General features: G+C 43.0%; 2 protein-coding genes and 2 long non-coding RNA genes across 4 annotated transcripts in view; 3 read left to right on the plus strand and 1 right to left on the minus strand.

The window, feature by feature from the left end:
• The window catches only part of LOC117801913, a 40,186-nt gene extending 37,372 nt beyond the window's left edge, over positions 1-2,814 (plus strand). The window contains exon 3 of the long non-coding RNA XR_004624731.1: positions 1-2,814. This exon is cut by the window's left edge and continues 17 nt beyond it. This is a non-coding gene — a long non-coding RNA (uncharacterized LOC117801913).
• Positions 2,815-6,996: 4,182 nt separating this feature from the next.
• Positions 6,997-98,046, plus strand: ATXN7 (ataxin 7). Its single transcript, XM_034657250.1, has 11 exons — positions 6,997-7,963; positions 8,192-8,260; positions 48,795-48,899; positions 75,238-75,490; positions 77,769-78,028; positions 78,484-78,566; positions 82,931-83,196; positions 84,725-84,923; positions 85,267-85,388; positions 90,182-91,151; positions 91,672-98,046. The coding sequence occupies exons 1-11, from the start codon at positions 6,997-6,999 to the stop codon at positions 91,795-91,797; spliced, it is 3,420 nt and encodes a 1,139-aa protein (XP_034513141.1). The 3' UTR covers positions 91,798-98,046.
• Positions 98,047-105,245: 7,199 nt separating this feature from the next.
• Positions 105,246-119,785, minus strand: PSMD6 (proteasome 26S subunit, non-ATPase 6). Its single transcript, XM_002915437.4, has 8 exons — positions 119,554-119,785; positions 118,647-118,852; positions 115,554-115,699; positions 115,083-115,302; positions 114,870-114,978; positions 110,273-110,441; positions 105,573-105,650; positions 105,246-105,452 (listed from the first exon to the last, which is right to left on the minus strand). The coding sequence occupies exons 1-8, from the start codon at positions 119,696-119,698 to the stop codon at positions 105,356-105,358; spliced, it is 1,170 nt and encodes a 389-aa protein (XP_002915483.1). The 5' UTR covers positions 119,699-119,785; the 3' UTR covers positions 105,246-105,355.
• On the plus strand, positions 105,448-112,086 carry LOC117801912. The gene is made up of 2 exons (XR_004624730.1): positions 105,448-105,847; positions 107,201-112,086. It is a non-coding gene; the product is annotated as an uncharacterized LOC117801912 (long non-coding RNA).
• Positions 119,786-144,179: the final 24,394 nt, after the last annotated feature.

Below are 144,179 nucleotides of genomic sequence, written 5' to 3' on the forward strand. Positions count from 1 at the left end.
ATTCCTACCGGCAGTGTACCGGAATTCCAGTTTTTCTACATCTCTGCCAAGACTTGTTATTTGCTGTTTTGTTTCGGTAATAGACATCCTAATCGTGGGGAATTGGTATCTCTTGTGGATTTTATATGTACTTCTCTCTTTTTGAAAAAGATTTTATTCGTATGACAAAGGGAGGGAGAGAGAGAGAGCGCACATGCACACAAGCAGGGGGAGCGGCAAGCAGAGGGAGAGGGAGAAGCAGGCTCCCTGCTGAGCAGGGAGTTCAATGTGGGGCTTGATCCTAGGACCCTGGGATCATGACCTGAGCAGAAGGCAGATGCTTAACCCACTGAGCTACCCAGGCACCCCCTTATATGCATTTCTCTAACGAGAAATGATACTGGGTATCTTTCGTTTGCTTGTTGGTTATTTGGCTATCTTTTTGGACAAATATCTGTTGAGATCCTTTGCCAATTTTGAAAATTGGATTATTTGCCCTTCCCACCCCCTCACCCCCCTTTTTGGGTTGTAAGAATTCTTTATACATTGTAGATGCAAGTCCCTTGTTAGATACATGATTTGCAAACATTTTCTCCTTGTGGATTGTCTTTTTACTTTCTTGAAGGTGCCCTTTGAAGCACAAAGTTTTAATGGTTTCGGCAAAGCCCAATTTATCTATTTGGCTCTGTTTTTAAGAAATACCTGTAAGTCAGATTCCAGCTTACTAACCACTTACATATGATTGCTGCTCTCTGCTGCCACTCCCCACAGAAACCATTTGGAAAAATCCTAATGCTTTGTGAAAATACCTGTTTTCCAAAGTGGAGAGAGGCGGGAAGCTCTGGAAAGTAGCAAAGGTAGATTCTTCACCCGTAGCAATTTTGTTTCAATTCTGTTTTTCTCCTTCTGAGGTTCCTTTACTTAGAGCAGTTTGGTGGGGAGGAGGCTGTGGTAGAAAGTGAAGAGTCCTATAGCTTTTACATTGATCAAAAGAAAGGTTAAAATAGGTTAAATAGGTTAAAGTGTCAGAAACTTTGCCTTCTTTAATAGATTGTGACATTTAAAATTAGAATGGCCACGGGGTTGCAGTAATTGTGTGTATCTAAGAAAAAAGGTTTAGGGACCATCACATCTAGAAAGTCATTTGGGTTAACATCTCCCCTTCTATATGAGAGAATATGTGTTAGGATTGGGGGTTGAAGACAGAAAACTGCATTCATTCATTCATATGTTTAGTGAAAAATAGTTAAATCTGCATGCCATTTATGTCTGCCAAGAAAAGGAAGGTTTTCTTTTGGAGGTGGACAGGGGATGAAAGTCTTTGTGGAACAGTCTGTCCTTTGGGAAGCCGTACAAACCCAGATGGCTACAGGATCAGGGCGCACACAGAGAATGGGGAAAAGTCAGGGGGTTGTATCTGAGGAATCTAGGACTTTCCTCAGAGCTGGAACTTTGCTGAGGAAAGGGGAAGAAAGATGTGTTGTTCCTTCCCTTTGTGCTCACACACCTGCACTGTTAGTCCTAGAGTTCAGCCTTAAGGCATTTTGCTGACTAGCTTTGGGAACTGGCCACCACACATCTTAGGTTTGTGGGTAGGTACATTCTAAGCTCCCAATGACACCCTTATATTGGGAATGCAAACATTTGATCCCTGGGAAGACTAAGCATAATCTCATTGCCACCTTGATTTCAGAGCAGGTACTCTTAACCCCAATCCACAGTCCTATGATTTAGAGGTAGAGGTGAGTTCTCATATGCTTAGTGTGAGGAGTCGGGAAAGATTTTGTTTAAGAAAGAGTTTGAGGAGGGACTTGGTTGAACGGTAGGATTTAAGTTAAGGGAGGCAAAGTATTATAAATAGAGTGACCTTTATGAAAAAGCTTAGGTGCCAGGTTCTGGAGTGGGGAGCATATTTGAAGCTATAGATTGGTCATTTTGGCTGGACTGAAAGAGTACCTGCTGGAGCGAACCCTGTGACCGTAGTGAGATGGAACCAACTTGAGAAGGCCTTGAGTGCTAGGAGAGAAGTTTTTATCGAATTCAGTGGTCAGTGGGGAGCCCCTAAAACTGGTAGAGTGAGGACTGACATAAATAAAACCATTCTTAATTCTGCAAGACTGACCTGATAGTATAGCCTTGGTAGATTAAAATCGGGGTGTTTTGTGTGATAGACACAGTGTTAATAAAAATAGCTAACACTTACAGGGTGCTTTTGTACTGTGAGGTTTCCTAATATTCCTCATAAAGTGAATACTCCTGTTCTACTAATTTTATAGATGAGGAAACAGGTACAGAGAGGCTAAATGACTTCCCCAGAATTACACGACTAGTAAGTGGTAGCACAGGGATTCAACCTGGGCAGACTGGCTCTAGAACTCATGTTCTTGACTGCCGGGCCCATTAGGTGGTGATATTTACAGTCACTTCAGTGAAAGCTGTATCTGCAGAAAGAAGACTTACGAAATTATTTTTAACAGTGTGTTTAATCTTTGCATTTTATTGCATCCGAGGCAGTGCACCAGAACTTTAACTGTACAGTCAGCCTCTTTTTATAGCTAAATGCTGGTATGACTTCTCCATTTTTTCCCATAACTTTTTTTTTTCTCTCTCTCTTCTAAACTACATAAAGGCTCTAAGTGAAGATTTTAAATCAAGTTGTCAGTAGTTTAAAATTATAGGCCAGTATTAAATCCCTAGAAACATTTGGTCTTTATTCAGTTTAGAGTTAAAACTTACTATTTTGTATTTTTAAAAAAAGATTTTATTTATTTATTTCAGAGAAAGTGAGCAAGAGGGAGTGAGCATGAGCAGGGGCAGAAGGAGAGGGAAAGGGAGAAGCAGACTCCCTTGCCGAGCAGGGAGCCCGATGCGGGGCTCCACCCCAGGACCCAGGGATCATGATCTGAGCTGAAGGCAGACGCTTAACAGACTGAGCCATCCAGGCGCCCCTATTATTTTGTATTTTTAAATTTTCTCTTCCTTCAAATAGTTTGCTATTACTGGTGAATGTTTCTTTGGGAGAATTTGCCGGTAGCTTACACATGTGATTAAGAAAACAAATTCAAAGTTCAAAATTTTGCATTTCTTGGCAACTGACACAGCTTGTAGAATGAATATGTGTACAGGCTAAATCTTTCAAAAGGTAATTACCCTCATCTTTTAAGTTTCCACCTTTGTGGCTATCCTTATTATTTCTAATTTTGTACTTGATTGTCAGCAGTGCCAGCTACTGAGCTGAATTCCATTTCCTCCTTCCACTGTTCTCCCCCTGCTGGAATAGAGGTTATTCATGACAGGCTGTAAGTATTTCACTAGAGGGAGCATGGTTAAAGGGTCCTTGTCTGCCAACCCCACATGCAGAAGAGAGCAGAGCCCTGGCACTGCAGAAGAAAGAGGGGGAGAAAAAGGTGTGGTCAGAGGAGGGAGAGAGGATAGGAATAAAGGCTCAGCCAATTTTAGGAGAAATAAAGAAACCAAAGCCAACACATTCCTAATTCAGGGGATCTGACTTTCTTGTTACTCAAATGACTGCAATCCTTTGGGGTTGATAATGGAGAATCTCTGTTACCAACCCTGTAATTTGCACAGATAAATATACTGTAGTTACTGGTTTTCAAGTTTATTAAAATGTTGTAGTGGGACCAGTGGGTTTTTGTTTTGTTTTGTTTTGTTTTGTTTTCCGAATAAAATGGCTGGTTGTGTGGGGTCTTGGATCTTAGAAGTTTTGGACAGTTTCAGCCATTTTACATTAAACCGAATTTAAAGACTGGAAAAGATCAACTTTTATTTTTTCCACTTAGTGATGCCTTTGGCCTTTGAACAAAGCATTTTACAAGTGAATCTGCTGTGCAAAGAATACTTTTTGTAAAGAGAGCCCTTGTTACCCTTGGCACCTACTGGGAACATCCCTAAATTTGGATGGTGAAGTAAGGCCATATTTTAAATGCATCCCTGGAAGGGATGAAATGCTCAGAATTTGGCAGCATTTCACTTCTGACGGCCTAGTTCTTAAGCCACATACAGTCTAATTGGTGGTGACAGCCTTTTGCACAAGAGCATTTTGATGAATTAAATTTTTTCTCCTACTTCTTATTCTTCTCAGGTCCTCAGCAAAATTACTATGTTGTGTTTACCTTGTACTGATCCGAGTGCCAGGTATGTGTTAGGCAATCAGGAAGTATTTGATAAATTGAGTCCTCATTACTCAGACCTTATGAAACATATCACTTATCTGTGCAGATGGATATTGAAGATCCTCAGGGCTCTAAGACTTCATCAGTACACTGGCAGGAACACTCATTGATAGCATACAAGGGACACTACTATATTAAAATAATTATATTAAATGAATACACGTTGTATTGGTAATTTTCATTTTATATTTTTGGGGTATGGAGGAAGGGTATTTAGGTAAAAAGTCATCAGGTTTTTTTATTATGGCCTGGTAGGTAAAATTTGAGTTTCTGTTGTACTCTTATTTATAGACCGTGCCTGTTTATAAGGTATACTTTGGAAATGTTGCCCAAATTTGCATATCAGAACACTGTACTTTCTCAGCTACCAGTTTTGACTTTTGTTGGTGACTCAGTTGAACTATTGGGAAACCCAAACCAACTATGGATATCAGAATGTGGAAAGATTTAGAACATACTTATGGGGGAAGAGAGTGTAGTAAAATGCATTGGCTGCAGCAGAATTGAATTGGTGGGGAGCTGCCAGCAGTTGCCTGTTATTCTTTTGGTGGCCACCTCTTCAACTTGAAAGTCAAATTAATTTCACAGATAAGAATTGATCTGGATTGCTTATTAGTTTGATAGTAGATACTTATGTATAGGGTTTATTTTGTGTTAAGCTTTGTATCAAGTGCTTTCTATGGATCTTTTCCTCAGAAGAAGCCTGGCTTTATCTCCATTTTACATGTTAGAAAGCTGAAGTGCAGAAAAGTTAGGTTAGGTCATTTGCTCTGGTTATACAGTTTGTAAGTCAAAGAGCTAGTATATGGACCCAGAAAGAATTCATAGCACCTAGCTTCCAGAGCCCTCCTTCATTGTCCTTATTTGTAAGTTGCAAGTAATATAACTTCTACCTTATACAGTTTAGAATATTGAGATAATGCAATACGGTACCTCTGGCAATGCTTGGCACCTAGTAGGTACTCAGTAACTGATAGTTGTTATTAGTAACACTTTCTCTTAATAACTATCGTAAAGCAAAGAGGATACTTAGTAGTATTTTTCACTTAAAGCCCTGTTGTGTTTTCTTTATTAAGCCACTCAAAAACTGTGAAGAAAAAAAAGAGGTATTAACAGTAAGGACAGAAGGTGAAGTATTATAAAGTGCCGTGATGAGCCCATTGGCTAGAGGTTATGTTAATGAATCTTGGGAGGATTTTCACATGTAAAAAGAGGGAAATCAAGCAGTGTCTTGGGGAAGTCGGTCTGTACTTCATGTTTGCCATTCTTCCCCTTATTTTTGTTCTCACACTTGTCTCAGACATCAGAAGGGCTGTACTCAACAGGCAAGCTCCCTTTGGTATCTACATAGCTGGGTGGCCCTAAGCTTTTTTTTTAGTGGCAGTTCCAAATGACATTAAAATTCAAATTTTCATTTATTTCAAATATTAAATTACAAAATTCAAAGCAATTAATAAACTTTACTTTAAGAAAACAGAAATTGGACATTTTTATGTAATTCTACACATTTTTCAGTGATTTGGGATGAATGAGAAGTCGAAAGTTCACTGGGGACTTCCTCTTCCAATATTGAGGGCCTATATTAAGAGGAAGGAAACCTATTAGTATCAAGGGAATTATATGTTTTGCCAATGCATTTTTCTCACTGATAACTCATGTAGGAAGTTAAAGCCTTCTTAGAAGTGATTTGTTTTTGTCCTTCCAGTAATTTCCATTTTTGGTTATTTTGTTTTTACTACTTTTTAAAAAAATATTTATGCATAATTTCACTTTTTGGAACTTACCTTTGCATGCAATCCAGGAAAAATTTTACACCATTATTTCTAAATCTTTTTTAAAATAAAAAGTGTGTGTGTGTTCATAAAGCTTGTAAAATTTCAACTGAAACCCTTTCTTATAAGAGCCCTGCATTAAGTTTAGGTTGCAATGACATTTCCTTCTTAATTTTTGCTCTTATTTAAACATTTTTGTTTCTCCAAGTTGGACTTTGTTTCTTTAGCAGAGAAGTTGGCTGCCTCTGGCATCCCAGGTGTTCGAGATAAAAAACATGAAACCCTCTTACTCCCCACCTAGAGAAAGCACCTGTAAGCAAACAATTATGACATGTGCCACAGGAGTGCTAATATTATTGCCACGGGAAACATGATCAAAATCCTTGTTCTGTCTCAAGCTTCCGATTCTCCCATCATTTTGAAACAAGAGAGCACTTATTGAAGGTGGCTGGTGTGGTCCGCTACTGTTTCAAGTACTTCACATGCTTTAGTTCATTAAGTAGCCTTTTATTTTGCTATCTTTACCTATCACTTAAGGAAAAGCTTTGCATCCTCTCTGTGTGTGTGTTGGGGAAGGGTGCTAAATTTTGTGGGCTAGTGCTTAATTTAGTGTACAAAATCTGACAGAACAGTATCTTCTAGACACGTTTTCTAGGAATGCTGTATATTCATTTTCCAAGCCCCGGGTTCCCTCCCTGTCCAAGCAAAGCAACCATAAAGAGGGAGGGAAATTAACTGGAATTAAAAATGAGTCCGATTTTAAAATGGCAAGATTGTTTGTAATTTTCGGGGCGAACAAATCACTTCTAGGGGCAGTGGAAGGGGAAATAGAGAAATTTCGGGTAGTGTCTCCAAAACATGTACACGGATTCGCTTCCGTCTCTCTCCTTCTTACACTGATTTCATGGTTTCTTTGCTAGATGAGAAGTTCAAGTTCCCAGGGCGCACGCTGTGACCTCTAGTGGTGGGCACTGGGCGAACACCAGGCTTCGGGCTGACACCTGGGATGGCACCTGGGCCGCATTTCCTTGCCGGCCCGTGGTCTCCTACACATGAGGCGGCGGCTTGCCATTCATGCTTTTGACAGCTGCGCGGCCGCCAGCGAGCGGAGAGCGAAGTGCTCTCTGCACCAGTCCCTGCGCCCCTGGTCGGTACCCCCGGGCGGGAGGGCCCGCTGGCGACAACATTCAATGGTGCCCCGGGGCCCACCGGCCGGCTCCTCCGTAGGTGGCTGCGTTTCCGACTTCGCCTTGGCTCCGCTCCGGGGGCTTGACGTGCAAACTTCGCCGGAGCGAGCTGAGAGGGAGGGACCGGCGAGGGGGAGGAGGCGACGGGAGGCGCCTCTGCTTAAGGGAGCCGGCCGGGCACCGCCGCTCGGACGGACGCGCGGACGGAAGGAAGGAGCGGGGTCGCCGGGCCCGGCCCGGGGATGCGAGCGGCCTCAGGGTGGGCAGCCCGAGGGTTGGGGGTGCGTCTTCGGGCCTCTCCGCCGCGGGCAGCCGTGGCAGGGGCAGCTCCGGGCTCCGGCCTCCGTGCGGTCTCGGCGGCAGAGGCAGGCAAGGGACCCTACGCCGCGGTGGCGGGCCGGCGGCGGCTCGTCCCCTCCCGCGAGGGGCCGCGGGAGTCGAAAGCGAAAGCGAGCCCGCGCCGCGGACTTTGCGCCCGGGGCGGGGGGTGGCCGCAGGCAGCCCGGCCCCAGGCGTCGCAGCTCGAGCCCCAGCGCGTTAGCCACGTTGCCCACAAGCGCGCCGGGTGCCTGCTCCTCCGGCACCGAGTATCGCAGCTGGGAGGCCGCGGGGCGGCAGCAGCAGCAGCAGCAGCAGCCACCGCAGCCCCAGCGGCAGCAGCCGCCTCCGCGGCGCCTCCGGCCGGAGGACGGCGGCCCCGGCGCCGCCTCCACCTCGGCCGCCGCCGCAATGGCGACCGTCGGGGAGCGCAGGCCCCTGCCCAGTCCAGAAGCGATGCTGGGACAGTCGTGGAATCTGTGGGTCGAGGCTTCCAAACTTCCTGGGAAGGACGGTGAGTGTCCACGCCCTCCTCTTCCTCAGGTCCCCCCTTGTACCCCATCCTGTGACCCTTTTCCCCTCCCCCCTACCCTGTGACCCGCCCCCTCGGGGGTCAGAGATGCTGTTGCGCGGTTGGGGTAAGCGGAGGTGCCCGCACCTACTCCGTGCGTGCGTGAGCGTGCGTCACACTCCCGGCCACTGATCTGCCTCTCCCCTCCTCCTGTGTGTGTGTATCTCCTAGGGACGGAATTGGACGAAAGTTTCAAGGAGTTTGGGAAAAACCGCGAAGTCATGGGGCTCTGTCGCGAAGGTGAGTCCAGCCCTCCATTGGAGTTTCTGCAAGCCCTGAGGAAGTTTTCTTGCCGCCTTCGCCAGGGTGGGGGACTTTATCGCACCTTACCCACTCCTTACCCCCGCGAGGATGCTGCTGTCTGAGGAGGAAGAAGGGGGAGAGCGGAACGTTTGGAAAATCTGGTTTCCGGGGCTTCCTGTAATGGGGAGCGTCCCGGAACCCTTCATTTCGAGGCCTGGCTTGGAGCAGCGTGAGCTTCGTTTCTCAGTGATAAGGTTTGGGGGACCGGCAGTGAGTTTAACCCAAATTGGTTCTGTTCTGACCGTATTCCCAAGAAACACAAGTGGAGAAAGGAATTCTTAGCTTTCGAAAGCATTTCCACGAGTGCTTTAGGAGGCTTTGGAAAGGAAATCTTGCCACCAGAAATTTTCTCCTGACAATCAAAATTGATGTCAAACTTTAGAAAAGATCAGCTTTGTCTATGTAGCCTTATTTCTATTTCAGCTACAAAGTTGAGGATGCCTCAGAAGGGTCATCGCAATTGAGGAGCAGTTGGTCAGACTTTTTGTGTGTGTGTGAGCTGCCTGGATCAGGGCAGGAAAAAGTCCAGCATTTTATATGGTGAAATAAAGGCTTCACTAAAGGCTTCACCTTCACTGAAGCCTTTAGTGTCCATAGTTAGTGAAACCAGTGTCTAAATATTGTCAGTTTTTAATAAAACTGATACTTAGGGAAGTATACTTAGGGAAATACTTGTAGCTAAAGGTGTGTTTCCAAATGAAAGGTCAAGTATCTAGAAATCCTCAGACTTTTTTTTCAGATTCTGTTTTTCTTTGAATAGTCAACTTTGCTATCTAATGCCTGTGCCAGGCCTGGGCACACTGCTGTCCGGAAGGACTTCTGGCGGCCAGTCGACTTTAGGTTCAGTTTAAGTTGCTTCTTCTGTGGTGGTAAGGACAAGGCCTTATATGAGGTTTGGTATCCAAAATACTGAGTTTATATTCCCCAATGCGGTTTCATTCCTCGTGTGTAGACATTTAGTTTGGCATAGTTGTTGTCCAGAACCCAAGAATAGGTAGAACTTCGGGGAGCTGAATGTTTTAAAGTCCAGAGTTGGCCCATTGTTACTCTGTTTCCATATTTACTTCTTGTTTTTAGAGCCTCTTCTCCCCCCCCAATGTTTGCTGTTTTGGTGTTTCGAGCTGGCCTCTTGTTGGCCTCTTGGCACTGTAATACCAGTGGCAGCTCTGTGAGAGCTTCCAGTTGGAACAGATTATCAAGCAAATTAGTTGATTTTGAAAATGAGAATCGCTGTTTTGAGTTCGAAGGAAAGAGGGAAAGCAAAGGACTTGCTGGCGATGTTGCAATAGGAAAAATCAGTTGTTAGTCCGGTTTTAGTGTTGAGCTGGCAGTCCGCCTGAGCTTAAAAAATTAAAATCACTAGGTGGCAACTCTCATAGGAAGCAGTTGGAGTAGAACATTAGAGGACCTGACCCACTCTTGTTCTTAGTTTTTATTCTTTGGGTGTGGATACATCTCCCATAAAGGGTTTCTAAATCTGTGTGAAAACAGCATGCTAATTATTGGTAATTCCCCAATAGAGGATGCGTAAGTGTATTAGTGTTTCACTGGGCAACTTGGTCTGGACTGAACCAACCAAATTTAGTGGCCTGAACCCAATTTTTGCCATATTTATTATTTTTTGTTGGGACATACTCATCAGCAGCTTTTACTATGAGGATCTAAGACCTCCCAACTACCTTCTTCAGGCGAAAAGGGGGCATAGATTTGGCTGTGTATGCTTCTGACCTATCAAATGATGAGCGATTATTAAAGGTGCTGTTTTTAAAGTGCTCAAACCGTTCAGAGGATGCTGAAGGGGCCAGGATGGCTGAAATTCTGCCTGGCTGTTTTGAGTAGAGACTGAAGTTTTTAATTCAGTCAGTTCTTGATTCATTTGTGACTTGATGGATTTTCTGAGACAATTTTAAAATTCAGGTGTGAGCACATTCAGCGTTCATGCAGTGGGCTTTGTCTAACAACTCATGTTGGAGTTTTTAAGAAATAAATTCATTGGGGCGCCTGGGTGGCACAGCGGTTAAGCGTCTGCCTTCGGCTCAGGGCGTGATCCCGGCGTTATGGGATCGAGCCCCCACGTCAGGCTCCTCTGCTATGAGCCTGCTTCTTCCTCTCCCACCCCCTGCTTGTGTTCCCTCTCTCACTGGCTGTCTCTATCTCGATCAAATAAATAAAAAAATAAAAAAAAAAAAAGAAATAAATTCATTTTAAAATTATCAAAAATTATTAGACAGTTACCTTTTGTCTTTGGTTAGGATTATCTCCTTCCAAGAAGAGGTGTATGGAACTAAATCTGTACTGATTCCTTTTGGCAAGGAGGTTAAAATGAGAAGAAAATGTAGATAAATTGATCATATGGTTGAAGCACTAAAAATCAGAAACTTCCCATGTTGGAAGATGTTTAGGACTATGGACCAGACTTCTTGAGTTCTCATTCAGTTCATGGTTGTGCACCCACGGGTTAAAAACCTGGGTGTGAGAGCAGGTTGCCTAACCTTGCATTTGTTATTTTACCTCTCAGAATCTAGCTTTCCCTCTTCGTAAAAGGAAATGATGGGGTACCTGCTTTCCAAGGTTGCTGGAGTGGACGTTAAATTAGATAACATGTGGAAAATGACTCCTGCATACTAATTCTTTCAGCCCTTTAAACTGCTGAAAATCTTAGATTTGATTTTGGAATTTGATATTTATCTAGGTCAGAGGGTTTTAGTCTGGGACTCGAATGGGCTTCAGGATGGTCATAGTTGCCTTGAAATCATAGGCAAAAGTATGTATGTCTACTTTCTAGGGCAAGTGTCAACAGCTTCTCTTGAATTCTCGAGGATCCTTCATGTATCTCTAACCCCAAAATTCACAACTGCTAAGCCAAGATTTCTGTCTTTTTCTTTTTCCTCTTGTAGCTTAGTTTGGCCAGTTCCCTCATGGCAAGACTGCCCAAAGGCTAATGCTGCGGGAGAGGTTAGAACTATTGATTTAGATGGAAGTGAGATTATTTGTGGTTTAGCTAATATATCTTTCCTTTTTTTTCCTATTAGCACAAGTAGGCAAATGTTAGGATAAAATTTCAGTTATCTTTCAGAGGTCAGCCTGTTTTTCGTTTGCATCTTCATATTTTTATTGACTTTTGTTTTCTGTAATTTGTAATATTAGTTGATAACAGAATTGATCCGGGTGGAAAAAGATGAATAATAATTTTTACTTTTTTCAAATGATTAAACTCAGGACACAAATTACCGTCTTTTCCAAAGGTAACTTGTGAAATTCTACATTTAACAAAATTACTTTTAGATGAAGTCAGTTGGTATGAGTAACTGATTAAGGTTTCCATATTAGTGCCTGAACATATAGGGAGCCTTAAAAAATGAAAATGTTAAATGCCTTAATTTCATGGCAGTTTTTAAAAAATAAATGGTGTCATTGGGGGAGTCAACAGTAGAGTTGGAAAAATGGCATTTTCTTTGGGAAGTCATCCCTAACTTCTTTTAAGCCACCTGTTGTAAAACAGTCAAAGTAGCTGGTACTTTTCCTTCCAATAAACACTTACCCTGTCACCATTGGAAAGTATGTATTATGTGGTGGCTCTTTCATTAGAATGTCAGCTCCCAGAGGACAGGAGCATTGTTGATGGAGGCATATTCAGCTTTTGCAGTTTGTGCTCAGTTAATATTTGCTGCCCAAAACGAGTTAATTGGGCTACTTAGAAAGATTGAACTAAGTCACTCAAGGATGAAGAGGTCAAATGATGAATTTTCCACTGTGACCCCCCCCCCAGGTACCTACTCTGTGGGAGGTAGGCTTTATGGCCCCAGGGAAGGCCAGAGGCTGTCTTTCAGCACTTCCTGTTGCTTTGTCCTGAGTTTAGCACTCCATTTACACTTTCCAGAAAGTGCAGACAGGACACCACCTCTCTTATCTGTGATATTTAGGCAAGGGAGTAGGATGGCAACCCAGAGTGATATCCACACTTGATGACAGGTGATTTCCCTGTCATAATAACGATGACATAATTGAGCCTAGGGCAAGATGAAAAAGAAGTTAGTTGGCATCTACAGGCGGCTAGATTAAAAGAAAAGAAAATAAAAGACCGACTAGGAGGTGGGTAGCCTCAGTCAACACAGATGGAGTCAACATACCAATACTAAATTTTTCTTTCCTGGGGAAAAAACTGTTCATAGTGAGTTACTGAAAACAAATAGGTATCTATGTGAAGTACTGTAATAGTAATTGCATTATAGGCATAAAACCCTCTTCCTGGAGTGAAGAACATTTCTGTTTTTCTCTAGGATTTCTCTCTTACTCTTCCCCCAACTTTTTTCTTATGGACAATTTGAAATCTACAAAAGTATGGAAAAAATTTTAATGAGCCTTGTTGTATCCATCATACAGTTTAAACAACTAATGAGTCATGGCTCAATCTTGTTTTATCTCTAACCCATTCCCCACACGGAATTGTTTTAAAGCATGTCCCAGACATCATATCGTTTCTTTTGGTTTTCTATTTTCTGCTTACATGGATTTCAACTTGCCTCCTGCAAAATGGGAGCCAGTGTGTGAGCTGTACCTTCTTTTGCGGCAAGCCACACTGCCATTGCTGACCTCTTCCATGGGTGTGCAGGGGTTCTGCAGGTGGCAGTGTTTGCATGCTGCCTACATCTCAAGTGGTGATGGAAACTGAGCCTCAGATGGGAATCAGTGAGATCCAAGTTCACTGCATCAGAATTCTGTTAATACTCATTTAAGGAGCACTCAGGTGATTCGGTTGCAGGTCACCTACACTTGATGCTTTGTGGATGACAGGGCTAGATTGAGAGTGGGCAGTGTCCTTGCTTACAGTTCACGTGTTTGACTCTCTACTGGTAAAGTCCACACTGACTTGGGAGGGAAAGACCCCCTGGAGGCCTAGAGACCCTCCCACAACAGGGATTCTTTCCCCTTGATTTTGGCTTCTTAACTCTTTAATGCAAACTATAGCCCATGTATGGGCCAAACCCTGCCTGCAGCCTAGCTAAGAATGGTTTCTACATTGTGAGTCATTGAAAGAAAAACTCAAAAGAAAATGATTATTCCACGACCTGTGAAAAACATGAGATTCAGATGTTAGAGTCCATAGTAAGGTTTCATTGGAACACAGCCCCAGCTGTTCCTTTACTGATCGTCTGTGGTGGCTTTCTCCACACGCGGAACAGCAGAGCTGAGCAGGTGCAACTGAAGCCGTACAGTCCGCTGGGCCACAATTTACTGTTTGGCTCTTGACAAAAAAGTTTGCCAGTTCTTGTTCTAATGGGTTCCTTGATTAACGAAGGGAAACTCATTCTGCAGAATGTGCTTCTGGTACTCCTCGAATTTTTCTGTTCTGAAGGGGACAGTCTTTAAAATACTAAAATCCATTATTCTTAAACCAAAAGTTTATTCAGTATTGAATAAGTATGTTGGGTTAGAAGGAATACGTAAGACTCTATATAAGGTTTTGTGTAAGAAGGGTCCTATCCTTGTCCACTTTTGTCATTCACTGCCACTTCTCTAGGACATAGATCTGTTTCAGGGCAATTCAGATACAGAGCATCAACAAAGCTGTTATTGTCTCAGCTTTCAAGAGCCTTAAACTGTGGGGATGGTGCTTGGCTTCTGTTAAGCCTGATTGGAGGAAGAATTGAACTTTCATGGGATCTTCAAAAGGGTACCTGACTCGAATTCTTCATCATTTCTGCTCTTGCATTTGGCTTAGAGAAGCTGAAGCCTTGTTGGAGGTCGTCTTGGGAATTATAAAACAGATTCACCAGGAAACAGATCTGCATTTTGATTGTTGGAGAGTGTACACAGCATCTGTATGTGTGCATTCTATCTCACATTTTTTAAGATTCTGTTCTCGCTGAAGAGTGTAACACCTGGCACAATCCATGCTGATTTCCTCAAACCGAAGGCCTTGTTGTTAACAGAAATCCTGTACATTCGCTGTGGTAGGATGGGGTTCCTGAGCTTTACCCCAGTTACAGTTTTGTTTCTTGTGAACTTTAACTTTGGGGGTGAAGCATGAGGAATTTATGCATCATTATTGAGTGTGACCTACATGTTCTGTGGCCTCATTTCTTACGAGGATGTTGTGCTTTCTCAATGCCGTATCTCACAATGTACCTATACGTGTGTGGACAGCTGAAGTTTGGTGAGACCTTTCATTCTGTGCCAGCACAAGTTTTTCTTTATGTAATCTTTATAGTACTCGTGTGATCTAGGTATTACTATTTCCCCCTTTTACAGAGGAGGAAACTGAGGCTCAGAGAAATGAGGTAGCCCAGTGAGATCACAAAACACGTAAGAGACTAACCTAGATCTGCCTGACTCCGCGGCCCACATGCTTGACCCTCTGCTGTGCTGATTCCATTCCAGACTGCTCACCTGCTTTTCATGAGCTCGAGCAGGTTACTGTGACCTTTGTTTTCCGTATCCTCAGCTAGAAAAACTGAACCTTACTGTCCCCCCCCCCCATTTATTTTAAAGATACTGGAGTCTTTTCCTTGCTGTGCCTTACAGTAGTTTATATGTTGTGTTTAGCAGTTCTTTTATAAAATCTTTTCGAGGGGCAGGGAAAGTGTGTGCGGTTTGCATTAGAAGTAATTGGCTTTAAAAAAAAAGATTAAATGAAAGCTAAGGTTGCAGCAGATAGCAAACACAATCATCTGGGATTTGTACCATTAGGAAGAATCCTTTAAAAAAGAAGTGAAATTCCACTATTTAAATAGCATTTCACTGCAAGATTGCTTTTAATCACATTGATATTCAAAGTTTATGGCTGTATTTTTAATAAATGTGCCCCTCTGATTATTAAAGTATTTTTTGATTGAAGTTCTAAGGAGAAAAAGAAGCCTGTTAGTAGACTTAACAGTTGGAGTTACTGTACTTTTGAGAGAAAGGCAGAGGATTACATTTATATTCATCTTGTACAGCAGGGATTATTATAAATGAGCAAAAGAAGGAAAAGAATGATTTTTGCATTTGAGGCACTCAACATAAAACTAGTTGAAGTGTTATTGTTCCTCTTTGTAATAAAGACCCTGCTAACATGAAATGCTTTTTCTGTTCTGTGTAAGCTTATGGCAAGCGAAAGTCATAGTTATTATCAATTATATCCACAATCTTAAAACAGAAAATATTTCCCTCCCAGGTTATATGGTTGTTTTCCACATTCTAGAACTCCAGTAATGCAGTAGGAAAAAAAAAGAATGTATTTAACCAGTGGCCCCAGGCTTTTATATTGCAAATCAGAAAGCTTCCTAAATAAATTGGAGACTAGTGTTAGGGTTGCTAGCCTTCTAGAATATATGTAATTAGACACACCTACAGTTCTTACCATTATAAATGTATGAGGACCACTGTTCTGGAATACAGGACAGTTTTTAAAAATTGAAGAAAGTTTAAGAAAGGCACACTGCATTGTCCTTATTTTTCTTATTTGTGGACTTTTGGAGATCATATTATGTATTTTGGCATTTGAGAACCAGTGTCTTATTTATTTATTTTTTAAAGATTTTATTTAATTTGATAGAGAGAGAGAAAGAAAGTACAAGCAGGGGGAGCAGCAAAGGGAGAAGGAGAAGTAGGCTCCTCCCTGAGTAGGGAGCCTGATGTGGGACTCGATCTCAGGACCCTGGGATCATGACCTGAGCCGAAGGCAGCCGCTTAACGACTGAGCCACCCAGGTGCCCTGAAAACCAGTGTTTTAAATCCGTTTCCCAAAGTGTCTGTCATTGCAGCCCTGCCTCTGTGTGCTGCTATTAGGAGTTATGCAGAAAAGGGATTCCATGTGGTATGTTTGAAAAAGACAACGTTAGAGCATCAGGGGCACCTACCAGTTCTGGAGTTAAACAAACTTGGCCTCAAATCTCAGCTGTAGTTGCTGAGTAACTTGCTGCATAGCTTTGCTAAGCCTCAGTTGACTGACCTGCAAAATGGGAATAGTAGCAGTACCTCATAGTGGTTGGGAGGATTAAATGGTACAGTGCAGTTTCAGCACTTGGTACAGTGTCTAGCAGAATAACTGTTCACTAAGTGTTAATTGCTAATTCTGTTAATTTTATCAGTAATGAAAAGGCAGTGTCATGAGCATGCCTCTAAGCCAGTGGTGGACCAGGACTGTCAGGGGAGCAGCAGGAAGTGAGATGCCAGTTTTCCTTCAGCAGCCTGTATGTTGGCAGTGAGAGGAAACCTCAGCATGCTCAGGGGAGCAGAGGGTAGGAAATGAACCCAAGTTTCGAGTTTTCTTGGACTCTAGTAAAAATGAGAAGTGGGAATTGACGTTTCTTGTTTCCTCCTTTAGTTCTCTCTTTTTGATTTGCAGAGAGCAGCCCAGTGTGGTTATTTACACGCTCCTGCTTGTACAGAGTGGCACTGCTCCTCTTCTGGAAGCCTCAAGTTTGTCTTTAGGTAGCTTCTTAAAATGTTTTACAAACCTCTTTTTCTGAGCAAGAAAGGTAAATTACTAGTAGAACATGTCATCCTCACTAAATTGTGCAGTGCATAGGGTGACAGAGGCGCTCCTATTGATGTGATTTGGTGTATGTGTGGTGGTGATCACAAGGGGTTTTCTGCCTGGTGAGGGAATTTAGAAAATTGCCTTTTTAATTCTTGGAAATTTCCAGTCCAGCTTGAAGCAGTTCTTCATTTAAGTTACCTTGTTCTCTTTGGAAACTATACAGACAGATATGTTTTAATGGAAGAAAACACCATTATTATTATAGAAGTTAATACCTATTCATTGTAAAGGTTTTACAAATAATGGAAATATGAAACACGAAAATTGTCATTCTCTGTAATCCCATTCTGGCCAATTTTAAATCTTCAGTTGTAGGATTTGGATTTAGGGCGATTCATACTTGATCAAGGACACCCATGTAGCTGCTTTGGGCACTTCATGATAGGCAGGACTCAAACTTGCTAGCCTGGTCATTTTATTTCCTGACAAGGTCCAGATCTTGTCTTTTGGCAGGCCTCAGGATATTTTGTCCAGCATGATTCCTGCCTTGAGAATCCTCTGGCTGTTTTGCCTTTGTTCGTTTAGTTTTTATCCCACAAACGTTTGATAGACAATTTATCTGTGCCTTTTGCTGTCCCAGAGTCTGAGGGTACAACTGCAAACAAGGTAAGAAGGCACAGCCCTAACTCCCAAGTCAGGCAGTTGGTCAGCAAATATTTATGGAGTTACCCACTAAGTGCCAGGTTCTCTGATGGGTGTTGGGGATAGAGTGACACAAGTCAGAAAGAGCCCCTGCCCTCTGCCAAAGGGAGACACAGTAAATACACAAACATTTTTCAAGGACGTAGAGTGCTGTAAAGTAGGCTAATGATTTGGGGGGTGGGAGGAGGGTTCTAGCTAACATGATCAAGGAAGGCTTTTCTGAGAATTTAGCATTTGAGCTGAGATATGAATAGTGTGAAAGAAGTGGCCGCTGGATCTTCTGGGAAGGGAGGAAAGAGCGTTCCAAGCAGAAGGAAAAAGCAAGTACACAGCTTCTGAGATGGGAATGAAGAAGAGTGGAGGAAAATGAGGCTTGTGAAGGTCAGATCACAAAGGTCGCCATCAGGATTTGAGTTTATCCTAAGCATAATGGGAGCCTTCAGCAGGGGAATGGCCTGATTGTGAAGTGTGAAAACCGCCAGCTCTCATATGCTGAGGGGATTGAGGGGAGGGTGTGGGCCAGGCAGCTTGGTGAGAGGTGGTGGTGGCAGTGGCAGACCAGGTGTCCTGCTAAGGGTGTTTTAGAGGCAGATTTGATGTGACTTAGTGAGGGATTGGTTGTGGATGAGGGGGAAGGGTAAGAATTGAGCAGCCGAGTGGTACCATAGTAAGCTGAGGAGTGGTGGAGAAAGTGGAGACTCCGTCAGGAGCTCAGGTTTTGGCCACAGTGTGTGTGAGGTACTTAGCATTCACATGCAGCTACGGAGTCAGAGTTGGCAGCTGAGTGTATGGCCTGGAGCCCCGCGGCCAGCCTGTGCTGGCGGCCTTGTGTGTGGCTGTGTCACCAGTGTACAGAGAACGTGGAAGGCTGTGGGACAGGGTGAGTTCCTCCAAGGTGCCAGTATCCACGAAGAGTAGAAGAGGGCCAACAGCAGGGTCCTCATGGAGGTGGGGGAGGAGGAATCTGCAGGAGGAGGGAGGAGCGCCAGTGGGCGGGAACGGAATCCAGGTGAGTGGCGTAGAATTCAAGAGAAGAAACACTATAATTGAGGAGTGATTGCCTGTGTCAGTTGCTGTGTGAAGTGAAGTAAAGCCAGGCCAGGGAATTGATCTGTGGATTGGCAGTGTGGAGGTGCTTAATGACCTTAATCAGGAGAGTCGGAGAGACAGATGCCTCATTGGAGGGGGCTGTTGGAGGGTGGTTGGGAGGGGGACTGCTGGAGTGGGCTGTGAGGACCGTCGCTGAGGAGGTAGAGAGGACAAATGTGGGCAGATCACCAAAGGGTTTGGCTCTGAAGGAGAACGGAGAAATGGGGCAGTAGCAGGATGGGAGCATGGATAAAGGGGATTAGGGAAGGTTTATTTTATTCCATTTTATTTATTTTGGCTAATATTAGGGCATGCTTGTCTGCCACTGCAAGTATGCAGGAGTGGGGGATAATTGATTGCATGGGAGAAGATGGATCATCACAAGGATTATCCTTTGAGATGAGAAAAGGGGATGGGATCAGAGCCCAAGTAGACAGGTCAGCTTTGGATAGAATGAGGCTTTTTTTCTGATGTAATGAGAGATTGTAGATTCAGTTGTAGGTAGAAATGTGGAATTGGGGGAGATAAGGTAATTAGTTCTTTCCTGTGAAGTAAGAGAAAAGTTAGGAGGTCATCAGTTTAGAGTGGATAGGAAAAACAATTTTGTCCGCCACTTTTTCAAAGTATCTAGATGGGGTGGGGGAGGGTGGATAGCCAAGTAAACTAGCAGTTATGTATCCTTTGGAGGCTTCCCAGTGCACTTGGAGGAAATCCAAACTTCTAGCAAGGCCTATGAGGCCTTGGATGGTGAGAGGGTAAGCCCAGAAAATCAGGAATCTTAATAACTCTAGCGTGGAGGACAGAGTGAGCTGGTGGGGAAGCAGGGGTTAGGTAAGGAAGGCTTTTGGAGATGAAAGGGAGCGTTGGAGCTATTGCTGATTCTTGAAGGAGTTAGCCAGTCTCGTGTAGGAGCAGCTTCTGAGGCGGCAACCTCTCTGCGAAGGAGCCTGGAACTTGACTGTAGCCCTGGGAGGTGAGCCCTGGAGGGCAGGAGGTGGAGCTGTTTGCATGCAGCAGGAGGAAGGTCACTCCAGAGAGTGGGTGTTGAGAGATCAGCATGGTAGCAGTGTGGAAATTGAACTAGCTGTGGCTAAAGTAGAAGTTGGAGGCCAGTGGGGCATTAGCTTACCTCCTTCATGTGAAATCTCACATGTCTAGGTAAGGATAAACTCAGGAAGTGAGATTTTAAAATACAATTTTAAAGTCTAAGGTGGGTTGTTTCTCTCTGGTAAAACTCTTAAATGTTTCCTTTTTTGTTTTTTTAAGATTTTATTTATTCATGAGAGAGAGAGGCAAAGGCAGAGGGAGAAGCAGGCTCCCTGCAGAGCAGGGACCCCGATGCGGGACTTGATCCCAGGACCCTGGGATCATGACCTGAGCCAAAGGCAGACACCCAACCGACTGAGCCACCTAGGCACCCTAAATGTTTTTTTGTTGTTGGTGGTGGTGTTCATTCATTCATTCAGCCTGTATTTATTGAGAATCTACTTTGTGCTAGATACTGTTCTAATTTTCAGAAAAACAGCAAATGTGCCAGAACTGCCCTCATAGAGCTTCTATTCTAATGGAGGAGATGGGCAACAATTAAAAAAAAAAAAACAAAAAACCAGAAACCAGGGGCGCCTGGGTGGCTTAGTCGTTAAGCTTCTGCCTTCGGCTCAGGGCGTGATCCCGGCGTTCTTGGATCAAGCCCCACATCAGGCTTTTCTACTGGGAGCCTGCTTCTTCCTCTCCCACTCCCCCTGCTTGTGTTCCCTCTCTCACTGGCTGTTTCTCTGTCAAATTAATAAAATCTTAAAAAAAAAAATAAAACCAGAAACCAAAATGGAACATATAAATGTTAGGTGGTAATGAGTGTTGTGGAGAAAGATAAGTATCAAAGGGTATAATTTAAAATAGGGCAAGGAGTTTTCTGAATCCAGGCTTAGAGGATATGAAGGTGTGAGGCACTTGGATGTCATGGATGAGCTTCAGGCAGAAGGAACCGCAAATTCAAAGGCCTGGTGGGAGAGGATCCTAGGGTGTTGATGGAAAGGTAAGGGGCCAGGGTGGCTGGGGAAGTTGAGTAGGAGTATGGTAGAAGACACATGCTGAGGGCTTGGGGTGAGTTGGGGAGGCAGATCCTATAGGGCGTAGCCCAGTGAAAATTCGGATCCTTTTCCTGTGGCCCACAGGCCCTGCTTGGTCTGGCCTCTGCCAGGCTGTCCAACCTCCTCACCTTCCATTTTCCCCTTTGCCTATAGTGCCTCAGGGGTGCTAGCCTCCTTCCAATTCTTCACACACTCTGGGCTCTTTTGCACTTCTGAACCTTTGCATGTGCTGTTCCCTCTGCCTGGGCTACTGCTGCTGCTTCTGGTCCCACACTTTCCTTAGCTTAGGGGTCACTTTCCTAAAAGGAGTCCTCCATGTCACTATACCTTTGTAGCCCTTATCAAAAACGGTCTGTTAGTATCTTGTGATGATGTGAAGCAAGCCATCACTCTTACTAAAATGTGGCCTTACTGTTGGGTTTGGGGTATAAATACCGGGTAGAAGGAATTGTCTTGGCTAAATTTGCAAGGTCTTGGCTAAATTTGCAAAATTGCTTTGCCTAGAGGGGAGAAACAATATAGACCACCTGCTAATAATGTTCTTTGGCCTCTTGTTGGGGAGGCCCGGTAGTGTTCACTGCAGTAACATTCGTTCCCTTGTTGGATATAAAGTTTGATAGACCCTTGTTCATCGTTGCTTTCAATGTTCGAGCACCCTCTTTTTGGTTGAGTAACAGTGTGCCGTGAAGAGAGAAATGGTTTTGGTTTTGGAATAACTAGTTTTGTAGGAATAAATGACAGTGTGCCTGAATCCCTCTATTACATCATCGGGGTTTTCTTTCCCAAGATAAACTCTGTGCTTTTTTCGGCCTCTGAATAGGAAATTTATTTTCTTCCTTCCCTTTATTCCTGTTTCTGGGCCTTTTTCTGTCTCCTCTGATGAACCACTGTACTAGGGGCAGGCTCAGAGTTTACTGTCGATTTTATGTACTACACTTTCTATTCCTCTTATCTTACTTAGCCTCACGTCTGAGGAGCTCTTCATTGTTAACTGGCAGCTGCAATGGCTATTTCTTTAAAAGATCTTGTGTGTTTGGTAGATGTTTTCTAAAAGCTGGTGGCTATTGCTGAAAATAATCTGTTGTGTGAGTTTACAATCTCTCCATGAATCATAGTCTCTTTTCATTAAATAGATAGTTATGTCAGGGTAACAAATAAAACAACTAATTTTTTTGTAGTTTGAAAACCAAACCATCCAGATAGATTACTCAAGTTGGTAAGCACTAGGATTCATCAATTGCCGTGTGTTTGTAGAAACTTTGCAAAGATCCTCTTTTTTTTCCTTGCTAGTAATTCTGAAATAAAAACAGCTCCTTAAATAAATATAGGATTTCAATAAATGGCATTTAAGAATTATGAAAACATGTTAAATCTTGTTAGCTATATGGTTTACATGCCCATTTTACTTAACACTGGGAAAATGCTTTTAAGAAGTACCTTAGAACTTGAAAAATGAAGCATTTTAGCCAGTACCTAGTAACTAGTGTTAGTGACTCTCATTACTTGACCACTTCCTGTGTGCCAGGCACTATACCAAGAGCTTTACGTGGATTACCTCATTTAGTCCTTACAAAGTACTGCAAAACAGGTACTTACCTTATCACCATTTTATTTTGTTTTTTGGTTTTGTTTTTTTTAAAGATTCACTTGAGAGAGAGAGAGAGTGAGTGTGCGCAAACTAGCAGGAGTGGGAGGAGAGAGAGAGGGAGAAGCAGATTCCCCGCTGAGCCCACAGGGATGGGGGGAGCCCATCCCAGGACTGAGATCATGACCTGAGCTGAAGTCAGACGCTTAACCAACTGAGCCACCCCAGCACTCCTGTATTATCCCCATTTTAAGGATGAGAAAACCGAGGCTCAGGAAAGTTAACTTGCCCCAAGTCACACAAACCCCTATGGGGGACACTTGGAATAGGCTTTGATTTATTGGTAAACAAGTAGAGTATCAGTGCACACTCCAGAGAGCAGTGTAAAATCAAGGCAATAGCTTGGTTGGTGTTTTAGGGAATAGCAGCAGCAGTGAGGTTCTGGTGGGGAGAGTGGGTGTATTGTGTGAGAACTTTGGACTTAAAATGTTGGGGATGGTGGTAGAGGGATTGAGAGAGAGAGAATTAGGCCATGCAGGGATTTATTGAAAGTCCATAGTAAACATAATTTCTAGAATGCATGGTGGAGAAATGGTTAACTCTACGAAAGTAAATCCTAATAGTTTGTTAAGTGAAACAGGAAAAAGTAATTTAGACATTTCTTAACTATAATAGGGAAGTGGCATATATACTAATCTTTGAGGACAGTTTCTTCATCTGGGCAGATAAATAAACACAGCTAATGCAGTCTTTTATAATAATGCACAAAGATGCTTGTAATCCAGAGATTCTCCAGGAGTATTTCTTTTGAAAATGAGACTCACTAAATTTTACTGTCTCACTTGACAAATCATTTTCTGGTTGGTATTAAGTAGCTAAATTGATTGCTCTGATCTTTCATTCTTGTTTTTGCATCTCTGCTGGTCTTGTTGGTACTGCTTCCCAAAAGAGAAATAGGTTACACCAACAACAAAACTTTCCATCAGATATTTTTCTTTGTTTTGGTCATGTTGTGTTACTGTGGTCTTGCCTACGTGCAGCACGACTGGCACAGGCAAGTGGGAGTTTTCTTGAAGGCCAGGCCAGCCTGCTCTTCCTGGCCGCAGAGTCACTCCCAGCATTCTGTCTTTGCTGTGCGCACAGTGGGTTCACGCTGCCTGTTGTCAGTACAGACATGATTGAGAGGCTCCCCAGCCATCCACAGGAACTGGAAATTACCTGCTCGGTAGCCTTTGGCAGGAATCTGGGGTTTGAAATGGTTATGACTAAATTGAACATAATTACTTAACTACTTTCCTTCCTTTCCTTCCTTTCCTTCCTTTCCTTCCTTTCCTTCCTTTCCTTCCTTTCCTTCCTTTCCTTCCTTCCTTTCCTTCCTTTCCTTCCTTTCCTTCCTTTCCTTCCTTTCCTTCCTTTCCTTCCTTTCCTTCCTTTTCTTCCTTTCCTTCCTTTCCTTCCTTTATTTTATTTTGAAAAATAGATCTTAATGTGTATTTTAATGGTTTTCAAAGAGTGCTGATTACTTTGAGAGGTCAGACTTTAATGTTTGATTTTGGTAAAATTTAGCAGCCCCTGTTCAGAGACAGCTTTTCCTTCCATTTTGAAAGATAACAAGTTTTTATTTTTATTCCTAAATCCCCAGGAAATTTTCAGTGCTGTCAGTTTTATGAAAAGGTAATTAGGGAGTGAGTAGGGAATATGTCTTGCAAGCGGTTGGTTTGGCATCATCACTCAAGTTCCTATTTGCCTGATGAAAATATCTTGTGATAAGATCCCTTTGTGTGCAGCCCCTCCACAGCTTTCCCTGGAAGGCTTTGGCCATAATTACATCTATATCTGGGCACTGTCAAATGAAAAGAGGAGCCAGAGTAGACGAACAGCCACCTGATCTTTTTTATTTTTTAGATCCCACAGTTTAAAATTTGGGGTGACTTCTGACATACCCCTATTGCTTAAGGATTTTTGTATCAAGGTTTAAGACACTCGACAGGTGGCTCCTTCTTTGGAGACATACTAAGAGCATGTGCACTGATTTTGTTAAATATGGCTGTGAAGTACCACATGGGGCATGGAAGAGTAGAGCAGTCTCTTTCAGACAACCACCAAGGAATTAAAGTGAAACACAGAGGGATCTAGAAGAGGTCAGCCCTTAAAGCTGGAGTCAGTGGAGTGTTTAGTGGAAGTTCTAACTTCTTGTTTCTACTGCTGATCTTCTTTCTTACTTGTAAGCACCACTGTCCTCCCTTCCCCGCCCCCCCCCCCAAAAGTAGAGGGGAAAACATGAAGCTTAATTACTCAAAATTTTAGCTTAGTTCTGATAAAGGGTTTGTGAGCAATACCTGTGGATAACCATGTGCGGAGTCGATGCATGTAGGGTGCTCGGCCTTGACTGCAGTGTCAGGAAGGAAGAGCCCCTGGAGATGAGAGAGGGCATGCATGCACTTGCTCTTCCTGCAGAAAACAAGTCAAAGCCCTGGCCTCTGAGGCCACTGATGGACCGAGCCTTTCCTTATAGCCTTTTGCCTTCTCTTCAGAAAAAAGGTACATCATTGCCATCTCCTTTTTTTGCTTTGTTTTCAGTGCTCTTGGCCGTATTTCTTCTGTTATAGGTGGTCTCTTTTGTATACCCACACCCTTTTTAAATTGCACCTCCCCTGAAAACCCTCCACTCTTACTTCAGGAAAAGAGTTCACATGAAATCCCGCTCCCTTTTAATGTTTCCAATCTCATGTCATGATGTAGGTGACTGTTGTAAATTGTGACTGTGACACACCTGTGTCAGGAAAGAGAAGTCTTTAAATGGAGAAGTGGGAGTAGACCTACGAAGAAATAACTAATGAAAGGACTTTGAAATAAGCAGTTCTCAAACTGGGTTTATTTGAGCAATGGGAGGTCCTTGAACCCCTTTGTAGATATATGCAAAATACTGTCCATATTTGCCTAAGTACAGCGTTCTAAAAAGAGAATATACTTTTGAGCAGATACTCAGAGGCCTTTTAAAACCCAATAGGATTTGGCACCACCAATAAAAGTACCCAAAGACTTCTTATAAGCTTGTAGCTAGTTTCCATTATTTTATTTGTAGTTGAAGCAGGTTTTTTTGTTCATATTCAAGATAATTTTAAAAATCTCCTGTTCAGTTTCTGAATCTTTTATTTTACTTAATGCTTTCACAGCACTTTTATTTTCTATAATTTTCATTAGAAATGTATAGTATTCTGGCTGCATTCAAGGTTAAGGGTTATAGTTGACCAGTCTGAGAAGAGAAGATACCCATTTTTTGTCATAATGATGCCTTGTGGATCTGCATCATCTCTGACAGGCAGGTAGATAAAAAGCTCAGTCCCACCTGATATTTTGTCATGAACCTGTTTATAATTCTGGGGAAATAAGGGACAGGCTTTAGGAAACGAGGGTGATCTTTCTGAGACTCACATCAGATAATGTTTATTATTGCTTAAGTGATTTGCTCTTGCTTAACTGACTTCATGGATTCCCATTGCCCTTGGGGTAAAGCTAAAACTGCTCAGTGTGGCTGCTGGACATGGTTCTGTTTGCCTGAGGCTGACACAGTCTCTCTGCTCCTTAGTATTTCCCTCTGGGTTATGTCTGTCTCTGTGCAGGGTAACCACCCCTTAAGCCAGGCAGCCTTCCCCTTCCTGCTCCCTTTCCCCTAATTCCCTCCCCCTCAAAGAAAGAACATTAACTTTCATCTCTCAGGTCCCACCTTCGACCTTAGTTCTTTCAGGCAGCCTTTTTGGGCCTGTGGTCCAGCTTTAAGTCTGCCACATGCTTTTTGTGTTCCTTCCCATGTCATTGCATTGTGTTCTGTTCTTTTCTCTTTTCTTTTCTTTTCTTTTCTTTTCTTTTCTTTTCTTTTCTTTTCTTTTCTCTTTGCTTTTCTTTCTTTGCTTTTCTTTCTTTGCTTTTCTTTCTTTCTGAAACTACTGCATTGTAGATTGTATTATGAACGTACTGTGGTTGTTTAAACGCAGTCTCCATTGATGGATATTTAGGCTCTTGGTAGTTTTGCTGCTTTTATCAACAGTGGTACAGTTCAAGTACTTTTACAAGCTTCTTAGCACTAGTGAAATTTTTATTTGCTGGTTTTGTAAATGAACAAATGGAAGGTATATTTAAGTAGATAATCCCAGCGTGCCCTCCAGAAAGGCTTTTCTGGTGTCAGAGGTCCAGTTATATGACAGAAAAGTTTGTTGATGGCTGCAAGCACAGTTCTTTCTCTTAGAGTCTGTCTCTCCTTACTGAACTGGCAGGCTTGCCTTTTTCCCCTCATTTCCTACTCCCCAGGTTCTGGGCTGTTGAAAATGCAGTCTTCCTGTCTTGTAGAAACTTAGAGCCCTGTGATTTGAAAATGCAGTCTCACCTTCAAAGTGTTGTCCTTAAAGGAAGAGTTCATTGTATGCTTCCTCATTACAATGATTGTCTTCATCTGAGAATCACAAAGTACCTGGGGTATTCCCCCTTTAATCCACACAGAATCGGGGGTATCCTTTTTTGCCACCCAATGTTGACTTTCTTCATCTCCTCTGCAAGCCTCAGCCTCCAAGTCTCAAAAACAAAAGTTGTTTTCTACCTCCCTCTAGAAAGTCCATGATGAGTGAACTGTACATCTCATAACAGGATTTGGGGTTGAATAAGGAACAGAATGTTAAGTGACTGTAGTCTCAGCTACTTTTCTTTTAAAAAAAAAAAAAGAGGAAATGAAATTTCCCTATGACTGTGGTAATCTCCCTTGTTTTCCCTCCTGAAAAAAATGACATTCTTCATTGGGTATTGAAATAAACTTTTGCAGAACAGTTTGTTAGATAACCTTTCTGGGGAGGGGAATGGTTCCTGCTGAAGGAATAATAAAATTGACATCTCACAGGTACCTAATGGAGCAAGTGGGTAGTTGATTATTGTTGTTAGTTTGTATCGTATTTAAGATGGAACTCTTTTTTTTTTTTTTTTTGAAGAAAGTTAATTGGAAGTTGGGTGATTGATTTATTTGCAGATTTTACACTTGAAAAGTATGGATGCTCATCCTTATTTTCAGAATCATCAATTGCCCTAACTCCTTTGTAGCTAATGGCTAAGACTGCATTTGTACAGAGAAGCCAAAGACTGATTCCTCCAGGAGCTGGGGAAGTCTGAAAACCACCCCCTTGTGTCCTGTCCTTTCATGTTTGCCTGCCAGCTGGCAGCCTCTCCCACCGCCTCTTCATTCCTGCCTACTCGGAGGTTATGATTGAGTCTGGCCTCTTTGGCGCACCGTGTGCCGAAGTTACGCCACTTCTGGGAAGAGAATTCACAGAAAGAATTGCCTGTTTCTCTGGGTTCTTGGGGGCAGGGGATGTTTTTGTTTATGCTGATGGGAATCACTCTTTGAACAATGGAAGGAGAAATCAGAAATCAGACGGTCATCCTACATACACACCTCTTTGCAGAGATCAAGATGGGGTGGGGGAACACTGGTAAGAGATGGCCTTTGTGAGAGGCAGAAAGGGAATACTTCTGGTTGGTAACTGAGGGAAGAGGGTGAAATGAAGAGTGTTACATCCTGGTGACTCAGTTTTTTTAAGTACTTCCTCTCTGGGTTCCTGTAATCACACCAAGAGTTTTGCAGGGTGTTAATGCTTGTTGCACTGCGCTTTGCATTTCCTGGGTTACAATCCCTGCTCCTTCACTTCCCCACTGACCTTGGGCAAGTTATTGAATACCTCTTAGCCTCCATTTCCTCACAAGTGGGCATGGGTTAGGATAGACTTTCCCCCATAGGGGTTTTGAGGGTGCTTTAATTAATGGAGGGTTTTTCAACCTCAGTGTTCATGACATTTGATGCCAGATAATTCTTTGTTGTGGGGGAATGTTCTGTTCATTGTAGGGTATTGGGCAGCACCTCTGGCCTCTGCACTGGGTGCCAGAAGAACCACATGCCCCAAATGTGACAACCAAAAATGTCTCCAAACTTTGCCAGCATCCCTTTAGGGGCAGACTGGCCCCTGGTTGAGAACCACTGCTTTAGTAATATAAAGGCCCTCACTCAGGTCCTGCCATATAGGAATGTTCTTCAATGTTGGATGTATACGAGGTACTTGATAAATGTTTGAACGAATGACTGAATGTTTGGTGTTGCTCTTGTGATGCTGTTGAAAGACTGCTAGCTCCTTCCTTAGAAATCATATTATGGAGGAGATTCCTTGCTGAGATTATCGTGGTGTTACATTAACTACATTCTTCTGGGTGATCACCAAGAGAAGCACTCCCTTCCTTATCCTGAGTTTCACTGATCCTGCACAGCCACACCCAAGAAGTCCAGAGTAACTGTTACTGTATATCCTTGGTTCCAAGATGCCTCTTTTTTTCTTTTTTCTTTTCTTCTTTTTTCTTTTCTTTCTTTCTTTTTTTTTTTTTTTTTTAGATTTTATTTATTTGAGAGAGAGAGTGCGTGCTTGTGTGAGTGTATGGTGGTGTGTGCACGAGTCCAGGGAGGGATGGGCAGAGGGAGAGAGAAGCAGACTGCCCGCTGAACCGGGAGTGCGACCCTGGGGCATAATCCCAAGACCCTGAGATCATGACCTGAGCCTAAGGCAAACGCTTAACCAACTGAACCACCCAGGTGCCCCCTCTCTTTTTCCTTTTAGTGTTTCTGAAATAAGAGTGGACTATAAAGTTGAAAGATACATTACTTTATTCTTCCCCAAAGGCTGATATTGACACATACTTGGTGGCAGCTTTGAAATGAAGGATTGTGGTATTTCTGTGAATGTCTTGGCTTTGCAACTGGATTGGAAGCTCTTTATGGGCAAAGCCTGCTTTACCATGCTATTTTTTCCCAGTACTCAGCACAATGCCACAAACATACAATCTCGAACATTTGAACAGCCTGCACTTTTCACTGTTCTGTGATGATGCCCTTAAACTGCTTTTCATATGGTTTTGGACCTTCACACAGTTCAGGACAAAAAGCAGTGCAACCTCTCACATGATGTTGGTACCAACAGTGTTTTTTGCAATAGTCCCTGTTTTGCCATTTCAGCAGTGAGTGTGAGTGGTTATGTGATGGTTTTACTCCATTTTCTTCATGAAAAAGATAAATAGTACAAATTAATTTCTGATACTGCTGATGAAAGAAACATAGGTCTTGGGGCGCCTGGGTGGCTCAGTCAGTTAAGCGTCTGCCTTTGGCTCAGGTCATGATCCCAGGGTCCTGGGATTGAGCCCTGCATTGGGCTCCCTGCTCAGTGAGAAATTTGCTTCTCCCTCTTCCTCTCCCTGTGTGTGTGTGTGTGTGTGTGTGTGTGTGTATGTGTGCGCGTGCGCACGCGCATGTGCTTTCTCTCATTTTCAGATAAATAAATAAATCTTAAAAAAAAAAGGTCTCAAATTTTTGCAGGAGGATTGTGTCATACATGCTGTAACTTATGCAGACTATACCTTATGATGGCACAAACGAGAAAAAACTGTGGCTAATTTCACCAGTTATTCCATGTATATTGCCCTGAAATGACCTTGAAAAGGAAGGTGTGAATCAACCGAGATGTAAATTCCACGAGAGCAGGATTTTGCTCACAGCTGTATCTTCAGCATCCTGAAGGAGTGTTTTGAACATAGTAAGCACACAATTATGAATATTGATGGCTTTTTCTTTATTTGGAGATGCTTGTGGGAACTGAGTCCAAGTGCAGGCATCTCATTGTTCTGTGATTCTGGTGTTGAATTACATGGATATTTTGGTACAGTAAGGCCCCTAAATACAAGCCAACTATTTCGTTTGGTAGGAACAGCCATCTGTTCTAACATCAGTGACACAACTGGCTGTGTGGGACTTACCGGCTGGCCTCCACGCGGTGTCTGAGACATTTTCAAGGATGATTTCAACTGATGTTAGAAACTAACCAATTCATCTCTTTAAATGGAACTCAACTGTTAAAATCAAGACAGATGAAAATCATCAGGCATGCAGACAACTATAATAATATCAACATGTTAGGTGGGTTTAAGCTGGGATCAGGGGACTGTTGTGTTTACCTTGAAGTACTAGACGTATTCCCTGGAGACTGTGTTTCAAAGGTGATCCCTAATTAGAAATTCTGTGATTTGTGGTGTTGAGTTACAGGATCCCAGTAACCTCTTGTTTGACTTTCACATACGTTTTGGTGTAAGAAAGTAGGGGATTGCTTGTGGTAGGGTCTAGGTAAATTTGTGTTGGTAGATTAATCTCAGATTATAATGTAATGAAAGAGATGAAGGTCTTTCCTGTAATAGAGCTTGATTTGTCTTCATCCATGATTCCACTCAGCTCATATTTTGTGCTTTTGACTGGTTGGTCAATTTTCAGTCTGTTCCTTTTCTCCCTGATTGCTTATTCATGCTGGAGTTAAGAATGGAAACATTACAGTCTTCTAATAACTTTAATCTGATTTGCAAGCATTCTACAACTCAAACCCGTTTAAAGAAAGGCAACAAGCCCCACAATAAGAAATCTCAAAAAGAAGAGTGAAAATGTTCCCACTTTAGCCTAGTGTAATTATTTTTGCTGTTCGGTTGCATAGGCAGGCTGCCAGAAGATAGGGGTACAAATTAATTAACCAACTGTTTGCAGAGATATGGCCATGTCATTACCGATAAGCACAGACGTAAATAAGGCAGCATGTCGGCTGTTTTTCTGAAATGAGGGAGGACAGAAATATGTTAACTAAAATAAAATAGACCAAAGGCTTACTGGAGTGAAAAGGCTTACTTTGTTAGTTTCCATTTATTAGTACATAAAGTTCTTTTTCCGTGTTGTCTTAAGTGCTTCATGATGTGTTGAATGAGGGAGAAAGTGTGGATTGTCATGTTAGTCTTTTAAGAGTATAGCTGAATGCTTTGTACTTCAGTTGAACATATTTAAATCCCACCCCCAACCACTGAAATCATTTCCAATGTAATTTTTATACACCATAATTTAAGGTAATTGGGATTTATTAGATCGGTGGTGAATTTTAAGTAGCATGTATAAAGTAATGTATGTGAACAGTTTTGCCCACACAAGTGTCTTAAAGTTATTATAATGTCAGAAGCTGTGTCAATTCTGCAAGGGTTGAATCTTTGTATTTCTTGTTTACTCTTCCCCAGAGGTGATGTTAGTGAGACCCTTAGTGAATACTTGTTGAAGGAGGGAATGAAGCTCTGTAACCAGTGACATGTCATTACATGCTGGTTAGGGACTAGGATCTGGAGTCAACTAGATTTAACCTTTAACCCCAGACCTATCTCTTGCCAGCTGTTCCACCGTGGGTGAGTTACTTAATCATTCCATGCCTGTTTCCTCATTTGTAAACTTGGGCTAATAATAGTACCTCTACCGCAGGGTTGTTGTGAAGATTACATAACATAAAGCATGTAAAGTACTGAGCACACTGTGTAGCCCAGTGAGTGCTCAATAAGTGTGTGACGCGGTGACTATTGTTATCATTTTGTATTTTAAACATTTGTCTGACGTTTTACTTTATAAGCACTCACACAAACAAATTGTGGAGAAACGGGTGACTTGAGACATCACTCTGAATTGTGGCTACGCAGGGTGTTATCTGCCAACCACATCTGTTTGCATATGGTTGTGGTAACTGAGCTTTGAGTACCTTCTTCAGGTGTGTTGACCAGTTTGCCCTGGAAGGACAAGGAATGAAACTGCACAGTACAAAGAAGTACAACTGAGATAAGAGAATGCACGAAGCTTTCTGGTGAAGGTATTGCCCATTAGCTTTTAGAGTTTTTGAAACAGAAATGAGCTAACAGAACAAACTTGAAATACTTAAATATTTCCCAGTAGTAATAAACTACATCTAATCTGTTTAAACAGAAAAAGCCTTTGTAACATTAGGAGAGATTAGGAGTAGAAGTAATTAACCAACAGTCAACAGTCCTCTTTCTTTCTCCCCTTAGTATTCCTCATAAGTCTCTCCCCTCCCCATACCCACCCGGAGACAGCAGCTGTACAAGTGAGTTTCTTGCACAAAAGGAGGACTACCAGAAATGTTTAAAGAACTAAAAATGTATGATATTCAGAAAAGTCGGAGTTAAGACCAAAAGAACAATTTGCACTTTGATGACCTAGTCTGATTCAGCTGTCTCCTAGGTCAGACCAAGTGCTGTCAATTAGGAAGCATCTAGTATGTATGGAATGCGTGGAGGTGTGAATGAATCTGATTGATTTGAGCTGTTTTCACAGGCATCAATGAAAACATTAAATTGACATGTGTACAAGTGCAACAGCATCTTTTTAGACACAAAGGAAGATTTATCTTTATTTTTATTGTAATTTCTCTTTAAATATAGCTGCCTTTGGGGAAAGCTTTAATTCACTTAAGTGTAAGCAATGAGTAGTTTCGGGCATTTATGCCTGGTTCTCATCATTCTTGGAACCATATTTTTAATTCCTGGATGACTTTGAATTATTGACACTTATTATTTATGCCTTGCCTGTTGTTTTTGTTTTTCCCGTATGGAGAAAACAATGTCCTAGGATTTATAAAACATTTCTCTAAAATTAGCAGAGTGTCTTCAGGATGAAGGCTTCTTTGGTATCTTCTTGGAAGTCTCAGAGGTACCTAGATTTCAAATGTCCCAAGTGTATGTTCTTCATTCGCAGACCTGGCATTCTTCCAGAATTCCTTTTCAGAGACTGGTACCGCCCATCTATCCTGTTCTACAGGACAGGAGACATGGCGTCATTCTCTGCATCAGCTTTGTGTCCAGGCCATTACCAAGTCACGGCAATAGCTTCTTCTGAATGTCTCAGAATCTTCTCTGTCCCATCCCCCTGCTATCCCCAAGTCCAGACTATCCCATGTCTCTCACCTGTACTGTTGCAAGCAGCTCCTGTCTGGTTTCCATAGTTCCGCTTTGAACCATGAACCTCCCTTCTCCACGCTGCAGTCTAAGCAGTGTTGAAAACAATGATAATAAACAGTCTGATGATACTCTTGCAGTAAGCACTTCCAAATGGCAGAGTAAGGACCCCTGAAAATTTCCTCCATAAAAATGGTGAGAATGCTGTCAAGAATTGCTAAAATTAACTTTGTCAGCATTCTGAAAATTAAGACTGGCAGGATCTGTTGAACACTTACACAAGAAAGAAAGCTGAATCTCTGTAAATACAGCAAACGCTGGGGGGTTTTAATTCACTCTATTTCAAACCCCACTGCTAGCTCCATAGTAAGTTTGAAAACCAACTGCCCTACAACTATGAGAGCTGTGAAAACCAACAGCGTAGAAGCCACCAGAAGGGACAGAAGGGATTTCGAGCTCCCCCAAAGTCCTATTCCCAGGTGTTTGTCACTCTTTAAACTGCATGGTAGCTCCCTAAAAAGTTCCATTCCCAGAACTCGTCTTTATTTGGGCTGGCTCAGGGTTTACTATGTGTCCTGTTTATTTAAAAAAAAAAAAAAATAGAGGCAATTATTGACCATTACAGTTGTCTGAGGTGGTGATACCAGTTGAGGGTAACAACAGTCTGACCAAGAAACTAAGTGGGAAACACTGGGAAAAAGATGTCAATTGGGGCACCTGAGAAAGCCTTAATCCCTTAGGTCTGGCTGATCTTGAGGCTCTAGGCAAGCAGGAAGTGAAGGCTGAAGCAGAGTTGTAAAATGCTTGCTAGAGCATTGAAGGCATGCTCCAACATACACATGGAGCCCCTCAGCAAGGGCTGGGAGACTCACGGTTCAACATATTTAAGGAAATCCCTGTCTAATAATTAGCTAACCACACACAGACTTTTGACCTAACCACACATAACAGAGAATATAGACTTTACAACAATTAGACCAGGTAAATCACTAAACAAGCAAACAAGGGCAGGTGGATGTGATTTCCAGAGTTGCCACATTATATTATTTGTCCAGTCTTCAACAAAAAATTATAAGAATGGCAATGAAACAGCAAAATATGGCCCACATGTGGGGGGGGAGCACAAATTGGAGTAATGTCAAAGCATAACTTTTTTAATATATTGTTAAAATTAAGTTGGTTTTATTCAAACTGCATTGTTTGAAATTATTAATCGTAATCCCCAGGCCAACCATTAATAAAATAAGTTGGGACAAAAAGGTAAAAGAGAAAAGGAACTAAAAAGGTATATTAGAGGGGCACCCTGGTGGCTCAGTTAAGTGTGTGACTCTTGGTTTTAGCTCAGGTCATGATCTCCAGGTTGTGAGATTGAGCCCCACATTAGTCTCTGTGCTGGGTGTGGAGCCTGCTTTGGATTTTGTCTCCCTCTGCCCCTCCCCCCAACTCCCTTTTCAAAAAAAAAAAAAACAAAAACAAGACAAAACAAAGGTATACTAGAGTAGATCAGTTTAACACAAAAGGAGGTAGTAATGGAGGAACAATAACAACAAAAGTCACAATCCATATAGAAAAAAGTAGAATCAGGTATCTTACCTGTAATTACGTTAAATGTAAATGGACTAAGTACTAATTAACAGGCAGAACTTGGCAGAATGGATTTTTAAAAAAATCATCCAACAGTGTGCTGTCAACAGGAGACATACTTCAGGTTCAAAGTCAGAAATATGTTGAAAGTTAATGGAAAAAAATACACCATGCATATAGTAGTCAGAACTAGACCAGGGGTGTCTGGCTGACTCAGTAGAAGAGCATGTAGCTCTTGATCTTGGGGGTTATGAGTCTGAGCCCCCCACTGGGTGTAGAGATTACTGAGAGAAAGAATGAACAAATGAATGAACTAGACTGGCTATACAAATATCTGAGAAAATAGACTTTAAAAAAAATGTCATTAAAGGAGGACATATTATAATCATGAATAAGTCAATCCATCAGGAAGAAATAACAGTTATAAAGACACATGCACCTAACAGCAGAGCTTCAAAATACATGAGGGAAAAAAACCTGACACCAAAAGGAGAAATTCAACAATAATAGAGATTTTAATAACTCACTTGCAAGGATGGATACAACAGCTAGGCGGAAAATCAACAAGGATATAGAAGACTTGAAAAACATAAACCAACTGGACTAACCAACAACAGCAGGAATTCACCTTATTCTCAAATGTGCATGGAATATTTTCTGGTATCATATATAGGTAGCCTCAGTAAATGTAAAAAGACTGAAATCATACAAGTACAAAGTATGAGTTCTAACCACAGTGAAGTAAAATTAGAAATTAACAACAGAAGGAAATTTGGGAAATTCACAATTAAATGATACACTCCTAAATAAGCAGTGGGTCACAGAAGAAATCACAAGAGAAATTAGAAAATACTTTGAAGTTAATGAAAATGAAATACAATGTATAAACACTTTCACCGTGCAGCTAAAGCAGTACTTAAGGGAAAATTTAAAGCTATATACAGGTCTCTTAAAAAGGAAGAATGATCTCAAATCAATCCTCTAACCTTCTACCTTAAGAAAGTAGAGAAAGGAGCAAACTGAGCTTGAAGCAAGCAGAAGGAAGAAAATAACAAAGGTTAGAGTGTAAATAGATGACCTAGAGAACAGAAGGAAAAAAAAAGATAAAATCAGTGACGCCAAAAGCTGGTAGTTTGACAAGATCAGAGGGCTTTGATTTTGATAAAATTGGCAAACTTTTAGCTAGATTTCACCATAATATTCTATTACTAAAATCAGGAATTAGATGACATCACTACTGACCTTACAGAACAGAAAGGAGTTATAGTAGAATACTGTGAACAACTGTGTGCCAACACACTGGATAACTTAGATGAAATGGACAGATTCCTAGAAAGACGCTACCAACACTGACTCAAGAAGAATTAGAAGATCCAAATAGACTTAGTACAAGAATTTGAATTAGTAACTTTAAAACTTCTCACAGAGAAGAGCCAGGGCCCAGATGGCTTGATTACTAAATGTATAAAGCATTAACACCCATCCTGCACAAACTCTTCTAACAAATAGGAAAGGAGGGAACACTTCTCAACTCTTTCTGAGACCAGTATCCTGATAACCAAAACCAAAGACCAAACTACAGACTAATATACTTAGTATACATTATATGGTATACATTTATTATATTCTACAATGCACATATGCTCTGTATAAAATTGAGCAATATACATTTGAGCAAGTATGATCAAGATGCGTTTGATAGATGGACAGATTGAAAAAAATCTGACATGAATAATTTCTCCAATATTGGTAACATTATTCAGCATTCGGTCCAAATTGTATGATGCTCTATTTTCAGCACATCTCAAACATTTATGTAAACCGTCTGAGAATCTTGTTAAAATGCAGATTCTGGTTTGATTGATCTGGGTCAGGGCCTGAAATTCTATAATTCTAACCAGGTTCTTGGTGATATGGAGGGTATGGTCCATGGGCTATATTTAAGCAGCAGAGGGCTTTGGGGGTGAACATAGAGTTGTATGCTCTTTCTTTTTCATTGTAATCATTGAGGTGGAAGATCTATGACCATCTTCTCTCTGGCTTCATGAATCTCAACCAAATTTGACATTTACTCTACTTTCATTGTCTGTTAAAAGTCAACCTTCTGGGACATGTTTTTGGTAAGGTATTTAAAGACTTTATAAATATGAGCTGATTATGGTTTATAACATCCCCTTAAGGTATTTAGGAAAGATACAGATCCTCTAGTTTGCTACACTCATCACAGGCACATGGCTGTTGAATAATACCTACCTATTCTCTAAAGCAAATAACATGCTTAACATGCCAACTGAAGGCTAGCCATTTAATTTTAGCTTTCATGTGTTCATGACTAGTATGTAGAAAGACCGTTGATTTTTATGTGTTGGGTTTTGTGTATAGGCTAAATATTTGTGATCCCCTCCAGAATTTATATTTTGAAACCTAATCCCCACTGTAAATGATTTTTGGAGGCTTGGCCTTTGGGAAGTAATTAGGTCGTGAGAATTGGAGACCTCATGGGATTAGTGCCCTCATAAGAGAGGCTCCAGACAGCTGCCTCACCCTCTTCATGTGGGGTACACAGCGATAAGAAGACTGTGAGCCAGGAAGCAGGTTCCCACCAGACATGGAATCCGCTGGCACCTTAATCTTGGACTTTCCAGACTCTGGAACTGTGAGAAGTGTTTGTTATTTATAAGCCACCTAGTTGATGGTATTTTATTATAGCAGCCCAAACAGACTAAAGCAATTTTGTTTCCTGTCATCTTGCTAAACTGGTAAATTCTCAGAGGTTTTCTGTAGGTTCCTGTGATTTTCTACATAGACTGTCTACATAAAACTGTCATAGGGACAGTTTTATTTCTTCTTTTCCAATCTGTATGCCTTTTAATTCCTTTTCTTGCCTTATTTCTCTGGCTAGACCTTGCACTATTATGCTAAATGGTGAGGGATGCCTGGGTGGCTCGGTGGGTTAAGCATCTGCCTTCTGCTCAGGTCATGATCCTGGAGTCCCGGGGTTGAGCCCTTAGTCGGGGCTCTCTGCTCAGTGGGGAGTCTGCTTTTCCCTCTGTCCCTCTCCCTGCTCTCATGCTCTCTCTCTCAAATAAATAAATGAAAAATCTTTAAAAAATTAATAAATAGCTTTGTTTCTGAGCTTAGGAGGAAAGTATATAATCTTTCTTCATTAAGTATGGTATTAGTTTTAGGTGTTTTTTTGTAAATGTGCTTTGTCAAGTTAAGGAAGTTTCCTCTATTCCTAGTTGTGTGGAGGTGGTGGTTGTTTATCCTAAATACTTTTCTGCATCATTTATGATGGTATGATTTTTCTTCTTTAGCCTGTTAATATCATGATTACATTGTTTGATTATGGATTATTTGAAATGTCTTTTTAGTTTCCATGTATTGGGAAATTTTCATGTTGTCTTTCTCTTACCGAATTCTAATTTTGATTCCATCATGGACAGAGAACATACGTGTGATTTCAGTTCTTTTGAATTTGTTGAGGTTTGTTTTATGGCCCAGGGTATGGTCTATATAAGGCTAAGCATTTAAAAACAGAGATAGGTCAGTAGTCAGTGCCAATCCGTAGTTAAAACTGTACTTAGTTGTATGAGAGCCATCAATTTTCTGCATACAAGATACTGGCAGATGTAGTGTTTCTATATTGACTGCCTTTTGAACAAAAAAAGAAATGATACTCTCAATTGAGTCATGAAATTATAATTGTAACCATAACAATAATGATGGTAAAATTAATAGTACTCTTTATTGAGTTCTTATATACACTCTCCTTACTGTATTTAAAATAGAATTAAGCATTTTACATGAGTTATCTCATTCAATCCAACAGTCCAGTGCAGAACTTGTGAGGTCTGGAAGTTAAGTACCTTGCTTGAGGTTACAATACCAGCGAAAGGGGTAAACACTTTTAGCCCGCATCTTACCCTTGGGCTACAAGCTTAGCTGAATGGTAGTGTTGCAAATCAGATTCAGTAAGGATTTTGGCAGGCACTTCCAGATTTAGGACACTTGGCATTTTAGGCTTGGGTTCTGATTTGAAAGGTCAGAATTTACTGACAGTATTTTGAGTAGCTTAAGGTACGCATGAGACAGCCTGTCATGTGTACTGCCCAGTTGGTCGCCCTTGTAGACCGATGTGACTTCCCTAATGCAGATTCCCTAGGATTTTGCTATTTGCCCCCTCTTTCTGTCCCAGGCACTGCATCTCACTTTCAGTACAAGTAGTGACAACATTGTGACTTTTATTTGGGAGGGTCACTGTAAGGCTGGCCACTCGTAGTTAGTGATTCAAAATATTAGGACTATTTTCTTTGAGCTAACTCTTTGGACCTCTGCTGTTTGGTTAATTGTTTTTTGACTTAAAACATGTCAATTTTCTTTTTTAATCCAATCTTTATTGACTGCTTTAGTTCAAATAGGGCCCCAAAGCATGTATATCTTAGCAGGCTGTTGATTGGCCTTTTTGTCCCTAGTTGATTCCATTGTTTAACATCTTATGGCCAAAGGAAAGTCTGATTTCTTTTAGTTATTGGAGCAGATGATATGAGTTTGGGGGAAGTATTTGTGAAGGGTAGGAATAAAATTCTATTTTATCCTTTCCCAGTTGAGACCTTAGAGCTCATTTAATAGCAATTAAAAACTTTTTTTTAGGTTATTGATATTACTTTCAATCTAGAATTGAGAGTTAGCATTTGAAATAAATTTTGGACTGACTGCAGTAAAAGTTTAGTATGTGCACACCAGCCTTCCAGGTCTGTCAGGTTATTTAGAAGTGTTTCAGATTACTAACAGGGCTGAGCGTCCTAGTATCTAAGGGAAACTTTGAGGAGCAATGAGAGCAGACCATGCAGAGGTAGATGAAACAGTCCACTCTCTGATAGGATGCCTTGGTTGGCTTTGATTAAACAAGGGAGAAGAGCAGAGATGTCCTGAGAGAGGTAGGGAGGGCACTGAGTAATGGAGAGGCTTGTGTACTGAGGTGGAGAAGAACGTGTACTTTTGAAAGTCACCTTCAAATCCCAGCTCCTCCACCTACTGACTCTGTCACTTAACGCAGGTAATCTTGTGCTTTCTTGCTTTTTTTTGTGAAGTATGGGAATTGTAACCTTGAAAGGCAGGTAGTGTTGTGAAGATCAGATGGTGTAATACTTAGTGCTGTACTTAGAACATAGGAAGCATTCAATAATTGTAAACTTTTATTATTTTTGTCTTATGTATTAATGCTTCTTAGGGTTTCTTGTTACGATTTTTGTCCACTGATATGTACCAAGTACTCAGAATGGTGCCTAGGCCAGTGTAGCTCACTGACAGTAAAAGTAGAAATAATTAGAATCATGATAGGTAAGGCAGACCTAGCACATGTCAGACACAGTTCTAAGAGCTTTATGTACACTAATTTTATCCTTGTAACTACCCATTAAGATAGCTACTAGCATCATCTCCAATTTATGGATGAGCATACTGAAGCAGGGGAACTTGTTCAAGGTCGCAGTCCTAGTGAGTGTTGATGGTATTGGGATTTAAACTCGGGGAGTCTGATGCAGAGGGCTTTCTCAGATTCTTTTTTTCAGAACCTGTTGTGTGCCAGGCACTGTGCTGTGCAGATGATGTGCACGGCACCCACCCTCGTGGAGCTTACATCTAAGAAAAAGAGCCAAAACACAAGTAAGAAGTAACTAATGAGTGAAGAGAGGAATTATCTGAAGAGTTGGGGGCCTGCTTTAAATGGGGGTGGTCAGGGAAGGTGCTTCTGTTGGACTGTAAGCTGAGACCTGGAGCCAGCCAGGCAAAGCATTCCAGACAGAGGGAACAGAGTTAGCAAGGGCCCTGAGGTGGGACAGTGATTGGCATGTTGGTGTAATTGTCAAGGAGATGAGAGTTCTGGAGTGGAAATTACGGGGGAGTACTATGTCTTGAGGTTGCTGAGGTCATGCAGGGCCTTCTAAACATTGGTTTTCATTCTGACTACATTGGAGAACCGCTAAGGGGTTAAGTCAGACTAGGAGATCTTTTGATTTAAAAACATCACTGGGGGGCGCCTGGGTGGCACAGTGGTTGGGCGTCTGCCTTCGGCTCAGGGCGTGATCCCGACATTATGGGATTGAGCCCCACATCAGGCTCTTCTGCTATGAGCCTGCTTCTTCCTCTCCCACTCCCCTTGCTTGTGTTCCCTCTCTCGCTGGCTGTCTGTATCCCTGTCGAATAAATAAATAAAACCTTAAAAATAAAATAAAATAAAATAAAATAAAAACATCACTGGGTGCTGTGGGGAGGGGGTGGGGGTTGGAATAGGTGGAAGGGAACATAGAGCTATTATTTAGATCAAAGACCAGAGAGCAGCGATAGGGAAGATGATAAAAAATGGCTCACATTTTAAAGTACTCTGTACCATTGAAGCCTTTTATATTCATTAGTCCCTTCAACAACCTATGAGGTGGTTATGATTACTTGACCCATTTATAGATGAGGGAACTCAGTAAAGGCTAGTACGTGGCATGGCTGAGGTCTGAATGTAGCCAATCTGGCTCCGGAGGCTGTGCCTTTAACCACTAGGCTCTGTTCTCTTTACAAACAAAGTTCTTCCATGTGGGTCTCCCATGGTCCATGCGTTTACATTAGCTGCAGTGAGGAAGGAACTGCAGACCCATCTTTGGCTTCCTCCCTTGGCCTCACACTCCACTCACAATCTCCCGAGGGCTTGACAGGGTCCTCCAGAGCTTGTCTTCAGCCAGGCTTCCCCCATTTTCATCGCACAGGCATTTTGTGTCTCAGTCTGTTGCATCAGCCCTTAGGGACCATTGTCCTTGATCTGCCCCCCCCCTCCCCGCCGTTATCTTAGTTGATCCACACTCATGCCACAGTGACCTTTTCTGTCATGTGGCTTCCTCACTTACTATCTTGGGTTCTCGCTGGGTTGCAAGGGTATAGCTTAAACTCTGAAGCATGGGCCCTGACCCTCCATAGGGAGAGGGGTGCCAGCGAGCTGCCTCTGCTGCCCCACTGCCTTTCACTGCTTACAGCGGGGAGTGTGTGGTCAGCAGTTGGAGCGGGAGACCACTTGAGCGTTCAGCTCACATTGTAAAATAGTCCCTATTTGTGTATATATCAGTTTTCTGTCAGTTTAATTAGTGAGAGCTGGGGCCCTTGCAGCAGACATTGCTACTATGTATATATTTTTATGTTTTTGGGTTTTTTTGCTCACATTTATTGAGCATTTGCTACATGCTCAGCACTGAGTGCTCCCCATGGATTAGTTCATTTAATCCTCAAAATAACACTTTGAAATACAGGTCCTGTTAACTGTATTTTACCGACTTGGAAACTGAAGTTCAAAGAGGTTAAACAATGTAAAACCATGATCACACAGCCAGTGAGAGGAAGAGTAAGGACTTGAATCCAAGTAGTGACTCCACAACTGCTCTTCATTACTGCACCGACATACTGTGAAAGAGAAATTGCTGATGTGCATATTTGGGAATCAGACCCTGAAACATGATTTTTTTTCCAGAAATGGCCTCCAGGAATGGGATCGATTGTGTGTTCAAGGAAAACCTTGTTTGTATCACAAAGTGGCATACCAATTCTAGTGGATGACTCTGTCATTAAATGACATAAAGGCACAATTATAGCCTTGACTTATGATGGCCCCACAGGGACTTTAATACTTCACTTATTATTCATCAAGTAATGTATGACATGTACTTATTTGCTCCTTCCTATTGGTCAAGTTAGGCGTTGTCAGGCACTGTCACTAGAGCAGGAAGCCAGACAAATACAGAACTTTTTCTAGTGGGAGGAGATTAAGATTCAGACGGCTAGATGGATTGTTAGAAATTGGGCATGGTGCGTTGCGGCAAGGCTAACAAAGGCAGTGCTCTGGGAACATGTAACAGGGCCTGCCTAGCCAAGTCTCCAGAACAGTGACCTCGAGGCTGAGAGTGAACTGAGTAAAGCAACAAGCCAGGTAAAGATGTGGAGAAGGTGGTGGTTCCAGGCACATGGAACAGCAGGTGCCTGGGTGCTGTGGCAGGGGAGAGCATGATGTGCTCCAGGAACAAATCAAAGGCCAGCAGGGCCAGCTGCGAAGAGCCAGTGGGAGAGAGGCAGGTCAAAGCTGTTCAAGGCCTCGTGGGCCAGTTTTTATCCTAAGAGCGACTGGAAGCTGCAGAAGAGTTCTAAATGCTGGTCATTACTTCACAAACACAGTGAGAGCTTGCTTCTCAGGATCCTTGCTAGGGAAGGCAAGAAGTCTGCTGTCCGGCAGGACTACAGAGGTGTTTGCATATAGCTTACCATTCATAAATCATAAATCAGTGAGCGAAGGACTGCAGTGGGATAATGAATGGTATGAGTAAGAGCAGAGAGGGCAGTGGAACTGGTTCTTATTAAATGGTGGAAGTTCCAGGAAGAAGAGGGGAAAGCTTTCCACGCTACAGGAACTGTTCTGGCCAAAAGATAGGATTGTGGGAAGACAAGGCAGGCTCTGAGGAGGCCAGGCAGTCTTGAGACTGGAGCCGGTTGACTCAGACTGGAGAGATGGGAGAAGCCAGAGGGCTAGGGAGGGGCCTTGGTCGAGGAGAGGTTGGTCAGGGGTCCAGGCCCTGTTTTGGAGCCAGCATTGGCTTCAAGGAGAGGAGTACTGTCATTGCTTTGTAGGTCTGTAGCTTTGGCAGTAGGGTGGAGGAGGCTGAAAAGGGAAGAAACCCTGGTTCTGTTAGGAGAGCTGGTGTGTGGAGGCCACCACCATGGGTACCTGAAGTGGGAGTGGCATGGAGGAGGCAGATTTAGGCAGTGTTTCTGGGAGAACATTGGGAATTGGGCTTGTGAGCCCCGCACATCTGGGTTCAAATGTCCACTCTTGCTACTTACTAGCTTCTAAGGTTTTGATGTCTGTGTGTCTTAGTTTCCTGAGCAAGTGTGGGTGCATGACTCCTATCTCACAGCGTGGGGAGGGGGCTGTTGGGTATGTCTAAGGTCTCCTAGAGCTTTGCATGTATTAACTTTTTTTTTTTTAAAGAATTAATTTATTAGAGAGTGCGAGCCCAGGAGCAGGGGAAGGGGCAGAGGGAGAGGGAGAAGCAGACTCTCCGCTGAGCAGGGAGCCCGATGCAGGACTTGATCCCAGGACCCTAGGATCATGACCTGAGCTGAAGGCAGACACTTAACCGACTTAGCCACCCAGGTGCCCTGTATTAACTGTCTTAATCTTTCCGTCCTGTGAAGTGCCCAGTAAACTAGGTACTGTTTATCATTACCATTTGACACATGAAGAAACCGAAGTTTGAAGAGCTTATAGACTTGCCTAAGGACACACTGGATTCAAAGTGATAGGGAGTGGTCCTCTCTGTTAGCCACTCTCCTTACAATACCTGTGATAGAGAGTAACTACTGGGTGGGGGGGGGGCGGGAGAGGTGGAGCTCTTTGAAGAGAAGACAGCTGAGCCAGACCAGGCAGGGTGTGAATGTACTAGGCATTTTATGAAGAGAGAAAGGGCAGAGCCTAGCTGACAATAGCTTTCTGGGTCTAAGGAGAGAATGGAGGACAGTGTGCCTGGAGCAGAGTGAGGCAAGGAGAGAGGAGCAGGAAGGAAATAAGGGAACAGAGAGTGAGAGGGAGGTGAATGAACATCTGGCGGGGCCCTGGGGGCTATGGTAAGAAGTGAGATTTTATTCCTAGAGGAGCGGGAAGCCACTGGAGAAATGTTAATAGTTGTGATGTGATCTGCTGGAGGACTTCAAAGAATCAGTTTGCCGGCTGTGTGGAAGAGATTGCAGACCAGCTGGTAGTTGGACTTCTTCCATAGTCCATCAGAAAGGTGTGGTGAGAGGCTCTGCAGCAGTGGCTTAGATGTTGGAGAGAAGTGGATGGAGATTTTAGAGTAGAGCCAAGCAGACATGCTGGTGGCCTGGATGTGATGAAGGAAGCGGGGAGTCAGAGATGACATCTGGGTTTTTAGTTTGAGCAATCAAAGAGATGAATAGTCATTTACCCAAGAGAGGGAAAGTTTTGGGGGATGGGAACAGGGCAGGGTGGAAAGTGGAGCTCTCTTGTACATGCTTATTCCTTTTGAGATGTATATAAGACGTCCAGATGGCAATGTCTAGTAGGCAGTTGGATATATGAGTCTAGACAGAGCTCAGGAGCCATCTGGGCTAGAGACAGAAATGTGGGAGTCATTGGCATGTAGAAATTGGGGAGCATGGAAGAAGGGAGACAACCAGGGTACTACAAAGGTGGAATGCTTTGCTTACAGCACACACGTTCTGTTGTTGGACTCGGTTCTCAAAATGGGGATAGTAGCACCAAAGTAACTGAATACATTCCCTCCTGTTTAGGGTCTGGTTCCAGGCAGAGAGTCTTCATTGTACATTTGCCTGTGGAGGTTCTGCGCATGTGCTCATGTGTCTATGTGCTTAAACCCAGTCCTTCCTAGTGTGCCGGCCTGGGGTCTCCAAAGTACATGCTGGCCTAGGTGTGGGTGCTGGGCTACTTGCTAATTGGAAGATTGGAGTGACCTGAATCCTAAAAAAGATTTAGGGCTTACACACAATAAAATCCATTCTTCCAAACTATTTCAGAGTCCATGGAGCCAGGTACAATTTAAAAACTTTTCATTATTTTGAAGTATATAATGGTCTTAAGTTGTATGTATACAGTGTATTTTATAAACTTTTAAAAAATTCAATAGTAACTAATTTTTATCAACTCTATTTCATTTTTTGGTTTAAATCAATCTTTTACCTCCTTGCATTTGGGCAAGTTTTATATGTTAATTTGTAGATAGGCTGATTATAAACTTATGCTTTAAAAATATTCAGAAACATACATACTGTCTCTCACAAAAATTTCATTTTCTCTGTTGCCACAACATTCCACATTCTGTTCCTGTTGCTAAGGCCTCTGGAATGTCCCAGTGCAGAAAAAGGATATAGAAGTCTTTTTTTTTTTTCTCCTGAAGACATTTTATTTAAATTATTTTGTGTCTTCTAGCTTATTTCCAAATATGGATATCTGAAAGTAAAGAATTTAGGAAGCTAAAATTAAAGTTGCTTTAGATTTTCACAACTAGAACTTAATTTCTGAGAGTAGCATGAATTGGATTTAAATGTACCATGTTTCTTTCAATGGGGATTGTGTGTGTATACACACACACACACGCCATCATATGTGCCCAGGCAGGCTTTTTAGGGAGTGTGATGTGCTGGTGAGATATTAAAACCTGAGCTCACAGAGCACACCTGAGTTTGGGTTCTGGTTATGCTTTCTTGGTGGGTGATAGTAGACAAGTTCATGTCTCTATCGGTAACATGAGGATTTTATTGTAGGATAAACCATATAAAAAGTCCTTTAGCACAGGGCCTGGTACATAGCAGTCTCTCAGTAAAGGCCACCTGTTTATCCTCATTACTGTCATCATCGATTGCAAATGATCTTAAGTTATGGAGGAAATTAAAGTTTTTACAGAAGTATAGACTCCTGGTCCCTTACAGAATGACCCCTACCTTCTTATTTTTACTAGTGTTTCTAAATCTCACAAAAGGAAGAAAGGAATCACAGCAAAAAAGAACAGTTAAGGTTATTGTAGCTAGTTGAATTGCCATTACTTGAAAGGATTGGTACAGTTCTTAATTTTTTAAAGTTGTTTTATTTATAAAGGAGTAGGGGGGCTAGTCCCCAGAAGTATTTGGTATCTGTCAAGCGATATATTTTAAACAACATTGCTTAACATTGAGTGCTGTGGGAAACCACACAAAACCAGCACATTGCAGTCACTAAATCTAAAGTGAGACCACTTAATTTAATGCTGTTTTAACTACTGTTTAATTAATAAAACTGAGTCAATTTCATTAATGAACTGTTAATTTGATATTTATAGACATTTCATACTTCACAGCTGCAAATTATGAATGCTACGTTCTGTAATTCAGGTTTTCTTTCTCATTTGGTCTTGTATTGGAGGCATTTAGCACAGGGGTATATGGAACTTAAAGGAAACTACATATATTTTATTTTTAAAATGAAATGTCATGTCAAGAAATTGTAGCCATGGAAAATGGCTTATTACATGTTGATCATTGCATCAATATAACCTTTCCTTTTCTCCCACATGTACTATTTTTAACTCAATGTGGGCATGCTTTCAAGGAAAATAGCACATTGTTTGGTTCTTATTTTTCATTAAATTATTAAGCTCAGTCACAGAAGTCAGTAGTCTACTAGAAGCTTCTTGCATTATCTAATCAGTTTATCAAAGGTGTTCAGCGCTGACATTCCACCTTAATGGAGGTGGAAACTGGAAGGAATTTCTAGAAATCACGTTCTTCTGATCTTCAAGGGACCAGATCCAAGCCATTGTTGTGAGTCAGAATGGAATCCCAGCTACTGACGTAGACAGAGTACTTCATCTCTCTGTGAATCAGTTTCCTCCTTTTTAGAGTTGGGTTGTAATGGTATCTACCTAGGTGGTTGTGAGAGAAGAATGAGATCATATAGCACCTAGAAACTGCTCAGTGCTGCCCCTGCATCCCAAAATCTTGTTGGTCCTTGTTATGTTTCAGATTTATAGCTAGTGATCTGTGCAATTCAGTGTAATAGAAACTGTTTAAGAAAATCTGAGTTATATCCATGTGTAATATTAGATCAGTAATTTGATGCTTTGAGACTATGATCACTTTACATCTCCTCAGGGCATTTTCTTTTTCCTATAAAACTACCATGATCCACCCAAGCTGGAGAAAGTGTGAAATTAAATCTCACAGGAAAGAAAACAGATGCTAATTAGTTTTAGATCTTTTTTCCCCTTTAAACTTGGTATTTGGGCTCCTGAACTATTTGTCCAATTGAAATTTGCTAATTATCCATTCAGTGCAGATAGTCTAAATAGTGTACAATACTTAAAATCAGCAGTTGTCTTTTTTTTTTTTTTTTTTAAGTAATCCCTTTGCCCAATGTGGGGCTTGAACTCACCACCCAGAGATCAAGAGTCCCATGTTGTACTGACCCAGCCAGCCAGGCACCCCTAAAATCACCAATTTTGAAATATTTAAGAGATCAGATTCTGGATCTGAAATGTTAGCACTGTTCCCTCCCTAGAGTATTGTTAATAAGTAATTATTCATGGTTAGGACTTTTTAGTTAACCACATATTACCAAATATCAAGTCACTTTCAGTGTTTGTGTATATACAGATAATTTAGTGTTACATCTGTGTTTTTTTTTTTTTAAGATTTTATTTATTTATTTGACAGAGAGAGACAGCCAGCGAGAGAGGGAACACAAGCAGGGGGAGTGGGAGAGGAAGAAGCAGGCTCATAGCGGAGGAGCCTGATGTGGGGCTCGATCCCATAACGCTGGGATCACGCCCTGAGCTGAAGGCAGACGCTTAACCGCTGTGCCACCCAGGTGCCCCACATCTGTGTTTTAATTAACTTCTTAACCATAAAAAAATCTAACTTGTATCTTGCCCTGTTCTAGTAACTGAACTGAGATTAATGTATGAAATGTGGTGTTTGTACCAAAGTTCCATGTGTTCAGGAGCATCAGTATGTGAGCAAAATGATTAGAGGTTCTTATGACCTGAAAAAAGAGTATAAAAATAATCTTTGTATTACATACTGACCAAACTGGCAATTTTACTCTTCAGTGAAACCTCTGCTTCCTTTCTTAACTGTTCAGTAGAACTCAGAGACCAGATGGCTGGAATAGAATGCATAGTTAAACAAATAAAACCATTAGATGGTACAGCTTTCTGAATTGCTAAGCATTTTATGTGGTTGCAGATTCTTACTCATAACCCTTGGTGGAGTTCATCTAAAGTTGCTTTATTGTGCGAGCGTATTCATAGTTTGCATTTTAATAGATTTGTCTGTTTTACCTCATATTGATGATTTTTGGTGCCTTTTTATTTTAATTCTCTAAACGGTGTTTCTGTAAGCCTGATTTGATTTCTCTCTTAATAGTCATGGTGCCACATCAGTTACTTTTAAATGTTACTGGAGTAACATTTGAACTGGTATACTTTATCTTAAGGCAGCTCCTTTAGAAAGTGTTGCTAGCCTAAATGGTTTCGTATTAATCAGAACCAGATGAGTGAGTGATGCTTTCTTTCTTTGTTGCAGACATGCCAATATTTGGTCTGTGTCCAGCCCATGATGATTTCTACTTGGTGGTGTGTAACGACTGTAATCAGGTTGTCAAACCGCAGGCATTTCAATCACATTATGGTAAGTGCTTAACCATTTAAAAATCATTATTAGAGGGTAAAAGGTAAAGCAGGATTAAACTGAGGGCCAGTGACAGCACGGATAGGATATAATATCCCTCCCTCTGTCCGGAGGTAGGCTTTCTAATTCATAGAATGGATTAATGCCTATCAGATGTTGGGTATTTTCTGAATTTTATTGAAAGTGATGTGTATTTTCTAATTTATTGAAATTGGACAAGGAAAAATGTATTTCATAAAATCTCCTGAAATATTGAGTCAGTATAGTGAAAGGTTTATTTCCTTCTAGACCTCATGATTGTGAATTTAGTGGATGGTAAAATTATATATATGCAGTGTGGATATATGTCTTTTTTTAAAGGAAATGTGATTTTGAAATTTCCAAGTTCAGTAGTTCTAAATCCAGCTTGACATGATGTTCTGATTTGTGAATATGATGAAGCTATCACACCTTCTCCATTAAAATGAATATGTACTTAGAAATGAAGCATTGTGTCTTTAGGGATTTCATGAACCCCTGAGCCCTCCCTGGTCTTCTAGGCTCCACGCCTGCTGTCTGGGTGTTTAATCATGGAAGAATCCATATAAGATGGTTTTGCATTGTCATATGCCACCTCAAGACATAGTTTTATATGGGTTCAATAACAGCTCAGAAGAAACACCTTGTTTCAGGCATGGGTGTGTATAGTATCCTTATTTATTTCCTTGGAGTTTACTGTCTCGCTTAAGAGACAGGCAAAACTAACTAGACATACTTTTTAAACAACTGTGAGTTGTTTCCTCATTGTCCTCGGTACTCCAGATGGAAGCTGGAGACAGAATAACAATGGGATCCTTCTATAGATAGAGTGTTTAAGCAAAGCTTCTAAAGAGGTGACCCTGGTGACCTGAGCTGTAAGTGATGGGATGAAGCCGCCCATGTGGCAGGCTGGAATAAGAGCATTCTTACACAGAGGGAGGGGCTGGCGCACAGCTGCCCACTGTAGGTGGAGGGTAGTCAGTAAAGGGAAGTAGAGACTAGAGAGGTCTGCCCTTGTGGGCAGGGACCCTGATTGTGCACAGCCTTGAAGGCCAGAGTAAGAAGCTTGGCAGCATTGTAGGACTTATATATAAGGACATACTATGTAAGAAAGTACCGCAGGCCCACCTCACTGGTGAATTTGCTGAGAATAAATGGCAGGAGAAGGGTAGAAGCAGGGAAGAGCATTCAAAGCCAAGACATGATAACAGACTAAAGGCTAAAGTGGGGCACTAGAGCTGCATTTTAAGGCTAAAACTTTGAGATGCATTTTAAGGATAAAACTTAGAAGGCTTGCTGTTGGGACAACAGTTGTTTTAAGAGTCGCACCGTCATATCAACATGCCACCATGTTTTCCTAAAGGAATAGATTTTTTATGTAACCAGAAAAAGGTTTTTTGAGTTTCTGATTCTGAGTGAAGCCCTGGGGTAGGCTCTAGAGTCAGTACAGAGGTGAATAAGATATTGTCTTCCTGATTAAGAGTCATAATGGTTACTATTAGAAAAGGCAGTTAATCAGTTGCCAAATATTTTGGAGTTCAGGATTTTGAAGCCAAACTAGATTGGATTTAAATTTAAGCTTGCAAGATCCGTAGTTGGTCATTTGGCCTGGGCAAGTTTTCCAACCCCAGCTTCCTTTGTTACAATGTCAGAATGGTAATAACAACCTCATAGGTTCTCAGTGACCATAAATGAAACAACACGGTAAAGCGCCTCATACAGTGCCTGACACATAATAGGTATGAGAGAGAGAAAGAGAAAAGTACAGCTGTGGATACAGGAAGGTTATGTCAAAAAACAGTCCAGGGTCTTAAGAATAAGGAGGAACACAAATTGCTTCTCGATGAAAAGGCTTCTTAGAGAACATTGCCTTCAGGTTAGGCGATTCTGAAGAGTAGAATGGATCTGTTGTCCCATGTGCAGATGTTTTCCTTCAGTTTTTAGGTATGTAATACATGTCCATTGTGGAAGATGCAGAAAATACTTTTTAAAAATCACTTATAATCCCCTAAAACGGGAAGTGTTTTGATGGCGATAGATAGGGCTACCATATATAAAACTTAACAGTTTGTGTGCGGAACAGCCATGTTTGGTGGCCCTAGGTTGGCAGGAGCGATGATGTGAGCCAGCACAGAGGCAGGAAATTCCATGCTGTCTGGAATGGACTGCATGGAGTCTCCATTGGCCGGGGCTGATGTTCCCACATGTGGATGAGCAGTGTGCCGAGACAGACTGGGACTAGCTCTCAGGGCCTCGGGGCCCATTTGACGCCCCTGGCCTTGATATGTCAGTGGGGACCTGCTGCAGGTTTCTTAGGCCCGGAGTGATGACTTAGTGGTCCTCCAGAGAGGATTGGTGGGGTCGGAGTGGATCAAAAGGGAGTGAGAGGGCAAATGGCAGTGTGAAAACAGCTGCAGCTTGGGGCAAAGCCCACTGAAAAGGTGTTACCTCTTCCAGGACTCCCTTAGGCAGAAAGGGGCCCTTTTGGTCCCCTCTTCCACAGCCCTTCACACAGTTGTTCCAGCACATCTTTTGGAAATGATTTTCTTTCTCTCCCTCTCTTCATGAATGTCAGTATATTGGTGGCAAGGGTGAGGGAGTCCCATAAAATTACACTTTTACCCTTTTTCTCTGCTAGTACCTAGTCTACTCAGTATCTTCTAATAAGATACTTGTTGAAGGAGAAAGGAATGGTGGTCACCTCAAACATGTGAATGAGAAGATGTGAATGCAAGATTCACATACTCACAGGCCTTCTGTGGTTACACCAGGCCTGGGATGGGACTGACAAAGCCACTGTGTGGGGTAGGGGGGCCTTGGTCCCTCTAGTGGCAAGGGAAATATTAAAGCTTTAAGAGAGAAGAGTCCCTAGCAGAAAGATGGGGCCCAAGTGTTCGGAGAGAGGTTTTGGTCTTGGAAATGTTGAAGGACTTCCTCTGAAGGCTGATGGCAAACAAACAGGAGGTTTGGACATGAGTAGGTGTGAGGGGTTGGGTGCAACTGCATGAAGTTGAGGGAGGCACCATGTGATGACCCTGGAGAGATTTGGGACTGACACACCACTCACCTGGAGAGAAGGAGGGCGGGGCAGGGGGTCTCCAGCACCAAGAAGCATTCCCAGTGCTGCCAGGGTCTCTTCTATCCTTGGGGATAGGGGTTATAACAGGAAAAGGTTTTCTTTGGAACCCATGTGTTTCTTGGGAACCCATGTGTTTTTTTGTTGTAATTCCCAAAGGCCCATTCCTTTTTTTTTTTTTTTTAAAGATTTTATTTATTTATTTGACAGAGATAGAGACAGCCAGCGAAGAGAGGGAACATAAGCAGGGGGAGTGGGAGAGGAAGAAGCAGGCTCATAGCGGAGGAGCCTGATGTGGGGCTCGATCCCATAACGCCGGGATCACGCCCTGAGCCGAAGGCAGACGCTTAACCGCTGTGCCACCCAGGCACCCCCCCCCCAAAGCCCATTCTTACATGTTGTTTTCAAAATCAAAATCCTTCTCAGTGGCCATTATAGTCTATTTATTAGGTATTACGAAGAATCCTTACCTGCCAATGAAGGGATTCTCTTTTCTTATCTCTGCATGAAATTGGTGAAAATGTGTGGGCAGTCTTCTGTGAATTAATGTATTACTGATAATCATCTGTGACTTTTATGAACAAGTGAGCAGTTGCTGCAAAATCCAACAGGTAGTTCCTTTAAAACCACTGCTGCCAGGTCAGAGAAGGAAGCCACAGTAGCGACAAGGCTTGTAAATCGGTTCGTGTTGGTGGTAATGTTACTGTGAATTGTTGAGCAGCTAATTACCAAGAGTAGTAAGAGATAATACACTTTTTTGCTAGCTGAACTGCCTTTTGAGGAGCTAACGATTAACCAGGATTTCCATGTGAGCAATGATGTTGATTGATGGTAGTGTCATTTTGGCATTCCCAGTTTCTCATAGGTCTACTTGCTTTCATTGTATAGATTGCTTTTTTTTCTTGGACCACTGTGTAGTAATATCATACTTTCTTGATGGTGTTTTAATGTTTTGAAGTAGTTCAGGATACTTCATATTTTCCTTGAGTTACTCGGGTTTTTGAGAGCAAGATGTTCTTTACTGTTAATTTCAGATTTAAAAGTATAATTTGAGTCATTGGATCCCAAACCTGCTGTGCATCTAAATCAGAGAGGAGCTTTCTAAATGGGCAGTTTCCCAAGGACCATTCCGATCGATGGGAATCTCTGGGATGGGACCTAGCAGTCTACATTCTGAACCACTCCGGAGACTGATTCTGACCCACAGGCTGGCCGGATGTACTGATCGCAGCAGATCCCCCCACTCTGTCAGGGTTGTTGCTTTGTATTGCTGGTGCCTGGCACAGTGACTGACGTAGATTGGCACTCACAAATTTGTTGAGTCTAGCAAGGATGGCACGAAAGGAGGCTCTTGTTTTTTTAAACTGATTTTTAACTTTTTATTACATGCTGAAATGTCCTGTTAATTGCCTCTAAAACCTTGGGTATGGAGGAGGGCTGAGACGGTGACGTTCCTTAGGGCCAGAAGCACGCTTCTTTGAGGTTGTTTACCAACGTGGGAATCTCAGTTAGTAATAAATGTGTTGGTCCTAAACTGGCTACTGAAGAGCATAAAATGTGTAGTCCTATTTACAGACATTGGCTGTGGATCTGAACAGGTTGCATTAGCTGTTGATTTGTGGCGTGCCTTTGGGGTTCCATTTTGGAAGAGCTTCCCAAGTGACTCTGACACGCAGTGTGCATGTGCTGCCCTTTGCTGCTTCTCTTTGAGTTTGCTTATGCAGAATACCTTAATTCCTCTCAACCTGTCTTTTAGGCAGACATGAGTTGATCTTACCTAGGTGCAATAAGTGAATGCTGTTAATTCGGCTTGGACAGGTGCCACATTTAGAATCTCTAATAAATTGAAATCCTGCTTGAATGTCAGCTGTTCAAGTATTTTGCCCCAGGTTTGTTAAGTTGACCCATTTGTTCACCTTTTGGCTCAGTGCTGAGTCCCTGAGGAAGGCCTCGTAGTCACGTGTACCTCTGCCACCTTTCCTCCATCAATTGGGTTCTCTATGTATGATTTGCTTACGTAATTCCACTTAATACTGTTCTTTAAATCAAACCACTTCTATTTAAATAAATCCTTTACAAAGAAAACCTTACCAGAATCATCAACAAGACTGGTGTTGTTTGCCATAGATGCTAAGTATAAAAATAAGTAAAGTGAAGAGATGATTAAATTCTTTGTTGATGTTCTTGCCAGTGCTAGCTCTGAGCCCTGAGGCCTGCTCCCTTTGTGGAAAAGGAGACCAGCACATTTTAGGCAAGTGTTATCTACCCGGTAGTGTGATGTTTGTTATCAGAAGAATTGAAAGAGATTTAGAAAAGGAGTGAGTTGTCACTTGAGATTTAATGTTGTTAATGATGGAGAGTGATACGTACTCCATGTTTTAGGAAACACCGGCTCAAGCTATTGGATTTGGTTTCCTCTCATGTTTAAGGAGCTGTGCACTGAGGCCAACCCTAGCCCTAGAATGTTATCATGCCTAGGAAGCAGATTCTCAAGTCGCATTTTGATCTGCAAAAAGATCACAAAGGACAAATACCCTGGGTCTTTTATCAGTTGGTATTATGTATTGGTTATGTACTGAGCCCCTGCCAGTCACCATGAGTGGCATGCGAGCCTGGTCTTCAGTGTAAAACATACTTCCACTCTGAGACCTCTTTTTATAGATGGGGGGTGGGGGTGGGTGGAATATTGTAAGTCTGGCTTTTTCTTAACTTTGTGAAAGTAGAGTTAGCAGAAACACTGCTGTGATCTTACAGTTTTCTCTGCTTGGAGATATTATGATCCTGCAAAATTAACAGCTGCACACATTGCTTGGATTTAACGTTCCTTGAAGTGCACTGAGGTGGTTTGGATTCTTTTAGATGCCAGCATATATTATATTTTTCAAAAATGTAATTTTCATCAGAAGATGAGTAAACAGAAATTACTCATACTTTTTTGAGCTAATTAAATTGGTTTCAAAGAATGTTAGTGTACGAGTAGAATGAGTCTTAATCTATGAGAGCCGATGGGCTGGTTCTGGCATAAATGCTGATTCCCATTGTTGACAGCATTTCACATGGTTGTGACCAGTGATTGCTATCGTTTGATTGAATTAATCTGCATCACAAAGCAGAGGTTTTGCTGTTTAATAAAGAACACCCTTCCCCTTTTGCCATCTGGTTGAAAGTAACAATTTCAGGTATTTTGAATGAGTTATTTTATTTGGCTATTAAGTAACTTTGTTTTTGGATAAAGAAAAAAAATATTTCTGTCCAATGTGCTGGCTAAATTTGGCCACTGCATTTTTGTAATCTGGGCCTTTTTCTACTTTGAAACTTTTAGTGATAGTTAATCTTTTCAGGATTGCCATTCATCTAAAAGTCCACAGACTAGTGATGATTTTTAATAGTATTTGGTGATTCGCAAAGCATTGTTGAATGTATTGTCTCATTTCCTGTTCTTAGCAACCCACTGAGTGGGTAGTTGTATTCCCAGTTTACAAATAAAACTCCTAAATTAAATTTCTTTTACATGCGTAAAATGTACCAGGCCAGGTTTTTCTGGCAACTCATATCTATTTCTCTTGCGTGTAATAAGGATGTATAGAGTTAAAAGAAAATCTAGGGAAGATGTAATGAATTCCACATGTCACAAAACTATCATTAATGACAGATGTCCTAGCTCAGGTAGAACTTTAACGTTGGTGTCGAGTAGCTGGGTCAGCATTGTAAACCCATTACCTCAGAGAGAACATTCAGTAATTCGAAGATGTAATGGTAGTAGGTAGATAATTGATTTAGCATAGTTGTTGGATTTCTCTTCAGCCTGTTCTCCTACTCTATTTAACCCTAAATCCTAGTAGTCCAAAGCCAAGCTCCTCCTCTTTTTGTTGCAGCTCCATAACATTCTGTAGCTTCTTTAGAGAATTGGTTGGCATATTTATTTCTGCAGACAGTGTAAAGCTTGAAACTTGTTGCAGAGCCAAACATACTTCAGTCTTCTGCTTCTGAGACATAGGCCAGGCCTTTCTCCAGGAGTCAGGGCTGAGTCAGGGAAGGGCCCTAACCAGAGCAGGCACATCAAAACGTGAATGATATGAAGATGGACGTTAGTTTAACTCTTAGTGGAAATTTGAAGTTGACCATTTGACCTAAACTTCTTGTCACTGAAATAGCATGGTACAAAATAAATGCAGTGAATTCATTTTTTCTTTGCCACAAGCCAAACAATGCTAATTAATTTTTTCATATAACTTTAGTGGTATCAAATAAAGGACCACTTTGTCCCTAGCTTATACAATTTTATCTTTTTTCCTTGGTTATATAATCAGTATCTTTAAGTGTGTTATTTATGCCATTTATAGGAGCAACATTTAAATTTATAGTTATAGAATGTATTGATTTTTCCTCTTAATGAATCTCTGCCTTTATTAATGTGCCTTTCCAATTGCTTAAGAAAAATAAAGTGGCTGTGATATTATTCATGCATTTAACAAATATTTATTGAGTACCTAATGTCGGCTCTAGGCATTGCTCCCACTGAGCTACAAAAGGAAGTGTCTCTCGTGCAGCTTATATTCTAGTTAGAGAGGGCGGAGACAAAATCAAGTAAAATAAGATTACTTCAAGTAGTGATAATGCTAAGAATAATGTGAGTGAGAATGACCACCGGGGCAAAAGACCCTTTTTAGGTAAGACTAGTCAAAGAAAGCTTCTCTGATGTATTGATCTTGAAGCTCACTGAGAAAAAGAGCCAGCCATGTGAAGATGTGGAAGACTGGTGTTGGACACAGAGAAAATAGCAGGTGCAGGGACCCTAAGATGAAAATGTGCATGGCAGAAAGGCCAGTGAGGAGGCTGAGAAGCAACGTGTAAGGACACAAGGGGTCTGGGTTAAGGTTTGGAAAAGGGGATACTAGGGCCCAGTGGTTCTGGGCCCCACAGGCCACCAAAGGGTCAGGATTGGATAGTGCAGTTGATTCAAAGTCGCTGGAGGGTTTTGAGCAGGGAAGTGTCCTGATCTGATTGATGGTTGCTCTGTGGAACGTAGAGGTGAGAGCAGCATCAGGGAGACCAGTTGGTGGGCTCTTTTGCCCCAGTCCTGTTGAGAGCCGAATCAGGGGAAAAAGCTTAGATCGAGATTGTAGCAGAGGCTGCAGAAGCTGAGAGTTGTGACTGGAATTGCAGTGTACCTGGACGTAGAAAGCCCGCAGGGCCTGCCGATGGACTGGGGATTGGCAATATGGGGAAGGAAGGGACAAGGAATGACTCATGGGGTTTTTGGCTCAAGGAACTGGATGAATTTACCTGGTGTATGGATCCAGGGGGTTGTTCTTCCAATTTGTGTGGGGGCTTTTTTTTTTTTTTCTTTTTGTTGTAAATGAGGTATGCTGACCTGAATAAAAAAAGCCTTGATGTATTATATTCAGTCTTTAGGCATTTTCTAAGTATTGTAGAGGTTGAAAATAATTACTGCAATGATGCCAAACTTTAGGGTCATTTATTCTTTTTAGTTTGTTGTTGTTGTTTTGTGGCACGGTAGTTACCTGGTCGTAGATGCCGGGACGTGAGAGAGCATGTGCACGCCTTCCTGGGACTTCTAGGCTTCTCATTCAGCTAACAGAAATAGACCAGTTCAAAAGCAAAAACACAGGCGTTTTGATTTTTTTTCATTATTAACGTAGTAATATACATTGTAAAAGAAAAATAAATATGAAAGAGGAGGATAAATATGAAATCAGAATGAATAAAGGTCTTCCATGTTACTTTTCAGGGCTACAGTTTGGCATATACCCTTGGAAGGTTTCTAGACCCTGAACACAGACCTATTTGGCTGCATATTTCTGGTTCCCTCATACACATTAACATTGGATGTGTTATAAATTTACTTTTTTAACTTAATAACCTATCTTTTTCATGTGAATTCATACTACACTACTTTCTTTTTAAAGACTGCCTGTTATTCCACTTTATTAGTGTATTTGAATTAATTTCACCAGTCCTCTCTTGGTAGACGTGTAGTTTCTCAGTGTTGTGTTCTGATAGGCAGTGCTTTAAAGAACGTTCTTCTTTGGGAATATCTGTCATTTATTTCAGTGTATTGATTCTCCACGTGGAGGCTGGTCAGAGCTGCCCGCCAGGTTAGTATTACTGTGATTTAGCAGTTCCGATTTGTGTCACCAGAATAAGATGGTGAAAATGTGGGTTTCTAGCAGTATTAATCAATTAGTAAATAAATACTGTTTATTTACCAGTGCTTTTCTTGACCTGTCCACTATATATAGAAATCATCAGGATGGCTGTGCTTCAGATTTTAAAGGGGATATTTCAGTATATAAAGCCGCATTTTAGTTATATTTGCTAAAAGGTGTTTTTTCCTGAGTCACTTCACAAGACTAATGTGTATGTTTACTGGTTACAATACACAGACACCTGCTATTTCCACCCTGTTCAGCTGTGGTCTTCCATATGACCAGAAGAGGGAGTTTTTATTGCTTCTTTATGCTGTAACAACCTACTACCTGGCTGGAATAATTCCTCCCATGCATGTGCTCGTCCAAGCCCATAAAACAAACTGGTTTGAGGCAAGGGAGGAGTGACTAAATTTAGTTCTTGGCTTCCTCATTTCACATCGTGTATATAGAAATCCCAGTCTTTAGGTTTACTTCTACATTTTGTTATTAAACAACAGTTCGCAGATTGAACTTCAAAGAAATTTTATACCTTTTCCTCTTGTGTGTTTGAAAGTTAAAAAAAAAAAAAAAGGAGAGAGAGAGATCGGGGAAGGTAACTATCAGTTTTAAAAGTTAAAATACAAGCAGTAAGCCCCTAATCACACATGATAAGAGTTCCTGATCTGTAGTCTCCTAGGGTCAGAAATAAACTCTGGAATGAAATTTGCTTATTGCTTCTTACCTTGATATTTTCAAAAGATTGTTAGGATTTCTAATACTGAAGATTTGTAGTGAGCTTTAGAATGTTAAAATACTGTTTGGCCAGAGTGACTAATAGGCTTTTTTTCTGTGTGATTCTTAGTGTGGTCAGTTGTGCTACTTGAATCCCAGTCTGCTTAGCCAAACAAATGAAATGGGAGCCCTAATCAGGATATGCTTCTTTGATGTAATACCAGAATGGAATGCTGTCTGAATTTTTCTTCAGCTCCTTTCACAGTGCATTTTTTAAGAACAAAAATTGGTTAAATTAGTTTCTTTATGGATTTTTTGAATGATGCATGAATATATTAAATATATAAACATATTTTTATATAGATACACAAATGTAATCTCAAATATGCTATTTTCAGTTTAGCCTACTACTTTTTTCTTATCTCATTGGCTCTTTCTCCCTACCCGCTGTTTCCAGCTCCAACAGTCTTTTCTTTCTGTAAGCCATCTATATAACTTGGTACAGTGTTAGTACATAACTTAGTATACATCTATATTTTTTCTCCTGTTAACAAATTTACGTGAACACATATAGTTCTGTGTTTTATTAATAGGGACTTTTGGTCATAGTTTTATGAAAAATGGATTCTATTATGCACACTTCCGCTTCTTTTCTACTCAGTAGTACCACATGGGAATTCATTCACAGGCCAGGATAATGCTAATCCCCCCGGCCCCCTTTTAATGGTTGCTCACTGTTCTAAGGTGTGGCTGGGCAGTAGCTTCCTCCTCGAAGTCCTCTGTCTGTGAACATACACTTGTTTCCTGCATTTTGCCTCCGTGAACAAAGCAACAGTAACCCTCCTGTTACATGTGTTCTTAACTACTGGTGGCTTTGTTTCTGTGGGATTAGAGTCTCAGGAAGGGATTCCTGGGTGGGGAAAGGATATTGATAGGCATTGTTAGTAACTGCTACTAGATTGTTTACCACAAAGGCTGTGGTACTTTATATCTACTAGGCATGTATGAGAGTATCACCATCAGGAGTTAGGTGTTTTAATTTATCTTTCTAAAATTCAGTTTCTTTTGCTAAAGCATCTTAAAGTGTTTTACACACACACACACACGTGATTGGTTGTAATTTGAACCAAGTTTCTGAAACAAGCACACAAACTTTTTTACTACCAGCGTTAGCACATATCTCCTGAATTTGAGTAATATGGAATGATACGAGGCAAAAAGATCTTTCAAAATGAGTGACGATTTAAAAAAAATATTCATTTAAGCAATCGTAGGCAATTTTCCTGGCATCTGTGGGAAATTTCTATTCATCCTGCTTGGAATTTACCTTAGGGGAGAAATCTAGGTCTGCTAGGCTGGGATTCCTCTCTGCAAAATGTATAGGCTCCTAGAAGATAACAGTTTTGGGTGAATTTAATTGCAGGACTGATGATTTTAATCTGTTGTCAGTTTTATTTCTGATCTCATAATCCCCATTGCATTTGGTGTGATTGGTCACCTTTTAACAGTGTTCACTTTGTGTATCAAATAATGACTGGACTGAGGTCAGACTGTGGTTAACACAAAGCCTCTGTAAATCAGGCCATGAGGTTATACTTACTTTATTTGCCTGCCTTTGAACAATTGGAACAGTTGAAAAGGGATACACACAAGAAGCGTGGCTGAACCCTGAAGAGCCGTCCACCAAAAGATCAGATGATGCCAGCCCGAGGAAGGCTGCTGCGTGGTATTAGCCCCCAAGGTGAATTATCCCCATTTAAACTTCATCTCCCACCTCTCCTAATCCGGCATGAGTACCTAATGAGCACTGGATAATAACGTAGCAACATTTCTTGGTGAAGCTAATCTGATTCTGGATAGCAGGCTTCCAGGCCCACAGCTGAATGAATCGCTTGGTATTTCCAAGTTTGAAAATACTTTCTCCCCCTTTCAAGTGTTCCTTGGCAGCAGGTAAGGAATGTTAAAGCTCCTGTAAGTGCCAATTAAGGCCAATTATAACTTGCCTGGCCTGCTGAGACACTGAAGTGGAGTCCGTGGAGACTTGTGTTTCTGTAAACTGGAGGACTGACTACCACCAGTGACAGGAGCACAGCCTTTCCCAGCTGCCAGCAGCATGTTGGTGGCTCTACTGAACACCAAATGACACCTGCCGGCCTCTCTGGGATCTGATTTAGGAAATCCCAATATTTGTTAGGGACGTCACTAATTTCTGTAGTGGGAACCTCTTTTTCCTCTTCCTCCCTTCTTTGAAATGGGTGCCCACCATCTCACTTCTTGATTCCGATTATCAGAGCTAACGGGTAGTGAGCACTGAAGGGGTGCCAGGCTCTGCGTTCTGTGCGTTACCGCCTTACTCCTCACCTCAGCCCACCAGGACGAGGCAGTCTTAGCACTGCCCGGGAGAGCATGCAGACCCCGAGGGACAGAAGCCTCTTGGCTGAGGCCACACAACTGAAAGTGAGGAGACTGCTGACTGTTGTCCCCTCAACTGAAACCCTCGACGCGCTGCCCTTCCTGGCTGCTGCTGCTGCTGGTGTGCTCGTGGGGAGCAGGCCAGTCACAGAAGAATTTTTGTCAGTTCAGGATTCCCTTTGTGCACCGGAATAAAACTGATGAATGCACACCACCCGCAACACAGCCGATACCTATAATTTTTGGTCTGTAAGGCGTGGATGTTATTCTATTAAAATGGTATTTTAGTCTGCAGTCTTTTTTTAGTCTGTAGTCTTTGAATTTTTTTCTTAAGAAAAATGAAATGTGACCATGTCCCTAGACCTAGACACTTAAATATGAGCCATCATGGGGAAACTTGGTATCAAAATAAACTTTATTTGGATAGGATATTGGAAGATGGTTTGTAGAAAATAAAATTGTAAGAATGCTGTCCAAGCAGAACAAAGTGGTATTTTAAGTATTTGCTTAAACATTTTACTTGGGCCATTCAGAGAGGAGAATGTATGTGTTTAGAAATTTAATCTAAAGCTTTATGCCCATTTTTCATGTATTTGTATGTATTCTTATTGTACAAAATTATATTTTCCTGGCTTACACTATCAGTCATCCCTTTTTGGATGTAGATCTTAAAAATAAGTTTGAATTGTTTCTTTCCTGTTTATGCTATCAACTCTTGAGCAACATGGGTTTGAGCTGTGCAGATTTTACCCATTTATCCATGGAGTTTTTTCAATAAATACAGTAGAGTACTGTAAATGTATTTTCTTTTCCTTATAATTAATAACATTTTCTTTTTCCAGCTCATTTTAAGAATATAGTATGTGATATGTATAACATAGAAAATATGTGTTAATTAGTTTTGTGTTAACGGTAAGGCTTCTCATCAGTAGAAGTCTTTTCATAGTTAAGTTTTTGGGGAGTCAGAAGTTAGATTTTCAGTGGTGGGACATGGGGAGTCAGTTCCCCTAATCCTCATGTTGTTCAAGGGTCAACTGTTTGTGAAATTAAATATAGATGTGTATTTATAGCAATTAAGAATGTTTGCTGAAATTCACCCTAGTTTTCATCAGAATTACAGATAAGATGTGGTTCTCAGAACTCATGAATTGGCTGGGGTTGTAAGGATTTTTTTTCCCCATTTGCCCCGCCGCCATCTACAAAAGGGAACATTAGAAAGGCAAGCATTTGTGCTGGGAGAACAGCGAGGACTCTGGGGTCTGGCCTGACAGGTGCAGTGATGTGGAACTGAGGCTTAGTCTGAGAAAGGGCCCCTTATCTCAGTTTTGTCCTGTGGCCGATGACATCAAGGAGACTCCTCAGCTACCCCTTGGGGAAGGCGGGTGGGTGCAGTGAACAATGCTAAGACCTGTTGCAATCAGGTAGAATAGCAGTGGAATTTTTTCTTCTAGCTTAAGAAGACCTTTGGTGAATTAACCTAAACTTCCTATTTTTGCTAAATCTTTGAAAGATTTTTCTTATCCTGGGTTTCTGAGACCTGATGCCCCTTACCTTGTGTTCTGGTATCTTTTTTTGAGGACCACCATAGTTTTGTATTGTTTGAATGTGACTATAAGAAGTCTGGGGGGGAAAGGTAGGTTTCAGAAAACCCTCTGGATCTTAATATTGCTGCCTTAGCTGGGATCTGAATGATTCCCATGAAAATAAAGCAGTGTGGCTCCTATTCTTTTGTTTTAGAGTAAATTTAGAATTTGTGTCTGGTCTAATAGAAACCATTTCCTATGCCTCATGACTCTTTTCCCACCCCTTCCAGGCCAAATCTTTTCCACACATGTAATTTGCGACTTCTTGCCAAATATTCTCTATGGGGTGATGGGATTCTCTAGAGGAATTTCCCCCCTCCTTTTGACATTTAAAAGTGTTCATTCTGAACTATCAGGCATCCAAGTCTATTTATGTGTACAGCCTTTATCATCATAAAACTCAGATCAGTTGGCCATTTTTTTCCATGTCTATTTGACAGTAAGATTTGGGGTTGAGAAGGGGGGGGCAATTTTGTGGGGGAGTATAATAGGGCTGAGATAGGGAAACAGACCAGGAAGACACTGTTTATAAAGAGCAATCAGTGAGAGAAGTTTTTAGATTAAAAGTTTAAAAGGTCCCAGCTTTAGTCAGTCATGTAATAATTGAACACCAGACTCTGGACAATGAGGCGTATATTCTTCTGAAATTAGATTTATTTATAAAAATGCACAGAAAATTGGTTAAGATTTGTGTTATTAGATTTAAGAAGGAAAAGTAAGCTTCAGTATGACAAATTTTAATTATTTTTAAGTACAGATCATGGGGAAATAAAATGTTGAGAGAGGCTGCTGATTTTTATAGAAATGCTTTAACTTTAAAACTTTTAGGTCTATGGAGCCTTAAAATGCAGGCTGTATGATGAAACATGTAAGTTTTCTAATATACCTGGTAGCAGCAGCGTCCATTTCAAGGTATTCAGAAAAATCAGGGTGTGAGTAAATTCACAGTTTAGCAGGTTAAATTCATAAGTTCCATCTTCCCCAGTTTTGGCAAATTGCCTTTCAAATAGAAGGATTAATTTACACCAGCCAGGACGCCTTGTATGACCATATTAGATGAAATTAGACTCCACCCCTTGTTTTCTGTTGATCTGCCAGGACCTTTGTAATTCAAGTGCTTTTTACAGTAGTAGCAAATGTTACATAAGACCAAACATGGAGCATATTTGGAGTTGGTGGGCAGACCCAAGTCATGATGCAAGCTTGCAGTAGCAAGTGTGCAATGAAGCACAACCAGATTATGTGAATGGAAGGTGACAAGAAGCCTCTCCAGAACAGCCCTTCCTCCGCACGAGGGCTGAAAGCTCCACTGGGTAAGTTTTCCGAGGCAGTTTCCAGAGGCTGGGCTTGGCTCGGGGCCCAGTGGCGGAGGAGCTTGCGGGAGGTGGGTTAGGTCTTTGCTAACGTTCCATGGAACCAAACAGAGCGGGAAGAGTTCATGCAGGCCTCTTTCCTCCTGGCATTGGGCCTCCTCTGCCAGCAGGCCCTGAGCTGTAGGTTGCCGAAGTGCTGGAGTGAGTGAGCTCTGCAGGGCTAGTGGATCACGGTGGGTAATCGCAACAAGGGGGATTAGCTGCTGCAAGCCGTTCACAGGAGCCATTCTGAAATGTCATTTGAGTGGTCTGGACAAAGTTCAAACTCAGACAGGAGTCTAGTTTGTTATTAACTCCAACAAAATGCTGAGGTTTGCACCAAACGGTTCCCGTATCTCGAAACAGGGAAAGCATTAGTTACGCCGCTCTCTAAAAATGGAGGAACGCTGTAACACGCTTTAACTGTTTGTTTTTTATCTCACTTGCGGTAAGTGAGGTTTTGTGACAGGCAGCTCATAGTGTTTCCTGTAGAATGTGTTTGAAAGCTGTTTTGTCAGATACTTCAAATCCACAGCAAAGTTTCAAACAGAACACTGTGTCAAGAGGAAGAACAACTTCAAAATACAAACAGTAGCCCTGGAAAGTCATTCAGTAACTTAAATTGAGTGTATAAAAATTTAATTACATACTGACTGCCAGAAAGAACGATTTTTTTCAGTTGTATTATCAAGGTAGCGAGCGGAGCTCAGCTGATTGTTTTTGGCTGTGTTGGGAGTCTGTTCGCAAAGTTGCCCAAACTGTCTCCTGCTTCTGTGGGTGAGCAGGGGGTGAGGTGACGGTGGAGTTCTTCACTCTTCCCTGGATTCACATTTTGTGGCTTCTCCAGTAATGAGCTTGACCTGATGATTTTAATTGAGGTTGAAATTTAGCTACCAGTTTGAAGGGCTGTAAATGTAGGCAGATTTTAAACTTTAATCAAATTGCTATTAATTCCCTAAAATTTCTTTTTTAAAAACGATCTCTTGTCAGGCAGTTTTAGTTTTGCTGTTTGTGGTTTCGTTTTTGAATATTGCTTTTGATGTTCATTAGCTCCAGCCTGAAGGTGGGGCAGATACTGTTTCTCTTTTCAAAAAAAAAAAAAATGTGTTCTACAAATTCATTGAAAAAATTGGCATTGTTAAGTAATGAATCACCCATTCCTTATTAACAGAGTGCTTAATGAAGAAGGCTTTTGGGGCTGTGTTCTGAGTTTGAGGTTTTTGTCATTCCCCTGTTCACTGTTTGCTTCCCTCCCCCATCCAGAATAAAGTGAAATTCAAAGGATACAAAATTAGTGGGGAATAGCAATAAGGTTGTGACTTAGACTCAGTGTAGCTCTTGGTGGCAGATGGTGCTGTCATTCCATTGCACCTTGGACTTGCTACTCCTTTTTGGCCTGGGAAGACAGTGTTCCCTGTGGGGATTCCTGCACAGCAGTTTTCATTTAAAAAAAAAAACAAACAAAACAAAAACAATGAAAAAGAGAACTCTAATTTAAGTTTTACCGGGTTCCTTTAATTCTGTCTCTTCCTACCAGTGTGTGTGTGTGTGTGTGTGTGTGTGTATTATGTGTGTGTGTGTGTGTATAAAATTTGGATTGGAATGGGAAAGGCATACTTTGGTTTATTTTTAAATTCCTTCTTTGCATTTTAATGATAGCCTTGTATCTTTCATTTGGGACGTAGGCCCAAAATGTGACTACAGAGAAGTTTGGGTAAGGACTGAGTATGTCGATGATTGAACTGCACGTGGTGTATAACAAACTGGAAGACTAAACTTCAAATGATAAATCACTGAACTGTAGGATGCTTCATTCCCTAACCACTGAAGGATTCAGCCAGAAGTAGCTGGAGACTGGTCGATTTTTGGTTTTGGCTCTTTTTTCTTCTCACATGTTGATACCTGAGGAATGCAGATTTTTCAAGTCCTTGGTAACTGAGAGGGAGAGGGGAGCGACTCTGGGGGAAATGCTGTGCATCGGTCAGTGAGATCATGTTTGTTTCAGGCAGGGTGATGGCTTGCTGTAGTCGGCCAGCATCCTTTGGGTAACACTGTGCTTCCTGAGGACGGCAGAGAAAAGTCCTTATGATTGTTAGCAGCGTAGAAGTGTCAGCCAGCGTGTCATTTGTGGCGTGATGGCCTGTAGTCAGAAATGGTGGCAGCAGAATTATAGTTTGGTGGCTGTATTTTGCTCAGGGCAGCAGCAGCCTTTTCCCCAAAGGTACTTTCACTGAAAACATCTGTGCATGCCAGTTTGAGATCATGATGATAACCCTCAGCTCTGAGTCTGCACCTTGAACACGGTCGCAGAAGCATAGGAAGGGCCCCCGTCAGGAAATGAACTGGTCATTCGGGCCATTCACTGTTCCTTAAAATGAGCTGTCTTATGACTATGATTATGAAGAAATGATGTTATACTCATAACCAAGGTGATCTCCTGTGATACCATTCGGTGCCTCCTCTTTTTCTCTCTCATTTCATCTCCTCTAATAAAGTGCTTGAATTTTTAAAAAGTCACTGTAACAGTGTTTGCAAAGAGCTGCAAGTTAAGATGGCAGGGGAGGAGTACCCCCAGATATTCAGTTAAGTTTTTCATATTTCTCACACACTTGAAAGCAAAGTACAGAAAGAACAGTCCCTCCCCATGGGAAGAATTCCTGGCAAGAGGATTATTTGAAGTTGCCATATTTCTGCTCCCTTCTTAGCAACATTATTTACAATCCATTCACGCCTGTCCCTTCCCCCACTGGAGTCGGAGTCGCTCTCCCTTGTAATCTGCCCTTTGTGATCTGTTCTCTTTCATGCAGCTAGTGTGAATGGGGATGCTGCAAGTGCACACCCTGCCCAGAGACGTGGAAATGCCAGGAGACCCGGAATACTTTAGTCGGGCTTTTATTTCCGTCATAAAGCACTGACTTGAAGAGCTTGATAATTTGATTATAGACCTTTGGTGAAAAGTTGTTTCAAGTGGCCCAAGTGCTGTAAATGACTCTCTTTTCTGCACTTTCCCCTTATGTTTTAATTTAAAAGCACCTCTGCATTAGGGGGAGGAGAAATGCATTTGGCAGAAGTCACAGTTGGAGACTAATTTGTTAGGGCAGCCAGTGTTGAAATCATCCTTTTCAATTAAATCTTTCTAGTGGAAATGATGCTGAGTGCTTTGTGGTAAAGACTTTTTCTTCCTCCCTGTTTTTCAGTGCCATTTGTAACCCACCTAAGCATGCTTTTCTGAGGCTGCCTCCCAGCTTCAGTCTTGGCTAATTGTCCTTTGAGGCACTGCCTGTCAAGAGATCAGCTCTGGATTCCCCAGCCTGAGATTTGAATGTTCCGGGGGGGATAGTCTCATGGATTGGCTGTTTTTTTTTTTAGCATTAGACCTCACCCGCCTCTCTCTGGAGTAGTCTAATCGAGTGTTTGGGGATCCTAAAGAAGTTGGATCAGAGAAAAAGCAGATCGAGGATTAAAGAGAATATGTGAGGACAGGAAGTGGGGTAAGACTGTGTTTGCTGGTCAGACACATGAGAGTGAGTGCCTTCAGACAAGAAGAAAACTTACAGGGAAAAGTTGACCATGAAAGTAGTGAGAAGACATCATTAAATGCTTCATTTTCACATGCAGTGATTTCATGTCCACACTGTGAATTTAGATAGTATGCCAAGTATTTTTTTTAATATTTATTAGGAAAATAATAGGTAACTGCTGTGTCAAACGCGAAGTCATGGTTTCATTGATAATGCTAAATTACATATGCCTAGTTAGCCGCTGAATTTTGAAAAATATAGTAAGTAGATAATAAATCTATATAATGTGTAGAAATGATGAAAGATCCAGAATGGGATTCAGCTTTGAATGTCAGAAGGCTAGGGAAAATCCTGATGTGGAGCAGAGGACGACATGTGCAAGGAAGATGCTCTGAGAGTTGAAAGATGTTTGTGTAGTCTTGCTTTATAGTCCGTGATCTTGAATGATTGTAGGGGTCGTTCGTAACAAAGACAGGTGATGCCACATGACACCTCAGGAGTTGTGTTTGGCAGCCTGCAAGTGAAGTATGACCGTTTGGGTTAATTGGGAGCTGGATAATAACACATCGGGGTTAGTTTTCAACCTGGATGTTAAAATAAACAATTTAATAAATTCTGTGAAGGGCCTGCTTACTGAGTGACCCTAAGTTTCCAAACTGAGCCTTTTGCTATATGCAGTTATTACTTGCTGTGCCTGGCCAAGTGATCCATATGTGGGCATTGAACATTTTATAGCCATGTACAAGCTTGATTATTTAAAAATCCTTGCTTTAAAAGGGACAGTTGTAGAGTATTAGTGGGATGGGGCTGTCAGAGACTCCATGAAATCATACATTCCTTCAAATGTGGATTAGTATTTTTCATAAGGCCTTTCTGTACAGAGTACACACTCTTTATGACCTTATCTGACCAAATCTATCCAAAAGTATCGGTTTCATTTAGAGAAAAATTTGTGAATGTTAGGAATCATTTCTTCAATAATTGGCCTAAAATTTCCACCTTTGGACCTATAAAGATGAATTTGAGACTTGATCTTCACTTTTTTCCATTCCATTCACCTGCAGTTCTTCCTGAGTGACATTTCTGTCAGAAAAAAGAGACAACTTTTTATTGATAAAATAACTTTAGCTTGAATGAGTGTTCTTTTTGGTTGGTATAAGTTTACTCATTTTTAAATGAATTGTAAAAGTTGTTCGTTTGAGCTTTTAGGAGAAGAGCTTTGTGTCTTCCTGGACTCTGCCCTAGATATGTGGCCTGCAGCTGTCCCTGCCGGAGAGGATCAAGTGGGTTAGGTTACTAGTCAGTGATTTCAGCCTGCTTTGGTAATCAGCACACCTTTCTCACAGAAGTCTGTAACTGGCATTAGCTGAATTCACAGGGGGCATCTGTCTTGGTGCTTGCTGAGTTCCTGGTGTCTGGTCCATAATTGTCCCTGCACTGTGGGCTCTACAACTCTCCGTCGCTGAATCCCCAGTAGCCCTGCAGGGTAGGTATGACAGATGAAGAGGTGCCAGGGTGGGAAGAATCAGGTTATTGTCCAGCATTACCCATCTGGTAAGTGGCAGAGCAAGACTTTGAACCCCCCTATCTCTTGATTCCAGAGTTCTTGCCCTTTCAGGGGATCTATAAAAAAGCATTTTTTATTTTGATTTGGATTCTCTTCAGGCTGATTAGTTACTTAGCCCACGTCAGGACTGTGCCCGACAGCCCTGAGCCTCTGCTGGAAAGGCAACCATGACCTACTGGAGACCAGAGAGCGACAAGAAGCATGCATTGTATTAGTCCAGAGGGGGCCAGTCTAATCCTATAGAACAGGTATTTGCTGCCCCTCCTGATGGTTCTTAGTAAAATGGACTCATCTGGGAACTTTGTAAAATGTTTCTTTTTAGCCAGAAAGACAGCCCTGCCTGATACTTTCTACCAAAATTCACTCTTCCAACCATCTCTGATGGTTTAAAACCCCCCTGAGCAAAAAAGTAAAAAGCTACACTGGCTGACATGCGTAGCTAATCTTTAGGATAGCAACTTGCAGAATGGAAAGATGAAATCCACAACAGCCTGGGTTTCCCTTAAATGGATTCTGGATCCCTATCCTGAATTCACTAAAGTTCTGTCTCGACCTTGTGTGTTCAGCCTCTGCAGTCTGTTGTGTGCTGGCAGTTAGCCTGCTTTTGCCGAGCACCTGGGAAGATGGGCTTCCTACTGTTATATGCCCCAGCCCTCACCTTCACCCTCCTTTTCTGCCTGCCTTTGGACCACATATTATGGCTTACTGATAGCACCACATAAGGGCAGGTGGATTATAGTATGGTCCAGCCTGGGTGCTAAGAGTTAACCTGCCTGGGATTGTATCCCAGCTATGCCTCTTAACTAGTTGGGTGATGTTGGGCAACCATCCTGAGTCCTTTAAAGCCGTGGCTTCCTTATCAGGAAGAGGGGATCATAACAGTATCTGCTTTGTACGAAGATGGTCAGGACCGAATGAGATAACCTCTGTAAATTACATAGCGTGGTACCCGACACGTGGTTTCTGCCCAGGAAACAGTGGCTGCTGTTGTTGATGTTGCTGAAGGTGAGACTTCTAATCATCAGTTGTTTGAGTTATAAAACATTAATAAAAGAGCCCCTGAGCAAAAATAAGTTTGTGAAGTGGTCCTGGGAGCTCTTAGGTGATGTTACCTGCTCTTACGAGATGACCGTTGAGAATGGGACAGATGACTCCTTGCTTGTAAATGATAATATGCCTTGCTGTAGTCTGGCATGTGTAAGACTGAGGCTAGAGCACCACATGAAATGCCCCTGTTTCCTTAAAAGTATAATCAAGTAAGCCATAGTCATTATAGAAAAATTAAACAATATACAAATATTTTCAGAAGTATAGACACTTAATCCCAGGGATAACCACTTAAAATTGGACATACATCCTTGTAGATCTTTTTTTCCAGCATGAATCGTTTGAAGTTACAGTTTGCTTTGACAGCTTTTTAGGTTTGTGTCCTAACTTTGACACTTGTGCACATAAATTATTTTTAGTTATTTTCAAAGCAGTATTTATTTACGACTTAAAAAGATCTAATTATTTGCTTTGAACTCCTATTTGGTTTGTACCTGGCTGTCAACACGCACATACATATATTTTTAAACCTCAGCATAAATCCCAGATTGCAAGCTCAGTATTCTTGTTTGCTTTCCATTTTGGAAGACTTAAAGAGAGCTGTCCTCTACCTTACCTTTCCCAGTGTCCTGCCATTGCCTTCAGTGGTAGCACACATTCAAGCCACGAGGGGGAAGAAAGCCCAGTGCATCTATCTCTTGTATGTGTCTACATGGTCTCTTTCTCTCCCCCCGCCCCCTTTACCTCTCCCTCTTTCTCCACAGCTGTCTGTCTGCTCCGTTTAACCCAAACCCCCAGTGCCACTGCTGCTCCCCACCCCCCACCCCCACTCATCCATACGTCTCGGTTGGTCTGGGTCTCTGCTCTGTGTTTCCCTGTATCTGTATTTGTCTATCTGTTGGTCTGCCTAATCCTCTTGCTGGAGCCATTCAAAGTGCCCTCCTCATTCAGGGACAACAGAGTGTCCTTTCTCTGAGCTGGTGCCAGACCCTGGAGAGAGGAGTGGTTTGAAAACTCAACTTGGACTCCTTACCAAACCACACTGCAGTTATGCTTAGCATCTGGCCACCAGTTAATATAAGGTCCCTAACGCTACCCATAACTTGCCCATTTCTCTTTTGATCTAGGAACAAACACTTTTTTTTTTTTAAGCTGGAGGCCCAGTTTAAAATCTTATGAAAAATAAAGGCCCACAGTGAAAGGATGAGGAGAGTCCAACTCAGCTGTAATTAAATTTGTTTTTTCCTCTTTGCTTTCTCGCAGAGGGTAAGCCAGATACCGCCCTTTCCAGAGAATAAGTTACCAGACCATGATGTGAAGGAACAGCTTAATTCAGCAGCATGACAAGGGTTTGAGCTGGCACTTTTCAGCCAGAATCTGTTACACGCGTACTCAGACACACATCACCCAAGTCTGTTTCAAGTTGGTGAATGAAAGAAACTCACATGATAGAGTGCCATTCTTAGTTTTTAAGTAGCTTTTATTATTGAAGTAGAAAATACATTTTTTTAAATGTTATTGATACACCAGCCAACTTCCAATGTTTGGAAACTTTTGATTCTTGATTTTTCTAGTGTAGAATCCCATATCAAAAGTTAATAGACAAGAAAAGAAGTGTTAGCTGAAGAAAATGGCAGCAGTGGTCTGTGATGGGTATAGAGAATTGAAAGGACAAGCTTGAAGTTGCAGTCAGTTCTGCTGTCAGCATGCATTCCTAAGAAATTACTGTGCTGTGCAAAATTGTGTAATACAGTCCACATGAGACTCATTGGGAAAAGGGTTATGGGCACAGCATTCACAACTTTATTAGTGATACCAAAAAGATAGGAACCTAACAAAAACGGTAGCATAGTTTTACGTAGATGAAATGGTTAAGAGTAGGTAAATGCAAGAAAACATCCTGACATTTGCTTCTGGAAGTAGGTGTTGGAAGGGCTGCAGCTTGTGAGCTCCTGTGAAGTAGTGGACGGAAGGTTAGCTGAAATTGTGGGAACGCTGTAGCACCGGTTGTGGACCGGTGTGACTCCTTACATCCGTGGTGGCCTGGGGCGGGTGGTGGGTGCTTGGGGGGGGGAGGGGTGTGTTTTGTGTAAGCCCACGTGGCTCGGTTCAGCCAGGTGTCCTTTTCTGCATTGACATAGTGCTTTTTGCAGATGAAATCTTGCAAAAGCAAGTGCAGTATTTCATTATGCTCAATTCATTCCTTAGTGTATCAGTGACTTTAGAATAAATTTACTTTCTCAAAACCAACATTACAAGCAAAACTGTATTGAATTAGATTGAGAATTTTATTTACATCATTTGATTATCAAGAGAAAATGCATCACATTAACTCTAAGACACTTGCTTGAGAAGTCTGACCCCCCAGAGAATAGCTAAAACAGGGTACGTCGTTAAAGTAAAAGTTGTAGTTGGGGTTTTTCTCCCTCTTCCTAGCAGAAACATGGTTTTATTCCTTTAGTACACTTGCACCAGAAGTGTACAAGATTGCTGTGGATGAACTTGCAGGAATATTTTAATGTTTATTTTAACATATATCAGAAAATATATTTAACAAGCTTATCAGACCTGTTTCGTAGACACTACTGTTTGGAGAAATAGCTCTCAATTGAGGGTGGTACCGTGCTTCACATTAGGTGATGTGAAAATGGATTGGCAGGTAGTTTCAGGTTGCCTCTGGCAGAGGGACATTGCTGGTGATTAAGGGATAGGGGGCAGGACCTCTAATCCTCCTGAAATCCTGTACAAGAATTGTCCTGTCCAAAATACCAGTGATGCCCCCATGAGAGAAACTGGTTAATATTGGCTGAGGAGGAGGAGAGAACAGTAGAGTTGATCATTTAAATTAAAATGTTGAATTAAAAAGAGTATTTTATGTAGCTTTCATAAGAACGGTGAAAATAATTTGCAGGATGGACGTCTGGGAAGCACTGTTTGAGAACAGGTAGTAGCAGTGAGCTTTACTTAACAGACGCTGATACAGAGTGCCACGGCCCAGGCAGTGTTCTCAGTGCTCTACATATGTTAACTTACTCAGCCATGTCTAATGGTTCTGGAGCATTACCCCTGTATGAGGAAGACTCTCGACCTTGACTGCGCAGTGGAATCACACTGGGGCTCTTATAAAAGTCTTGATGCCCAGACCACACCCCAAACCAGTTAAATCATTGTCTCGGAGGCTGGGACTCCACATTTTTTAAGCCCATTATGTTACGCCAGAGTGTGGCAGGGTTGAGAACCATTGGTCTAGGGCCATTTGACAGTCACTTCTCCTCACAAGAAAAGCTGTACCGATAGTTGCAAATGTTAATTGAAGGTCTGCTCTGTGCCATGCCTCACAGGGGCAGAGATGACCCAGACAGGAAGCTTCACCATCCAAGGGAGGTTGCAGAACTGGAAACCGATTTTTACAGCCCTGGCTGACAAGTGCTGATGCTTGGAAGGATATTCAGACAGTGTTTGGGGATCACAGAGGAGAGAGAAGCTAAATTAGAAGGTGGGGGTGGGGGGAACCTCTCGGATGCCAAATTTGGAAAATTATTAAACTTAAGTTATTTTAATTTTCCCTCCCATACGCAGAACTTTCATTAGAGGGGGGAAAAAGCAACAGGCACTTAAAAATCACTATCAGTTTAGCCGTCCTAACTTGGTTGTGGCCTTTGTGTGGTCTACTTGGACAACTGGAATTTTGTCTGTAGAGCAGGTTCTTAAGTACTGTATAAAGCATCACTGAACTAATGGCCTCCTGGGAATAAGTCATCTCAGCTGCCTAGAGAGCCTCAGGACTGGTATAAGATGACCTTTAGAAATAAACCATGTGTGTGACGCGTATGATCATTGATTCTAGGTTGCTTAATTTTTAAAATATTCATATAGCTTCCATATTGTGATAATAAATGTTGGATCCTGTACATTTTAAAACTTACAGTAAAGCCATGTGTCATTTTAAATTGCAAGTTTAATCGAAGACACTCACTAAGCTACTACCATCATAAGGTACTTAAGTAGGTAAAGTTACTAAATAATTTACTTGTTTCAGATAGTAGTATTCTTCAACAGCTCTCAATTTATTTAGTGTGGATTGCCTTACGCAGAGAAAACCTGATTCTCCAGTGGGTAGACTTCCTTTCAGTTAAACCTGTGTAGTCAGTATTTAACCATGAATTACTTCCTGGTTTAAAAAGCAGGCGGAGCTATTTGTGGTATTTTCGTCTTGCGCCTTTGGCATCTTAGTGGCGTGAACCAGAGCTATGCCATCTGTAGTCAAGAGAGATGATTAAAATAAAGGGAGTGAAGTGATTCACTGGAAAATTGCAGAACAGATTCTTAAAGAAAGATAAGATAACCCTAGAAACTTTCTTATTTGGTGTCATATGCTGGTGGGTAGTGACAAAAAAAAAAAATAAGGTACAACTTGTTTCTTAACATTTTGCAATTCTGGAAATCGGAAAGATACTGTGCTAGCAAGGAAGAAGGAAATCCGTGCAGTGTCAGTTGGTACAGCTCTGCAGATGAATGAATAATTTGCCTCTCTAACTGCAAGTTGGAATGAGATTCGTTTCTAGCCTGCAAACCCAAATATTCTCTGGTTTAGAATGGCTGTTTAATTTCCTAATGGCTATCTATGTATGCTAAACCGCTTTATGCTGAGATGTTTCCGAAGCAGAAGGACCAGTTCCTAGAATCCTAAATAAGTCTGTGGGGCCTAGATAAGCCATTTCTGAAAGCTGCTGAGTTAAATATATTTTCACTTAGTGACGCATATTTGAACCTAAATGTGTTGATTTCAGGGGACTCTTCTAGGATTCCATTGGAGACTTGCCTGAAACTGTGTCTTTTTCTTTTTCTTTTTTTTTTCCTTCCTGTTTTCCTTTTCAGAAAGAAGACATAGCTCATCCAGCAAGCCTTCTTTAGCCGTTCCTCCCACTTCAGTATTTTCCTTCTTCCCTTCTCTGTCCAAAAGCAAAGGAGGCGGCGGCGGTGGAAGCAGCCGCTCTTCCAGTGGAGGAGTTCTAAGCGCATCCTCGTTAAGTTCCAAGTTGCTGAAATCACCCAAAGAGAAATTCCAGCTCAGGGGGAACACCAGGCCCATGCATCCCATTCAGCAAAGTAGAGTCCCCCATGGTAGAATGTGAGTATGGACGAGAGGGTTCTGAAAGCTTTGGTGCCGGAGGTGGAGCTGTGCACGCCTGCAGCATCCGAGAGCGTTGTCAGTCACGGGAAAAGAGAGGCTGCTCGGGGGGAGAGCAAATAGATGTCGTCACTTTTTGTTTCCCTGTCCTATTTTGGGAGGCTTTACAGAATAGTAATAGTGAGGTTAATAATACAATAATACTGCTTTATTGTGTGCCAGCTGTGGAAACTTGGCTCTCCTTGTGTCCTGTCACTTAGTTATCACAGCAAGCCTATGAAACAGGTCTTGTTGTTATCCCCATTTTCCAGATAAGGAGAAGGAAACATAGGGGTGCCTGGGTGGCTCAGCATCTGCCTTCAGCTCAGGGTGTGATACCGGGGTCCTGGGATCGAGCCCCACATCAGGCTCATACGCTTGGAGCCTGCTTCTTCCTCTCCCACCCCCCCTGCTTGTGTTCCCTCTCTCTCTGGCTGTCTCTCTCTCTCTCTCTGTCAAATAAATAAATAAATAAAATCTTAAAAAAAAAAAACAAAAGGAAACATAATAAGGTCGAGGAGCTTTAGCCAAGGAATGCTCCAGTCAGACAGGCCTGGGTTCGCACGCCCCTTCCTAACTGTGGGGCTTTGAGCGAGGCACCGTTTCTCTCTCAGTGTGAGAGTAACAGCCACGGTGCAGAGTTCCTGGGAGGAGTAGAATTAGCATGGTAGCGTCAAGCACCTGGCGTAGTGTCTGGCCCACAGGAGACAGTAAATAAATGGACACTGGTGCTTGTGCTGCTGCCGTTGATAACAGCAGGAATGAAAAGGTGAAGTGATTCCTAGATGCTGTTCCAGGATTTTCTGGAGCCTGCAGAGCAATAGGAAGACAATGCTTCCTCCCCTGCAGTCTTGGGTGTCCATCACAGTAGTGACGGGGGACGCCTGGAAGGGGTTCCCCTGCCAGGCAAGGCTTGGGCATGTTTGCGCAGTGGAGCTGCAGGCTGCCGGGCTCCTTGTGGTCACGTGAGGGAGCAGCCCGAGTGCTCCAGAGAAACCTATCTTGCCTCGTCATGGCAGCCCTCAGTCCTGGGGGTGGGTGGCTTTTCCCTGGCCTGCCTCCCTTTTGGAGGGCATGCCACACATCTCAGTCCCAAGGTCTGATAACCTGGTTAATATCTGGGCAGCGTCTAGCACCTGCTGCTGCTCGAGGACCTTGCCAGATGGGAGAGGCCGTGGCTTCTTGCAGCGTCTCTGCTGCTGTCAGGCTCTTCCAGGTACAGCTGTTTGGTGCTGTTTGTCCTGGTTGCTAAGCCCCCAGCCTCTGCTCATCTGTCAGAAGGACAAGTACAGCAAGCTTGGCTTTCATTCCTGGACCTGTCTGAAAGCCAAAGAAAATGCCAGTGCTATGTGTAAGTCACTCGCCAGCTTAACAGCTGTTTGAGCACTGACTTCACTGAACAAAGTTTATAAAACCTCATCAATCCAAATCTTCTTTATTTGGATGAAGTTGGGCTTTAGAGGGGGACCAGGCCAACTGTTAGCTTTGTACCAACATTTGCCACCCAGATGATAGCATCAGGAAGATTCCCAGAAAACTCAATTCTTTATTAGAGGCCCAGGTATTCGGTGCTCACCGGCTGTGTGCTAGACACCTAACTTCTGAGCTCTTATTATAGAAACTTTTCTCGGAGGCGGGAGAATTATCACGTCAGTGACACATCGCATAACTAATTAAACGCTGGTCTCCTTCATTGACAGGGGCAGAGAGCCTCCTCTCGGAGATAATAGTTAGGCTCATTTGAATTCTTGTATGTCCTCAGAGACATTTCTTGGACATATTCTCTAATTCCAATTATTCTTTCCTCTGTTCACTCAGTTTACTTAGTTTTGATGAATGCTTTCTTAGAAATGATAGCTCTCAAAAGATATTCTCTAAAGGTTTTGCAGATAGTCCCTTTAGACCTTCTCATGTTCTGCTTTTTGCAGGAGTGGGGTTGGGTATCAGGTGTGGGTCTCCCATAGGCTCATGTGTAAGATTGTCCTGGATGATGAAAGACCAGGTAAATCCGATGGTCCTCTGGACCTTTTTGCTTCGCCAGGAGGGCTTAGAGACTGAATCATCGTGAATCTTCCTGAGTTTTCTAGGTAGTCCTAACACATTTTCATAAGTTGCCTTTGGGGGCCTAGGTCAGTGCAGTGCATGAATAGATGGAGGCTCCGCCCTCTGCCCTCTAGCTCCCCGCTTTCCTGGGGCTGCAGGGCCCTCAGGGCTGATGTTCCACTTCTGCCTCTGACAGCATGACGCCCTCTGTCAAAGTGGAAAAGATTCATCCGAAGATGGATGGCACACTACTGAAATCTGCGGTGGGGCCCACCTGTCCTGCTACTGTGAGTTCCTCAGTCAAGCCTGGCCTTAACTGCTCCTCAATACCAAAGCCAACCTTGCCTTCACCTGGACAGATTCTGAATGGCAAAGGGCTTCCTGCACCATCCACTCTGGAAAAGAAGTCTGAAGATAATTCCAATAACAGGAAATTTTTAAATAAGAGATTATCAGGTAACTTCACATTTTTTTGTCTTAATGTTTCTCTGTATATTAATTAGGCATTCATGAGGGAGCAAATGGGCTGCTCTGTAAAGGTCGTCTTCTTAAGACTGGTCAACTTCAGCTTTAGTAGGAAGTACCATGTCTGACCTCTTCTCTGTTGCTTTTAAAAGCACATGTGTCTGTAGGTACTGTCAAACTAGCTTTCTCAAGGTGTCTTTGTGAATGGAGTGGTGCAGTAGTGCTGACTTGCACGCGCTCTTTCCTGTCTAGTGATGGCAGTAGTTCCCCGCTCTCTTTGTGGTATCTGCTGCTGCTGCTTTGCAAGGCTCACAAATTGTAGATTTCGTATTTATTGGTGATGTAGATTTTATTCAAATTCTAATTTGTTTTGAGATTGCTCCTTCTGTTTTCAAAATGAAGGAATGTTTGATGAGCCCATGGTAATGTCTGTGTGCTTTTGACAGAAAGAGAGTTTGACCCTGATATTCACTGTGGGGTCATCGACCTCGACACCAAGAAGCCCTGCACCCGGTCTTTGACATGCAAGGTAGGTGGCCTCCTGGACGGAACTGGAAACTCTCCAGTAAGCACAAGGAGCTGGGGTCCGTGACATGGCCCCCCAAGTCTCTTGAACCCGGAGAGGATCTGATCTGTGGATTGTTCGGAATTTTGTAAAGGAGGAGATAACTGGGTTTTGATGAAGAATGCCTCTAGTTCAGAAAATGTGGTGTCTTCTGTGATAAGCTGCAAAACGTAAGAGACATTTTGCCCCCAGTGAGCTTCCGGTGTCATATCCAGGGGAATAGTGTTCTTTCCTAATCAGTCTGTGATGTTCAAATATTGCTAATATTTCTGCAGAGAAATTTAGTGTGAGAGGCTGCCCTTTACTGTGGTTTAAATTGTGCAGACTTAAGTCCAGAAATTTCCTTTGACTATGTGTGAATATTCTTAAAATGCTTTTGTAATCTGTGGTTCTGAAATTTTCAAGAGCCACTTTAAAAACATCTGATTTTGAGATAGACTCATTTTTCCGTTCTAAGAAAATACGAGATAGTATACAGTCTTGCCAAGTGAAGAAAATGTTACAATTCTCCTTTCGGTCCTGCGATTTCCTTTAAAATGCCGGTACGCTAGTCAGAAGGTGGCGTTCTTGCTATACGGCCAGAGGTGCTGTGGGGTGGCTGTGGTGGACCCCTCCATCAATGAGCATATGTGCTCGTGTGCCTTTCTCTGCAGAATTCCCTAGTTACCCTTCAGAAGGGTTCATAAACTATCGAGACTCATTGCTTTAAAGTAATTTAAAAACACTTGTTTGGAGAGAGGGGTAAGAATTATAAAAATTAGTATTATCTCCTAAAAATTTAATAAAATTTTTGGTGTATTATTTTAAATTTTACCAAAGATTATGTTTGAATGAAGGACTTCAGGCCCCACTCCACCCCTTAACAGTGGAGGAATGTTAAAATTTTCAGAAAGTGGAAATGTTGTTTCTAAGTGGTTCTTATTTTAAATCTCTAATTTAATTTTAACATGCAGATTTTATCTTAAACAGTGGTTCTGAAGCTTTTAAGGAAAGGCATTGGCCAAGAGCTCCTTTAAAAATCTGACTTAAAAAAATCACAGATCATTTTCCCAAGGAAAAATGTCTGTATGTACATGTATATTCTGAATTTTGCATTCTGTCTCAGGAGTTCACACATATCTTCACCCCAAGCCCCGACCCTTGAATCTTTAGGCTAAAAACTCCTTTCTCAGGACAAACTACTTTTATTTTCTGTAACATTAGTTGAACACACAGAGTGGTATGTTGTTGGAAGGTAGCTCTTCGAGCTCTGGAGAACTGTGGCCCGCTGCAGCCTTCCGGGAGGGAGTTTGCGAGCGCAAGCCTCGGCCTGGGACCACGGCCTGTTCCCAGCCTGCCGACTGCTCCCTGGCTCTCAGGACCGTGGATCTCTCAGTATTAGGGTGCCTGTCGATGAAGGATGCTTGCTTTATCCAAGAGGCTCGCCTTCAGTCATCTCCAGGGCACACTAGTGGTCCAAAAGCTTTATCGGTTCATAACATGCAGGATGGGCTAGCCTTCTTCCTGAGCCTTTATTGATGGTGAACAGACTTCATACGGGTCCTGCATTGTCGTCCTGTCTTCCTTTTCAAGTCATGTGTGTTCTCCATGTGTTTTGTGACGGGTGTCATCAGCGTAGCACAGCACGGGGCCTGCCTTCTCGTTAGCATGCATCTGCAGCCCTGGCGTGTCCGAGGTCAGCAGGGAAGTGGCAGGCCTGCCCTTTCACAGGTGGCCCTTCCTCTCGTCCTGTGTTCTGTTGGCCACTGCTTCTCCCGTTCCCTGCCTCCATTTCGGCCTGCATCTGTTAAGCTGTGGAGGGCTGCCCGTGCTTGAGGGCCTCCCCACTGAATGTCTTCCACGTTGCCGCCTGGATCTGTCCTGCCTCAGACCGAGAATGTCGTCCTTCCTCTTCGGTGTCTGGCGACCTGTTGCTGCCCACTCCTGTCGCTCATCCCCTTTGTCTTCCTGCCACCCTCTTCCGTCCCCTCCTCACTTCCTTGTCTGCCTGATGTCCTGTTTCATGTCCTCTCTGTCTTCCATGCAAATAGAATTTGGCTCTGGGTTCCTTGCCCCTTCAGTCATTGTGGAAAGTTTATTGTCTATATCTGAGCACAGACCCTATTCTGGGTCTCAGTAGATACAGGCTTTAACAGAATCAAGGTACAGTCCCTAGCCTTGAGGAGCTTATAGTCTAGTGAGCGAGAGGGAGGTTAACTTCATAATTATTTGTATGTGTGTGAAGTTACCACTGGTGAGTAATAAACAGGAAGGAAGCCTATGTTATGACCGCCTTCAGTAGGGGATTGAGCCAGGGAAGTCCCAAGTCTCCTTTGCCATCGGAATACTGGGCTGAAATCCACATGATTTAACTGGGCAAAGATGGTTGGGAGAAGCCAAGGAAGCAGCATGTGTAACTAGTCTGTGATGGGGCAGAATAGACGAGTTAGGGTCTGAAAGGCTGCGGAGCAGGAGGAGGCACTTGGTACCAAAGGAGTCGGGGGTGGGGGGAGCAGGAGCTTCGTTGCGTACCCGGTCTTTGTCCTGTGATACTAGAGCAGCCCTGAAGAGTCCTGATGCGGAGGGAGCTCTGCGGAAATCCTGGTTATTCTGCAAATCATGCTGGGAAAATATCGGTCATCTGTGCCTCCTTTCTTGACTTGGTCTTGCTGTGCTAAGCAGCAGGGGGCAAAGATGAGGAATGATTTCTACATCTGTCTAGAGAGACGGGCAAGTGGACTAGTGATGTTACATATTCATCATTAATTCAACACATATTAGACGGCCATTATTTTTACATACTTTGTTTGAAGCATTTCCTGAATGCCAGGTGAGTATTAGGTAGCTAGTACAGCACTGAACAAAATAAAGTTCCTTATCTTCCTTTAGGTTACTTTCCTGTGGATATATTACATATTAAAGGAAATTAAGTAAAAATTGAAAAAGAAGCTAAACACACTGGTGTAACAATTTTTGCCAGCTTAAATTTGGGGCAGGCATAGTTTGCAGTATGTCCAGTGAGGAGGTGGGTTGTTACTGAATTTCATAAAGACATTAAAAGCCTAATTCCCCTTCAACCCCTTAAATTATATGAAACCTCCAAACTTTTCGAGCAGTAATACATTTGTATAATGTGTAAGGCCATAAGCACGAAGTACATTTGTGTTACTTTTGTAACATAGAATAGTGGAGGAAATCTGTAGATGAATTAACTTGTATTTGCAATATCTGATTTGTGGCCACTGTCTCCTTACATTTTTTACAGACTAAGACACCAGCAATAGGGAATGGTGAGGTTAACTTGACTTTATCTTCTTCTAGGAATAGTATTAGCCCCAAGAGAGCCTTAAAAAACAAACAAACAAAAGCAGGAATTATCAAATGCATTTGGAGTATAGACATTTTTTATAAGGTACGCCTCAAGTACGGGTTGATGTTAGTTACCCTGCCAGCATTGACCTCCTTTTTCTCAATGTGCCCATTTCCTAATTCTGAAATTAGATGTTGTCTTAAGATCCAGAAATGCCATCTGTCCCATTTTCTTGATTTGCATCGTGAGTGTCTGTTTATAGGGATTGACTTTGCTTCATCTCTTCCGGTTCACACCTGTCTTCTCTTGGCCTTGTAGTCTTTGCTTCTCTCTAGGCTTCCTCGGCCAAAGCAGTCCCCATCTCCAGGATGCTTTGAGCCACTTTCTCTCTTGACATGGCATTTTCACTGGAATAGTAAGGAATACTTGTCTAATTTTTACTCTCTGGCTGTTACTGAAAAAGTCTCTGATACATTTTTTTTAAAGTAAGCTCTACGCCCAAAGTGAGGCTTGAACTCATGACCCCAAGATTAAGAGTCGCATGCTTTACTGACCGAGCCCACCAGGTGCCCCTCTGGTACATTTTTATGGCATAAGTGTTTCTTCCCTTTTAATATTTAAAATCTGAGTGGCCCAAAGAGAGATTTTTCTGCTTGAGTTGGTAAGAGCCCCGATAAATAAACTGTTACAATGGCACGAAGCATGAGTACCTAACACCTGTTTGTTTCTACTGTTTGCCATTCACTTACATACCAGGTGGCACAGCTAACACTCCTCCTTTTTCCTGGTGGAAGTAACATCACCACATTCTCATATATTTGCCTGGAGTATATGCTTCTATTCTAGCAAAAGAAAAAAGGTCACACTCCTATGATTTTTTAGCTTATCAAATGGTGAGCAGCCTGTAACTATGCTAATGGTCCAGATTGTTGTGTTGTTTTGTCTTGTTTTGCTTTAAATTGGGAATGGTGTTTTTGGGTATATGACAGAAACAATTATTGATGAGATTCCTCAGTGTGTGTATTTTTTTGGTCTGTAGACACATTCCTTAACTCAGCGGAGGGCTGTCCAGGGTAGAAGAAAACGATTTGATGTGTTATTAGCCGAGCACAAAAACAAAACCAGGGAAAAGGAATCGATTCGCCATCCGGACTCTCAGCAACCAACGCAGCCTCTCAGGGACCCGCAGCCCGCCCCTCCTCGACCGTCACAGGAGCCGCACCAAAACTCTCACGGAGTGATTCCTTCCGAATCAAAGCCTTTCGTAGCTAGTAAACCTAAACCTCACACCCCCAGTCTTCCAAGGTGAGCCGAATCCTCCAGCTCCCTCCCTCCTCCAGAGAACAGACTTGCAGACTCTGTAAAACCCCAGTTAGTCATGATGTCGAGGAGTGTACATCAGGCTCACTTGAAGAAGATGAGAGGTTTTTCTAATTGGGTTTGAATTTAAGGAAAAAACGTTTGTTGAGTTCATTAGTAAGTTTCGACCAGGGCTCTTCTTGGCCAAATGCAAGCAGCAGACTGAAGCAAGAACGATCTCCTCCACCTCTGCTCCGCGTTAGGGGTCTCTTAACCCCATGGAGCAGGGTTGAGACTCGGGTCCTGACTGCAGGTTGGTGCCTGGAACGTCTCACACGGCTTTGGCAGCAGCTTTCCATTCACTTGTCTCGCTTCTTGCGAAACACAGCAGTGGGAGTCCTTGCTGGGGATGGGCATTCAGCCTGAGTTTTTACAGCATCCATTTATCAACCTGTTTTTTCATTCATTCATTTGAGACCTAGGCCTAACCATGTATTAGGCATTTTAGTCGTTCAGTAAGCGATGGATCTCAGAGAGTTTTACGAGAACTTAATGCACATTCCTCGTAGACAGTGAAGGTGGACTTGAACATATGTGTGTTTGTGCTTGTATATTTAACCAAGTTGAAGTAAAGGACATTGTCCCCAGTTTCTAGAGGGAAGGAAAAGAGAAAGGTATAGAGGACGGGGGCCTTCCCTGTCGGCCACCGGCAGCAAGGGCTTCTGCTTAGGTACGTGCCAACCTTTAGTTGCTGTGCCTAACCTTTCCCGTCACGTGCCTGTTCCTTGACATGGTGGCATGAGGGGCAGAAGTGGTTGCCCGTGGAAACCTGCGTGTGTAGCTGAGCTGTTCCGACACGGGCGCTCTGGTCTGTGAGAAGCACCGTGGAGGAGCAAGCAGTTGGAGGTGGCTCCCCAGAACGTGGCCAAGCCTAGGCTGTCAGTTCCTTGGCAAGTCCTTTCTTTGGCCATCTTCTCGTTGAAATTTTTCCATCTATAAAAAAGTAAGCTTGATTCTAGAATCACCAGGCATTCATACACGTAGGAAGCCTACAGTGCTGCCCCTGAGTAGTGGGCTTAGATTATCCACATTGGGTGGTCATGCTGCCGCCTCCTGTGACCGCCTCCTGTCCCTCTCAGGGTCAGAGCACACTGCCAGTTACTGGATTGCCTCAGTAACCCAAGTCCCGGTGAAATTCAAAGAGGAATCGAAGAGTTCTCTTAAGTTCCACTTCTATTTCCTCTTCTTTGGGGAGAATAGGAAGAGGCCCTGAGCCATTCCATCAGCTATGGAAAGGAGGACCATTTATAAGTTACCTTTGGGTAGATCTGGCAGACAGCTTCATGTGACATCGTGCGGTTCAGGAGAGTGGATTCTTCGCTCCCCGGCCACCTGATCAGCATCTCTTGCCCCAGTGCTGGTGGGGGACCCCAGGCCTCCCTAGGTGGTCTCGGACACGTTGTTGTTATCTGGGTTAAGGCGGCTGATTCCCAGATGTGTGATCTGATCGGTGCTGCACTTTCTACTCACCAAGGCCTCCAGGCTGCCCTGCTCAGCAAGGTGGGAGTGCCCCCATTGACCCTCCTCCAGTCCATGAATCTCCACACCCTCCCCTGCCTGCCACTGAGCCAGCTTCTCGGTTATCCAGTGAGGAGGGAGAAGGCGATGACAAAGAAGAGTCTGTTGAAAAACTGGACTGTCATTATTCAGGTCATCATCCTCAGCCAGCATCTGTAAGTTCCACATGCACCCCCGTGTTGACCCTCCCCGCGCAGCAGGGATAGGGCACTGCAGGGGGGCGTGCCGGGGCCTTGGCATGCCCGTTCGTGTGGGAAATGTGGTCAAGGTGTGAGAGCAGCTCAGAACAGGGCGCCCCAGAGGCGGCATGCACTCTCTCCTGGGACACCTCGTGCTTCTCCCTTTCTCTTTCATGAAACTCAGGGCTAGGCATCTTCACTCTCATGCTTCACAGCCTACGATACTCAGAGTAAGCTCTTTCCTGAAGGAGAGGGAACCCTCACCACCCGCGCTGCTGTCCGAGGTAGCAAGTGCGCGCCGTTGTGCTCTCTCTTGCAGTTTTGCACATTCGGGAGCCGGCAGATCGGAAGAGGCTATTACGTGTTTGACTCCAGGTGGAACCGGCTTCGCTGCGCCCTCAACCTCATGGTGGAGAAGCATCTGAACGCGCAGCTGTGGAAGTGAGTGCCTGTCCCACCACTTCTGGGGCGGGGAGAGGAGGCCGACTTTACCCAGTGCTGCATCCTCTCTATTTCTTATGGGACTGATTTAATAATAATGATGATGAAGATGATTTAATAATCTTATCTAAAGATTTATTTATTTATTTTAGAGCGAGCAGGGAGGGGGAGGTGCAGAGGGGGAGGGAAAGAGAGAATCTCAAGCAGGCTCCCCACTGAGCACAGAGCCCAACGTGGGGCTCGATCCCATGACCCTGAGACCATGACCTGAGCCAAAATATAAAATAGATGCTCAACTGACTGAGCCACCCAGGTGCCGGAAGATAAGCTTATCTAAAATGAAAAGGTGGCCTTTGTCCCTGGGAAGGCCTGATTCATTCACTCTTTCAGCAAATGGGTCTTTTTCTGGGTGCTGTGGTTCCAGGGAGGGGGACTCCCACATGTGAGGGGAAACACAAAAGCCACTAAACAGAAAGTCAGTACAGGTTATAGCTTTCAGAAGGGAGATCATGGAAGCACCAAGAATCCCTGGCACTTACTGAGAGCTTACTGTATGCCAGACAACTTAGATTTAATTTTTACAATATGCTGTGTCAGGGGACCTTGATTATCCCACTTCTGTAGATAATGAAACCAAGAAGCAAGGTCACACAGAGTTGGTGGTAGGGCCGGGATTTGGATCCAGAGGCAGTTTGGTTCCAAACAAAGAGCTGAGATGGGGAAATAAGAACCTGGAAGGATTCAGGGAAAGCCTTGCTGAAGGGGTGATCCTTGAACTGAGATGGATGGATGGAAAGCAGCCGTGGGATGGTGGAGTAGAGCAGGGTCTAGGCAGGAAGATCCATAGGTGTCAAGGTCTTAAGTCAGAAAAGATCATGGGGGACGCCTGGGTGGCACAGCGGTTAAGCGTCTGCCTTCGGCTCAGGGCGTGATCCCGGCATTGTGGGATCGAGCCCCACATCAGGCTCCTCCGCTATGAGCCTGCTTCTTCCTCTCCTGCTCCCCCTGCTTGTGTTCCCTCTCTCGCTGGCTGTCTCTCTCTCTGTCAAATAAATAAATAAAATCTTTAAAAAAAGAAAAGAAAAAGAAAAGATCATGGGTTGTTTGAGAAAAAGCAAGAAAGCAAGCATGGTACAAGATAAAACTCAAAAAGCTGGCAGGGGCCAGGTGACCCTGAAATTGATTCTGAGTGCAGTAGGGAGCTGCTGAAGGTTTCAGGAAGAAGAGCCATGTGCTCTGATTTACAGCATGAGATAAGATGGTCATTTTGTGTGTCATGATGTGTATTAGTGTTTCCTATGTGGGATTTTAAGTGGAAGAAGAATTCCATGGCCAAAAGCCTCAGGTTTTTCTGAAATGAAATAGTTTTCATTATTGCAGGACTTCTCAGCGCTTTTAAGGGGCACACTATTCATTGTAACTTTCAAAGCAGGGGATATCGTGTGTAATGTGGAACATCTCCCAAGTTCTTTAGACCTGGGAACTCTTTCAGGGGAGCATCTTAGGGAGCTGATGTTTGGTGGAACCTACTTTGGGAAACCTTGAGTTTTGCTTAAGGAAGGAGGCTATCCAGTCATCCACCTGTCGTTCCATATTCTCCATTTGGCATCATTTACTAGTGCTTTCCTGAGTGGACTCTGCCAGTACATCCATTTGCCTTGCTGCCTTGTTTTCCTCATAAAGTCAGAGGAAGCTGGTCAGAGGCCTCAGTCCACAGTCCGAACCATTTTCATGATCATTAATAGGACTTGCATTTATTCTCTTAGGAAATCAAATCCAGAGCAGTGCTGCTCTGCATTTCTAGTTCACATTTCTTCCTGGTTTTTACGAGATAAGAGACTCCTCTTCCCTCTTTGTGAAGGAACTTTGTCCTTACTTAGAAAAATGAGTTAGGGCACTGGTTTGTTGGGATTCTGGGGGTCTCTCCATATCAGAAGACCCCCAAATAGGTGAAATCTCAGCTTCTTATTTTTTCAGACTACCTGTTAGGACTTGAAGAGTTCACTGAGCTCCCCAAGCTGTGGATTTAATGTATTCCTAAGAGTTGAGAAGGGTCCTCAGAATGACTTATTCCCATTATACTGATAAGTGGTTTATGGCCAGCAGTAGGGGTGAATATGGTTTTGGTTCATAGTGGCTTGTGTGGGGAGGTTTTTGTCTTTGTGCCTTGACCTCTTGAAGATGCAGGATCATGCGGTAGTCTCCACTGTCTGTTTTTTCTGTCAGAGGCTGCCTGCCTTATCAATCACTTGATCCCAGCGAGGAGGAAATCATGCCTTTCCATTAATGTGAACTTTGGTTTTTAAAAAGCCAGTACAGCAGAGACTGACGTTCTGCTCAGTGGTGAGCTGGCACGCAGGCCTGGGGCAGACAGGAGCTTGGGGAGAGGTGCCGGAGTGAGGCCGGCCAACACAGGCAAACTTCTCAGGCTGCCCCTGAGATTTGCTGGAAGGAGCTCAGCACTTCTCAGCTCGAGAACGGTCCTCAGGTGGCATCTTTGACTTATTCAAGGAAAGTCCCAGAGCAGTCCAGGTCCTGTCCTACTGGCTCAGCCAAAAGTCCTCCCTTCCAGGAGGTCCCCCAGTTTTGGTGGCATCCTTCTCAGTCCCTTACCCTTTAGTTACCTGTTGTAGTTAATTGAGGGATAAGTGGAAATGGAATTTGAGTATGGCAGTGAAATAAGTCATCTTCAGTGTATGGAGTGTGAACACTGGTGAAATTAGACCAGCACTCCCTCTGGAGCACGGCCATTACCCCAAAGGCCGGTTCTGAGCTCCTGTGATTCCTGTCAACTGCTTGTCTGCTATTGATTGGGGACTACTGTTCCACACATCCTAAGGAAGGGATGTGATCCTTAGCAAAGGTTTTTTCTTTGTTGGCCAGGGGTCAGGGTAGAGTGGGGGGCAGTGGTACTTAATTTTTTAGATTGGTAATAAATTCACTGGGGTAAAAAAAAGAATGAATTAATGTAAAGAGGTATGTAGTTCAGAGTTTCAGTCCCCCTGGACTCCCACATTCCTATTTCCCACCTCCCACCCCAGACAAAGCATTTTTATTAATGCTTTTATATCTTTACAGAGTTCACTTACACAGACATAGGTCAGTACAACTACATATTCTTTCTTTGTCTTGTCTTTATAAGAAAGGTAATGAATAACTTAAAATAGACTTTTTTTTTTTTTTTTTTTTTTTTTACTAGGAACCAATATGTTGTGCAGAGAGATCCACATCTCTCCCTCTCTGGAAGCTTTTCCTTTTCCCGGGATTTGGTTCCTGCAGCCTGGTCTTTAGGCTTTGTCTCCCTCAGCCACCTGGTGGCCACGAGGAGCCACTGCAGCCAGTGAGCAGGAGTGCTACTGCACCCATCCGCTTAGAGCAGGGCTTCTCAGAGGTGCCAGTGCCCACAGGTTGCCAGGGGATCTTGTTGAGATCCAGATTCTAATGAAGCAGGTCCGGATGGGGTGTAGGGACTCCTCATTTCTCATAAGCCTTTCAGATAACATCCGTATTTGTCCTCTGTGATGAGCATGGGGATAGAGCCCAGCTTCTCAGTTTTGGCCTCATTTTGGAATCTCCCAGAGAGATTGAGAAACTTCTCATGTCTGGACCCTGCCTCACTGGGACTTGGGTGTGGTCAGTCTGGATGTGCTAGTCTCTGGGGCCAGAACTACACTCCTGATTGGGGCGGTTACAGCCGGTACAAATACAGTCAATCATTGCTTTTATTAATGGCTATAGGCCTTACAAAGCATCTGGAAAGTGCTTTGGCAGCGGTGTAGGACACTCACTTGGAAGACGAAGAGCTGGATGGAGCCCCGGCCAGTGCAGTGACCGGATTCACCAGAGCTGCCCCATAAAGTCAGGAGCAGTCTGGTCTCGACACTTACTTCCATTCAGGCCATTTTCTGTGTTGTCATCTTCCTGGTAATTCTGCCGTAGGGATTTTTGAAATTTTCATGCTGTCATATTTTAAAATCAGAGCAAAAACAAAAGGGGACCTCCCTGGTTTGCCATTTGAATTCCTCTCTCATCTTCAGATAGGTGTCTAGCCCAGACGTTATTAACAGAATGCATTGTTCCAGTGCTGACTGGAAACCTCCGGAGATGGGATTCAAGCCTGTCGGCAAGACCTAGCAGTTGCTATTAAATTGTTGTGCCCTTCCTTTTCCCTCATTTATTCATGAATTCCCTCAACATTTGTGTGCCTTCTGTCTTCCTGGCACTGTGCTGGGCACTGGGACTACAGTTATAAATACGCTAGGGACTGTTCTGTAGGGAAGTTAGACCATCATCAGCAATCACACATGGAAACTGCCTTGAATGCCCCCGAGTCTGGGAACGGGCAGTGTGAGTCCGTGGAGAACCAAGCAAGTCAGGATGGTCAGGACAGATTTTCTAAGAAAGTGATGGTCTGAAACTGAGGGGTGAGCAGAATTTGGGGTCAGAGTGTTATAGGCAGAAGATGGACGTCCAGGCCTCTTTTGCCACCTAAGAAAGGTTGGTGGGTGGAATCTGGGAACTGGGGGGCGGGGGGGGGGTAGATGGGAGGAGGCAGTGTGAGGCTGGGGACCCGCAGGGAGTGAGGCACAGGGCCTTACAGACCATTGTTCTGAGAGCCTGAGGAAGGCAGGAAGGAATTTGAAGGAGAGAAACGGCAGGATGGGCTGTGCATTTCAGAACGATGCCCCCGACAGGTGTATGCTGCTCCGCGCCATAGGTAAAGGGCACGTGCACCTGAACGTTTTCCTGAATGGCTGTGGCTGATTCTTACTCACTGTCCTCTCTTTCTGCAGGAAAATCCCACCGGTGCCCAGCACCACACCACCCGTCTCCACACGTGTTCCTCAGCGGACAAACTCTGTGCCGACATCACAGTGTGGGGTCAGCTATCTGGCAGCAGCCACTGTGTCGACGTCTCCCGTCCTGCTCTCGTCCACCTGCATCTCCCCAAACAGCAAATCGGTACCAGCTCATGGAACCACACTAAATGCACAGCCCGCTGCCTCCGGGGCCATGGATCCTGTGTGCAGTATGCAATCCAGACAAGTGTCCTCTTCGTCCTCCTCCCCCTCCACTCCCTCTGGCCTTTCCTCAGTGCCCTCCTCTCCTATGTCCAGGAAACCTCAGAAGTTGAAATCCAGCAAGTCTTTAAGGCCCAAGGAGCCTTCTGGTAACAGCACTAACTGTCACAATGCCAGTAGCAGTACCAGCGGCGGCTCAGGAAAGAAACGCAAAAACAGCTCCCCACTGTTAGTTCACTCTTCCTCCTCCTCCTCTTCTTCTCATTCCATGGAGTCTTTTCGGAAAAACTGTGTGGCACACTCTGGGCCTCCCTACCCCTCCACGGTAACATCCTCCCACGGCATGGGCCTCAGCTGTGTGGTCAGTAAGGCGAACTCGGTGAGTGCCCGGCACGACCCGTCAGGGAGGGGCCCCCCCGGTGGGAGCCCCGCTGAGTCCATCAAGAGGATGAGTGTGATGGTGAACAGCAGCGACTCCACGCTCTCTCTGGGCCCGTTCATTCACCAGGCCAGCGAGCTGCCCGTCAACTCCCACGGCAGCTACTCACACTCTCACACTCCTCTGGACAGACTGATAGGAAAGAAAAGAAAGTGCTCGCCTGGCTCCAGCAGCGTCAACAGCAGCAGCAGCAGCAAACCCACAAAGGTTGCCAAACTGCCGGCCATGAACAACGTGCATATGAAACACGCGGGCGCCAGCCCAGGGGCACAAGGACTGACGAACAGTTCCCTCCTTCATCAGGTAGGAAATGGACTGTGAGCCCTGTGGGGAGGCCCAGTTCCTCTCCCTCGAGCTTGTGGGCCTGCTCGGAGATTGGTATGGTGGGGTTGGTTTGTTTGCCTGTAAACATGTGTCCAGCTTCATGGTCTCTTTCCAAAACGGAAGAGTTCATGGCCACATGAAGGTAAAGCAAAGTTTCTCTGCCAGAATTTCTCACGGCTTGGAAGGTGCTCCTGGGTAAGGCACCACAAAGTGCATATCAGTAGGGAGGGCCGCAGAAGCCGTCCCGCGCCACGGCGCAGTCCCTGAGTGTGGGCCCGGGGAGCACGCATCCTGGGACACCGTCCAGGGAAGACACAGGCCGTTGTTCCTGGAGGCTGGTTCTCTCGTTTGGTCCTCTGAAGAAAGCTGGCCTGCAAGCACGCTGATCTAGAAAGGGATGGGTTAAATTTTTGAAAGAAAGACCTTTTAATCATTTTCCCGTCAAAGGACTTCAGATTTTTGGTTAATTCTCTCCTTATCTTTTCTCGTGCTTTTCCAGGGAGGCAGGGAAGCAGCAGTAAGTGTGGGCAGAGATGAAGACTCTCATTTAAGTGAAGAGATGAGAAAGAAATGTGAATACAGGCCCATTTGTAGAGCGGTGGCTAACTGGGTGTCCGATTCATAATGACCCATGACTCTGTGTCTTGTGCTCTTTGTTCCCTACTCTTCCCCCGTTACCGTCATCCCCTCACCCTCTTCTCCTGGAGCCACTTCCTCCAGCTTCCTTTGCTCTAAGTGCCCGTTCATCTCTCTTCTTGTGACTTCTCTCATCAGCGTATCTCCTCCCCTTGCCTGCGCACGGGGATTTCAGCAGCATCCCCCAGAGCCCTGATTGACAGTGCAAGCCCTGATTGGCAGTGTTCTGTTCTGTTTTCTTTCTCCTCTGCAGAACTTAACTCAATTGGCAGGTGAGGACTTTTTCAGAAAATACCAGGAAGTTTCTTACAATGATAGAGTTCCCTCCACTATCTGTGCGAATGAGTACCCGCTGCCAAAGGTGTGGGGAAAGAATTATCCGTGAATTTAAATAGCAACTGTTTAAATTCTTCTCTTTGAGCCTCCAGTCTAAAGGGGCTGTTTGTATGTTGCTTGGCTTTTTGAGCAAGGGCTCCCTGGACATGTGAAAATGGGCTTTTACCACTTGGTTTGTAGTGATTCATTATAGTTTATCAGCATAAAAAGACAGTGCAAATATTGCAGGAAGTTGTATTGCCATCCTTTAAAAACTTCCTTCTGAGTGTAGTTTCCTGAGTCTCTGTGAACCTGAGGGAGGGATGTTCCCTTGTGTTGCGATGCCCCACACATTCTTTTACTGTGTGCACCTGTCTTCTTGTAGGCAGGGCTGCCAGCCCTCAATGCCCACAAGTCACAGAAAGGAGGGGAGGAGGCTGGTGGGTGCAACGGGGATTAACAGTGCTCGTGGAAAATGAGGGAGCGGGAGCCCATCTACACAGAGCAGGTGCTCCCAGAAACCTGTCACCCATTTCAAAAAAACTGCATATTTGGACGTGGTGTGAGAAATGTGGCCATGTTTAAAAGTTATGTAGTGTTTTGTTTTGTTTTGCAATCTGGTACAGCCCACACATCTACTGACCAAGTATGGCTTGTGAGCTGCCAGTCTGCCACTTCTGATGCCCACCATCGGGGAGAGTTCTGTCCCACTAGGACAAACAGGCTGAGTCTGGGTTCTTAAAATCAGTTTTAGTTTAAGTGTATATTTGAGAAAGATTTCCCCTCTGCAGTGGGAAACTTTTTTATTATTCTGCACAAATCTTGGGTGGGCAGGTGGGTGGGTGGGGGCCCATGGCTAGAGATTGGAGGGTCAGTGAACCCCCAAAAAAGTATTGGGTATTTTCAGTGTGCTCATTTATCTGCAGGAGGGATCCTGTAGCTTTCATCAGAATCTCAAAGGTATCCACGACTCCAAAATGCTGTGGAGAATGCTGCTCTTACAAGAGTAGGAACCTCAACTCCCTGTATCTTGTGGAGCTGATTTTAAGATTTGATTAATTTACTTTTTGGAGGGGGTGGTAGGGCAGAGGGAGAGAGAGAATCTCAGGCAGACTCTGTACTGAGCGTGGAGCCCGACACAGGGCTCGATCCCATGACCCTGAGACCACCACCTAAGCCATAACCAGGAGTTGGATGCTTAACCGACTGACTGCACCACCTGGGCACCCCTTGTGGAGCTGATTTTAAAACAGAGAAAACCGAGGTGGTTGAAGACCCCCTAGACCAGGGAGTGTGGTGTGGTGGGCTGTACTGGGAAGCCTGGCAGGTGGGGCTTGGCAGCTCCCCCCGCCTCCAGTCTGCTCGTGGCCTCTACCACCAAGGACTTCAGTAGCTCCCTGTGGGTCACTGGGGCCCCCCCCACCCCAGGCACAGGCACTCAGGTGTGAGTTCTCACACCTGCGTGTGCTACCCCATATGACCTTGTTCAGTTCTCAGTTGACAACCTGTAAGACCTTCAAGGAAATGAAATCAGTAAATAAAACCAAAAGGCAAACATGAGAGCCTTCTCTCTAAGCTAGAAACCTGGCCTGCATCTCTTCTAGAAAAGTCAGTCTTTTAGGATGATTGTGCCCAAGGGCGGAACAGGCATTTGAAAGCTAAGGCCACATGGGGTAGCTGAGTGCTCCTGGCCTCGCCCGGAGCTTGGGGAGAGTGCTCTGTGGCCTTCGGGATGCTCTTGGGCGTCAGGGCGGTGCAGCTGCTTACTTACCTTCTCATTGTTTCCCTACCCCCTCTTTTTTGAAAGCCAAAGGCACGTCCCTGACAGCTGAAAATAGCGCGGGGAGGAATAATCTGGACACTTTTGACGACAAGTTACACCTCCACTCAGCACTATGGACTCCACGATGCCTTTGAGTCTGTTTTCCCAACCTCCTGTGGGCCTCGAGGGTAGAAATCTGCCGGGCTGTTGTTGTAACGAGGATTTCCCTGAAGCTATGTCTGTAGCAGTGAGTACTTGTAAAGGACACTGGATCAAGTTCAGCCACCGAATTGCTTTGATCAGTGTTAAAGTGGTCTGGACTGCTTGCTAGCAATCTGTGAGAAGTTGTTGCTTTGTTTTTTAACTTGCAGTAAATCATGGAGCCGCTCTTGGAGTAGATTGGCTGGGCGAAAGAATGTCTTGGCAAGAGCATTACTGTAGATTTTTCTCCCTTCTTCCCCTTCCCAGTTCTTTTTTTACACTGTCTTCTGTAGGTCACCCTCCAGCAGTTAGGTGCCCCATCTGGAGACGCCTTCCAGAGGAGAGCAGGGCTGCACGCTGAGCGGCCCTCCGGAGAAGGGAGGTGCTGTTAGCTCTTTATAGCAGTGTTCCGGGAGTGCACTATGGATGGTAGCCTAAGGCACCATGGCAGAATAGCGTGTATTTCCCCCCAGCCTTTTGCAAGTAATTTGGGGTAAGAAGCTGTCAAAAGTTTCTAACTTACAAACTGGTTTAAAGCCATCAACGCCCAGAGAGCAAATATACCACATTTTAGAGGCTTACTTTTCATGGTACAAAAGCGATTCTATGTGATTTCTTTCTTTCTTTCTTTTTTTTTTAAGAAAATGCAAATGCAAACTAGTTTTGATAATGGAAAGCCAAATTTTGGTTGGGGGACGGGGCAGGGGAAGTGTGGATAAAATCACTATGGGGGAAATGTTTTTCCAAGATTTCCAAAGAGATGAAATTGTTTATTCTTTAAGTTTTCATGTTATACAGTAAGGCAGATTGGGTTGGTTGCCCTGCCCAGTCTCCTGTTTTTAAAAAATTGCCTTTGTAAAGTGAAGGGGTGCAGCAGAAACTGTCATTCACTAAGTCATTAATATACTGAAATGTTTCCAGGGCACTGTGTGCATTACCCTTAGTCTCTGTGGCTGCTGTCCTGGGACTCCGCGTACATTTCTGCTTTGAGCACTCCCCATGATGTGTGTGTCTGCACCCCCTTCCTCTCCACATGTTCATTTGGATGCCGTTGGGTGGGGAACAGGCACCAAGGGAGGGGAGTAGGCAACTGTGTACACATGCCCAGGCAAAGATGATGTAATGCAGAAACTTTCCCGACAAACCCTCCTTTCTGGGGATTAATACCAGCCATCTTCCGGAGAGAGTTTTGGAGTCCCTTGAGGTTATTTATTTATTTATATATATATTTTGAGTACCCCAACCCAAAAAGAAAGAGCTTCCTATGTTCAAATTTCATTGCTTGAGAAGGTGTTAATGAATTGGGGGGATGAGCTGGGGCATGTGAACTGGTGATTCCATGATCACAGCTCCTGAAATAAGAACCCAGGCACTTTTCCTTAGAAGAATACACAGAGTTGCCGAACATCACAGGGTACATTTCCCCGGGCTCTGATCACTGGACAGAGCTAGTCAGTGCATCCTTTCTTTCCCTACAATTCTTGGGTTACAAATGTCAGTTTCAGGGAATTTCAAGTCAACAACAAGTAGAATGAATAAATACTTGGTTACCAGCCTAATAATGTGAATTGCTACAGAATTATTCTTATTATGTAAGACAACAAAAACTTTATGCAGATACTTTAGCTATAAATTGATGTAAAATATTGATTTTTTTTTAAAGGAAGGGGAGAAGAGTATCTTGTTCACTTATTATGCAATCAGTAAATATTTTTAAAAAATGATACTATAGGAGAGCTTAGTAAGGAGAGCGCATGGATGGGCCAGTTTGGTGTAGTTAGGAGAAATCAGTCTGGTTGTTCCATCCCAGTGGAGGGAGAGAACAGAGGTAAGGGGGAATCAGAACGTACTTAGTTGATTCCTTGGTGACAAGTGCAATGGGGTATGGGTAGAATTTATTTTCAGAGCCAAGAGGACTTGATGGATATAAATAAAGTGCTTTTAGCGATGGAATTTATAGACAGATCATGTTGTTCCGAAAGATGTGAATAGGATCCATGATAGCAAGTTGATTCAGAATTATGTAGATATTTAGATAAGCGAGTGTTGATCATTTGATTTCTTAGACCGAGGTTTTAATTGAATTTCATTATGTCTCCCGGTAGTACGCAGATCATCGGGATTAGGAAATTAGCCATTTTGGATTCTGCCTGCCACAAACAGACCTATTCTAAACAGTGCTATTAAATTTTAGACTGTTCAAATATTTTATTTTCTCCTACAACTACTTTTTATTATAATGAACAATTAAGACCATTTAAAACACGGGAGTACAAGTATTTTTTTGAATTAAATTAACTTGCAAAAACCAAATTTGCAGTGGTTGGGTTGTTTCTAGACAGACTTTGGTATCAATTTAAAACCAAGATAATTTTTATATTCTTTCCAATAGAATTTCATGACAACTCCTGCAGTTTTCTTAACCTACAAAAAAAAAAAAAAAAGTGCTGCATTGATGAACAAAGAATTCTACAAAACCTACTTTTGTATCTTTATTTTGGAATTTCTTGTTCTATTATAAATATGGAAGTATCCCTATTTCAGAAGACATATTTTGTTAAAAATGAATTGTACATATTTAAATATGTATTTTTGCACAGGTCTTTTTTTCTGATATCCTGTTTTGGTACAATTGAGATCATCTAGTATTTATTTATTAATTAATAAAAGTAAATACCTTTTTATAATTTGAAGTGGTTCACTGCCAAGCCAATAGTTCTAGAACCTGCCTCCTTTACAGTTTAAGGGATGCCTCTGTTCTGTGAAAGTCTTTTTGTCCCTTTTAATGTCTCGGGAGCGGATTTGTGCCGATCAAGTGGGCATTTTGCTTCTCTAGTTGCCTGATTTCCCGATAGACTACACGTAACGAAGTGACACACTGCTTTTCTTTTGTTCGTGTTTTATGTGTGCGTTTGAGTGTGCGTGCGTGCCTGTGCGTTTGTATGTGCACACTCTGAGCACATGTGTGCTCGTGTGTGATGTGGTTTAAAACTAACGGGAAAACTGAAAGTGCCTGAACCTAGTTTTAAGCTTCGACAGATTCTTTAAAAAGACTTGAATGTTCAGTTCAACTTTTGGAGTTTGCTTTTTCCACTGAAATATTGTTTCTAAAATCTTAGGGGAGGAGATGAAAACCACCAATGCTGGTAATTTTATAAGGTATTTTAAAATTAAGGCCTTTTGGTTCACAGTAAATCAACTGGTGACAGATTGCCTGGTGGCACCAAGGGTTACAAATCTTTTTTGTCAGCCAGCGACTTACACAACATGTCCGTTTTGTTATTCACTCATGAAATACAGAGTTTAAAATAGAATATTTAAAAGATTTTATATTCCAAAAATATAATACAGAGTACCTCTAGAACATTGAAAAACGTGTAATTTGAAAAATGTAACTTATAAAGGCAGCTGTCTTCCTGCAAGAGTTCTGTTGCCAAGGAATTTCTCACTATCTCTCTGTCCGGGGAGGGGAGTGGGGGGGGGGGCTTTGGAAAATGATTGTTAAAAGTTTCGTTGTTTAGCAGAAAATATAATCATTTTTACATTTTGTGCAAAACATTCTACGTTTTCAGATCATTTAAATGAGCACTACATACTGTCAGTGTGAATGTAGGGCCTTGAAAAGCATTTTGCTGTTTCTTTGAGCTTGGTCATAAAAGCAATCTCCTGTGTTAAAATGTGTGAATAGTTTGATAATTTGTACACATAATCAAGAGCATCTCAGCTGGACTTCGTGTTGGCTGCTGTAGAGAACATGAACAAATGTCAAGGGATAGAAAATGACTTTGGATATTTAAAAGAGAAGAAATATATAGTCTATTTGTTTTGTAACAAGTTTCTGTAAATAAAATAATTTATACTATTTATAAGAAAAGGTTGTGCTTTGCTTTATGAGAAATTAGTTTGTGGAACAAACATGTTACTAAATGGGCAATAAAATTAGGACTTCTCAATAAATAAGGTTGGCTGCATGAAATATTTTACATGTTTCTGCCTCGTGATACTAAACCCCCCTTTCAGTGTAGTCTGACTTGTCTTCATTTTTGGCATCAGACACCCTTGTGAAGCACCTTTGGTTTCCTTCCCTTCTGTATAAGCTAGGTACAGGGCTTAAGATGTTTCCCTTCTTGGGCACAAAGCTTTGCTTTGGAGAAAGAAATAACTGGGTAAACTGTGAACACTCCTGCAGGTTTGTCAATAAAGGGAAGTTGATAGATTGAGAAACACGTTCTATTTATACTTGCTTATGTGTAAATTTGATGGCGTGTGGTCAGTTCTCGTTTTTCTCCAGAGGTAAGTTTTGTTTCTGTAGCTGGTGTGAACCCTTCCTTGCTTCACACACGTCTTCCCTCCCTGGCAGTGCAGGTGCATTTTGGTAGTATTCAGAGTACAACATAATCTTTTATCTCTAGAAACTGGGTCAGTTGTTCCAGTTGCAAATCATTCTAAGAAATTAAAAATTATTTTCGTTGCTTAAAATAGTAAGAAAAGCAACTGATTCCTGTTTTGGAGAAAATGTGCATTTATTACATGAAGGAGTCAGTCTGGTTTCAACCCCCACCATGCCGCAGACTTCCCATTCCCTCCTTAGATCAACCAACTCCTAAAGTCATTTCTAAGAAGTTCCTTTCGCCTTGGGTGTCCTTCTTAAACTTCCTGGGAAGAGGTTCACTCAGTTTCTTAACCCTTTTTGCTTCCATTCCCTTGCAGGTAACCTGGCCATGAACAGCAGGAGACTCCGATTCAAGGAAAGGGGGTTGGCAGGAAGGCACAGGGTAGGAAGGTCATTGTCGGCAGAGGGAGCAGACTGGGCAAGCACAGGTGGGAAGCAATGTGGAAGAGAACTATTCTGGGTGTAGCTTCTGGAAAGGAGGGGCTGAAGGATTGCAGAAGTCGGCACCAGATTGTCAAGGACCTGAAGCGTTATGGGGCCTTCATTCTCAGAACATACAGTTTAACCAAATGAAACTGTCAGAGCCCAGAGATTTTTGGGGCCCAATGCCAGCGTGCTGCAGGTGTCAAAAGTAAAAGCCATTCAGATCTTTCCCTTTTTCTTGCACTTCCCTCCCTTTTGCCTCCAATCTTATCCTTTACACCTTTTCCTCTTCTCTTCACCTCCCCCTCTCTGTCTTAATCAAAAAGCTCTCCCCTAAATCGAGCATACGGCCCTCCCCCTTCTCACCCCACTTTCTACTCTTTCAGCCTTTTCTTTCTAGTAAGAAACTCTTGCTCCTGTTGCTAATGGGAGTTAATTAAACTGTCTTTCGCCTTGTAAGGCTGTGTGATTCTTGGCACTTATTATCCACGTTTCCACAACCAAAGCCCAGGGACCAAAGCTGGCTCTAGCAGAGATTCTCTTTCAGGAGAGGGTGAGATGGAGCCAAATGAAAGTTTTTAGGAAGAAGGGGAGATTCAAACACATAACTTAATCCTTTTTTTAAAAAAAGTCCCATCACATAAGGGGCCCCAGTAACTATGGAGGAAGCATGGACAGGTGAGAACCTTGGGATAAAAATAAGGTACGGTGCTGTCGTAATAATCCAGGTAAGAGCTACTGAGTTTGCAAACTAAGGCAGTGACCAAGGGGGTAAATAGGAAAGTATTTGCAGAAATACTTCACAGGTAGAACCGACCGGTCCTGAGGTCTAATTATGTTGAACATTAAGGGGAAGATTGAACCCAAGGTAACATAAAATTTCTAGCTTCGCTAAACTGCTTGATGAGCCAGTGAGACAGAAGGGAAACCCTACAACGTTGAATTTGAGTAGCCACGGGGAAACTCACATTTAGTGCCCCGTGACTATACGTACAGCCTGGATGGAGCTTAAGAGAAAGGTGTGAACTGTAAAATGGAGGGTTGTCTTTCATTCTTAGATGGTCAATGAGGTCATGGGAGTGTATGAGTTCACCTAGGAAAAATAGGGTCGCTATTAGATTTGGCTCATTATTAAAATAATGCACATCTAGTTGAATGCTTAAAGTGTCCATTGACGCATTTTGCAGACATTCTCACAAAGCCCCCATAGAGTAGGCATTTTTGTTCCTAGTCAAATGAATGAGGAACATCTAAGAAGTTAAGTGTCTTGCCTCTGATTCCGCAACTGCTGGCAGCGTTGCCAGCCTGTGAATTCAGGTCTGTCAGATCAGTGGTTCTTAATCGTCGTCCTCCCCACCCCACCCCCGCCCCCGATTTCAAGAGTCGCAAGAAAGGGGTATGGATTCTCTCTGCCAGAGGCACAGACACACCACACCTTATGTTCCATCTCCAGGACTTCAGAAACCTGCACCCCATCCTCCGTGGCCCAGTGAAGGAAGAAAGCCCAAGACGAAACCCTGGGGAGTGTATTTTTGGTGAAGACAGAGGATGAGGTTGAAATGGTTTAGTGAGAAGTTTAGACAGTTGACTCCATTGTATTTAACCCCGCCAACCCACTCAGGTAATGTTTTGCTTTTTTTTTTTTTTTTTTTTTCCTCTTGCCTCTTTCTCCAGGATCATTGGAACAACAGGTATTAGTTGAGTAGAGAAGTTAGAACCTGGGCAGGGAGCTTGCCAAGGAATTAAAGCATATGAGGGTACGGCTAAGTCATTGATGATGGCCTTGATTAGGGCATTCAAGGAGCAGAACCGGAAGCCACCATGTAGAATCTTGGCAGACACTCTCAAGACATGTTATTGGTAATTACCCCCCTGATAAGTCTTATGATCCTCCTTCCAGGTAATTTGTCTATGACGAGACAAGTTAAGTGATTTATTCACCGTCCCAGAGTTAAGTTCACGTTCAATTCAGTGTGGCTGTTACTGGAAGTGGGCTACAGAGTACGGTGGTGGCGTAGCAGTTTGAGGGACGGGTCAGGGGACAGAGGACTAGGATAGTAGGGGTTGGAGTAGAATATCAGGTTTCCGTTGGGACAGCAGAGCTCTTCAGAGGTGCTTGTGATTCCTGGGTCCTGGGCGAGACCTTGGCAGAGGAGAAGTGGCCTGGGGGAAAGAGCACTGAAGTTCAGGCTGAGGAGCTGTGAGGCGAGGCTGTGTTGTGTCAGTTGCCGGTTCCAAAGGGTTTGGGGTTGAGCGGAAGACAGAGCCAGCTGCATGGTCTGGTGTGAACAGGAGGGAGCGGCTTGAGGTCTGGGGGCAGTGAACAGAGAATTGGTGCGGTAGGTGGGTGGTGGCAGCGTCAGAGAGAAGGCATTTTGAACGAGGGCGGAAAGCCTCCGGCCAGGAGAGAGCAGACTAGGGAAACTGTGGACTTCGTGTTGGCCCCAAGTCCCTGAGGTGTATCTGAATGAGCAGCCTCTAACCCAGAGCAGGACTTCGAGAGATGCGGAGTCCTCAAACCCAAGCTAGAATTCCATCAGCCTTGATCCTCCGGTCAACTCTAAGGGGGCTGGTAAAGTTGTCGGGGCGCCACCTACTGGCGGTCTTGACTGAGGCGGTCACTTCCCTGAGGCAGTGTCAGGGTTTACAGCAGCGATGAGGAGGCCCATCGTTCACCGGCAGCTTGTCCCTTTGACTTCTCACAACCAATCTACGGGCAAATGACGCCAGCCCTTCGTGAACGACGAACGGAACCCTCCCCTGGCGCAGACCGCGACAGTTCGCACTGTCTTCTGTGGGTCTTCAGCAACACAGTAACGCCCACCTGTGGCTCTCTGCCTTCGAGACCCGCATTCGTGCAGATGTGAGTTTGCCATGTTTTTCCAGACATGGATTTAACGTTACCCCCCCACTGCCATTGTGGAGCTGGCAGTTTGCTACCATCTGTAGTTTGTACAGCATCAGGCAGGTGAGAGATTATCGTAGTCCCCCTCCTTTCTTCATCCTAATCATGAAGAAACCTGATTTCAAGGATTAATTTAAAATTATGCAATTTGCTAATGATCGGTAACCTAATCAGTTAAGGCTAATGCTTGGTCAGGCTACGACAGGACTGAAGGTGTTCAGTCATAAAATGGGTACAGAATGGGGCGGCAATGCAGGGGCGGCAAACTCGAGTGCCAGTGGGGCCGGCAGGTAGTAGAAGGTAACAGGGCAGGCTGCGTGGACGGGCCCTGCTGGAGAACCTGTGCTAGCCGGTTGGCTGGACAGGGAAAATGAGCCCAGGGTTAGCCTCATCTGTCCTTTTTTCCACAGAAGCTAGATGAGTGATCTTTGAATTGTGTTTTCAGTTTTTAGATGGTGACCATAAATGAATTTTTATCTTGAAAACTAATGGGCGGGGGGCAGGTATGGCGGTGTTGCAGCTTGTAGGGTGACCAGTGGCCAACGTCACATCATCAGGAAGCACCCTCTGCCATCCCGACTGGCTTTGCTCTTTTGAGCTTTTTGATCCCCACCTGTGGGAAACGTGGGTCTGGACCTAAAATTTGACAAGCCTTTTATCGGGTTTAAAATACTCTGTCCATAAAGCGGACGTTAGCATTCCATAATTACGTAACACACATTAAATTTGTTAAAAACATTTTTTAAACTTTGGTTGAAATACAAAAAACTCAATTTTCAGCTTATTCTATAAAAGTTGGCTGAGGTGGCACAGTTTGTTCATCGTGTGTGACAGGAGTTCTAACACACAGCCTACTAAGGAACACGTTTTCGTCTTTTGATTGAGCGCGCAGTGCTGTGGTAGTTTTCACCTAGATGAACTGCAGAAGCCTGATTGCGCCTCCACGTTGCAGATGAGGGGATGGGCTCCGAAGAGGGATAGGCAGCGAGTGTGAGGAGAGCTGGGGCCAGAATTTGGGTTTTCTAGCTTTAGGGTCAGTGATATTTCTCCCATACCTTATGCCCTCATTTAAAAAGAGGTATGTTGGATTCTAACTTTATTTTCACCTCCAAAGTGATACTTTGAGGCTAAGTGTTCCCCTGGGATTTGTAATTACATAGACTAACTTATTACCAGTATGTAACAGGAGCTCCAGTTTTGTATTAAAAACTGCGTATGCCTAGGATTAAATGTGGAGAGCATCAAAATGCTGAAGTAGCTATCCCTGCTGGGTGGAACTACAAGGCAATCCACCTTAGTATCTTGAATTTCTTTTGTAATGAGCATATGTTTTCACCAAAAAAAAAAAAAAGAAAAAAAAAGGAAGAGTGACTCCCTCATCTCAAAACTGTGTTGTTTCCCTCATAAGTTATTCTACTAGACCTTTATCAGCTTCAGGAATTTTCGATTTCCCTATCTATCTTGAACTCGGAATGGATATAGCACTCATTTCTTTTAGCTTCCCTCACCTGTCATCCTCGCCTACTAATTTTAGGCAGTTGGGCTGAAATAGTGAAAGAAAAAATCAAGTATGTTTTAAGCAAGCAGAGGAAAAAAGTGTTTTGAGAATTCGCTGTCTAGACCAGGAGTTAGTCTAAGCCTTGAATGAAAAGCCAGAATTGCTCTGTGATCACATCCGTCCAAGAGGTCAGAGGTGGGAGCCCAGGGAAAGGGCTATTATTTTAAGAAACTGATGTTTCAATTCTCCTTTTTTCCCTTTAGTATGAACTGCAATGAGTCAATATGCTAAGAACAGTTTTGTTTTTTTTTTTAACGAATTTATGTATTTGACAGAGAGACAGCCAGCGAGAGAGGGAACACAAGCAGGGGGAGTGGAGAGGAAGAAGCAGGCTCATAGCGGAGGAGCCCGATGTGGGGCTCGATCCCAGGACTCCGGGATCACGCCCTAAGCCGAAGGCAGACACTCAACGACTGCGCTACCCAGGCGCCCCCAGAATTTTAATTTTTAAACAGACACAAGGAACACAGTGAGTTCTCAATGACTACCTGTTGGGTTTAACAAATTGCCCTGATTTTCAGGTTCATGGGTTTAGAGTACTTATATTCACATTTTCTTCAAGAAATTATAGTGATCATTGTTAAGATGTTATAAGTAAGCATTTTCGGAAATCCGTAAGTGGATATTCTCAAATGCTTAAGGCATATCCAGCATTTTACTGGCCTGCCATTCACCATAGGGCACCCGCAGGAAAGCCCTGTCACCCACGGCCCCTCCTGCAGCACCGCACTGACGCTGGTTACTGTCATTCTGCTAAGACATTGCTGTGAACTATGTCGTTGGCAATCGTGCTTTGATTTCCCAACCTTCATTATTTCTAGTTTACTTACGTTTTTATCTTGAATGACTGTTGAATTGTAGCACATTATTTTCCATCGACTGAGAGGTTTTCTCTCATGTTAATGAATCATTCCGCTGGGCCCACAGCTAAAACAGCATGTAAACTACCGAAGCAGACTTCTCTCCCCTTCCCTCTACAGTACAATGCCATTTACCATCTCTTTTGAGCTCCACTCTACCCAACGGCTTTGTCAGTCAGCATCCAAAAAGCTTGGGATCATCCCAGACTTTTCCTCCCCTCCTCCCCCCCATTCTTTCAGCAAAGCTGGCCACCTCCCCCGTCCACGCCGCCACTCTCAGGCATCTCTGCAGCTGGTGACACTTAGAGGGCCATTCCTCAGCTTAAAGCCTCCAGTGACTTTTCCCTCTTTCTTCTCCCAGGTATTCATTTGCATGTTCCTCCTCTATTTAAATGTCACCTTAGCAGAGGCCTTCTGTGACACCCCATAGGAGAGCTCTTCACACCCTACTTCACTCTGGCTCCTTTATCCGGTTTTAGATTTCTTTTTTCCTAGCACTTAACCCCATCTGACTCAGCGAGCTTATATTATAATTAAGAGAAAAACAAGGAACAACTTTGTTTTCCTTACCGTGCTTCTGTTTGTTTGTTGGGGGAAAAAAAGATCCCATTGCCAATATCGATGTAGGCTTTTTTGGTGGTTGTTTTTTAAATCAGTGTTTGTTGAGACTGGCAGCTACTGGAATCCAAGGTTATAGGAGCCTCCTCAAAAAGCAGTAACTTTTTTTCTGAGGGAAAGCTTAAGATACATTTATCTTCTGTCTTTTGTGTCCTAAGTGGGAGATGCGGTGTTTAGTTATGGACTACTATATGGCATGTACTCTTCTTTCTAAAATTCAGGAGACTTTTACGTGAGGAGCTGTATAATACCTCTTGTACTGTTCAGATTTGAACTCAGGCACTGTAGTCTCAGTCATTATTCCATTAAACCAGAGATGTTCAAATGACATAAAATGACCTTATTTTAACATTACTGGACCCTATCCTTAAAAGGTGTAATAAAGAAAAAAGTAAACTGAAAGAAAGAACAATGCAATATTTATTTTATACAGTTGAACTGGGTACATAGTAAAGTAAGCTATAAAAATTCCAAATAGTTATCTCTAAAGGAAATCCTTCGTTTACATGGTTTTACATATTAATTACTCTGGAAAGTTTCTGAACTCTGTTTAGCAGCAGATCTCCTTTCTTGATAGTTTCTTGGTACTGCCAGTTCTTGCTATCAGGTCTATAAATAAATTCAAGAAAAAAATGAATTATTTACCAGTCACATTACTCCATAACAAGAGTTAACCTACTGTTAAAAGACGACACTTAACACACAAATGACGCACAAACTTAGCAGTACCTGTTGGTCTCCACTATTTCATTTACTTTATCTATTTTGCAGTGTAGTCTCCCTGCAGCAATAAATCTGGAGAGCTCCCTACAATTAAGAGGAGGGGGGGAAAAGGGCATTAGTATGAGCCTTATACAAAATTCTTACACTGCACTAAATACATGTTTCCACTGTCTCTCAAGGTAACATTCAGTTGGCTTCCAGCCTGTGCAGAGGCTGAGAAGCTCGTCGCTGGCTGACTGCAGGATCATCCCAGAAGATTAAATCACTTACTGGAATAAACGGTAAATTCATATTGAGTGTAGGTGTGAAAGAATGAAATCATTCATAAGCATATCTTTAAAGCTTCAGAGAAAAACTTGGAGGCGGGAAAATAAGATTTATTTGGGGGGGCGCCTAATGAAACAAGAACAGATGATGCTCAGGATTTTCAAAATCCTTCAGAGCACAGAAGGAAAATTAAAACTGAAGAATACGCCAAACAATGCACAGCTGATGTTAATCTGTTGTGCGAAAGTATTTCTGCACATCTGTGTACAGTCATGACCCAAAACCTCAACAACAAGCATTAGCAATGAAACACTATCGTCTACCAACAAGGAGGAAAAAAGTAAATGCTTAAAAATGTACAAGAGCTATATGAAGACTTTATATTACATGGCAAGATGACTGCTTTAAAATAAAAATCTACTTGTAATAGAATTAAATTTAAATAAAAATTATATGACCATTTACTCTCCCAGATACTAACACATCTTGATCCTAGCACATAAACAACAAAAGACTCTAAATCCTAAACAAATTTCTAACAGAAGTGCCATTTGAAATCCCTGGGAAAGGGCTCGTTTGAATGGTGTTGAGGCAACCTCACTGTGACAAATCCTAGGAAAAAACATGGTAAACCTGGTTTTGGTGGTATTATCCTATGTGGACATTCTCTGTACATAACCAAGTCACGAACTAAACAACATGGATAGAGGATGTTTGCAGTGTAAACTGGGGATAAAACCCGAACAAATCAGACAAGTGGGTCATTAAAACACAGGCAAAGTACATATACAAAAAAGATCAATTTCACTCATTAAAAATGCAAATTAAAGCTGTAATGAAATGCCATCATTCTAGGGAGAACAGAGCATAATGCAATGTTGAGGAAGGTCAAAGCCAAACACCATGTCTCACACTTACTGGAGAGCAAGTAATATAATTAGACAAGAAAGTGTGTTACTTGGATTTGTGCTTTACAAGTATCAAGTATCCTAACTAATTGCCCCTGGTGGTCAGTGGTGAAAGACCCACTATGCCTTCTGTACTAGTTTTGTCGGGAAAAAAAAAAAATCTATGAAAAGGAACTAATTCTTAATCTTGGTATTAAGAAGAATAAGGAAGTATATACTTGTGGAAAATCTGGTTATGAGCTTCGAAAAGCTTGAAAGACAAAAAAGTTACTGCTATTGGAAGATTTTAAGCTGAAGGTCATCCTAAACTAACAAGCACTGTTGACAGAGTTATGGAGCAGGCTTTATTTCTATACTTCCAAAATCTATCTGGATTCCAGTTGCTACAGTGTCCAGTCTTTTTCAACTGTTTTTCAGTTATGTTACTGAGTGGCTTTCTAACTTGTGTTCATTTTCCAGACACTTAAATAGTTCCATCTCCACAGGGAGCTGCTAATCCATTTGCAACTATTATTCTGGGACTGAGGTTCACAAAAAAAATTATACAAGATTTAAAGCAGGGGGAAACCTCCACCAGAGACGAACTCTGACTCAAGGATGCCCTCTGCTGGGTTTCGGACAGACTGCTCCATCCAAAGAGCCTGACTGCCGGCAGGCCTAAGCTGACAGTGCTGCTGCTGCCCGTGCCGGCATTGCCGGACCTGAGGCCCTGACACTTACCCTCTGCCCAGACTACCCGACGAGACTCCACACAAGCTGCTAACTCCCTAGCCTGGCACTTAAAGCACTGCTTGTCTCAGTTCCTGTACAGACTGCCACACACTCCATCAAAGTACACAGTAGGCTACTGGGCTCAAAAACATGCTCCTACAGGGAACTGTGCTATTTCTTCCACGGGGGAAAGCACTTTTTTCCTTACCTTCTTACAAAAATCTTAAAAAACGCAGCGCCATCCAGTCTAAAGGCCCACCAGAAGGCGTCTGGGGATGTGTCCATTTCTCAGGCACTTCAATCAAATACGACTCCTAGGTATGCTCATTCTGAACTATATGCATCAAGAATAATCTGGGCGCAGCTTCTTTCCTGGTTACAACAAAATTTAACTCCCAATGTCCTATGTTTCCATTGAAGTCCCATTGCCGGCTTTAGAGCCAAACCACTTGTCCTCTCCCTACGTGCCATCAAACATCCCAGGATGACTCATCTTCTCCAGCCGTGGGTATTTCTCCAAGCCCCGAGCATGGTGGCTCATACACAGAAGATATGCGGTAGTGATGAACCAAGTATTTACTGAACACACAACCTACCAATCAGATTTGCATTCCATGTTTCAAACAGAAGACCTACCAACAAATTGTGTCACACAGTGCATGGGTTTCTACCTTAAACCTGGCAGTAGTGTCTCCTCAAATAATGGCCCCTTCCTATTCTCCCAACAGTATCTTCCTGAGTCTAAGGAAGTAGAGAAGTGGAAGAATAGTGAAGAATTACGTTCAAACTTACCAAATCAGACCCTCCTTACCTGAAATGATTTTTATAAGGGAGGAAAAAAAGAATCTGGGAAAACGCAGATGTGAACTGGGTATCCAAAATTTCAAACAAGGTCTTTCTAGGTAACAGCTAGAGCTCTACGTATACATACAACTTTTGCCTTTAGAGCTGGTCTGCAAACATGAAGGAAAAGAACCTGAAATACCACCTGAAATGTACCACGTCTGGAATGCAGAGGTCATCCGAATGAGTTGTAAGAATGCTGCAGTGTGTCTAAATGACACGTTCCTGCTCTAGTGCATCTTACCCACAACTTCATGTGAGCCTCAGATGGCCCCAAGTAGTGAAAGCTGTATCACCTCCAAGGGACAGTTAAGAAACCGAGGAAGGGACAGAACCAGACCAAGGTCGCAGGACTATTCAATGGCAGAGCTAGAACAAGGAGCCAAGCCAACCCTGTTCTTCATGCACTGCTCACAGTAAGCCACTCGTTCCACTGAGTCATGAGAATCAGACTCATAATGGCCATCCCCTCATCCCAGTAACCAGCTCTCCCAGGCAGTGGTAACCACACTTGAATTTCAAAGAATAGTTCAGTTCCAAGATAAAACCAGCCTAGGAGGACCAGCCTTTTATTTTGGTAAGGAAAATTTTTAAGATGCAAAACTATCACTGCCTTTTTTCTTTCAAAGGAAGAGAATAAGGGGATTTCTGGTGGTGATGGCTCAATAGTTCAAGTTATACTTAAGATCTGTACCTCTCATCAAATGTAAATATGTAAAACTCAAAACAAGCCTATAAGCAGATATTGGGATGAAATGTACTGGATCCAAAACTTACTTTGAAATGGTTAAAATATAGGATGGGCAGATATGTGATAAAGCAGATAAAACAATTATAGGATCAATCACCTATGGGAATTCACTGTAATTCCTTAGAATTTCCTACATGTTTGAAATTTTTCATAATAAATTAGAAAAATCAAACCCCTAAAAAGATAATTTTTTTTTAAAATGAAATCTGTCATCACTGAACTTTACTATATAACTATCTTTTTCACCGTGGGCCACTGAAAACTACACCAGCACTTAACAGATCTTTGGGAACCACAGATCTAGGTACCATGAGGACAGCACATACTCTGAATGTATACGTCTCCCACACTCCACTCTCACCACCCTCGTCCAAGCCACCGCAACAGCTCCTCCAGGAGCTACTGTACTCAACAGCCCACCGAGTCTCCTGTCATCTTGCAGTCTGTGAAGATACGGCTTCATGCTCTAGGACTCTAAAGCGCTTAAAATCCTCCAATGGCCTCCTACAGGACCTAGATTAAAACCCAAGCTCCATACCATGGCCACCAGGCCCTGCACAAGCGCACGAGTGCCTGAGTCTGCCACTACCACGCCACTGCAGCCACACGCATCTTTTGGTTGCGTTTTATTATCTCCAATGATTCATTTCTATCTGAAACTACCTTATGTATTTATTTCTTACTTGCTAACTCTACCCGTACAAAAACCACCAAATATTAAAGTCCATGACGACAAGGACCTTAAACAATGCCAACCATACAGTAATGGTTTAGTAAGTATTTGATGAATCATTGATTTAAGGGCTGAAAGTCCCATCTTTAACAACTAATGTGACCAGAACTGCAGCAGCAACCAAAAACAATGAAGGCATTATCAGAGAAAATATATATGACCTTAATGTGAGATATGGGAGAGCCACCTAGGAGTCACCACCATAGTAGCAGTGTGGTCCACAAAGAAGGGACAGAGTACTGCTGTCACAACTGCTCTCATACATACCCTTTTGCAAAATCACTTGACCACTCTACAACTCAGTATCCCCATCCATTAATAAAGGGCACATCATGAAGGCAGAGATGACAGATGATTGTTCTGATAATATTTAGAGAAAAATTGTTACTTTTTTTTTATAACTGAGGGAAGCAAATGTAAATGGAGAAAATGTACAAGTTGAGACATTAAAAGATACTTTAAGAAATATGCATTGACATAATATTATACTTACTGATCAATGAATTCCACACCAACACCAAAGGCTTCTGCCATATAGCCAAGAGTTAATGACCTGTAGGATTCCAGCAGCTGGCTGTATGCATGAATTCTCATTTCTCTTACATAGTATCGATAATGAGGGGCAAAAAGCCAGTCCTTTTTCATTTCCTGTTCCACAACAGCTGCAATGAATGAGATGACAAATAATAAGAGATAGAGCTCTTAGAAATCACGAAGAAAGATCGAATGGTAAGATGTACACTGATGAGCAATCCACACAAATACAAATTATTTTACTAAAGAACTACTTTGTATCACTGCTCTAAATAGCGAGGATATGGCAGTAAACCAAAAGACAAGATCCCTGCTGCCACAGAAACTAAATTTTCAGAGCAGAGATGAATAAACAAGATACTTTTAGTAACAAATTCTATGTAGAAAATAAGAGTGACAGGGCAGCTAGGAGGCCTTCCGCTGGATTGGGGTAGATAGGGAAGACCTCTCTGAGGAGCCAGCCAAACAGCGGGAGGCACAGAGCAATGCAAACAATGCAGAACTCCCACAGCAGGAAGAGCCAGGCTCGGCCCCAGAATAGAAAGGACAGATTCAGTATAAAGCAGCAAGGGGGCAGCTACAGGGATATGGAAGGCGAGCAACACAAAATAATAAAAAATACACTTGTGTCTCTGGCTTTAACAAGAAGCAAATCCCTGGAGAAAATCTGTGTTTTGTTTTCTGGTTTTGGAGATTTTTTGGAGGGGGTAGGGCAAGGGAGATTCACAGTGTTCAAGTGGATTCAGCTATTGTACATGCAAATGAAGATACCAAGGAGATATTTAGGCACGGGTCTGGCGCTCACTGGAAAGTTGGGGGCTGGAAACATGAATCTGGGAATCACTACCATCCAGATAAATTTGATGACAGAATGAAGATAGAGACAAGGGCAATGACCGGGTCTGAGGCAGTCACTGAGAGGTCTAACGAAGGATGAGGTGGCAGGTCCGGGGAAAAGAAGGGTGTGTTATTGTTCAAGAGAACAAAATTGTGGCAAGATGCAAAGGCTGCTCAACATCAAAAGAGAGAAGGATGAGCAAGGCAACACATGGCCGAGCAACACGGAAATCGATGGCCTCAAAATGGGATGATGCTCATTCTCACAAATAATGAACGAAATGCAGTAAACATCAAGTCGTTATGTTGTACAGCTTAAAATTATACAGTGTCGTATGTCAGATCTCAATAAAACTGCAAAAAAACACAGCAAGAAAACCTATGCAAGAGAATGGGAAGAAAAATGTTGGTCAGGATGGGTCACATTCATAACCCAAACATAAAATATCTTCTATCATTTATGTGCCATTTAAGAGAAGACTCAAGAGTTCAATAAAAACTGTCCTCGGAAACAAGAAATGAATAAAATAGGAATATAATTATTTTTCTCAGACTGGCTAAGAGTACGGTGGGGGAAAGGCTCTCTTCAAATGATGTAAATTGAGGGGTGCCTGGCTGGCTCAGTCAGAGGAGTGTGCAACTCTTGATCTTGGGGTCACGAGCTGAGCCCCATGATGGGTGTAGAGATTACTTAAAAATAAAATCTTTTAAAAAAAATTGATGTAAATTAAGAGAAGTAGAAACTGTGAAACTATACATAAATCAGCACAGGGCATATAGTCAGGAATGTATTAACTTTGTACGGTGACAGACGGTAAACTAGATTTATATGGGCATCATTTTATAATGTACATAAGCATCAAATCACTATGTTGTACACCTGAAACCGACACTGTATCTCAGTTATACCTCAATAAAAAAAATTGTGTAAATATAAATTGGCACAGTATTTCTGGAGGGCAGCAGGGATCAAGATGTAATATATTTTCACTTTGTAAAATTCATTTTCTTGAATTTTTTTTCCTAATGAAATAAGTGGAAGTAGGAAAGATGAATTGTAAGAGAATGTTCAAAACAAAATCGCTCACCATCAGAGAAAACTGTGAACAGCATAATTTTTTAACAGTAGAGGATAAATTATGGCACATCAACACACTGAAACAGGTCTTTTAAAAGGATAACTAGAAGCTCCAAGGAGCTCCACCTGCTTCATCTGCCACTACATCTGCAGTGTCCGATACATGACAGCTACTTAACAATACTTACTGACTCAATGACCAACCATTTTTATAGAGTCATGAAAAGATATTCGCATTATATTGTGAAGAGGAAAAAAGCTACTTAAAAAACAGCTTGTAAAATACACCCACATATGTTTAATGGTGTTACATGCTTGTATCTCTGGATACAAATGTCCCTGAAGAACACAGCTGAAACTTGATAGTGGCAGTCACCTCTAGAGAAAGGACCTGGCAATCATTGGTTAGGGAGAGCCTTTTTCTTCTTTATAAGACACTGTTTGAAATTTTTCCATTTGGAAAGATACATAACAAAATCTTCCAATGATTATCTCTGGAAGAATTTTGTGAGTGAACACATGTATGGATTTGGGAACAGGACTTTCTCTATTTTTAATTTTAAAAATGATTGGCTATTACCTAGAAAAGGATGTAGTTTCCTTTTTCAAATGAAATATTTTAAAGTACAAACACTGTGAATATTCAGGGAAGCAAAAGGGCTTACAAAACCAAATAAATCCTACATGTCTCAGTACACTAGAGAGAATAAATGATACAAATAATGGTGACTGATAGTTAAAAATTTAACTATCCTGTCTTCTGCATTTAAAATATCTGGGAAATGTATAAATTTAGTAGAGATAAAAGTTTCACCCACAATGTTCAAATAAAAGACTGCTATTAGGAATGCGGATGGTAGGAAGACATTAATACCTAAACAATTCAAAGGTTTCCCAAAGCCATGAATTTTATTTCATTTCTTTCTCACTTTCCTCTTAAATTATTTAATTAATGCAACAGGTTTGCACAGAGCACACAATATGTACAGGCAGTGTGCTGGTGTCAAGTTCATTATAAAGATTAAAAAAAACCCAAAAAGCAATCTGCTCCCAATAATTCCAGTTAGCAGGAGGAAACCAACTGTAAGAATCACAAAATAAAGTACTATTTTAAAAATGGGGCATATGACCAAAAAGCACACGAAAGAGGTTCAACATGAGGGAGATCAGAGAAATGCCAATAAAACCACCAGATACCACTTCACACCCACTAAGATGCCTATAATCAAAAAGACACAATAACAAGTACAGGATGTGAGGAGACTGAAACACACACACACTGCTGGTGGGAATGTAAAATGGTGTAACTGCTCTGGAAAACAGTTTAGCAGTTCCTCAAAAAGTTAATCAAAGCGTTACCGTATGACCCAGCAGCTCCAATACTAAATACATATATATCCCCAAGAGAACTGAAAACATAGATCTATATAAAACATAGACAGATGTTCCTTACTGTCAAAAAGGGGAGACAACCCAGATGTCCATCAACGGATGAAGGGATTGTAAAAATGTGGTATTTCCATGTAATGGACTATCATTCAGCCATAAAACTAAACAGAGCACTGAGACATGCCACAACACGGATGACCCATGAAAGGATGATAGGGAAAAGGAACCAGGCAGAGTGCCACACAGATATGATGCTACTCATATGAAAGTCAGAGTAAGAACGTGCAAATCCATGGAGATACCAGCCCCAGTAGTAGCTGGGGGAGGAATCAGAAGTGACTGCCCAACGGATACAGATTTCCTTCTGCAGTGAAGACGTTCAGAAATTAGCGATGATGACTGCACAATCTTGTCAAGATAATAAAGCCACCAAATTTTACACTTGGAACTGGTGAATTTTATGATGTGTAATTTATATCTCAATTAAAAGGGGGGCATAAAATGAGAGCTCCCCAGGAATGCAGGGAAGGGATTCATTCTGACTGAAGGAAGAAGGGAAAGGCCCCACATTTGAGCAGAATAATGCCGGGAGATCCGCAAGGATAAAAAAGAACAATAATTCCCCAATACGATCTTGTGTGCAAAACCCACCTGTGTATATGTATGAGAAGATGAGGCCAAGCAGGTGACTCATCACACCTCAAGGGTCCTATTCCCACATTAGATAGGATAAGTGGTATGAATTCTCATGAAACAGCCTAACTTTTATTCACGGAGAAAGCACTCCATAAACACTGGGTCAAAACCCACTTCAACGGTAGAACAAGCAACGGGGTACTTGGGTGGCTCAGTCGGTTAAGCATCTGACTCTGGATTTCGGCTCAGGTCATGATCTCAGGGTTGTCAGATCAAGCCCCGCATGGAATGCTCTCTCCCCCTCTCCCTCTGCTCCTCACCATGTTCACACTCACTCTGTCTAAAATAAATAAATATTTGGGAAAAAATCTTTAAACAAACCTTTAACAGTGTAAAACATCAATCTTACCTCTTGGGCCATATATAAATGGGTCACAGTCTGCTAACCACCCCCTCCTAAACAGAAAGGGGCAAAAAACTGAACCACACTAATCAAAGACTTGCAGCAAAGACCTGCACAGTCTGTCCCATATGTGAACAATCATCTCATTTATCTGCATACAGAATCAGGATTAAGACAAAGACAGATCATTGAAATGAGCAGCTCTATCCTTACCTAAGGACTGGAAGAAAACTGAGTAACGACACTCATAGAGTGAAAACAGGTACTGCCGGACGGCTGGAAGGCTATGCAGCACCTCAAGGATCTCAGCTCCTTTAATCACCTACAAATTAAAAACAACAAAAAAAATGTATGCTTTAATGTCTATTTAGGTTAGGAAAGCATGGAGTAATTTCTAAATATGAGTATTAAAGATTCAGTCGTTACCTTTTCCCTGAGATCTGGTCTTTCTAAGGCAATCATGCTGACATAGACAGTGTAAGTCACAAAGGTCTTATAATCCATAAGTTCATAGGATGTGAATGTTGAAACTGTGTCAAGGAAGAGTTCAGCTGCCTGTTTGAAATCACGAATAGCCACACAATAAAGACCTTGATACACTTTTAGGCGGTTTCTCCTGTCCCAATCTCCTCCTTCCTCTATTAAGCTATAAATAAAAAAAAACAGGTCACAATCTGGAAACAGACAAGTCCACTTTTTGTTCAGTTTTGTGTTTTTTCAAACAGAAAACAACAACTTGAATCAAAAGTCAATATTTAAAGAAAACATTTTACTAAATAAGCACATCAATTATCTGACCTAACTTACTAGCTGTAAATGAAATAGGCAAATTTCTTACATTGGTGTCTTATTTACAGCATAAGTTACAGGGAATATATCGCCATCATTAAAAAGTACCTTTTGGCCTTCTCTGTGTTTCGTGTGATGAGATCATTATCCATATAAAATAATCCAATCCTAAGAAGATAGAACACGATATCCAGTCGGTGACCCAAGGCCACAGTTTTGTCATATGTCTTGCGAAAGGCTGTCAGAGCACCCTCCTGTCAAGAGAACCAAGGTAATGGGTGAGAAAAGGTTAAAAGTTTCAAATGCTATCAGCTGTGTGGAATTCTCTTAACAAGGGGTAGAGGGAATTGGTAGGAGTAGGGACAAAATAAGATACCCACGAACTGATAACTCTCAAAGCTAGGTGGTAACTGCATTGGGGGGGGGGGCTCATTATACTTCTCTCCACTTATATAAAATATAAAAAAATACATCAGATATGCCAAGCATATACTTAACATTCTAAAAAATAATACAAGAAAAACATTACAATTTATTCTCACTGGTTTCAACATTCTTTGTTGCACATATTCAGCACTTACCCCCTCAATTACAATATGCTACTTTCCTGTAAATTACCACACTACTTTAAGGGTAACAGAAGCTTTACCTTAGTCACTGACCATGAGAATAAAAAGTATTTAAATATACAAGTCTGTGTCAAAATATTGTGGAATTAAATGTTTCTATTGCTTTAAAAACACAAACATGAATAAAATCATTTGTCTATACGTGGTACTTCTTTTTCTGTGTCTGGTTTTATGTCATTATAAGTTACATCTCATAAATTAATAATAGGGGCTAGCAAGACAGCAATGGGTACAGCTGGCACTCGGATCTTGGTTTCTGTATACAACTCCCTGCTCCCCACATGCTAAAAGAAACCAAGGATCCTTGGAGAAATGGATGATTCCAGGTTTGGAGAGTAAAAATAACAGGTGAAAAATGCTATTTAATAAACATGGAAGATGACACGAGCACATCATTGACTTATAACTCCTGATACTGACTCGAGCATGTCCTTGTTGAAATTCCTCAAATCCAGAACCAAAAGCTTTAAGTTTCTCATTCACATGTAATAATGTATCCTCTTTAAAACCAAACCACATCACAAAACTGAGAAAACCGCACAAACTATTAGCTATTTTTTAAAAAAAAATTTTGAGAGAGAGCAAGCACGAATGCGCACACATGGGGGAGGGAGAGAGGGAGAAAATCCTCAAGCAGACTCCCCGTGTGAATGCAAAGCCCATCATCATGAGGCTGGGTCTTACGACCCTGAGATCATGACTGAAGCTGAAATCAAGAGTCTGATGCTTAACTGACTGAGTTACCCAGGTGCCTCCAATTAGCTATTTTTAAGCTTCTGTATTTCCCAAATTTTTACAATGACCAAATCTTAAATTTACAATAAGAAAAATCTTGTTTTAACCGTAAAAGGGGACGCCTGGGTGGCTCAGCTGGTTCAGCGTCTGCCTTTGGCTCAGGTCATGATCCCAGGGTCCTGGGATTGAGCCCCACATTGGGTTCCCTGCTCAGTGGGGAGCCTGCTTCTCCCTGTGCCTGCTGCTCCCCCTGCTTGTGCGCACTCGCTTGCTTGTGCATGCTCTCTCTCTAGCAAATAAAATCTTTAAAAAATAAACCTAAAATAATAATAGTTCTTATCACTACCATTTGAGCTCTCTGCCCCATCTTTAATCCTCCTTAAGTAGAACTGTTGTTACCATATTTTACGGATGAGGAAATGGAGGGTCCAGTTAATAGTAATTACTGAAACCAGAACTCTAACCCAGGCAATCTGATCCAAGAACCCACACTATTATACTTTTTTATATTGATGCCATGACATCTGTCATCTAACTACTTCAGGATTCACTGCTTAAAATTAATGACATTCAAAGCCCATACTCCTAACCACTATTAACACAACTGCTAAATTAAATTCAAAAGATGTAACACCTGTGGGCATCCGTCTCATGCAGTGATAGGAAAGTGTCCATCAGGTTGGCCACTATGTGGAAGAAATGGCCACATATATTAAGACAAAAATCCTTCCTTGTCCAGCAATTTCATTTCCCAGAATATACCCTAGAGGACGTTAGCATATATCCACAAGGAGGCACATTCAAGCAGGTTTCTACAGCAGCAGCTTGTACTAGCAGAAACGGCTGAAAACAACATCCATGTCTATCAACAGCTGAAGAGCTAAGTAAACTTTGGCACAGCCTTACAATGGACTACTAGCTAGCAGTTAACCAGAATATGTAACGCATTTATGTACGTTAACGTGGAAAGATCACGATACAATGCTGAATGAAAAAGTAAACAGGCCAGGGACGCCTGGGTGGCTCAGTCAGTTAAACATCTGCCTTCAGCTCAGGTCATGATCCCAAGGTCCTGGAATTGAGTCCCGCATTGGGCTCCTTGCTCAGCAGGGAGCCTGCTGCTCCCACTGCTTGTACGCCCGCACTCACTCTCTCTGACAAATAAGTAAAATCTTTAAAAAAAGAAAAAGTAAACAGGACAATATGAGTACACCATGGTCCCACTTATTAAAAAGAAACTTTTTTAGTATTTTCTTTAATGATATCCGCATGGGGCTCAAATTCACGACCCCAAGACCAAGGGTCATACGTTCTTTTGACTAAGCCAGGTAGGCACCCATGAAAACAATTTTTTAAAATACAATACTACCTAATTTACATGCCTGTAAATATGCAATAAAACAACTTAAGGTCACCTTTGAGAAGATAGAGAATAAAGAAAAATCAAATACAACTTCAGCACTAACTGTAATATTCAGTTTCTTATAAGGAGACTATTGTATAAATGGTAGTTTTTAAAATTCAACAGAATCAATGCTTTCCAACCAACGAGAGAAAAGTGCACTGTTGAGAATGATCCCACTTTTGTAAGAGCAGTAAACCAACAAAAATCTCTGCGAGTGCCTGTAAGTTTTTACTGGCATGGATACAGAGAAGCGTAACCACACCTGGCTGAACAGGGGAGTAGAAAGAAATCTTTTTCTTGACTCATTTTTGTGCTGATTCGCTAGGCCAGGTAAGCACATTACCGTTGTGCTTTTTTTTTTTTAAAGGAAGTTAATTTCTGACATAGTGCCTCTCTGAGACTATGCAGAGAGGGGGAACCACCTCCACCCACCTTGTCGCCTATCCGGCACAGGTACTCGGCCTTCGCCATCATGGCATCCCGGATTTCGCTCTCTCCCAGATTCTTCTCTGCGTCTTCCAGCTCCTCGTCCAAACGTTTCAGCTCTTCCTCGTTCGCCTTCTTCATTTTATTAAGCAGGTCCGTGTCCATCTGCCAGTCCAGGGATTTGCACAGGGCTTCGTAATACGGAGCCATGTCTAAGAGACAAAAAGAAGGGCATGACTTACGAGTGGGCGCCCCTGGTACCCTCAAAATCAGTGTCCATCCCCTTCTTCCTCACACACATACACATACACACACACACGCCCTCTCGGGTTGTCCGCCACTCTCCTCCCCGTGACCAGGAAGGCATGGGACAGAAAAGCCTGGCAAAGGGCTTGGCAAACTTAAACGTCTGCTGCTGAGAGACTGGCATCAAGGCCAATCCTGTTGGCCTCCCGACGGTTTCTGTTCCAACAAAGCCTTCAAGCCGGGGAAAGGGGAAGCCTGCTGAGACACACCTTCAGACATCTACGTTCAAGTCTACACAGCCCAGGGGCACTGCCTGCCTGGGAGGGCAAGAGGCACCGACCCCACACTTCCCCGTCACGCTGACAGCTGACCTCTCCCACAGGACTGCCCCAGCCGGGCTCGGCCGCTAAGGACAGCAAGTCCTGGGCCTCTCTTCTGTGTCTGGCTCAGAGCTCGATACCTCAGCATTGCCCCCCCGCCCCCAAAGCTGCTTTCTGAGGAGAGGAGAGGAGCCCCCAGGGATGCAGACCCCCTCTGAAAGCAAGGCTGGAGGGCCCCGAGGGCACCCCCCAGGCCCGGAGCCCCTTCGGGGAAAATGCCCGCAGGCTCCGGGGCGCGGGGCCACCCCAGGCCTAGGCCGCTGACTCGGCGCTCGCGCGGGCCTCACTATTATCCCGGACGGCCGCCATCAGCTCGTCGCGCACGGCCGCGTCCCCGCGGTGCTCGGGCAGGCTGAGCAGGAAACGGAGCTGCGCGATGCGCAGGTCGGGGTTCTTGGGCAGACCCTCCTCCTCTAGGTTCTCCAGCGGCATCTCGGCGGCAGGGGTACCAGCTGAGGGCGGACGGCAACTCGGCGCGGATCTGCGGCGGCTGCGGCAGCGGAAGCGGGAGGAGTCGGCGAGGGCGCCCGGCCGTCTCCAGACCGGCTTCCGGTCGTGGCCCAGCCTCCGCCAGCAGCGCTCCCTGCTGGACACGCTTCGGAACACCTCACGCGGCTTTGGCGCTTGCGCCCCCGTGTGGTCACGAATGGCTTTCCCTCTCTCCTGGCCGCGACAGACCGTCCCAGGATAACGTGCTGCCCAACTCTGAAGATCGATTTTCCGAAACTCTCCCTCTCTCCCTTTTTAGCTAGTCTACTTTTCATTCTGTTTGTACAGATGCCAAAATTTGTGAAGTCCTTCCTCTTTGAGCAAGACTGTGTGTCAGCTATTGAGCAAGGCAGAAATAAAAGCCTCGGTGCACCGCTCTAAAACCCATGTTCTTTCCGCTAGTCTAAAAAAACAGCATGCAGAATTCTGGTCTTAATACAACATTAATATTTTGTTTACGCATAATTTAAATCATTGCATGCCTGTATTTTCAACCTTTTTGTTCTTGTAGCTACAGCCTTCAGACTTGGTAATTGTTATGTGAAATTCCACCCAGTGAATTTGCCATTATTTGCTTTTACTCTTCCCTCCATTACAGGTGACTTCGGTCGTCCAGGGTTGTTATTTTCTTAATATAAAACATGAGATGAACATCACAGGTCATTTGATATTTTAGTTTTTTTCCCTTAACATAATTTCCATGCAGCATTAATAGACAAAACGTAGGAATGTTCTGTTGAGTTTTAAATATTTAACGTCACATGGTTTCCCAAACGAATTGAACCAGTTTATACAGCCAGTGAAACATTTCAGACTGCCACATTCTTGTCTGCAGTAAGCATTATACCACGCATTTTTTATGATTTACTAGTTTTGGTAAAAATAAGCATCTTGAAGACACCTCAAATGATAACAAAGAACATAGAAAAACAACATGAGGGCTCCATCACGTTAAACTTTTGGTGAAGAACGTTCTCAACATCTTTCATTCACTGATTCAACAGATTTAATACATGGTTGCAAAGTACCAGGGAAGGTTCCAGGCACTAGGGACACAGCAGTGAGGAATACAAGACCCTGTCCTTGTGGAACTTAACATTCTAGAGACACTTAGCTTCACTGAAACGTTCCTAGATATATTAATAGGATCAATCTATACTTGTACCTTATAAACTGTTCTGTTCTATCCACCACATATTGTAGATAACTTTCCTTGCCAATAATATGGACTGACATCATCACCTCTAATGATCACATAAGATTCCATTGTTTTTATGTACCAACTTTTGTCCCATCAGTCCTTAATTGCTATCAATTTGGATAATTACATCTCATAATTATCCAAATAATCAGTCTCATAAATGCCAAAGTGCTGATTACTATGTGCATATATTTTCACATTCGTACAATCATTTCTTTTTTAAGATTTATTTATTTGAGAGAGAGAGAGAGAGAGGAGGGGGGGGGCAGAGAAAGAGAGAGAGAGAGTCCTCAAGCAGAGTCCCTGCTAAGAGCAGAGCGCAATGTGGGGCTCCATCCCAGGCAGGCCCCCAAGATCACGACCTGAGCCAAGATCAAGAGTTGGCCACTGACCTGACTGAGCCACCCAGGTGCCCCTATACAATCATTTCTTAACCCACATCCCTAGAAGTGTAATTTCTAAATAAGAGAGGCTAAGCCTTTGTATTTTGCCATATTACATAGGGATTATATAAATTATTTTTCCAAAAAGTGATAAAGCAATTTACATTCCCACCAATATTTAAAAAAAAAAGGACCTGTTTCCCTCTTTGCCAATACACTTTCATCAACCATTTTAAGTTTTGACAATTATAGCTATGTTGTTTTCCTTTACATTAATTATTATATGGTTGAATTCTTTTCACATTTCTACTATGTATATTTCCTCTTAAGAAATACCTGTTTTGCTTTGTCAATTCCTCTACAGAATTTTATTAATTTGTAAGCACTCTTCATATCTTAAGGATACTAACTGCTTGTCAAGTCTTGCAAATTTCCTCCTGGTTATTTTTTTTACATTTTAATAGAACTTTTTCAACATAAATATTCAATATTTATACAGTTAAATTTTATCAATCTTTTCCTTTATTGTCTCTGTTCTCACTGTCACGTCTTAGTAAGATCTTTCCAACATCATGGTTTGAAAATTATTAACCCATGTTTCCTCTAATATATTTCTTTCTTTTTTCCCTTCTTTCTTTCAAGTGCTTTAATCTTTGATCCATCTGGAGTAGATGTCTAAAGAATATGGTATGTCATATTTAAAATATTTTTACAATTTACTAGGTTAAAAAAACATATATATATACATACCATAACGGTATTTTTTTAATCTACAGCCCATTACTTGACATAAAATTTGACAGGAAAGAATATTTGCAATTAGCTTTATCTTAATGAAATGAGCCTGTTCTCAAATGCGTACTCTCCTGCTTATGTAACCCATAGGAGTGACAGCTCTGTGTCACATGACCCAGAGCTGATTAGACCAAGTGAAGCCAAAGGAAACCAACTCATTGTCTGGTTGGCAGTTCATGACTCACCTGGCGTGTCTCAACTAGATGAACTGGTTGGGTGAATTCCGTTTTCTTCAGGAGAATTTCAACTAGGAAACTCCCTAGTGCTATTCAGAAGGAAGCAGTCCAGGAAAGCCAATATCTGAATAATAATTCTAGAATAATAATTCTAGAAGGAATAGAAAAACCCGGGGAGGCAGAGATCCTAGAACTGAAAGACATGGCATTTCTAGTTTGAAAGAATCTACTGCGTACCCAGCCATGCAGATTTCTTGTTTTTTTTAGATACCTCTTCGCAAAAACTTAGCACGCTGGGTACAAGGAGACAATTCCCAAGGTTTTCAAAGAAAAGAAATAAAGGTCACTTACAGGAATAAGAATCAGAATGAAAGATATCTTCTGAAATGCAACACTGGGGACCAGAAGTCAATGGAGCAAGGCCTTCAAAAAAGATCGATACTCAACTTTTATTCTTCAAAGAATATGGGCGTTTGAAGACCTGCAACATCTCAAAACTTACCTCCCAGACACCCATCCTCAGAAAGGAAGTCGCAGAGGATGAACTGTCCCTAGAAAATGGGGCATCCCACCCAAGAGAAGAGCTATGTCTGGGATGGTAAAAAGGTAGATTTTTAGGACGACAATCTTGCAGGTGACCCAGAGGGCTACCCATCAGAAATGCAGCAAGAAGGGGGTTCTCCTTGACAAGGCTCTCTCTCTCTCACTGTCTCTCAGTCCACGAGAAGATCTTACCCTAACTCTGAAATCTATCCACAGGCTGACTGCTTTCTACCATCCTTCTTGTTTACACTCTAGCCCCACCCACCGTCATTTCTAACCCGGATCACTGTGTTCTCCTCACGGGTCTCGCTGCTTCTCCCCTTATGATCTTCTTGGCCGAGCAACCAGGAAGGCGTCGTCCTTTCAAAATTTAAGTTCCCCATTTTACTTGTGCAATCAAGCCCTTGCAGTGGCCCACAAGGCCCTACAAGATGGCATTTCCCAATGTTCCCCATCCCCCACGTTTCCTTTCACTCGCCCTGCTGCCCGTCCCGGCTCCAGGCCCCTGCTCCAGGCCCCTGCCGGCACCTACCAGCCATCTGCTCCTGGCAGGCCCTTGGCCCTGGCCATTCCCTCTGCCTGGAATGTGCTGCCCTCATTCCGTTCAAGGCTACTCAGGTGTCATGTCTCAGAGGGGCCACCCCACCTATTCAGACTTACGTCTTCCTGCTTGTCCTTCCAATCCATTTTACCAAGCTCATTTTTTTTCCCATAAAATATCTTCTAAGGTACAATTTTTTTTATACTTCTTGCTTATTTCTGGCTCCCCCAACTCCAGGGTAAACTTGAGCAGAGCACAAATTCTGTCACATGCACGACGGTTATGTCCAGCGCCTAGAACAGAGCCTGGCACGTGGCAGGCACCCACAGAGACTTCCCGAGTGAATGAACAAGTGAATGAATGGAGTAGGGCTCCAGAAGGGAGTCTCGAAGAAGAAGAACAAACAGGCCAAATACATCACAAGTCTGAGAATTCTGAGAACACATCAATAGTCTTGCCCAGGAGTTCAGGGGTGAGACAGTTATAGGAGTCTGGAAAACTATGCCAAAAGAACACAAGACGATTACGAATTCCAAAGTGGCACCAAAGTTGTACCAGAAAGCAAGTGTGACTCTAAAATCCTTCATGGGCTCCCTTGTGAGCGACATTTTGTAGTTATAAAAACGTAAATGCTAGGCACGAATGGAAACGAAGCTATGACAGAAACAGACTGGAAGCGGCTGGGAGGGGAGGCGGCGATGAAGGCGGGACCTGCGATTCCAGACGGAGGCAGGTTGCTGTGTTCTTTGTCAACACCAGTTCCCCTGCTGTTCTGGTCCTAATTTTTTTTTTCTTCAGTCTGATAAAGGTGCTTCCAAATACTTGCATTTTGACCTCAGTCAGTGCTTTCTGATTGATTGTGTTCTTTCCAGCTTATCTCTTCAGTCAGGCAAAAGACCCAGAGGGCAAAGCATCCTGTGATGGGAACTTCAACTACCCCCCAAGCAATAAGGGGCTACCCTGGCGCCAGGAGGACCCCGAGTGATGGACCCAAGACAGTGACCCACCCGACCCTTACTGCGCACCTGCACGCCCCACCACCTACCGGCCTTTGTCCCACATTCTCCTTACATGCCCTAGAAGTATTTTCAGCTTTCTGGTGACAGTCTTTGAGATTCCAGTCCACTATCTTCCCGGTGTTGGACTCATTGAAAAAAATTCCTTTCTAGTTTCACCATCACTCATCTCTCTGTCTTTGGATTCTGTCAGTGGTGAGTGGAAGAGCCGGGTCTGTTCAGGACCCTGGGGTCCCGAGCATCCGGTTACAAGCCGGGACTGAACCTACTCTCAGAGAGGCTGAGAGTACGTGTCTGCATGGGGCTTTATCTTCCAAAGCAGGGAGTTCAAAGTTAACATTTAAAACTGGAAAAGAAGGAAAAAGTAGCACAAGTAAATTGTTTGGAAATATGGGGGCCAAACGCCCAAAACACAGGGTTAAAATGATGGTCTCCAGACGGCAGGATTCTATTAGGGTGATGCTGTCATCCAGGCCAAAATAAATCTTGACAAACCATACACTGCTTGAAGACTTGGGAGAACATATTTAAATATTTGAGAAAAGAAGACAAGGCCCCACTTTTCTGCTATAACGCTCTCTTTTGAATTTCTAACTGTGAAGATTTTTCACCTGCAACTCTTTGCCTCCTAAAATTATACTTCTTCACAGATACATTAGGAGTGTGCTTTCGTAAACGCATTACTCACGCTTGACATTTCTAGAAGGTTCTCCACCGGGGGAATTACTTTAACCCCCCAGACAGATGGGTGAACTCCAACGGCAGTGAGCATTCCTGCATGAAAATAATGCACGGACTAGCAAATGCAGAAGGCACTTGACTTTAACACTTGGGATACTTCTGGTGGTCATTTATGATTTCTCTCACCCCAGGTTTTCACATTTTTTTGGTGTGATGATAAAATCTCTTGGGTACTTGCGGGAAAATAGTCATTTCTGTCATTTGATTAGTGCAGGTGAACCCCAGCTTTACACAGAATCCACTACACATATTACCCAATGTTATAAAACTAAGAGCTAGGAAAGAAGTGTTTTTATTCAAAGAGAGGGTGGGGTTAGATGAACTCAAGTCCGTCAGCCAAGAATTTTTAGAAAAGTGATCACCCGAGATTCAGATTTGTGACGAGAATTGGATATACGACGGAAAATTCAGTACGAATTAAGGGAAAACCTGCCTCTATCATCATTAGCATAGAGAAGACAGTTAAAATTAGATACGACTGATAGAACTTGGTTTCCTCCTCTTCCTCGCATGGATTCGTAATCAAACGGACATCGTCATCTCTGGAGGATCAAATTTACAGGGGGTCCCATGCCTGCTGCCCATGTCCTCCGAACCACTCTCGAAGTCTTGCTGTCGCACTTTCCACTCAGTGCCAAGGAGACAAATTTCTGGTCAAATGTGTCTTTCTCTGGGCTTTTTAGCGCTGTTACCGCTAATTGCGGAGAAATCAATCGAACTCTGAACTGTTGCTATGATTTCGTTGACCCAAGTGGCTCTTTGCCCCTTATGGACACCTCGTTATTGAACGCTAAATCACCCATTCCAGGAACCTCTCTGTAGCCATTAACTCAATGTGACTGGATTAACTCGTTTTACAAAGACCCTTCTTTTAACCTTGAATTTTGGGATCTTTGTGCTCGGCCCAGAGAAAAAAAATAAATACACATCTTCTTTGTGGAGTCCCGCTCCACAGAAATTAGTTCTGTTTCACCAAAACAGGCTGTGATGAGCTAAGTATGTATTCTTTATTTGCTCTGCTTCGGGGGCTTATTTTAAAAATCATACTTCCTTCATTTTTTTTTTTTTTTATGATCTGTATCACAAGCCCTTTTCTATTCAGGCCTGGTTTTATTTAGTGAGCCTGGCAAGCAAGCCCTCCTCCTCCTTCACAGCCTTTGTACTCTGCCTTTATGTGGGAGCATCCGGCTCTGAAAAGGATGTTGTGTGTTAGGGCGCTGGGTTCTCTCGTTCCCAGCAGAACGGAGTTTGCTCTCTGGACCGGACCCATTGGCTGTTGATGGCGAGGAGGGCCATACCCACGGCAAAGAAAAAAAAGTGTTCCTCTTCCTGTGTAATGAACTCTACCGGCTTGGCTGTGGTGTGCTCACTTGTAATTACATGCACTTTCAGGTTTTTCATGGAATTTCGGAGACTTGGTGTGAGAGGCTCTGGTCACAGCTCCCCTTATGTCCAAGGTGGGTTTGTGTGGACAACTCTCTCTGCTCCTCAGCGTCTTTCCTGGTGGGCACTTACCGATGACACCTTATAGGATGAGATCTTTCCACAGAAGCGTCTGCTTGGAACACACAGAATTTCAGTGTTGTGGCAACATAACATTCCCCTGATGTTGCATGCTCGTTTTTTCCTCACTAAATTACACCTTTACAGAGGATCATTTGGGAGCCAGAAGAGGGCTTAGAAAATGCTCTTATTCCTGGATCCAGGTATCAAGCTTGAGAAACTGATGTAAACCATGTCCGTTTTCTTTTTTGGCTCACTACTAGCCGCTTGCACAGAGCAGGAAGCGGCAAACGTCTTGGCACAGTATGACACCATCACGCAAGCCCACTGATGTTCTGAGCAAATATTTGCTGGACCCGGCTGCATGCCGAGCTATGGCCATGTGCCATGTGGGGCTCCTACTATGTGTTCGAGGTGCCAGGTGCAGAACAGATCAGCGGCCACTAGGTTCACGGAGCTTACATTCTGGTGGGGAAGAAACGGGGAAAGGCTTGCCAACATTAAGTCACTAAGTAAATTATTTGGTTAGTGACAAGAACCATGGTAATATGGACACATTAGTGGAACAGAGATGCTAAGGAAAGGCTTTTTGGTGAGGTGACACTTAGGTAAGATAAAAAGGATGGGCTTGGTTTAGGATTCTTCTTAGAGGAAGTTACCTTGTGCCATGTCTCTTGACTCCATTGGTAATTACCTCCCTTTGTATACAATATAAGTAGTGATGAAAAAGGTTTCATGGCTTTCCCCCCTTCACTGTTTATTATTTTAAAGATTTTTAAAAATTTGACAGAGAGAGAGAGAACAAGCAGGGGGAGCATCAGGCAGAGGGAGAGGGGAAGGGAGAAGCAGGCTCCCCACTGAACAGGGACTTGATCCCAGGACCCTGGGATCATGACCTGAGTGGAAGGCAGATGCTTAACCAACTGAGCCACCCAGGAGCCCCTGCCCTTTCACTGTTTAAAAACAAGAGAGTGATAGGAAAGAGCAGGGATTTGCAACTGGCCTTGTGCAGCCATTGAGCACATACCAGGTAAAGCCTAAAGAGTGGCCCGCTTCTGGTAAATTGCTGCGCGGGACCTGTCAGTCATGTTACCTCTCCTACCTCCAGTCCCGCCCATCGCCCCTGCGGAGGGGCTGCTCTACATAAATACATGAGGCCCGGTGCAACAGTGTGAACCGCATTGAGCTGCTACCTAGAAGAGATCCTGGGATGAAAATTTCTGACCCAGAGGGAAGACACGGGGCACTCAGACTTGGACTTGTCAGAACTGGAATTAGAAATTGGTGAGAACTGCAGTAAGCACAGAAACCAGCGTCATGGAAGAGAGAGAAGGTGGGGGACAGAGCAGCCCAAAGTTAAGAGCACACTGGAACCATGAGCAAAGAGGAGCAGGAGGAATGCGTTTATGTCTTGGAGAGCAAGGACGTCAGGTGGTGACTTCAGGCAGAGCAGAGGGACAGAAGGGCGTGGCTTCACACACCAGAATGAATATTCATCAACCTCATGGTAAGAAGGGACTGATGCATGTTAGGTCCAGAAACAGCCCCAAAAAGTGGGCCTCTGATTTCTGCCATCGCAAGAGTCTAAGACACAGTCACAGAGCACGACTGCAACAGGGTACCTACCACCAGTCGAGTGGAACACACGACACCTGAATTCCTAATTCTTCATAAGGTAAGCTTGGAAAACCCTTCACAGGACCCACTGAAACGGTGCCGTTTCCACCACTAGCCGATTGAGCAATGCAAAGGCGCGAGAAAGCCAAACTTAGGAACAAATTAAATAGCATTTAAACAAGACCTGTGGCCGAATCGTGGCAAAATTCACAACTGTGCTGGACTTCCTCGTGCTCATCTATACTACTTAGTACTGTTTTTATTTGGAGCTTTTTGCTTGTCGGACGCACGAGATAGGTGGGGAGCTGGAGCGTTCCTTTCCTCTGAAAAAGCCAGGTGGAGGGAAGGACGCGCGGTGTTTCACGTGGCGACCAGCAGAGGGCAGCAGTGCCCACCGAGTCTCACAGAGCCCGCAGTGCGGAGCTCTGGCTCCCCAGGGGCCCGGACCGCCTGGCGATCAGGAATTCCAGGAGAGTGGGGCAGGCGACCCGCTGCCGGCCAAGGGGAAGGGTGTATGGGCAGAGGCACTCGGTATTAAGCACTGGAATGTGGGCCTCTTCTTAATTTCACCGGGGGAAAGAATCAGGAAAATCCACTCATTTAGAAGTTGAAATATGACCTTTGAAATGCCGCCCTTGATTTGAGTTACAACTGAAGCAAAAGATCCTTAAAGGTTTGTATTCCTAATTTTAGATCCTGACACCAATCATTGGAAAACATGGAAATAACTTAGTAGATTATTCCTGTAGTCGACTATGTATTCCCTAGCCCCTGCTATGGGCTTGACTCATTAACAAAACAAAACAAGGCAAAGAAAGAGGTAGACCCTGACTCTGGAGACAAATCTAAAACTCTCTAAAAAAAGTTTTAAGCCAATGCATTTTTAAAAGTGACTTACGATGATCCCAATCATGTATTTTTAAAATAATGTTTAGCCCCATGGAGAATAATCAGAAGCGAACCTGGCTGTTCTTGGTTAACTCAAACCAGAGAGAGAAGACATTTGAGCCCCGGCTGCTTCTAAGACTTCGTGATTTCTTCATTTCTGATTTCCTTGGTAAATTAAATTGTTCAAACTTACAGGGAAACCTTTATTTTGGTTTATATTTTAAAGTAGCCTAAAAATAATAATAATGGCACCAAACTCACATAGCATTTACGGTGTGCTGGGTACTTGGTTAAGCACTCTACAAATATTAAGTCATTTAATCAGTACAACTCAATGAGATAGCTGCTATTATTTTTCCATATTACAGAGGTTCAGAGAGGTTAAGTACCTTGCCCAAGGCCACACAGCTAGTCCATGACAGAGTAGGATTTGAACTTGAGGAAGTCTGAATTGACTCTATGCTCCCAGCCAGGATACTGCACTTCCTGGTGTCAAACATTAACCACACTATCCTCCCCTGCAAGCCTGGAACCTTCCCATCGAATTACTTCCCTCTCCTTCCCCTGCATTCTAACCTTCAGTCTCTCTAGACTGACTGATGACCCCAGTCTTTTGCGTCACGTACGATGCACGTGAACCTTGACATTTAAGAGAAGACCAAATTCTCTTGTTTCATGTGGTTTCACTAATTCTGAACTTTTGCTCGTACTCTGTGTTGAGAATTTAAACCACTGTTTCTGTGACTTTCAAATAGAAGCCTAATTTCCAATGCATAGTTTAAAAATTAGTTAATAAAAAAAAATCAATCACCTGATTTACACCCAGACTCAAAACAGCTGTCGTCTTCCCTCTTCTTATCCCCAAGGTAATCTTACCAGGTCATGCAGCGGCTTCCCCTTCTCTCTTCCCTAAAAACGCCTCTTAAATCTTCTCCATTTCAGTAGCAGTTCCAAATGCTCCCTCCCCTCAGCCTGGGCCATTATAACAGCGTCTCAGCTGGTCTCCAGACCCCCATCCTTCCACAAACCTCTGCCAGATGAAGTTTCTGAAAGCAACATTTTGATCAGGCCGTATTTCTTGCTCTGAAACCTTGCATGGCTTCCCTTGTCTGCAGAATTAAGTACTGAATCCATTAAGGATTCGTCTTTTCACCCAGGCTCTAGCTTTTTACTATTCCCCAGTCCAAAAAATGCTTCATTCTATAGGCAAATTCATAAAGACAGAAAGTAGAATGGAGGTTAAGGGGCGGGGGGAGCAGTGGGCAGTTGGTGCTTAATCATCACAAAGTGACTCTTTTGGGAGAGGAAAACATTTTGGAAATAGATAGCTTGAAGGTTGCACAACATTGTGAATATAATTCATGCCATGGAATTGAAAACTTAAAAATGGTTGAAATGCCAAATTTTATGTTATGTATATTTTATAATAAAAAATTCAAGAATATACTTTATTCTAGTCCAAGAGACCAATTGCTTCCTCTCTCTGAACCTCAATCCCCCTGTTATTGTGCACCTTTATACAAGGCGGAAAACATGGACTCTCCATGCAGCCCACTATTTCTGGAAACTTGCAAGGTTTCCTGCTTCCTCCCTTCCTACTTCTGATCAGCGAAAGATTAGAATAAAACTTTCAGAAGATCTCTAGTGGTTTTATTGCTTTTCTGTCACCAGCATATAGGAACAGTCTTGTCTTTCTTCTCAGTGAGCACAGGCCCTCTAAAAGGATACAGAAATAGTCAAACAAGTTTATTTCACGGACTCTGCTTTCCAATCAGATGGCCTTTTGTGGAATATTTTCTCCACGGGGGTCATCAATGCTCTGGACCGCCACACCATGCACTGTGAAGTCTTATCTACCCCTCTTCAAAAGCAAGCTGGCTGAGAGATTTCCTAGACCATGTACAAGCCAAATGTCTGCAATTTTCAGCATTCCTTTTTTTTTTTTTTTTAACATGGAGAACACCGATTCCACGTATTCAGCTTCATTTTAGGGAAAAATAATTTAGCATCTTATCTGTTTAAAAGGATGCTACAATTACTGCCCAAGAGCCTTGTCATCACAGAGAGATCTTTAAATATGATGAGTGCCCATGTCTGGAGGAAATGTCTCAAGCGAGCCTCGCTCCGAGAGCTCTGTGCTGAGAGGGCTGAGGAGGGTTTCTGGGGACGTGGCTCGTACCTCCTGGAATTGTGCTCGGCGACAGCCCTGGTTGATGCTGTTACCTCATCCCCTCAGATTGCATCTTGTCCCCCAACATGCACATGGAGAAAACCTCATCAGAAAGGTGTGTGACTTCTCACCTGCAACGCGGACAGCCTGGGGGAGCATCTCAGAGAAAAGGACCACGAGCTAAGATTCCTGTACCCAGCCGCGGTATCTCCCATCTGTCAGTTTGAAAGAAAATAGCTGGAGATAACCAAATAGCCCAAAACTATAATACCCTAGATACCCCTTTCCAAGACAGTAATTAAGACTCAAAACCAACCACAGACGAGCCAGAAGAGAAATCCCAAGATAGAGGAAGATAAATGGAGAGGTCACAACCATTCAACAGGATGTTGAACTCCATTTTGCAACCACAAAGCTGACATGAATTAAGCCAATAGAAGACAGAACACTTAGGCACTAAACTCTAGAAGCTAAGCGCATAAACCAAAAAATGATTACAAATTCAAGGAGAACTTGATAAAATTTCTATTATACTCAGAGACTTCTAGGTTGCTCCCTTAGCATATCTGACAAGAAAATTAAGAAAATAGAGGAATTAAAAAATAATACAACCAATAAACTTCAGGAAACTGGTACCTATAGAACCTTACATGCATTGAAGAGGGAATATACATTTTTTAAAAAAGATTTATTTATTTTAGAAAGAGAGAGAGCATGCATGCATGTGCTCATGGAGTGGGGGAGGAGGGGCAGAGGGAGAGAGAGAATCTCAAGCAGATTCCCGGCTGAGCACAGAGCCTAATGTGGGGCTCGATTCCATGATCCTGAGATCATGACCCGAGCCAAAATCAAGAACTGGACACTTAACCGACTGAGCCACCCAAGTGCCCTGAGGAAATATACATTCTTTTAATTGGTCCAGGAATATCCTCAAAGGTATCACGGAGAAGTGACTTCACTCCACAATTGAAACTTTAAAAACTCAAAAGCATTGAGATTTTATCGGCCACAATTTTCCAACACATAACCAAATAAAATCAGACATAAATAACTTAAAAATGACTGAAAATCTTTCCCATTTGGAAAGGGAAAAGGGGCTGCTGACAATGTCAGATTAAAGAAGTCGTAAAGAAAAATAAAGAGCAGTCTAGAACACACCAGAGAGTCGTATGGAGCATACGAAACTTTTAAGACACAATGAGACCCGTCCTGAGAGTTCATGGTCTTGAATGCTTTCCCGGCTAAAGAGAAGAGACCAAGAGGCACCAAGGAGTTATCATTTCCTAAGAAGCACGCGAAAATAAACCCAAGGAAATTAGAAAGAGAGATAAAATAAAGATAAAACCCCAAAGTAATAAGGTAGCATAAGTAGATGGTAGAGAGGATAAACAGATTGAAGTTGCCTCTTGGCAAAGACTAAGAAATTTAAAAACCCTTTAAGACCCTGATTAAGAAACAGCAAGAGCGATACAAGGGAACATAAGCAGAAATAGGTCAGATTAGAAAGGAGGAAAAAAAAATAAAAGGAGGAATAACCACAGAGACAGAAGTGATTAAAATAAATTAAGAGGTAGAATTATCAGTTACATAGTAACAGTTTCCAAAACTTGGAAGGACAAATTCCTAGCAATATGATCAATTATGAAAACCGACCCAGGAAAAAAATTTTACATTCTTGAATTAAGCATAGCTGGAGATATCGGTAAAAGACCTATCACACATTTTTACGAAAAATGTTTGGGAGATGTAAGAGATATTTGTGTATGGATTGTATGTTAAATGATATTTGGGTATTACAGCTAATTTTCTTTGCTGTCACAAATATGACAAAGCCCTTGTCCTTAAAACTTTTGTGCTAGGGGTGCCTGGGTGGCTCAGTCAATTAAGCATCCCACTCTTGAGTTTGGCTCTGGTCATGATCTCAGGGTCTCAGGATTGAGCCTCACATCGGGCTCCATGATCAGTGGGGAGTCTGCTTGAGATTCTCTCTCTCCCTCTGCTCCTGCGTGCCCCCCCACTCTCTCAGGTCAATAAATCTTTAAAACAAAAAACAAAAACAACTTTTGTGCTAAAGTATTTAGGCATGAATTGTCATGATATATGCAATCTCCACACACACACATAGTGATATCATTATAAAGCTACAGTAATCAAAACAGCACGGTACTGGTGTGTAAAGACAGACAAAGCAGCTGAAGAAACAGACTAGACAGTCCCTAAATACCCCACCCCCCACTGGACAACTGGTTTTTGAAAAAGGGACAAAGGCAATGCAAAGAATTCTCACTTTTCCACAAATGATACTAGAACAATTGGAAATACATATGCAAAAAAAATGAACTTGTATCTCTACCTCTTGGCACATTACCACCTAAGTCTATAAAACTTCCCGAAGAAAACAGGAGAAAAACTTTGTGACCCTAGGTTAAACAAAGATTTATTAGATATAACACCCAAATTCATAGAAGAACAAATTTGTATGTTGGATTTTCTGAAAATGTAAAATCTCTGGTGTTCAAAAGACACTGATAAGAGAATAAAAAGGCAAGCCGCCGATCGGAAGAAACTCTCTGGAAGGTGTCTATCTGATAAAAGACATGTACCCAGAAATCTCAAAACTCAGCAATAAGAAAGCAAACAACCCATAAAAATGAGCAAAAGATACACCACCAAAGAAGACATATACAGATGGCAAATTAACACGTGAAGAAGTGCATTAACCACGGGGGAAATGGGAATTAAGACCTCAAGAGATGCCTATTACAACGGCTACAATGAAGAAGTCTGCGCATGCCAAGGGGTGGCAAGGATGGGAAGGAACTGGAGTTCTAACCCATGGCTGGTGGGAACGTAAGATGTTAGGACACTTCTGCAAATAGTATGGCACATTCTAAAAGGTAAACACACGATCAGCAATTCTACTTCCAGTTATTTACCCAAGGGGGTAGGAAACAGACATCCATTCAAAGACGTGTATACAACAATTCCTAGAAGCTTTATTTGTAATAGCCCTAAAACTGGAAATGGCCCAAATGTACATCAAGAGATGAATGGAGAAACAAATTTTGGTGCCTCTGTACAATGGAATATGACTCAGTGATAAAAAGCAACGTACACACAACATGGACCAATCTCTAAATAATTATGCTGAGTGAAAGAAATCACCCACAAAAGACCACAGATTCTATGATCCCATTTGCGTGACATGTCCAGAATGTGCAAATCTATAGAGACAGAAAATAGATTAGTGGTGCTTAGGGCTGAGGGGTGGGCGGCAAGGGATAGGGAAGTTGGAGGTTGATAGCTTGCTACGAGGTTTTGATTTGGGGTGATGAAAAGGTATTAGCATTGACTGTGTTGATGGTTGCACAACCCTAGCAGTAAACTAAAAAGGACCGCATTGCACTTGGATGGGTGACTTGTGTAGAAATTGTATCTCAGTAAAACTGATACACAAATAAGTAAATAAAGGAAAGACCCTGCTCCCCTCTATTGTCTTAGCAGGTATAAACAGACAACATTACAGAATTTCTGAGTTCTCGGCTTCTTTATTCAAAATTGCGCTGGAATTCAATTACACAAGCGCAGGGATTTTTCAGTGTTCTATCTGTTGCTGTATCCCCTTTGCTTAGAACAGGTTCTGGCACAAAACAGGCGCTCAGTACATATTTGTTGAACGAATAAGTAAGTGAATTCGAACCACTTCTTCTGCCACATGGCTCTGAAATGATGCCCATTTTTGGTGGCACAGAACAGTCATGGTTTCAACTCTAGATTCAGTGGCAAATGGTCTCTAATATCAAAATTTTTATTTTTAAATTTAGCACACTGACCCACCTAGGAGGAAACGGGTGGCTGGAAATCTCAATAAACGGGAGGCAGTGACATTCCCCAAAGCGGCATGGTCAATATTTGCTGTTTCCCTCCTAACCTCCAGGGTCTGTTTCTACAGTGACTATATTAACTAAGGCTTTGTGTTCGTAAGCCGCAGACACAGACTCGGTGGACTTCAGCAAAAAGGAGGCTTATTGAGGGAGGTACGGACCCTCCCAGGAGGCAAGTGAAGCTACAGAATGAGTTTCATTATGGGATGTCCAAGGGACTCCAGCCCTTGGCTCGTGACTTCAGGGAGGGAAAGCTGGGATGAACTCACTGTACCATCCGCCCTTCCTCAGATCGCTTCTCTCAAGATTCAAAAGGTGGGGAGAATCCAACTGGCCCAGCTGGTTCCCTGCTCGTCCCTGGCAAGGCGATCATCCCAACTCCTTGGGGACCATGCATTTTTGTGGGGAAGGGAATTCCTCAAAATGGTATCAAGGTGTGTTACTAGCAGAAGAGGGACAGTCCTGGACAGGGGGGAGCCGTGGTGGTCACTGCTGTCAACTGTCTGTTTGGGGTCTTTCCAGGATGAGTACTTGCATTTAGGGTGTGATTTCACTCATGCTCTACTCAACAAGCTTGGGTGTGAAAGGTGTGTCATTATATTGTGAATTAATAGTAATAGTCAAATTATACAATAATGCCTACCTCTGACTGCTAAGGCAGGAATTGAACTCGGTCATAGTGGGCACAGGAGCTGGGGGTGGTGAAAACACTGGGGCCCCCATGTCTAGGCAGGAGGCCTTCTGCTCCCTGAGCCACATGCCCTTCTGGTCTGGGAGGCTCTTCTTCACCCCTCAGCCTTCCTCACGTCTGCCCTCCATGCCTCCACCCCCCCATCAAGAGATTCGACTTCCTTCCTTTTTCCTAAGGTAATTCTTAAATAAACTTAAGCTCTGGGGGGAAGAATGAACAGGGAGAAGGCTGTTTTCAGGAAACTGCCACTTCAGGCTCTGCAAACAGGCCCGTTTGGCCACCAGGTTGGTTTCCTAGGGCTTCCAGAACAAAGCGCTGTGTACTGGATGGCTTAAATAATCGACTCCCTCTGCGTTCTGGAGGCTGGAAGTCTGAGATCAAGGTGTCGGCGGGGTTCATTTCCCCCGAGTCCCTTCTAAGCATGGCTTGTGGACGGCTCTCTTCTCTCTTCTCATGGGCTTTCCTCTGTAGGTGTCTAGGTCCTAAACTCATCTTATAAGGACACCAGTGTTTGTTTTCGGGCCCAGCATATGACCTTATGTTACCTTACTAACCTCTTTAAAGGCCTGAAGTGAGGCAGTGGGTGAGGGCTTCAGCGTATGCATCATCAGGGGACGGAATGCAGCCCGCGACGTAACGGAAGCCCACGGTGAGAACTTTCTCGGGGCAGGGATGGAAGAAATACAGCAGAACAAAGCACAGTGGCAGGCCTCCAGGAATCCGCCGGGGACACTGTTATTAAGTTGGCTGTCACTGTGCCCCCCTAGCTTCTGAATGCAGCTTCAGCCTGGGTTTGCTTTTCGGCGTTATTAGCCAAGCCAGGGCAGGGCCGTGTGTCCGATGGGTTGAGGCTCGTGTGCTGTGAATTTAGGGGGAGGGGCCTTAAGACTGGACTGCGCTGCTAATTAGTCACAATCTTCACGCCCAAAAGACTCGCAGGAACAATGTGCAAGTGCGTTCTGAGCCTCATCCGCTTTTTTAACCAGAGAGACGACAGTGGCCCCACCTTGGGGTGGCCGCCCTCCTCCCGTGGCCCGCTGTGCGGAGTCGCCCAGCCCAGTGCTTAGAACACGGGGGCTGAGGTCGGGCGGCCTGCATTTGAATCTGGCTCTGCTGCTGATGGGCTGTGGAGCCTCGGAAAAACTGACCTCTCAGGCCTTCGGGTTTCCTATCTGTAACGTGAGTAATAATGACAGTACCCGGGGGCGCCTGGGTGGCACAGCGATTAAGCATCTGCCTTCGGCTCAGGGCGTGATCCCAGCGTTGTGGGATCGAGCCCCACATCAGGCTCCTCCTCTATGAGCCTCCTTCTTCCTCTCCCACTCCCCCTGCTTGTGTTCCCTCTCTCGCTGGCTGTCTCTATCTCTGTCAAATAAATAAATAAAATCTTTTAAAAAAAAATGACGGTGCCCGACCCCTAGTGCTACTGTGCTGATCCCTCGTGATACTGTATGCAAAGGACTCACAGCAGGGCCCGGTCCAGACGAAGTCCCAGTAAATGTCAGCTGGAACTTACGTGGCAGCCAAGGAACGTTAACATCCTACCTTAGGAATTTATCACCAGGTGATGGGAGGAACTGTTTTATTCTCGAAGTTGCTATACAGACAGAAGTTAATATCTCTTTCACTATCTGAATGCCGGATCTGTGAAGTCCTAATCCATTTAAAATCAGAGTCCTTGGAGCAGCAGAGACAGCAGGCACAAAGGCTGACGATTTAGCATAGATTGACCCCAGTCCCTACGCCATCCCTTCGCCCCTAAAGACTTTTGCTTTACATGCATTTCTAGCAAACTTGCCTCTTGGGTCTTCCAGAAGCAGCCAATTAGAAAGTAAAGGAGGGAAGTGCTTCGAAGCAGGCACGCTGGCAGTACCAAGAAGTGACAACTGACAGTCTGTCAGCTAACGGAGAAGCAAGAAAATTAAAATGCAGAGCGAACAGTCCAGCACAGCTCAATAACCCCCAGGGGCGTCTGAGCACAGCACAGTGATTGATGTTCTCAAGCGAGACCCGCAGACCTGACTTCCTTGCTGGGGGAGTGGCCTCTCCATCACTGGGCCACCCAAGCCAGAAACACCAGCCCCATCCGCAGCTCCTCCTCCTTGCTTTTCTCCTAGATCTGCTCAGTCACCAAGTCCTATTAATTTCTTCTTCAGTGGATCTGAAGGTTCTGGTGTCCGACGGAAGGAGGGCTGAGGGCCTGAAGTATCCATACGTGGATCCCAATACTCTACTGTGGTCGCCTTATCATTGCTGGACAATTGTACGGGAGATTTCCACCTGGCCTCCCTGCCTCCAGTCTCTTTGTCTGAGGACAGTAGAATCAAGGTGGGGGGTACATACCCCTAGTTGTCCAGTACCTATCATGTGTTAAACATGCTCATCACTGTGGAAGTAAAAAAAAATGACATCTCATAACAGAAGCACAAGGTCACTATTTCATTTTAGAAAACAAGGCTAAGTATATGTATTCCAGTGAATTAGGGAAGGTGAGGTCCTGAGCTCAGAAAGTTGGACCCCAAATACCACTTGGACTTCAACTGTATGCATCTTGAGGGGAAACAGACAGGGTGGGTGTCGTGGAGCAGACCTTACTTTTCACTGTGCGGAGAACGAGATTTGGTTTTCCTTTTCTGTTTCTGAGCTCACTTTCTTCTCTTCATATGCCCTCCTCAGCTGGATGAAGCATTCATCTGGTGCGTTTTCCTCCCGCGGCGTAAACTCTCTCCATTGGCCCAGGGCCGGGCGGCGGCGCTGGGCATCTGCGGGGCGTGCGGGCTCTGCCGGTGACAGAGGGCACAGACAGGACAGTCTTATCTTGTGGAAACCACGGAGCTCTCTGCAGTGGGATGCAGCGTCCACACTCGCTTCTGGGGTTATTATTCTCCGTTCACTTTATCTGAGGCTGAACTCCAAGAGAGCCACTCGCACAAAGGCCGCAAAGAACGGAAGCTCCTTATCCTAGGAGAATCCCCATGACTTTCACTTTATTCTAACTCTGAACCGAATGCAAATGTGCTTAGTGTCTTTCCTGCAGGCATTGCTAATAACAGCACCCTCCTGGTCATTAGGTTGATAAAGTGCCTTCCAATTATGAATCTTAAATAGGGCACTTTGCCTGCTCCAGAGCAATTTGCCTTTTAGCTCAAAAAACCTTAGAATGCGGTTATTAGTAGACCCCATTTGGGTATGTACTTGTTCTGGTGGTTCTAGAAGTGTCCTTTTATGAACAACGGTCAGTCGTTCACAAACGATTGCTGTCCACACACTGTCATCGCTTCTGTCGTCTGCATGTAGATTTCCGTCCTTGCTTTTCCTTCTCCGTCGCTGTGGTTCATGTAACTCCCTGCACTAGTTCAGCATTCCCTGCTCTCAGCGGTGTCTTGTCCTTAGATCAACAGTGCTCAGTGTTTGTGTTCTGAGACTCACTCGGTCCCCAAGCAGAACCTCGGAAAGCCGTGTTGCACTGCCCGGAGACAGACAGTTCTTGCACTGTGACATTTTCCCTGCCTTATCTCAGGGCTTTGAGGCACATGTCATGGAATATCACGGAGCCACATGAGAGCGCAGCTGTCCTGCCGAAGCAAAGCGGAGGGGTGGGCACCATTCCACACGCAATTCGCCAACCCAGAAGAGGAGCTTTTATTCTTAATATCTCTTCAACCACCGCCCACTCTCAGCCTTCCCTTGCTTTCCCAGCATGATGCCTATGGAAACTCCAGCCTTGCTCTGTTTTATTTTCATCTATGATGTGCTCACATTCTGAGCAAGAGACCGAGAGGATGAGAACGCTTCCATTCTTTTTATCTCCCAAAGGTTTGGGCCGATTTTACATTTGTATGGAGTAGAAATTAATGAAAATTGAATGCTTTTGTTTGGTGAAGGGGATTAAAATGGACACACTTTCAGTTAAATGAGTCACAGGGATGAAAAGTACAGCATTGGGGATTAGAGTCAACAATACTGTAGAACTTTGGGGACATGCAGTGACGACACTTAACCTCAGAGAAGCCTTGCATTATGTCAAATTGATTTGTCAAATCACTATGGTGCACCCGAAACTAATAGAACATTGAATGTCAACTATACTTAAAAAAAAGAAAAAAAAAAACCCAGGAAGAACTTTCGCTTTGAATTGCCAGGTTTTTTTTTTTTTAAGTGTGGCTTTTGACCTAAATTGGTCAAGTAATTGCCATAGACCTAGCTTAAATCACTTTCAAACTCTGCGGTCCCTTATAATACAACCTGTTTTTGCATGTCACTATGCATATTTTTTAACCTCCCTCTTCTCTCTTTTTGCTGTATTTTCTTTTCTGATTATTTTATAAACAATCTAGAACACATGTGAGCAATCCCACAGAAATATGCACCCTACCTCCTCTGAAAGTTTGGGGACCCAAAGGAAGCAGTCTCTTTTTATAATGTATTTTAAAATATATTTTTAAAAATAACATGTACTCTTTTCATAAGACTTCTCACTATTATCCAAGAGAAGAAAATTAAAATGGTCTGTAATTCTACCTTTCAGAGATAATCACTTTTACCATGTTGGTGTATAGGAATCTAATCTCTTTGAAACAGAGGGAATTTGGGAAAAAAGCTTTCTGCAAATTTGTAAAGTCAGATTTAATGGTAAAATGAAGTCAAGGTTTGGTAGCAAATTGGCATTGTTCCAACAGTCAAATAATAAGCGAACTCAAACGCATTCCTGAAAAGGTGAGGCCAGTTCTGATGGAGCTATCTGGGAAGATTACCTAAATACACAATTCCAAGCTGCTAATTATGGTATTTATGCTAAATGTTCTATAATGAAGGTGGAAAAGCTTAACCTCAAAAGAGCAACAAGAAATCAGCAAGATAGCTGGATTTGTATAACAGAAGCAGAAACTGATGTTCTCGAAGAAATGGTCCAACAGGGAATTGTTTTTAAAGATCCTTCTTCCATGTATCGCCATAATGCAATTTCTTTCATAGTTTTGGTTGATGCTTTCCTTAAAAGTAAATTTAACCCCCAAATAGGAAGGGTGTATGCACCACCTTTCCTTTGAACAACTAGAGAAAGTCAACTTTCCCTTCTTTGTGCAATTAAAACAGCTACTTGAAAATATGAACACGTGGCCATCATGTGATAGGAATAGCTAGTCCTTTTATATTTTGTACAGCCAGAGTATATACATATTTCCTTGGATAGGGGGCTTTGGCAAATATAAGCAGAGATTTCAATAGAGGTTCACTGACAAAAGACTTTTATGCCAATATCATTTGGCGGAATTCAGTAGCCTGTTCTGGAAAAGAGATATTTTACATACATTTTCTATCTTAGTTAACATTGCCACCATTCGTTTATAGAAAAAAAAATAAACACAATGAATATTGTTGCCCTGGTCTTGACCCCCAAATAATGTACTCTTTGGGCCAGTCTCTAGGTAAAGATGGTGATGGAGGGCTAGCTCTGTTCGGGAAGCTAGGAAGAACAGCCCACGTTAATACAAAGAGGAAATTTAAAAGGCCTAGGGGCTATTTGAACTGTACCCTGATGATGTCATACAATTAAAGACATAAATGTTGCTGCCTGTGTCACAGCTGTTCTCTTACAGGGCTGCCAGGTGCTACGAAGAAGCACCAATCAGCATCCCGCAGAACAAGAGCACGCAAGCATTTGAGGGTTAACCCACCGGACCAGCAGAAGCAAACATAACTAGAACGCAGGCAGGATCCCACACGGCTGGGGCTCTGGGCCATGTCATATTCAAAGAAACAGTCCGTCTCACAAAAAATGCACATCAAAAGCCACTGAATCTTGCTGAATCTCACAAGAAAACAGTGAATAGAATATTTTTAGTGTAAAGCAAGTTTCCCTTCAAAAGCCTCTTTAGATGACATTTCACTTCCAAAGTCTCTGACACTGCCTGCCAGGGACGTCTACCAGAAGGCCGTCTGGTCTCTCTCCTCTTCCCGGGGACCTTCTGCCCACATCCAGACCCAGGTGCTCTCCTACCTCTGTGGTCCCTGGCTTCACTCCTTCCTTATTTCTTCACTATCTGGACCCGCTCATCCTCACTTGCGTCTTTAGTTCTTGTTTTTCAATTCTCTCATAAACAGGATCCTGCACAACGAAGTTGAGTTTGCAAACCTGTCACCAACCAATCAGAAATCATGAATCCAAGAAAAACTTTTCTTTCCGATGGAATGAATAAGGACGACATCAGCTTTTGGAATCCCGGCATGCCTGCTTCCTACAATTGTTGGACAAAGCCAGTGTTCTTTTCACCTGGCTCCTGGCTCCCAAGACTCAAGTCTCCAAGGGAAATGCTGTATATATGCCTTTGAAGAAGGCTTTAGCTGTACACCCACTTATCTCTCATACTCCACCTCATTCATTAAGCATTTTGCGCTTAGGTGCTGGGGTGCCCAGATCCATAAGGCACAGGCTACAATGGCCACACAGCCATGAGAACCTTTACTCTGTCCTTTCATCTTTATACACAAAGAACATGGGTAAGATACTGTGCCAATTACACAGATGAGTTAGAACATGAAGAACAGGGGAGGGCCAGGTGTCCTGCACAGAAGGAACAGCATTTGTAAGAAGCTCTCTTCTATAACGTGAGAACAAAGAGGGACAGGATAATTATCGTCAGATGTTTGCTGGGTACCCCGCGTGGAAGACAGAAGAGCCTTGGTTTGAGTTATCTCAGCTCTGAGAAATGGGATCAACAGTCAGGAATAAGAGAAGCCAGAGTTATTCCATCTGAAAAAACCTGCTGATATGTGGAACAAGCTTACAATAGTGATAATAATAGCAAATAGTTACATGATACTTATTATAGGCCAGGCAACGTTCTAAGTGATACCTATCCTTTATGAAGAATTACAGATATATATAAGATGAATCCCCATAACTACCCTCTCCTATCACTATCCTCAAAAACCGAGTACAAAACCGAGGCACGGAATGTCCCATAACATACCTGAGGTGCCACAACTGGGAACTGGTGGCCCCTGGATTTGAATGCAGGCAGGCTGGCTCCGGCATCGACGTTCTCAGCCACTTTTCTATACTGCCAACGCAATGGCGTAGTGCCTATCACCAAAGGTTTCCAAGTAAGTGTTGGGTGGCCCTTTTCCAGGAATGCCCTCAAAGAGTTTCCTGCATCGAATGGGAGGCTAAGCTACCTCACTTCTAGGGCGCCCTTCTCCTGTCNCTTTCTTTCTTTCTTTCTTTCTTTCTTTCTTTCTTTCTTTCTTTCTTTCTTTCTTTCTTTCTTTCTTTCTTTCTTTCTTTCTGTTTTATTTATTTATCTGAGAGAGAAAGCAAGCATGAGCAGGGCGGTAGGGTTGGGGGAGGGCAGAGGCAGAAGGAGAAGCAGGCTCCCGGCTAAGCAGGGAGCCCAGTAACGTGGGGCTCAATCCCAGCACCTGGGGATCATGACCTGAGCTGAAGGCAGATGCTTAACTGAGTCACCAAGGTGCCCCCATCCCAAATCTTCTCCAAAGGTTCCTAACTCCTAACTCCTAACCATACTTCCCAGTCTCCTTTTTACCTCCCCAAATCAAGAGCCATGACTTACAGAATCATAGAGCTTTCTCAGTCCTAGCTGCATGACTCCCTCTACACTCTCTTGTTGCCTCCCAAATCTTGGGGATACAGATCAACCGAAAATTTGTGGAAAAGTCTTTCCACCTCCCCTCCTGCCTCTCAGCCTCCTTCATGCGTTCCTCTCCCTGTTCCCCCCACACCCTTCTGCAGCTGCATCACCAAGATCCAGAAATCAGTCTGGTGAAGACAGGATTTAACTCTGAGAGTGTGAAGGAGAAGCTGAGGGAGAAGGGGGGGGCGGGGGAGGGGCAGTCATGCAGGCCGCAGTGTGGCCCTTTCCACAGGAGTGTCCCTTTGTGGACATTTCACCGGCGTGACTGAAATCTCCTCAGGTTTTGAGAGCAGAGCGAGAGGACAGAGGAAGAGGAAGACGTGAGCTCTGTGTGCCGAGCCTGGCCACTCAGGCCTGGAGAGCTTTTCACTGAAGGGTCTCTCAGATTTGGCTCGAAAAGGGGGAGCCATTCTGCCTGTCTCCATAGAACCGGAAGAGACTTCGATATTTCTATTTGTCTTATGAACAGCTGGTGGCTCCTATATGAATCTAATTAAGCATCTTCCTGGCTGCAAACACTTCAAGTTCTATTTTTAAGATGAAGAATGCTTCCCAAAATGTATCTCACAGACGACTGACTGGCTGCGGGCATTTTATCCCCAGCACACCATTTCGCAGCACGG

Source organism: Ailuropoda melanoleuca, chromosome 4 (genome assembly GCF_002007445.2).
Source record: "Ailuropoda melanoleuca isolate Jingjing chromosome 4, ASM200744v2, whole genome shotgun sequence".
Classification (NCBI taxonomy): domain Eukaryota; kingdom Metazoa; phylum Chordata; class Mammalia; order Carnivora; family Ursidae; genus Ailuropoda; species Ailuropoda melanoleuca.

Coding starts and splice junctions, on each gene's coding strand:
- ATXN7 (XM_034657250.1), top strand. CDS start 6,997: ATGAGGCGGCGGCTTGCCATTCATGCTTTTGACAGCTGCGCGGCCGCC. Junction 7,964..8,191: donor CAAACTTCCTGGGAAGGACG/GTGAGTGTCCAC, acceptor TGTATCTCCTAG/GGACGGAATTGGACGAAAGT. Junction 78,567..82,930: donor CCCGGTCTTTGACATGCAAG/GTAGGTGGCCTC, acceptor TTTGGTCTGTAG/ACACATTCCTTAACTCAGCG.
- PSMD6 (XM_002915437.4), bottom strand. CDS start 119,698: ATGCCGCTGGAGAACCTAGAGGAGGAGGGTCTGCCCAAGAACCCCGAC. Junction 115,303..115,553: donor AACACAGAGAAGGCCAAAAG/GTACTTTTTAAT, acceptor TTTTATTTATAG/CTTAATAGAGGAAGGAGGAG. Junction 105,453..105,572: donor GAAATAGTGGAGACCAACAG/GTACTGCTAAGT, acceptor ATTTATTTATAG/ACCTGATAGCAAGAACTGGC.